This window comes from Dendropsophus ebraccatus, chromosome 2, assembly GCF_027789765.1.
Source record: "Dendropsophus ebraccatus isolate aDenEbr1 chromosome 2, aDenEbr1.pat, whole genome shotgun sequence".
Taxonomy (NCBI): Eukaryota; Metazoa; Chordata; class Amphibia; order Anura; family Hylidae; genus Dendropsophus; species Dendropsophus ebraccatus.
The window spans coordinates 85,107,721-85,242,528 of NC_091455.1; the positions used below are offsets into that span (position 1 = coordinate 85,107,721).

The 134,808-nt window shown below is 43.1% G+C and overlaps 1 protein-coding gene across 1 annotated transcript; it reads left to right on the top strand.

The window, feature by feature from the left end:
- Positions 1-20,489: 20,489 nt before the first annotated feature.
- CTDP1 (CTD phosphatase subunit 1) lies at positions 20,490-121,216 on the top strand. Its single transcript, XM_069957892.1, has 13 exons — positions 20,490-21,152; positions 47,593-47,676; positions 49,458-49,551; positions 51,889-52,017; positions 53,650-53,800; positions 59,202-59,292; positions 59,597-59,763; positions 62,475-63,533; positions 70,954-71,095; positions 73,112-73,342; positions 75,885-76,053; positions 88,958-89,127; positions 120,180-121,216. The coding sequence occupies exons 1-13, from the start codon at positions 20,842-20,844 to the stop codon at positions 120,325-120,327; spliced, it is 2,946 nt and encodes a 981-aa protein (XP_069813993.1). The 5' UTR covers positions 20,490-20,841; the 3' UTR covers positions 120,328-121,216.
- Positions 121,217-134,808: the final 13,592 nt, after the last annotated feature.

A 134,808-nucleotide genomic window follows, 5' to 3' on the forward strand; every position in this document is an offset into this window, starting at 1 on the left:
TGGGGCAGGCATTTTAGAACTTGATGCAGGCCAGTTTAAATTTGATGCCGAGTTCTAACAGCGGCCGGCGCAGCAAGTTCAAACAGCGGCCCTACTCCTGCGTCTCCGCTGCAGGGAACACCTGTCAAGAAAAGGAATTTACATTATCATGATGGAAATTCCTGCTACTTTACAGTAAGTAGTGGTGCAATATGCAACACTACATGCGGCTAGTCTCTACACTCTGTGGGCTGGGTGCTCTGCACCTGACCCATGGACTGTACAAACCAATTAAACACACCCTATGGGAACACACAGCTTGGTTTTCGAACTGCTCTGTACTGGATCAGCTTTCCAGAACCGATTGTGTTTGAGAACAGATATATTACTGTATCTGCAAAGTATCAGGTCAAAAAAAGAGCCGTAAAAAACAGGAAAAACTCAGAAGCGGTCATTGTGCTTTGTTAGCAATACACTTCCTTAGTTCTAAACCCAGTAAATAACCCCAGTAATGATGATATGCCATACATTTTCTTTGTAGAAAAATTACCTTTAATATCTGCATGAGATTTTAGACTACAGCAATGATACTATGCTAACAACACCAGTGAAAAATACTGCAATGCATTAGTAAGCCACTAGATGGAGACAGTGTTATATTGTCTTCTATTAAAGTAAATGTATTGCCTAAATTTATTTTGTACTGATAAGAATCAAATACTGAAATTCTTTTTTTTTCTAATCTGTTTCTATTTTTTTTTTATCATACTTTTTTTGAACATATCGGGACAGCCATGTTGAATGAGGCAAGCCCCATTGACATAGACACAATGGAGGAGATTTATCAAACATGGTGTAAAGTGAAACTGGCTCAGTTGCCCCTAGCAACCAATCAGATTCCACTTTTCATTCCTCACAGACTCTTTGGAAAATGAAAGGTGGAATCTGATTGGTTGCTAGGGGCAACTGAGCCAGTTTCACTTTACACCATGTCTGATAAATCTCCCCCAATGAACCTTCTCCACACTCTATTCTATGATCTGTCACCTGTGCAAAGGTCAATCTACATGTTAGGGCAGGCTGAGTGGTTAGAGCAATGTTCCTTTCCAATATCACCAAAAGATCTCGGACAAAGTATTTGGTTAAAAAGAACTCCCTTTGTGAGCCCAGTTAGGCAAAAAAAAAGTTTAGAGGTAAATGGCAGACTGAACGGTGGAGCTACCCAAAGGGTGGCAGAGGCAGGAACATTCTGCGTGGCTCCAACCATCCTTATTCAGACAAACACAGACATCAGAGCGGGCAGCAGGATTATAAGACAAATAAATCTGACATTTAAATAACTCTGGGATGGTGTATGAATCTTATCTTAGCAATAAAGAATTTATAGACCACAAGTTGATTCATGTTGTCTTCAGAATTTTCCTTGCTGCTTATTTCTTAACATTTTCATAATATTCCATTCCAACAGAGATCAGTGATAAAAAGAAGTCAGATCTTGCTTTTGCATTGCTTTGTCCTGTTGTTACAGGGTCCACTCCCTCTATCATGCTCATGAGCTGATGGAAGAGGTAGTAGTCCATCTAAGAAAAGAAGGGATCAATACAGTCCCTTATCTTGACAACGTTCTTATAATGGCCAAGTCAAAAGCAGCTCTTGCTGCTTGGATTCAGAGGACATATTTACACCTCTAAAACTTAGGAGAGATCTGAACTCTGCCAAGCCCCATCCAACACCTTTAAGAAGGTCTAACTAGATTCAAGAAGTAATATGTCTCCTTTGCCACAGAAGAAAAAGGAATCTCTCCTAAAAGAATGCCCTTGTTCTAGGGAAAAGTTTGGGTGCAAATCAGGACAGCAATATCCATCCTTGGGTCCATGACATCCTGTATCCTGGTAGAGGCCTGGGACCAAGCTCATTAAAGACCTCTTTAGCACTTCAACAAGTGGGGCCACAACCCCATTTATTCAAAAGGGAGTAGTGGACAGAGATACAGCTGAGTACATGGAAAAACAAAATCAGCATGTCATTTCTCATTGGTTCTTCATTAGTGGCCCCTTGGATCACTTCTACTGGTGGGCCCTAGGTACCCCAGTCCGACACTGTGATGCTTACACCCAAACAGAGCGCGTTTAGCTCTTCCTTCTTTCAAAAGCAACGAGGGAGTGCATCTGTTCCTTTCATAAATAGGATTGCCAATAAAGTGTAGCTGCACCATAGTTACTGGACGCAAGATATCAACTTTGTCTGTCCAAAGGGCAGAAAACACATCACATTCCCCCTCCCAGAGGGCAGCACACTGTATCATCTGAGAGGAAGCTACTTCCACCGTCACCACTGCCATCTAAGACATTGGTGAAATTGGTGATTGGATCTTGGACCATAACTTTTGCGGTTTTAAGAAAATTACATTTTCTTGACCCTTCTAATGGGGGTAGTTAAAAGGCCATCAATACGCATGTACTGGAGTGGCCGGGCTGTACATAGTACCCCTGTATTTGCAGCAGTGATGTCCGCACCCGTTATGAGACCATAATGCGTTTCATGCATTTTAGTGATAATACACAGTGCCCCCCAAGAAATTATCCCAATTATGATCGCCTCCAACAATAAAGACCCCTATTATCCATCCTCAAAGAAACCTTCCTCAGTGTGTACACCCCTGACAAACAGTTGGCAGTGGATGAGTCCCTGATGAATTTAAAAGGCCGCCTTTTCTTCCGCCAGTTTATTCCATCCAAGAGGGCGAGGTATGGAGTAAAGGTTTATAAGGTGTGCGAGAGCCCCACAGGCTAAACTTGCAATTTTTTTATGTATAAGGGCAGGGACCGCCAACTAAACCCCCCAGGCTGCCCAGATACAGTTGGCGTCAGTGGAAAAATTGTCTGGGAGCTGATGGCATCTTTTCTCCACAAAGGCTACCATCTGTACACCGACAATTTTTATTCAAGTTTAGCACTATATAAACTTCTGCATGCTGCAAATACAGGGGCCTGTGGGACAGTCCGAAAAAACAGGGAAGGACTCTCACCTGAATTGCTGTCCAAGTGGGTAGAAAGGGGCTATCATTTGCACTGGCAAGTGATAACCCGCTTGCTGTCAAGTGGCATGACAGGATGCAGGTCTTCATGATTACCACCCTGCACGCTGACACCTCAGTGGTGATAAGGGAGAGGAGGGCCACCACTGAGAGCACTAAACCAAGCTGTGTCTGCGAGTACAACCACTACATGGGTGGTGTGGACTTGTCAGACCAGGCGCTGCAACCATACCTGGTGAAGCGCAAAACCAGAGCCTGGTACAAGAAGTGGCAGTCTACCTTATTCAGACTGCCACTTACAACGCCTTCGTTGTTTATCAGAAGGCACAGGGGGCGCTCACATTTCTGCAATTTCAGGAGGAGGTGATTGAGCGCCTCCTGTTCGATTCCCCTGCCTTTTAGCAGTCCTTTGAGTGTGAGAATGTGCGCAGACTCACAGCGCGCCACTTTCCACACCCTGTCCCTGCCACTGCCGCCTGAAGGTATTCCCAAAAAAAGGTGCAAAGTTTGTACCAGGAACGGAAGGAGGAGTGATTCCCGTTTTTATTGCCCCACATGTCCATCACAACCAGGACTCTGTACTCACCACGCTTTGAAATTTACCATACTGTGGCCCACTATTAAATTTAAATTTAAGACGCCAAAAAGGGTAGGGGGGTTGATTCTTTATATGGACTACATTTCTTTATAATTTATGTTTTATTTGGTGGTTTATTTCAGGAGAGGTTTTTTTTTCTTCTTTTAATATTTTGCAAGAAGGTTGAAAGGGAGGGTTCCTTTCAGGGTTCAATATCTATATAATTTCTCTTTTATTTTGTGCTGTATTCTTTCAGGAGAGGTTTTATATTTTTTGTCTAAATGGAATTTAACCCCTTAAAGACAGAGCCAATTTAGATTTTTGCACTTCCGTTTTTTTCCTCCTTGTGCTTAACCCCTTCCCCCAATATGACGTCCAGGGACATCATGAAAAGCAGTGCCAGAAGGCATCATGACGTCCCTGGATGTCATGCTCATCCTGCCTCCTTCCATTGTCCCTAGATGAGATCCAGCGGCGGGACAAGCCTGTCTCACACAGCCTCCTCCCGCCGCCACTGCCCGAAGAGGAGCTGTGCTCCCCCCCCCGGCAGTTAACCCCATAGACGCCGCGGTAATTGCGACCGCAGCGTCTATGGGGAAATCTGGTGCTTCCTGACGATCGGGCAGCGGGAGGAGGCTGCTGCACATTGCCTCCCCTCACCGCCGCTGCTGTCAGCCTCCTCCAGGCCCCCTCCCCTCGTTCCGGTCCTTGTGCCGCCCCCCTCCTGGAGCCGTGCGATCGATCGGGCGGCGGGAGGAGGCTGCGGCGCATTGCCTCCTCCCGCAGCCGCTGCTTTCAGCCTCCTCCCCCCTCCTGTCTCCCTCTGCGGCCCCCTCCTCACCTCCCCTCGCTCCGGTCCCTGTGTCGCCCCCCTCCCGGAGCTGTGCGATCGATCCTCCTCCTGTCTCCCTCCCCCTCCTGTATCCCTCTGCAGCCCCTCCTCACCTCCCCTTGCTTCCGTCCCTCCCCTCGCTCCAGTCCCTGTTCGTTTGAATGACAGGTCATTCACTATATAATGCATTACAGCATATGTGCTGTAATGCATTATATATACCTGTAAAAGTGGACAGAAAAAAACACAAACACAAATAAATACATAAAGAAATAAATAATTAAAATAAATAATTAAATAAATACATAAATAATTAATTAAATAAAAACATAAATAATTAAATAAATAAATAAATAAATATACACATTCCCCATACCCCTTTACAAATGATCCCCTATAAATACGATACATATATTTGGTATCGCCACGTCCGTAATGACCCCTTCTATTAACCCGTTACATTAATTATACCGCCCAATCAATGCCATTAAAAAAATAAATAACCAAATTGACAATTTTTTGTTAATCCCGCCCCCTAAAAAATATAGAAAAAAGTTATCAATACGACAGATGTACCCAAAAAGTGTACCACTAAATACGTCAGCTTATGCCGCAAAAAAAATCCTATATATGAATCCATTAGCAAAAAAATTTAAATATTGCATCTCTTACAATATGAAAGGCATAAACAGTATTTATAGTATAAATGCCATAAACTATAACAAAAGCTATATAACATCGATATCGCTGTAATCGTACCAACCTGACGAATAATGATACCATGTCATATGTGACGTATAGTAAACGGCGTAGAAAAAACAGCTCAAAAACTGCTGCTAAATTGTCTTTTTTATTCATACCACCTCAAAAAAATGTAAATAAATATTCATCAGGGTGTCACATGTCCCTCCGAATGGTACCAATGGGAACGTAAACTTGTCTTACACAAATATGTTGGCACCGCAAGGCCTCTGTGACATGGTATAATGGCCAAAATAACCCTGAAATAAAAAAAGGCCCCAAAATTCACCAGGTCTCTGTCATGTCTGCGGCCTGTGGTTGAGTCAGGTGACGGACAGCGGCCACATATGGGGGATTTCTAGAAACATTGGAACATGGGGAATAAATATTGAGTTCCGTTTCTCAGTTAGTATTTGCTGTGTTAGAGGAAAAATGGATTAAAATGGAATATCTGCCAAAAAAAAATGAAAATTTTAAATTTCCCCTCCAACTTGCTTACATTTTTGCAAAACACCTAAAGGGTTAATAAACTTATGAAATGTTACTTTGAATACTTTGAGGGGTGCAGTTTTTACAGTGGAGGAATTTATGGGGGTAACTAACATACAGGCCCCACGAATCCACTTTAGAACTGAACTGGTACCTAATAAAATCAGAATTAGAAGTTTTCCTGAAAATTTTAAAAATCGCTGCAAAATTTCAAAGCCCTCTAACATCCTAACAAGTAAAAGAACGTTCACCAAATGACGTCACCATAAAGCAGACATGTTGTAGATGTTGCAATAATAATTAGTTAATGTGATATGACCATTTTTCTCAGAAAAAGAAAATTTTGAATATGAAGAAATATAATTTTTTCTAATTTTTGCCCAAATGTTGTGTTTTTTACAAAAAACTACTGAGTGTATCATCAAAAGTATACCACTAACATATAGAGGAATATGTCACGAAAAAACAATCTCATAATAGCCGTGATAGTTAAAAGCATCGCAGAGTTATCACTACATAAAGAGAGACAGGTCAGATTTGAAAAATAGGCCCTGGTCATTAAGGCCAAAACAGGCTGCAGAGGCAAGGGGTTAAAAGGCCATAGCAGTTGCATTTGTTTACCTAGAAACCCACATGAGCCCTTACAAAACCAGAAAAAAAAAAAAATGTGTGGTGAAATTGAAAAAACAAACAAACGCATTCTGTTTATTTGGGGGGTATTTGTTATTACGCCATTCGCCCTGGGGTAAAACTGATTTGTTATGCATGATTCTCAAGTCGTTACGATAACAACGATATATAACATGTATAACTTTTCTTTTATCTGATGACCTGTAAAAAATTCAAACCATTGTTAACAAATATATGTTCCTTAAAATCGCTCTATTCCCAGGCTTATAGCGCTTTTATCCTTTGGTCTATGGAGCTGTGTGATGTGTCATTTTTTGCGCCATGATGTGTTCTTTCTATCGATACCTTGATTGCGCATATGCGACTTTTTGATCGCTTTTTATTACAATTTTTCTGGATTTAATGCGACCAAAAATGCACAATTTTCCACTTTGTGATTTTTTTAGCGCTTACACCGTTTACCGTGTGAGATCAGAAATTAAATAAATTAATAATTCGGGTGATTACGCACGCGGCGATGTTTATACATGTTTATGTATTTATTTTTATTTATAACATGCGAAAAGGGGGGTGATTCAAACTTTTATTAGGGGAGGTTTTTTTTTAATTAATAACAACACTATATTTATTTATTTTACACTTATACTAGAAGCCCCCCTGGGGGGACTTCTAGTATATTCACACTGCCGGATGTGTAGATCGCTCCTCAGGGACAACGTCCCTGGAAGGGGGGGGCGATCCATCCCACTAAACACCAGGGATGAGGCTGCATAAAGGATTCAGATGCAGCTGTCAACTTTGGGACATGACCCCTTGGGGCTACACAGCTTTAATTCTACTTTAACCCCTTAACGACATCGGGCGTAAGTATACGCCCCCGCAGGGTGGGCTTTAACGCAAACGGGCGTATACTTACGCCCGAAGTTTCCCCCGATCGCTGTGTGTTCACACACAGCGGTCGGGGAAGATGGCCTGCTATAATGTATAGCAGGCCATCTCTGCTCGTCGGCACGGGGGGTGATTAACCCCACCCGTGCCGACGATCGCTGCTATATGCTGCTCAATACAGATCAGCATATAGCAGATAAAAACAGCTTTCCGGGTCATCGGTGACCCAGTGACCCGGAAAGCAATGGCGATTGGTGCTGTCCGAGATAGCACCAATCGCCATTAGTGTACTGGGGAAAGATAGCGCCGATGCCACCCCCACAATCGCCGTGATAGGCCGGCCAGTACCGGCCGGCCCATCATGGAGATCAAACTGTAAAAAAACAGTTTTGTCGGATTCTGCACCCCTCAGCTAGGTAGCCGAGGTGTGCAGAACAGGTGTGTGTGGTGCAGGTGTACCATACTCACCTGATCTGGGCGTCCGGAGCGAAGATCTGCGGTCCGCGCCGTACTCGCGTCTTCTTCGCTTCACTTCCGGGTTCGGTCGCCCAGCGTCGGAAATCTTCGGAAACGCTCGGGTCCTCGGCTTCGGCGGGTCTCGGCAATCTCCGGCAGCGTCGCTCTACTGCCCCCTAGCGGCTGATCAGTGAATGTCATTCACTGATCAGTTGCTTGCTTAAAAAGATTTTTTTTTTTTTCCAATTTTTTTTTTTCTTTTTTTGCGCCCTAACGCCGCTGAGTGCTGATCAGCATCGCATGTTAGTGCGCCGCTGATCAGCAACTCCTCCTTTTTGGCGTAGGGGCGTTTTTCCCCCCTATATCCTACCGCCACTGTCTGCTACCGCCAGCAGCTCCTTTCTTGGCGTAGGGATATTTTTTCTTACTGTCAAAAAAACACGTAAAAAACACTACACTACACCACACTACATGGAATAAAGTTTTACACTACACCACTACACATTTACATACCCCATATACTAATCCCCGTATAAAGATGGCCCCCAGGGTGTTTTCGGTGTCGGACGCATACGCTATTATTGCCTCCGACACTGAAACAGCCAGTGAGGATGAATGGGGGGATCCTTCTTTCCTCCATTCATCCTCATCATCCAGTGACGTGTCTGGGGGTAGCGTAGCGTACGCTGCCCCCCAGACACGTCTTTTCCGCCAGTACCGTCCCAATAAGAGATGACGGTATGGCGTGAAATTCTACTAACTCTGCGAGAGTACCTCAGGGTACACTTACAGATTTAGGGTACGTGCACACTGCAGAATGGCGAAGGATAACCCTTTGTGCATTCCGCAGCTGGCACCCGCCGGTGGACTGATGGAGGCGCCTGTCTCCACCCGTGTTAAAGACTCCATTCTATGCACGGGCAGATTCCGTTGTCCGTCCAAAGAATGAACACGTTCATTCTTTGGACAGAGGGCAGAATCCGCCCGTGCATATAATGGAGTGTGACACGAGCGGAGACGCGCGCCTCCATCAGTCCGCCGGCGGGTGCCAGCTGCGGAATGCACAAAGGGTTATCCTTCGCCATTCCGCAGTGTGCACGTACCCTTAGAGTGTATGAAGGAAGGGACACCCAAATCCAGCCCCCAGATGCCCCCCCCCCCATCCTCCGAGTTAGTGGGGAGATCGTTCGGGAACTGATTTCCCACTGCTGGATAAAGGTTACCACCTGTACGGGGATAACTTTTATACCAGCACCCCCTCCTCTGGTCCCTCGCTGCCCGAGCTACTGTAGCTTGCGTCACGATCCAAAAATATCAGAAGCAGTAATAGAGCCCTAATATTTAGCAGCCATGGAGCGGACCCAGCGCTTCTGGATATAAAGGACCCCGTATCGCACCAGGGCAACATTTTCCAGGTGACGTCCCCCACACTGGAGAAAGAGAGACCCCAGAAGAAGTGCAGAGTGTGGCGTCACAGGGGGCTCAGGAAGGACACCATTTTGCAGTGTGACACCTGTCCTGATCACCCGGCCTCTGCATACTGGATCGCTTCAAGGCGCACCACACGTGATCGGAGTTCTATATTATCTAAATTCTGTCCCTTATTCCTATTTCAGGGGTCACGTTGATCCAGGGATTATTCTGATCGCCATTATGGAGTCAGGAAGGAATTTTTCCCCTGTGATGAGGCTACTGTCGTCTGCCTCACAAGGGTTTTTTGCCTTCCTCTGGATCAACACAGGTTGAATTTGATGGACACCTGTCATTTTCAATCTTATAAACTAATAATTGGCCTAATACCCCCAAATAAATTAGAATGGTCCCTTTTCCCCAGCTAAGTAGGTATGGCCGCCATTCCCATTAGAGGATACCATGATGCAATTACAAAGCCTCTGTGCGGCCAGGACAGTAGAAACCCCCCACAAGTGACCCCATTCTTGAAACTACACCCCATAAGGAATCTAACGAGAGGGGAAGTGGGGATATGGCCCCCTGGTGACGGCCACATTTGGGCCGTGAAAATGAAAAAAAAGTATTTTTTATTTTCATGGCACATGTTCCACTTATGTGCCCGACACCAGTGGGGTCCATATGCTCACTTTACCCCCTTGTTGGATTCCTTATGGGGTGTAGTTTCCATAATGGGGTCACTTGTGGGGGGTTTCTACTGTCCTGGCAGCACAGGAGCTTTTTAATTGCGACATGGCCTCCTTCCTCCATTCCAGCCTCTAAATGGCGCTCTGTCCCTTTGGTGGCTTGCCCTCTGAGCATATGGCCCATTATATCCACATGTGGGGTATTTTTGTACTCGGGGGAAATTACCCTACACATTTTGTGTTCACTTTCTATTTTAACCCCTTGTGGAAAAGGAAAAAATCAAGGCTAGACCAACATTTAGTGTAAAAAATGTTTAATTTTTACACTAAATCATTGATCTTGTCATTTTCACAAGGGGTTAAAAGATAAAAAAAAACACTAAATGTGTAGAGTAATTTCACCTGAGTGCGGAAATACCCCACTTGTGGACATAAAGCGCCATGCGGGTGCAGGGTAAGCCTCCAAAGGGAAGGAGCGCCATTTGGCTTGTTGAGGCTGGATTTGGCTGGAATGGATTTCGAGGGGCCATGTTGCATTTAAAAGGCCCCTGTGTTGCCAAGACAGTTGAACCCCCCCACAAGTGACCCCATTAAGGAAACTACACCCCTCAAGGAATGTAACAAGGGGTGTAGTGAGCATATGGACCCCACTGGTGACGGGCACAAATGTGGAACAATATGGCGTGTAAATGAAATATTACATTTTTTACACTATAATGTTGGTTTAGCCTTAAATTTTTCATTTTCACAAGGGGTTAAAAGAGAAAAAAACACACAAAATGTGTAGAGCAATTCATAAAGTAGAGTCCGTAAATACCCCACATGTGGACATAAAGCGCCATGTGGGCACAGGGCAAGCCTCCGAAGGGAAAGAGCGCCATTTGGATTTTGCAGGCTGGATGTGGCCAGAATGGATGATGAACGCCATGTCGCATTTACAGAGCCCTCGTGCTGCCAAAACACTGGAAACCCCCCACAAGTGACCCCATTCTGGAAACTACACCCCTCTAGGAATCTAACAAGGGGTGCAGTGAGGATATGGACCCCTTGATGATGGCCACATTTGTGCCGTGGAAGTGAAAAAATGAAATTTTTCCCTTTCACGTCACATTGTTCCACATTTGTGCCCGTCACCAGTGGGGTCCATATGCTTACTGAACTCCTTGTTAGATTCCTTGAGGGGTGAAGTTTCCAGAATGGGGTCACTTGTGGGGGGTTTCCAGTGTTTTGGCAGTACGAGGGCTTTGTAAATGCGACATGACCCTTGAAATCCATTCCAGAAAAAATCCAGCTTGCAAAGGCCAATTGGCGCTCCTTCCCTTTGGAGGCTCGTCCTGCGCACGCTTGGCACTTTATGTCCACATGTGGGGTAATTCTGTACTCGGGAGAAACTGCGCTACATGTTTGTTGTTGTTTTTTTTCTTTAACCCCTTGTAAAAATGAAAAATGAAGGCTAGAACAACATTTTAGTGTAAAAAATAGAATTTTTAGAATTTTAGACTTTTTTACACCACATTGTTCTGAAAATCTGCAAAGCACCTGTGGGGTCGAAATGCTCACCACACCCCTTGTTACATTCCTTGAGGGGTGCAGTTTTCTAAATGGTGTCACTTTAGGGGTGTTTTTTAGGTTTTGGCACCCCAGAGCCTCTGCCAACCTGAAGTGGTACGGTCAAAAATGACCAAATATAACGGAGGCGTTGAAATTCACTAGGCGCTCCCTTATATCTGAGGCTTGTGGTTGCGTCAAATAGCACAATAGGGCCACATATGGGGTATTTCTATTAACTGCAGAAACGGGGCAATAAATATTGGGGTGCATTTCTCTGGTAATAGGTTTATCATTATGAAAGATATTGGATTACAATAAAATCTCTGCACAGAAAATAAAAATTTTCAAATTTCTTACACACTTCGCTTTTATTTCTGTGACTCCCCTAAAGGGTTAAAAAACTTTCTGGATGTGCATTTGCAGAGTGTGGGGGGTGCAGTTTCTGAAATGGGGTGCTTTGTGATGCTTTCTAACATACAGGCCCCTCAAATACACTTTGAACCTGAACAGCTCCCTAAAAATATCTGATTTTGAAATTTTACAGAAAATTTGGAAAATTGCTGCTAATGTTTTAAGCTTCCTATTGTCTAAAAAAAAATAAATATAGTTTAATAAATGCCGCCAACATAAAGTAGACATGTTGCTAATGCTATTTAATATATAATTTATGTGGCATAACTATTTTCTGTATTAGCAGAAAGGTTTCAAAGTTGGAAAAATGCATTTTTTCACAATTTGTCATGTTATTTTGGTGTTTTTCATAAAGATTCGTTATGAGTATCGACTCCATTTTACAAGAAATGTAAAGTTCAATATGTCACGAGAAAACAATCTCAGAATCAGCCGGATAGGTAAAAGCATCCCGAAGTTATTAATGAATAAAGTGACACTGGTCATATTCATAAAATTTGTCTCTGTCCTTAAGGCCATTTCAGGCTCTGTCCTTAAGGGGTTAATACTTTTTGTTTCCAATAGGGATTTCACAATTTTACACCTGTTGATTTTTAAAATTTGTTTGTTAATTAACCTGCTGTGCATTGATTTTGTCCAAAATATATTCCTTTTGGGGTCTAGTTTCCAAAATATCATTTTTGGGGGGTTTCTATTGTTCTGGCAGCTCTATATAAAACAATGGGGCCTAATAGATTTTTTTAAAGCAAAATGGGTGCCCTAAAATCATTGGATCCCGCTATGTGCCCATACATTGAATTAGGGCCACAATACAGTAATACCTCGGTTTTCAAATGCTTTGGAACTCGAACTGCTTGGTATTCGAACGAATATTTACCCAGAAGTAGTGTTTGGAATTCGAACTTTGCTCGGTTTTCTAACGTTTTTGCGAGCGTGGATGGTGGGTTGTACCTGGCGAGTTAAGCAGTGGTGAGGCTTCACATACAGTACAGTGCGGTATAAGACTGCTGGGGTTCATATACAGTGCAGTAGTAGTACAGGCAGTGCACCACTGTCTCCCATACATTACAGTGCTTGGATGGGGGGGACGCTATACAGTAAAGCAGAGGTGGGGAACCTTTTCCATGTCGAGGGCCGGTCGGGCATTAATAAAATCATTCGAGGGCCGCATACCGTGTGCGGCAGTTAGTAGCCTGGGTTTGCAGCACCCGGGGCAAGGCAAAGTATTGTTCCCCTAGTGCCCCTGCTATTGTATTTAACCCCCAGTGATGCCCCTGCTATTGTAGTTACCCCCCCCAGTGATGCCCCTGCTATTGTAGTTAACCCCCCCAGTGATGCCCCTTGTAGTCTAGTTAACCCCCAAGTCATGTCCCTGGTAGCCTAGTTAACCCCCCCAGTGATGCCTCTGGTAGGCCTAGTTAACCCACATCAGTCATGTCCCTGGTAGCCTAGTTAACCCCCATCAGGCATGTCCCTGGTGGCCTAGTTAACCCCCATCAGGCATGTCCCTGGTGGCCTAGTTAACCCCCATCAGGCATGTCCCTGGTGGCCTAGTTAACCCCCATCAAGCATGTCCCTGGTGGCCTAGTTAACCCCCATCAGGCATGTCCCTGGTGGCCTAGTTAACCCCCATCAGGCATGTCCCTGGTGGCCTAGTTAACCCCCATCAGGCATGTCCTTGGTGGCCTAGTTAACCCCCATCAGGCATGTCCCTGGTGGCCTAGTTAACCCCCATCAGGCATGTCCCTGGTGGCCTAGTTAACCCCCAAATAAAAAAAACAAAACATCCCACTCACCTTACCTCCGCTCCCACGCTGCCCATGTCCTCTTCTGTCCCAGGTCCTCTGTGCCGGTCTTCTCCTGCAGGCGGGGCGCGATGAAATGACGTGTCCAGCAGCTGTCAAAGACACCGGAGGATGCTGTGTATGCCGGCTCCTTCCTCCTCCAGAGCGGCGCGCATCACAGGGGAGCTGCGGGCCGCGGGCCGTATCGGGAGGTCTCAGGGGCCGGATGCGGCCCGTGGGCAGGAGGTTCCCCACCCCTGCAGTAAAGGATGGGTGAGGAGTTGGTGACTACTGTACTATAATTGCTGGTTCTGATGAACATTTCTTATGTTTAATGTCCTGTACAGTATATAGTGCTGTTCTGTACTGTACTGTAGTGATTATACTGAGCACTTATCAGTGTAATAAATGAGTATTGTAGGTAATTATTGGTGGCTGCTGGAACCAATTAATCACATTTACATTATTTCCTATGGGAAGACACTGCTCGGTTTTCAAACTGCTTGGTTCTCAAACTGCCTGCCGGAACCAATTAAGTTCGAGAACCGAGGTACCACTATAGTTATATTTTTGAACTCAAAAGAAATGGGATGATACATTAGGGGGGGCCTTTTCTCATTGTTATGTGTGAAAGACAGATAGCATGTCTTTAACCCCTAGGCGACCTAGGACGTACCGGTACGTCCTGAAAGTCTGTCCCCAGCGTCCTCAGCGCGCTTCATAGCAGGTGGGGGCCGGCTGCAATCAGCAGCCGGCACCTCACCGTTAATGACATGCTGCATCGCGTTTAAGTGTAAGTGACAGGGGGAGCCCCCTGTCACTTACTGATCGGGACCCCTGCAGTGACTGCGGGGGTCCCGATCGTTAAATCGGACCGCCGGAGGTCTCTCACCTGCCTCCATGCGGTCTGATCGGCACTCTGGTCACTGAGCCTGCACAGGCAGGCTCAATGAGCAGAGCGCCGATAACACTGATCAATGCTATGCCTATGACATAGCAATGATCATTGTATAAAATCAAAGTAGTGTATGTACAAGTCCCCCAAAGGGACTTAAAATGTGTAAAAAAAAATGAAGTTAAAAATTACTAATACACTACCCCAAAACCCCTCCCCCAATAAAAGTTTAAATCACCCCCCTTTCCCATTATATAAATAAAACATATAAAAATAAATAAATAAACATATAATATATACCGTAGCGTGCGTAATTGTCCACTCTATTAAAATATAGCAAGCGTCACGGTGAACGGCGTAGACGAAAAGAGGGAAAAAAAGTGCGCGGATTACCGATTTAATGTTCCATTATATATAAAAAAAATTATAAAAAGTGACCAAAACGTCCGATCTTCACAAATATCGTATTAATAAAAACTAGAGATCATGGCGGAAAAAAGCATCACAATAGGGCCATTTTATTAATATTTAATTGCCAAAAAAAAAGGATTTTATAAAAAAAAATATATAACATTAGAGAATCTGTGTAACCTGCATATGGTTGTGTTCGGACTGACCTATAGAATAATGGTATCATGTCGCTTTTACCATATAGTGCATTACGTAGACACAGGAACCCCCCAAACGTTACCATATTGCATTCTTTTTTACCATTTCACCAATTTATATCTTCATAAATAATATATGTGGGATTCCATCATACATGTTATGGTAAAATGAAAGACGCCATTACAAAGTACAACTATTCCTATAACAAACAAGCACTTACATGGCCTTGTAGATAGAAAACTGAAAGTGCTAGAGCTCTTAGAAGGGGAGGAGGGAAAAATGAAAGCGCAAAGATCAAAATTTGCGCGGTCCACTGGGTCATTTTGGGCCTGGTCCTCAAAGGGTTAAAATGACACATTGAAAAAAAAATGTTGTCACTTTCACCTGCTTTGTGTTAATTTTTTTAAAACATTGTGGGGTTAAAATACTCACTCCACCCCTAGATGAATTCCTTATGGGGTCTAGTTTTCAAAATGGGGTCATTTGTGGGGGTTGTTCTGGCAGCTGAATACCTCTCCATGAGTACAATGGGGCCTAATTGATTTTTAAGCAAAATTGGTGCTCTAAAAACCACTGGGTGCTTCCTTTATTGGGAGCCCTGCTGTGTGACAAGACATTGAGTTCCGGGCACAGAAGAACTCAGAAGAAATGGGGCAATACATTAGGGGGTGCCTTTTCTCCTTATCATGCGTTTAGAAAGGATAACATGTCTTCAAAATGACACATAGGGGAAAAAAAAGAAAGAAATTTACGTCACATTCACTTGCTTTGCGTTAATTTTGTCAAAACACTGTGGGTTTTCAAAATGGAGTCATTTGTGGGGGGTTTCTATTGTTCTGACACGTATGAGCCTCTGAAACTTGGCATGATGCAGGAAATAAAATGCAATTCACAATTTTTAAAAAGAATGGTTAATTTTGTAAGTTTTCAAATTTAAGTTTTTGTTTTTTTCAAAACTAATGCCAAAACAAAGGAAACCGATGGAAATATATGTATGATAAAAAAAATTCTACAGAAATTACATATATAAGTGGAATATTATGGGGTACCTTTTCTCCTTATCATGCGTTTAGAAAGCATAAGATGTCTTTGAAATGACACAAAGAAAAAAACAAGAAAATTTTGTCACTTTTACCTGCTCTGAGTTATTTTTGTCCAAACACTGTGGGGTTAAAATACTCACTCTACCCCTAGATGAATTATGGGGTCTAGTTTAAAAAATGGGGTCATTTGTGGGGGTTTTCTATTGTTCTGGCAGCTGAATACCCCTCCAAAAGGACAATTGTGCCTAATTGATTTTCAAGCAAAATTGGTGCTCAAAAAACCAGTGGATGCTCCCTCCATTGGGAGCCCTGCCGTGTGCCTAGACATTGCGCTAGGGGCACAATAGTCATATTTCTGAACTCAGAAGAAATGGGGCGATACATTAGGGGGTGCCTTTTCTTCTTATGCGTTTAGAAAGGATAACATGTCTTTAAAATGACACATAGGGGAAAAAAAGAAATAAAATTTATGTCACATTCACTTTGCGTTAATTTTGTCCAAACACTGTGGGATTAACATACTCACTCTACCACTAGATGAATTCATTATGGGATCTAGTTTCCAAAATGGGGTCATTTGTGGGGGGTTTCTATTGTTCTGACACATATTAGCCTCTGAAACTTGGCTTGATGCAGGAAATAAAATGAAATTAAAAATTTTTAAAAAGTATGGTTAATTTTGTAAGTTTTCAAATTTGAGTTATTTTTTTTTTTTTAAACTAATGGCAAAACAAAGGAAACAGATGGAAATATATGTATAATAAAAAAAAAACCACAGAAATTACATATATAAGTGGAATATTATAGTTAAAAGTTGAAAAAAAAAAGAAAACTTTTCAAAATTGTTCACATTTTTTGCTTTTTTAATCTATATAAGAAAATTATATCAAACTTTTTTTTACTGCTGGAATAAAGTACAAGATGTGACAATAACAACCTTAAAATCATTAGGATGTATGAAACAGTTATAGAGTTATAAGCAGATTAAGTGAACCATACCAGATTTCCAAAATGTGGTCTGGTCATTAAAGGGGAACTCTGGATAAGCAAAACTTGTTTTCTATTAAAAGTACATTAAAAGTTAAATAGATGTGTCTATACAATGTATTACTGTATCTGTACGGTTCCGCCACACTGGTAGCTGATAGAAATCCAGGAAGTGAAAAAATGGCCTCTGTGCCAATTCACATTGTCTCCTGCTCCTTCTGCTATCCCCCGTTAGCAGACAAATCTTCCATGCTTCTGTCTCACATTGTGTGCGTTTGCTGAGATCAGGCTGATGATGCAGACAGGGGGCAGGGTGTGATGTCACAGGAGGCTTGGCTGAATCCCCCAATCTCCTGAGTGATTCACCATCTTTGACCGGCCAGAAGTAGGTGTTGCACTGATTTCTCTAATTGTTCAGAAGTGTGCAGTCTTGCTATCATTTCTACATTATATCTAGTCATTCATAATATGGTCGCTTTTGTCTTTTTTGGTAGTGGTTAATACGGCCCTGCTTCAGCTCGTCTGCATTGTTTGCTCTGGTGTCTCTCATCTTCTTCTTGACAATACCCCATTGATTCTCTATGGGGCTATGGTCAGACAAGTTTGTTGGCCAATCAAGCACTGTGATTATTAAACCAGATATTGCTACTTTTGTCAGTGTGGACAGGTGCCAAATCCTGCTGGAAAATAAAAATTCAGTCTCCAAAAAGCTTGTCGGCAGAGGGAAGCACAAAGTGCTCTAAGATACCCTGGTAGAAGGCTGCCTTGACTTTGGTCTTGATAAAACACAGCGGACCTACCCCAGCAGATGGCATGGCTCCCCAACTGTCACTGATTGTGGAAACTTCACACTAGACCTCAAGCAGCTTGGAATGTGTGCCTCTCCACTCTTCCTCAAGACTCTGAGGGCCCTATTACATCAACAGATTATATGACAGATTTTTGTAAGCCAAAGCCAGAAGTGGATTTGAAAAGACGAGGAATCTCAGTCTTTCCTTTATGACCGGTTCTCTGTTTATAGTCCATCCCTGGCTTTGGCTCAAAAAAATCTGTCAGATATATCTGTTGGTGTAATAGGGCCCTGAGACCTTGATTTCCAAATGAAATGCAAAATTTACTTTCATCTGAAAACAACACTTTCAACCACTGGGCAACAGTCCATTTCCTTTTCTCCTTGGCCCAGGTGAGATGCTTCTGGCATTGTCTTTTGGTCATGAGTAGCTTGACACGTGGAATGCGAGACTTGTAGCCCATATCCTGGATATGTCTGTGTGTGGTGGCTCTTGAAGCACTGACTCCAGCATTTTTCCACCTAGAGACCCAAATGAGCCCTTATTTTTTGCGCAACTAATTGTACTTTGCAATGGCAGATGTAATTTTTGCCTAAAATGTGCCGGGAAACCAGAAAAAAATGATGTGTGGTGAAATTGAAAAAAATTATGTTTTTTTTTTTATTTGGGGGGGGGGGTTGTTTTTACTCTGTTCGCCCTGGGGTAAAACTGACTCGTTATATATGTTCCTTAAGTTGTTACGATTACAACGATATGTAACATGTATAACTTTTATTTGATTTGATGGCTTGTAAAAAATTAAAACCTTTTAAAGAAAATATATGTTCCTTAAAATCACTCCATTCCCAGGCTTATAGCGCTTTTATCCTTTGGTCTATTGGTCTGTGTGAGGTGTCATTTTTTGCGCCATGATGTGATCTTTCTATCGGTACCTTGATTGCGCATATATGACTTTTTGATCGCTTTTTATTACAATTATTCTGGATTTGATGCGACCAAAAATGCGCAATTTTGCACTTTGGGATTTTTTTGCGCTGACGCCGTTTACCGTGCGAGATCAGGAATGTGATTAATTATTAGTTCGGGCGATTACGCATGCGGCGATAGCAAACATGTTTGTTTATTAATTAATTTATTTATATTTATAAAATGGGGAAAGGGGGGTGATTCAGACTTTTATTAGGGGAGGGGATTTTGTGTTATTAAAAATACATTTTTCTTTTACTTTACACACATACTAGAAGCCCCCCTGGGGGACTTCTAGTATATGCACTCTGATCTCTCATAGAGATCCATGCAGTATAGTTATACTGCATGAATCCATGAGATCGGTGTTCTATTGCTTTTGGCTGCTGCAGCCAAAAGCAATAGAATGCCGAGCCGGGATCAGCGCCATTACGGCGCAGACCCCGGCCCGGGATGGATGCGGGGATTGCCCCCCCGCAATCGCGCCGCAGGGGGGCAATCCCCCCACTAGACCACCAGGGATGGATATGAGCAAGTATTTAGAAGCAGCTGTCAACTTTGACAGCTGCTTCTAAGTACTTAATTAGCGGGCACGGCGATCGGACCGTGCCCGCTAATAGCCGCGATCCCGGGCTACATGCGGCACCCGGGATCGCGGCAGTTCAGAGGGGGGTCGCCGCGCGACCCCCCTCTGAACTCCCATAGCGGCACGAGGACGTTCAGTAACGGGTTAAAATATGGGTTAAGCTATGGGTTAAAATATCCACAAATTTTTTTTTCATATCCTTAAAATGCCAACGTGTTTTGGACTGGCACGGTCCTTAGTCATGTCTCCTTAGAACCATGCACCGGGTTCCAGCAAATACAGTTACTGAAACACTTTTAGGGTGCCTTCACACGTACCGTATCGCTGCGTTTTGGTGCGATTTTTACATGCACGTTTTGATTTTCACGATTTTCATGTAAAAATCAAAACGCGCATGTAAAAATCGCACCAAAAACGCGATAAAAACGCAGCGATACGGTACGTGTGAAGCTACCCTGCCCTGTTCATTCATGTTCATTCTTCAGCGCGGACAGGGCAGGAGCGCGCGCCTCCCATAGACTCCCATTATGAGCGGGAGGCTAACGCTACCTTTCCTCAGTGGGAACGAGCCCTTATTGTCTCAAACGTCATTAAAATAGTATCTGACCCTGCAAGAAAAATTTTCAGTTTATTTGGCAAAGAATTTTTTTTAAAAACGAGATTTAAATCGCGAATAGTCCCCCCCCCCCCCCCAAAAAAAAAAAAAAAAAAAAAAAAAAAAAATCGAGATTTTTTTTTGCCATATTGCCCAGCCCTAACTAAACGCATCAATCTGCAGCAGATCCTGATGTGTGACTGCATCATTGAATTAGAAAGTACAGAAATGTCTGTAAAAGTTTCCTAAACGAAACCACAAGTGTTGGGGGATGGGGGGTGGCGCTATAGTCCTACAGCAGTGCTCCCCCATACACCACGCACCGCTCAGCCATGAGGAGCCGGTACAGTAACGTCCACAGCTGGGCACTGTCCCGCTCACTATCAGCCTCTCGTGGAGTGACGTAGCCAGAATCACTTCCGCCTTTACAGCAGCACTACCGCCTTTACCAACATGGCGTTCTGAGTGCCGTCACGCACCGCATTTACGTTCTACGCGCGGAATGACGTCATGCCGCAATTCTCCCCGCCTCTGAACGCAATGCTAATTTCAGCAAAGCGGGAAGACGGTAAACTGTGTCCTTACGCGTGGAGCGCCCGCCCACCTTACTAGAGTGCCTGCACCGACCGCGAGCTAGGGGGCGGAGCCTGAACGCTGCGCTGAGCAAGACTCCTCCCCTTCTCTGGCACGGCCTGGCTGTTTACATGGGGGCCGCTCCCCCTCAGCCCTAGAGTCCGCTCGTCTCGTCCTGTCATATCCCGAACATTGGCCGCGCGGGGCGCCTCAGCGGCTCCTCCTCACCTTACGTCATTGCCGCTCCGCGCCTGGCCGCTTCTGTTGCCATAGAGACCGTGGCCTGCGAGCGAACGGCCCAGCCTGGCCAAGTGCGGGCCGGGACATGCTGAGCATGCAGCGGAGAGCGCAGGAGGGCGGGGAAGTGGCGAAAGCGGCTCAATGCAACGATGTCCGCTTCCCGGGGCCCCGACCTATGCGCCTACTGGAATGGAAGGTGTCCACCGGGATGTCCGTGCAGATCGGCTCTGTGCTGGCCCTCGGAGTCACCATCCAGGGGCCCGACGCCAAAGAGCACCGGGGGGCGCAGGACGAGGCCGGGAGGCCGCACCGAGCTCCCGAGAAGAAAGTCAAGTCGGACCGGGCCGGAGTGGTGCTGGAGCTGTGTGTCAAGCCGGGGCAGGTGGTCTCTGCCGGGTGAGTGTCTCCGGTGACTGACAGCCCTCCCTGCAGCCGCCCGCGCACCGCGTCCTCCTCGTGGCCGAGTTGTTTACATGCGGCGGCGGCGGGGCTGGAGATCAGGCCGGGGAGCGGGGCTTAACCCCTTCCTGTCAGGGCAGCGGGTACCGGCCTGTCACTGCCCTCCGCTCCCCTGTGTCTATGTGACAGGCAGCAGCAGCATACTAGTGTCAGCTCGTGCACTTACAGGGGCAGCAGCTGTCATAGAGAGCGGCATACAGGGGCCCCACAGCCCGACAGGGGCCCCACAGCTACTCCATAACAACGTCCTAATCATCAGTGTATGCAGAGACAATTATCTGTAGTGTATGTGGTGTGGTACTGCACCTGTAACTATGGGGGATGTGGTACTGCACCTGTAACTATGGGGGATGTGGTACTGCACCTGTAACTATGGGGGATGTGGTACTGCACCCGTAACTATGGGGGATGTGGTACTGCACCCGTAACTATGGGGGATGTGGTACTGCACCCGTAACTATGGGGGATGTGGTACTGCACCTGTAACTATGGGGGATGTGGTACTGCACCTGTAACTATGGGGGATGTGGTACTGCACCCGTAACTATGGGGGATGTGGTACTGCACCCGTAACTATGGGGGATGTGGTACTGCACCCGTAACTATGGGGGATGTGGTACTGCACCCGTAACTATGGGGGATGTGGTACTGCACCTGTAACTATGGGGGATGTGGTACTGCACCTGTAACTATGGGGGATGTGGTACTGCACCTGTAACTATGGGGGATGTGGTACTGCACCCGTAACTATGGGGGATGTGGTACTGCACCCGTAACTATGGGGGATGTGGTACTGCACCCGTAACTATGGGGGATGTGGTACTGCACCCGTAACTATGGGGGATGTGGTACTGCACCCGTAACTATGGGGGATGTGGTACTGCACCTGTAACTATGGGGGATGTGGTACTACACCTGTAACTATGGGGGATGTGGTGTGGTACTGCACCTGTAACTATGGGGGATGTGGTGTGGTACTGCACCTGTAACTATGGGGGATGTGGTGTGGTACTGCACCTGTAACTATGGGGGATGTGGTACTGCACCTGTAACTATGGGGGATGTGGTGTGGTACTGCACCTGTAACTATGTAATTTTCCTGTAGGACCCATAAGCATGGTCGACCACTCTTCATTTCTACAAGGAAATTGTATATAATCCAAAAGGTGAGCGTATTAAAACGTCTGTGCATTCTGGCAGGTGTGAGCGCAGCCTACGGGACTTGTGAATGAGGCCATACTCTTCAGAAATAGACAACAGTAAACAGTAACAACTTAAAGGTTTTGGACACCTGAAACGTTTTTGTTTTTTTTGCTTTGTGCTTAAAGAGTCACTGTCGTATTTTTTTTTTTTTTTTTTGCAGAAATCAATAGTCCAGGCGATTTTAAAGGGAACCATTCACCCCGTGGCCCCCGTTAGAAACAGACAAACAGTTACATAAAGGTCAATATACTTACCATATCGCTCCCGGTCCCGTCCCGGATCTCGTTGTTGACACGGAGAAATCGCCGATTCTTCTTCTCCCGCCCATTATGGTAATGAGCTGAGATGAGTCCAACGTCCATAGGAAACGACGGACGAGTCCAACTTATTCATGAGGTCCTCTTCTCGTCGCCGCCCATCCACGCCTCCTGGAACTTGATTGACGTCTTCAGTCTTCAGTCTCCTCACGAATTCCCGCGCAGGCGCCGTTGCGAAGGTCTCGTCATCTCTTCTGCGCCTGCGCGGTAAACAGGATACGTGCTCGTGACGTTCCTGTGTACCGCGCATGCGCGAAGTCCAACACGTCACTTCAGCTCTGACAATCGGCGCACGCGCAGTAAACATTGAAGCTGTGGAGCGGCTTCAATTGTGAACTGCGCATGCGCCGAAAACGACCGTCACGGCGCCTGCGCGGGATCCGGCGAGAAGAAAGAAGACGAGGAGGAAGAAGACCCGGCGTCAATCAAGTGTCGGAGGCGGGGAGAAGGCTGGACTTCGGGCCGGCGGCGCTCATTACCATAATGGGCGCGAGAAGAAGAATCGGCGATTTCTCTGTGTCAACAACGGGCTTCGGGACGGGACCGGGAGCGATGTGGTAAGTATATTGACCTTTATGTAACTGTTTGTCTGTTTCTAACGGGGGCCACGGGGTGAATGGTTCCCTTTAAGAAACTTTGTAATTGGGTTTATTAGCCAAATCTGCCATTATCTGCATGTAAAAAGCCTTTTCCCAGGTCCCCCCCTCCTTCCTCTTTTTCATCCACTCTGAAAAATCTGAAAATTGTGACTTGTTGCAGGAGACGTCCCCTGTCTGTTCTAGGGAGAGGGGAGGGGGGAGGAGGAAGGAGGGAGTTAGCCGGCAGCAGAAAGCAGATAACAGAGGATTACAGGCATGGAGCTGGGTGACAGCTGTAGTCCGAGCTCAGACAGGTCACTGGTGACTGTCACAGGAGATATCCCGTGAGGGATTTGTAGATTAACTCTTTGTTGTCCTGTTTTGGTCTTTTCTTTAGCTCTCTCCATAGGAGAACAATGAAGACAGGGGGGAGAGCTTCAAACTGCTTTTTCATGATAAAAATGCATTTTTCGGATAATAAACCCAATTACAAAGTTTCTTAAAATCGCCTGGACTATTGATTTCTGCAAAAAAAAATTTCACGACAGTGACACTTTAATAGAGTGCATAAAACATTGGGGCAGATGTAGTGTTTCATGTTTGCCTGAAGTTCTGGTATAATTAGCGCCAAAAACGGCCCAAGGCTTGTATCACACTTAGGTGTGCGCTCTGTTCAGGGCCTTCATCACCCGCTCTGTTGTAATAATGGGACAAAACTATGCTGCATGCAGGATTTATTTTTATTATTGGCTATAAGGGCAGTATAACACATCCCGATCACTTTAGTAAACGAGCGCTGATCTGCTAGATAGACGCTCGTTTACTGAGCATATTACACGGCTCTATTATCGTGCAGCCCTTACTGTATATAGTACTTAATAAACTTTACATTCCCTCTCCATGCTTCTTAAGGCGGGAGGGTGGAGAGGGAACTTACACAGTTTATTAGGTTCTTTACAGATTAGTCAGCCATGCATCGCTATTGCACGGTCGGTGGCCGATGATTTTAGGTCAGGACCAAAAGACCTGATCAGCTGATTGTCATTGGCTGATCTTTGTCTTTATTATACAGAGCAAGCAAAATGGCAGAAACCAGAGGGACCTCATCAAATTAAGTAAGGGGTCTCAGGATGGCTTGGTGTCCACCATGTGACAGACTGTCCCATTTACTCCGCTTGAATGGAACCTATAAGCCTAGGTTCACACTGCGTTTTTGCTGTCCATTTAAACAATTTGTTTTCAAATATTTCATTTTAACATACAGAAAAACGTGGTCAACCATGTTTCTGTATATGCTAAAACAATTTAAATCCTTTTTTCTTTTTTTTTTTTTTTTTAAATAATAATAATGTAAGTCAATGGAAAACAGAACCTGATGAACTGCATCCATTTTTATCATAAAACGGATATGTTAAACAAAAAGCAAAAACACAGCTTAAACCTTGCCTAAGAAATCTCCAAACTGAGCTCCAGCTCCTGTGTGAACCTACATTAAAAGACTTGCCTCAGGGTTTACCACAATTTTGGAGCAGTTTAAGCCAAACCAAGCACTGAGTATGCGGCATGTAATGTGAATGCTAAAGCTGTTAACTAAGCCAAATAGTGGTCCAGAGTTTGGACTAGACAGTCTAAGGGCCCTATTCCATGGGCCGATCAATAATGTAAACGAGCGCCGATCTGCTAGATCGGCGCTCGTTTACTGGGCATATTCCACGGCCCGATGATTAACAAGGGCTGCAGGAACATCGTTACCGATGTCCTTGCAGCATACATATCCTAGCAGGGCTTCTCCTCCGCTCCGTCTTCATTCCGGTCCTGCTTGCAGCATCAACTCCGGAGTGGCCTGGCTGAGCGGTCTGACAGCTCAATCACTGGCCGTGGCGGTCCCAGCCTGTGATTGGCTGAGCGGTCTGACAGCTCAGTCAGGCGGCACCGAAGCTGCTGCTGCGCGTGAGACTGGAATGAAGACGGAGTGGAGGAGAAGCCCTGCTAGGTAATGTGTGGTGGTTTGTCTTTCTGACAGAAGTCTTTACTGAATATATCAATAGAGAAGCAATTTAAAAGGGTTATCCGGTCAGGTAGAAAACTATCTGGATCATCCCCCCGGCCCTTCCTGGAGAGTAACAATTCATTCCATACATGTCATTACCTTTTCTGTCTCCTTACTCCAGTTCTGAGCCTGCTGCTTTCTGCTGAATAAACAGAAAACTCTGTGTCTAGGTTCTCTCTGTCTCCCCATTCTGCCCCATCTCCTCCAAGATGACTCATGTAAACAGTGTCTCTGGCCCACTGTTTCTGCTCTTTGTGAAGCAAGAGGGTAGTCTAAGGTCATTCAGACACAGTTTTCTGTGTATTCAGCAGAAAGCAGCAGGCTCAGAAAAGGTAATTATATGTATTGAATTAATCGTTAGTCTCGGAGAGATAATAACCCCTTTTACCCCTTCAGAACTGCTTGTCCTATGAAAATTATAAATAAAAGAGTTTTACTGGTGAGTGCCCTCTACATACTACTTTTTTGAATGGATACTTTCTTGGCATTTCTGCATGTTCAGTAGAAGTAGGCACCACGTTATTTTTTTGCAGACTCATATTATTGGACACTTTTGTACAGAGGACACATCTGATTACTTCCATCTCATTAGTGCCTGTAGCAGTATCTGCAAGACACAAACACACCTTATAATATGTAACTTTTTATGTTTCCATAACCATATAAAGGCTTATGTTTGTGGGACAAGTTGTACTTTTTATTGGTACCATTTTGGAATATGTATGACACTTTCATTGCTGTATTCATAACAGAGGAGCTGGGGCCAGATACAGATATCGGCGGTGGTTACAGAGGGCGGGCCTCCCATGATCTCTTCCTTTGCCCTATCCTATTGATAGGGGGAAAAGTTAAAAAAATGTTTTTGACAACCTCTTTAATGCTCTAATAGTGTGTTTACACACAGATTTATCTGACAGATTTTTGAAGCCAAAGCCAGGAATGAATTTGAGAAGGAGAGAAATCTTAGTCTTTCCTTTATGACTCTGTTTATAATCTGTTCCTGGCTTTGGCTTCAGAAATCTGTCAGATAAATCTCTGTGTAAACACACCATTATGTCCCTTTCACGTCATTAAATTTGTCTGCATTTGCAGACCCATTCATTTCTATGGCTTAATACACACAATCGTAGGTTAGGAATTACGGGCATGACAAAAATCACTGAAGGGGAAAGAATTTAAAGGGGTATTACTGTTAAGGGGGGGGGGGGGCGATGCAATGATGTTGAGTTGAATCAGCTCTGTGTTTTCCCACTGAGGTAACATGCCTTTATGGAGAATCCATAAGAATGTATACCTATCAGCTCCCCAAGACCTGGCCATCACTCATATACTGGAGAGCAGTGGTTTGTAACCTAGGTAGCAAGCTGTCAACTACAGTGGAAGAGAAGCGGGCCAAAATGCTAAAGTAAGCAATTTTACTAATGAAAAGCATTGTCCAAAGTGTTTACATTTGCCTTCTCTTTTAACCCCTTAAGGACAGAGCCAATTTCGATTTTTGCGTTTTCGTTTTTTCCTCCTTGTGCTTAAAAGGCCATAGCACTTGCATTTTTCCACCTAGAAACCCGCATGAGCCCTTATTTTTTGTGTCACTAATTGTACTTTACAATGACAGGTTGAATTTTTGCATAAAGTACACTGCGAAACCAGAAAAAAATTCAAAGTGTGGTGAAATTGAAAAAAAAAAACGCATTTTGTTTATTTGGGGGAAATGTGTTTTTACGCCATTTGCCCTGGGGTAAAACTGACTTGTTACATATGTTTCTCAAGTCATTACGATTACAACGATATGTAACATGTATAACTTATATTGTATCTGATGGCCTGTAAAAAATTCAAACCATTGTCAACAAATATACGTAATTTAAAATCGCTCCATTCCCATGCTTATAGCGCTTTTATCCTTTGGTCTATGGGGCTGTGTGAGGTGTCATTTTTTGCGCCATGATATGTTCTTTCTATCGGTACCTTGATTGCGCATATATGACTTTTTGATCGCTTTTTATTACAATTTTTCTGGATTTGATGCGTCCAAAAATGCGCAATTTTGCACTTTGGGATTTTTTTGCGCTGACGCCGTTTACCATGCGAGATCAGGAATGTGATTAATAGTTCAGGCGATTACGCACGCGGCGATAGCAAACATGTTTGTTTATTTATTTACTTTTATTAATAACCTGGGAAAAGGGGGGTGATTCAGACTTTTATTAGGGGAGGGGGATTTTTACTATTAACAACACTTTTTTTTTTTTTACTTTTACACTTTATACTAGAAGCCCCCCTAGTATATGTGCTCTAGTATTCTAGTATATGTGCTCTGATCTCTCATAGAGATCTCTGCAGCATAGATATGCTGCAGAGATCCATGAGATCGGCACTCGTTTGCTTTCGGCTGCTGCAGCCGGAAATAAACGAGTGCCGGGCCGGGGACGGCGCCATCTTGGAGCGGTCCCCGGCCGGCTTCAGTTACGGCGATCGCTCCTCCGGGATAACATCCCGGAGGAGCGATCTCCCCACTAGACACCAGGGATGACGCTGCGTCCGGTAATCGGATGCAGCTGTCAACTTTGACAGCTGCATCTGATTACTGTATTAGCAGGCACGGCGATCGGACCGTGCCCGCTAATACCTGCGGTCCCGGGCTACAAGCGGCACCCGGGACCGCCGCAGTTCAGAGCGGGGTCGCCGCGCGGCCCCGCTCTGAACGTCCCTAACTGCATCAGGGCGTAAATATACGCCCTATGTCGTTAAGGGGTTAATTATTAAAACATTTGGAATTGAGGATACCCTTCTATCTCAGCTCTCTGTATGCTCAGCTTAGGTAGTCCTATAGACTTACATTGGAAGTCCGTCTCTGTTGAGTTGCACAGAACTGGGAGAGAAATTGCTTTGCATGCACTTGCCCTGGCCTGTTCTAGTGATCAGTTATGGTCTAAACATGCAGGCCCTGAACGATCAAAACTTTCCATTTCCACAACAGGTTAAAAGTATTTATTTTTTATTTTATTTTTTTTGAAGTGACAATGTTCATTTAAAGAGGAAGTCCAATAAATACTCACCCATGCCCCTGTTGTGCTCAGTCAGTGATTGGCTAGTCACTCAGTTGGGGGCGTGACGTTGCAGCTAGCAGAGCTGCTGGGACTCGGGAGCCATGCTACAAGGCATGAGGAGGGGTGAGTTTACTTGTTTTGTATTTTCTCACCAGTTCAATTCCATTGAAGTGAATTGAGCTGGGTTGTAATACCCTACAGAACTTCAGTGGAACTAAACTGCAATGCCCAAATTTAAGATAAATAGTGATGTGGCAGTCATTGACAACTGAGAAAGCAGAAACATTGCTTTATCCTTCTGCTTCTTTAATTTCCAAATCCAGTGAGCGCTGTGTATAAATGACAGGATGTGGTGGAGGCTCTTCCTGTACATTTATCAGTGATCGCATGGCTCATCACGTGGATCCTTTTATTGTGCCAAAATTACTGTATTTTATCTAGACATGGATCAGCCCTGTAAATGTCTTTTTGTGTGTTTATAAATAAATGCACACTATTACTACAAAAAATGTAACTGTTATACATCAGCTGCTTATTAAGGAGTTGGAGTGGGGCGGGCATAAAGACTCCATATGTATGCTAACTTTATATAAAGTGCACTCTCAGTGACAATGCACAATGCCCCCACTTCTGCAGACAAACCCGCCTTGGCAGTGACACGCCCCTCAGACAATCACTGACTGAGATGGCACAGCGCTGTGGACAGTGATTGGCAGAGCTGGCTTTCATTGCTGAGATAAGTTCATCTGCGTAAGTGGCATCCGCAGTCAGCAGGGGGTGAGGAGAGGTAAGTATAAGTGTAGTACCATTACTTTCTTATCTTTCACTGTTAGGAGCCTGGTGGTTGTAGAGGCAGACATTGAATGATATCCAATCATAAGAAATCCTCCCTATTGCTAATAATGTCACTATAGGGCACATAACTGGCCAACAGGTGCTGCAGGTGTGGCTGTGTTTTTGTAAAAACAGTCTGTTAGTTCTGTGCTGGATATGATTGTATTAATAGCATAGATGGTTGGAATTTTAACCCCTTCCAGAGAACTGCTGCAATTGACAGACATCAGTCATTTACCATTGAAATACTGCAATCAATAGTGACTGCAGCATTTAAATGTCCAAATGACAGGTGCTGCACCTGTTGGGCACTTCTGCAACATGATTGTGGGGTGCCAAACGGTTACTTGTGCAGCCATCTATGCTTGCTGAAGTCTGATAGCAGAGCACCAATCTAACTGATAAACTGATCCTTCCAGTACCATAGCTTTGTTTGGATCACTATTTATCACTTAACCCCTTGCTTCCGCAGCCTGTTTTGGCCTTAATGCCCAGGACCAATTTTTTTTAAATCTGACATCTCTCTTTATGAAGCAATAACTCTGTGATGCTTTTAAAGCGACTCTGTACCCACAATCTGTCCCCCTAAACCACTTGTACCTTCAGATAGCTGCTTTTAATCCAATATCTGTCCTGTCGTCCATTCGGCAGGTGATGCAGTTATTGTTCTAAAAACAACTTTTAAACTGGCAGCCCTGTGCCAAACTGCCGTGGCCTAGACTATCTGTGCCCTAACCTTGCACCACCCCTCTGTCCCTCCTCCCCGCCCTCTTCACTGCACAGGTGCCTTAATGATCCTGCACATGTGCTGTGTTCTCTCAGCTGAGGAATAAGAGAATACCTGCCTGGGGCATTCCTAATGATGAGGAGGGCGGGAAGGAGGGACAGAGAGTTTGTGCTAACCTAATGCACAGACACTCTAGGCCACACCAATTTGACACAGGGCTGCAAGTAAAAAATTTGTTTTTTAGGACAATAACTGCATCACCTGCCAAAGGGACCCCAGGACAGATCTTGGATTAAAAGTAGCTATCCGAAGGTATAAGTGGTTTGGAGTAGGCAGATTGTGGGTACAGAGTTGCTTTAACTATTGCAGTTATTCTGAGATTGTGTTTTTTTTTTTTTTTTTTTTTTTTTTTTTACATATTCTTCTTTATGTTTGTGGTATACTTTGGTTGATACACTTAGTAGTTTTTTGTAAACAAAAATTTTTTACGTTTCTTTATATTCAAAATACTTTTTTCTAAAAGATAGTCATTCCTTATGAACTTATTATTACTGCAACATCTACAACATGTCTGCTTTATGTTGACAGCATTTGGTGAATGTCCTCTTACTTTTTATGTTGGAGGGCTTCGAAATTTTGTAATGATTTTTTTTTTTTAATTTTCAGGAAAATTTTTAATTCTGATTTTATTAGGGACCAGTTCAGTAGATTTGTGGGGCCTGTTTGTTAGTTACCCCCATAAATCTCTCCACTGTAAAAACTGCACCCTCAAAGTATTCAAAATAACATTTCACAAGTTTATCAACCTTTTGGCTGGGTTCACACTACGTATATTTCAGTCAGTATTGTGGTCCTCATATTGCAACCAAAACCAGGAGTGGATTGAAAACACAAAAAGGATCTGTTCACACAATGTTGATATTGAGTGGATGGCCGCCATATAACAGTAAATAACTGCCATTATTTCAATATAACAGCCGTTGTTTTAAAATAACAGCAAATATTTGCCATTAAATGGCGGCCATCCACTCAATTTCAACATTGTGTGAACAGAGCCTTTCTGTGTTTTCAATCCACTCCTGGTTTTGGTTGCAATATGAGGACCACAATAATGACTGAAATATACGTAGTGTGAACCCAGCCTTTAGGTGTTTTGCAGAAATTTAAGCAAGTTGGAGAAATTTCAAATTTTTGTTTTGTTTTGCAGATAATCTATTTTTTCCTCTTAACACATTAAATACTGAGTAATACAACTCTATTTATTCCGCTTATTCTAATGTTTAAAAACTTGTGTGGCCACAGTGCGTCACCTGAGTGAACCGCAGGATTTTTTAAGTCAAAGCCAGGAATGGATTTGAAAAGACGAGAAATCTCAGTCTTTCCTTTGTGACCTGATCTCTGTTTATAGTCTGTTCCTTGCTTTGGCTTTAATAATTTAGCAGATAAATCTTTGTAAACGCACCCTTAGGCCATGTTCACATAGGGTAAGACACTGACCATTCTGTGACTCGGCCGGTGTAAGAGAAGATCATCCCGGCTGGTACTGCAGTAGCGGCCGAATGATCTTCACAGCTGCTGAATTCGGATGCTGGCGCATCAGTGCGTGCCCGCATCTGAATTCCCCGCAGCACACAAGTTGACGTTTCCATCTGTATCATTCTGGGGGGCATTTGATACCCTGGTAATTTTTTATGACGTGGTACGAATAAAAAAAACAGTTTTTTTACACAGTGTACTATACACTGCATATGACATGTTATCGCTATTCGTCAGGTCGGTACAATTACAGTGATATCCATTTTATATAGCTTTTGTTACAGTTTATGACACTTATACTATAAAAACTGTTTGTGTCTTGCAGATCTCCCTCCGGATTCCGCATAGACTCTGTGGCTGCACTGACCGCGGTGTCTATATGGTTAACTGCCTAGCGGGAAGCGTGGCTTCTCTCTGGGCTTTATCAGCAGGAGGAGGCAATGTGCGACAGCCTCCCCATTGCTGCAGTATTGACCTGTTTTTCATGAAGTCCCCGGACATCATATTGAGGGAAAGGGTTAATGACTGCTTATTATAGGGGTAGTGCGGCGGTAAAGAATTATTCACAGAATAACACACATTACAAAGTTATACAACTTTGTAATGTATGTTATGTCTGTAAATGTCCCCCTTCCCCGTGTCCCACCACCCCCACCCGTGTACCCGGAAGTGTGGTGCACTATACATACCTGTCACGTGCCGACCCCCGTCTCCGATCTTCAGTCAGTGACGTCATCTTCGGACGGACGGCGAACAGCTCCGACTGTCCAGAATGCCGGCCGCCCTCTGCAGCGTCATCCGATGCTCAGCCGCCATTGGCTGAGCATAACTGTGCTCAGCCAATCGCGGCTGATGACGCGGCGGAGGGGGGCTGGCATTCGGAACAGTCGGAGCTGTTCGCCGTCCGTCCGAAGATGACGTCACTGACTGAAGATCGGAGACGGGGGTCGGCACGTGACAGGTATGTATAGCGCACCACACTTCCGGGTACACGGGTGGGGGGTGGTGGGACACTGGGAAGGGGGCCATTCACAGACATTACATACATTACAAAGTTGTATAACTTTGTAATATGTGTTATTCTGTGAATAATTCTTTACCGCCGCACTTCCCCTTTAAATTATTTTCATGGACTTAGTGAATCTGACAGCTGCAAATGATGTTCAAAATAGCTGACTTTTTGTGTATCCTTTGCTTCGAGAATGCAGAAAAATGCTTGAAGAGAACCAATCACGGGGTGTTTGATTATTTATTTATTTTTATTCTTTCATTTAATAACTATTTACATTTATTTTTTCTAAGTATACTTCATTATTTTTGTGCTTGCATTTAGTTTATGTTACTACATTTTTTATGGGATCGCGCCGACTCTTTTGGAGCCCGCAACTTCCAAGCATGCAAAGCGACGGGATGGGATCCCATGATCCTTTGCTCACTGCTCTGTCAATATATGGTGATCATGCACTATACAGCTCAAAATCACTGTGTATTACTCACTGCCCTGTCCCAGCAGTTGTAAAAGGGGGGGTGTCTCCAGTCCCAGACTGTAAGTGGAGGATTCACCTGTCCGAGCAGTGCAGGGGTAATGGCGGGAGTGCAGCGGTCACCCTCTTTCCTCTTCAGCAGCAATCGCCGGGCGGGCAAACGTGTGCTCCCCTCTCTCTCTCCTCTCTTTATCTAATCTCTGTCCTGATGCTGTAATGACGTCACCAAGATGGCGGGGCCCTGACATTACAGCATCAGGACAGAGATTAGGGGAAGTATTAGATACAGACTGTAAAAGCAGTTTGGGTCTTTATAAATACTCTAAGTGACCAATACTCTTACACTTAATATTCCATATTCTCTTAACAAGTCCCCAGCAGGTTCAGACATCAAATCTGCAGCAAATCCTGTAACTGTAAATGGACCCTAAGGAGGTGTTACAGCTTGCGACATTCAGGAGTTTAGGAAAGCCTCTTTGTACTATAAAATAAAAACATTTTACTATGTTCTGGAAACACAGATGGATATATGAAAGGTACAGTGTGTCTCCTTGTCCTAACAGCTATTTAACAGTGTCAGTAGTATGGAACTTGACTTACAGCTGACAGATTCCTTTTAAAAAGTGTGCTACAGGTATAAATTTCCTAAGCTGAAGCATACTGATAACATGTCTGTTTTATTGCATGGTGAAACTCATAAAAACAATGGATGTGAAGCAAAGAAAAAGAAAATGCAAAAAAGGAAAATTTGTCCAGCCCTAAAGGGGTTAATAAACATGCTTAGTGTACCTGTACAGATAAAAATGAGACAATGTTTTACTGTGGCTATAGTTCTGCAATGCACAAACTTCAGTGCTTTAGGCCACTTTCACACCGCAGTGGTACAAGGTGTTCCTAGCACTCCTATGGACACAACTACTGGAACTGGACTTTGTGCACCATCTCTCTGGTTATGATAAATTATTGACGTTTTAGGGATTGTATCCGTAATACAATCATTGTAAGGTATTCTTATTTCCCAACGTTTGCCACAAAATTACAACCGAACCTCAACATGAATACAGCCTCATGGTCATCCAAGAGCAGCCTGAGGCTATGTTCACACACAGCATTTTTACTCTGTATTTTTGCAACCAAAACCAGGAGTGGATTGAAAACACAGAAAGGCTATGTTCACACACTGATGAATATGAGTGGATGGCCGTCATTTAATGGCAAGTAAAAACAATGTCCGTTATTTGCTGTTAAATGGCCGCCATAGCCTTTCTGTGTTTTCAATCCACTCCTGGTTTTCTTTGAAAAATACTGACCAAAATATTATGTAGTAACATAGCCTGGATTCACATGTTCTGTACGTACGCTTCGTAAGCAGACTGGATTATTGGAACTCCTGCATCATAATTCATTATACGGACTGGATGTAATGGAACGTGTGCATCCAGCCTTAGACCTTCCTTTGGCAGTAATTTGAATTGGTACTTGTAAGCCAAAGCGGGAAGTGGAACCTACTCAGAAAGACGTTGATTTGCACCTCATATTTTAGCTTCTGAATCCCTGCAGAATATTGACCTATATACTGCTGTGAAGCAGGCCCAGAGTAAATACAGCTTCCCTTTTCCTTACTGCCAGGTTATTTAGCAGCTGAGGTGTGATATAAGAATTATTAAACCAACTGATACAACATAGGAAACCCAGAAGTCATATTAGTTCTGAGTAGGGACACAATATCTCTATATCTGATTTCTCTAATGTACAGGTATAGGGGGGACTAGTTTAGTGCTGTGTGGGGATGCAGGCCTGCAGGCTGGAGCCCCAAACAAAGGATCCTTAATTAAATGAGTGCAGACAGTAATGGAAGAGCTGTATTTGTGTGGCTACAGAATACGGTAGGAGGACTGTTTGGTTACAGTTTTCAGCCAGCGAGCAGCTTGCTATACTTGATCCAAAGCACATCTGCTTGTGTTCCCATCTGTGCAGCTGCTCTCTAGAGAGATGGGAGAAAGTGACATTTTTGTTTTCCGTGCCTGCCTTTGAGGATAGGAAGTAAACAATTGTTTCTGTAAGAAAGGGGGTGTGCCCGCAGCTGAACACTGCCATGTGCTACTCCAGGGAGGAGGTTGTCTGGCACACACACAGGCATAGGGAATAAGGACACCTGACCTAGTCCTTCAGTTTTATTTGTGATTTGCAGAACAGCACTTTTTTTTATTTATTTATTTATTTTTTTATGTTTAAAAATAAAACTGAAGAGTATAGATTCTTTCTTATGTTCCTGCTCTCGTTTTTCTGGAGTTCTCCTTTAGGAGGAGATGACATGGACAGGTTTGTCTGAGATGCAAGGAAAAAAGCTCTGGCTTTGAAATGGTTAAGCCTTTATGTAAACCAGAAAATTTTGATCAGAAGTGAGCATGGATGGTGGGTTGTACCTGGTGAATTTAGCATTTGAGAGGCCTCACATACAGTACAGTACTGTGTAAGACTGCTGGAGTGCATTTACAGTACCGTAGTAGTACAGGCAGTGCACCACCATCTCCCATCTGTTACAGTGCTGGGGTGGGGGGGACTCTATACAGTAAAGGATGAGTGAGGAGTTAGTGACTACTGTACTATAAATGCTGGTTTTGTTGAATATTTCTTGTGTATAATGTACTGTACAGTATAGTGCTGTTCTGTAATGTACTGTAGTGATTATACTGGACACTATGCAATTTAGTATATGGGTACTGTAGGTCATTATTGGTTGGTGCCGACACCAATTAAACACATTTACACTATTTCCTATGGAAGGACACTGCTCGATTCTCAAACTGCCTTCCCGAACCAATTAAGTTCGATAACCGAGGTACCACTGTGTGTGTGTGTGTGTGTGATTTTATATATATATATATATATATATATATATATATATATATATATATATATATATATATATATATATATAATGTGTGTGTGTGTGTCAGAATAGCTGTATTTTTTTTAAGGCTGCTTAGGACATAAGAGATCTAAAAGTCATAAATAAGTAGAAAAAGTATCCACATGTGTTCTTGCAAAAATGAGTCCACAGCCAGCTCAGTCTCTGCAAAAAAAATAAGAAAGCTGTGGATCTTGGAATGTGGCAACGGTTTTTGGGTATATATATATATATATATATATATATATATATATATATATATATATATATATATATATAATTTTTTTTTTTTAGGAATATAGTTTCTATTGTGCCAAAGTGGTCAGAAATATATAAGTTTGACATTACTGTAAGCGCGATTACCCAAAGAAAATATTTGTTTTACTAAAGGATAGGCTTTTAGTAGTCGATGGACACCTGAAACCCAGCTGATAAACTGTTTGGAGCGCACACTACCATCAGAACGGTGCTGAAAACAGTTGGCTCTGTGAAGCAGCCGCACCAGTGTACTGCAGTCTCTGCTCGCTAAGGGTCTCTCCTCATCTTCACAACGGCACTAAAGGAGAATGCCAACCATTTACCTAAAGGTGAGACCACAGCCTGAAGAACCTTCCTTCCAAAGGTGAGGTCTTCATTCCTTTAAAGCTGTAGCCTGTAATGCTTCGTAAAGGTGTGTGGAGAGAACCAAGTGGCTGCCTGACAGATCTGGTCTAAAGCAGAAGCCCTTTCTGCCCAAGATGTGGATACAGCTCTGGTGGAATGGGCTCTGATTTGCAGTGGCGAAGTCAAGTTTTGAAGACTGTATGCATGTTCTATTGTATTATGAATCCATTGTGCTTAAACACTTTTGGAGACTTTTTGTCACTTTATTTTTACCTTGGAACTGTATAAATAAAGATTGGTCCTCCAAGGACTACAAACCTCTAAGTATTGGAGAATAGATCTCCTTACATCTAATGTGTGAAATTTTCGTTCCAAGTCTTTCTTTGGAAGAGAGCAGAAGGATGGTAAGATGATGTCCTGGGATCGATGAACAAAGGACACAACTTTTGGGAGGAAGTTTGGATCTGTCTTTATTACAATTCTATCCTCCTGTATGAAAAAATAAGGTTCACGAATAGAAAGAGCTTGGAGTTCTCCCACTCTTCTAGCGGACACTATGGCAACTAAGAAGGCCGTTTTGTAAGATAATAGTTTTATATCAGTTTCTTCAATAGGTTCGAAGTCCTTCCACCACCGTATTGAGATCCCAAGGTGGGTGTAGATTTTTTTTTTTTTTTAAAGAAGGAGACTGTCTTTGTGCACTTCTCATGAACTTCTTAACCCACCTATTGTCTGCAATAGAATAATCATAGATGGCGGATAGGGCCGCCACCTGAACTTTTAGTGTGGCTGGTTTTAGTCCTTTCATAAGACCTGCCTGGAGAAAGTCAAGTATTAGTGCAGTATTTGGTTCTGCTGGAAAAGGAGACTTAGAGGGACATCAGGATGAGAACACCTTCCAGACTTTTAAATAAATCTTATTAGTAACAGGCTTCCTGCTTTTCTGAATAGTAAATATTACTTCTTCAGACAGTCCTTTACTTCGAAGCATGCACCTTTCAGGATCCAGGCTGATAATTTGAGAGTCCGAAGATCTGGATGGAAGAGAGGGCCCTGGAAGAGAAGGTCCGGCTCCTCCGAGAGGTGGACTGGGGGTTCTACTGCTAGACTCTGAAGAAGCCCGAACCAAGCTCTCCTTGGCCAGAACGGAACAATAAGGATTACCGAGGCGCCTTCCTTCAGAATCTTCTGGAGGGTTCTTGGTATCAGTTGCATTGGTGGGAAAGCATAGGCTAGGCTGAAATTCCATGGTTGGGATAGTGCATCTATACCCATAGCTCCATCTCTTGGATCCAGAGAGAAGTTCCAAGTTTTCCTGTTCTGTATATTGGCAAACAGGTCCACCTGATTTGTTGGCTAATTGCTTGAAGATTTTGTCCTCCTCTGGATGAACCACATGTCTGCTCAGATAGTCCGCACTGACGTTTTCTGAGCCCTTGAGATGCGCTGAGCGATAAGATGTTCTCCTCTGCCCAATGGAAGATCTTGGCTGAGGTGTCCTGAAGGGCATTCTTTTTTGCACTGCCCTGATGGCGTAGATGAGCGACTGTTGTGACGTTGTCTGACAGGATTTGAACGTGCAAACAGCTCTCTGTAGTTGAAGATCTTGTCCTTGTTTCCTGGGACCATAGACCTTGGTGGAGATGACCTTCTAGCTGGGCTCCCCATCCTGACACTTGTGAAAATTCTGGGAGCTGAAGATATCCCAAAGGAAAAAGCTTTAAATTGAAAATGCTGAACTTTACCGTCAATACGCAGGGTGAATCTCAGGTAGCGTTGAGGCGTTGCATGAATAGGAATACGGTAATACACATCTGTGAGATCGATGGATGCCATCACTGTGTTTCTTGAGATAAGAGGAGTAGTAGATCTTATAGATTCCATCTTAAATCTCTTGTATTTCACCACCTTATTCAATGGTTTTAGGTTGATGATCAGTCTGTACACCGGTTCAGTTTTTTCACCAGAAACGGGTTTGAGTAATGTCCTCTTCCCAGTTCCGTCACCGGGACAGGGAACACCACTTCTGAAATAATCAGCTTTTTTTGCGCTGCTTACAAGTTCCATCTGTAGATCTGGGGATGGCTGGCGGGAGGTCAGGAATCTTTTGGGAGAAAACTGGGTGAATTCTATTTTGTAACCCTGGTGTACCATGTCCAGAATCCAGGAATTCTGAGTTATTTGCTGCCAGGCCTCTCAGTGCCTGGACAGTCTCCCCCCAACTGGGATATGGTCCTGGGAGCTTTTGGGGTTGTAAAAAATATTCTTGCTTTTACTCCCCTTCTGATAGCTCCAATGACCTCCGGTTTTACCTCTTCCTCTAGTCTGGTCTTGGTATCTTGGTCTTTTATATGGCTCCTTCTTTTTTGGTGATTTACCTTCTGACAGAGCCTTCTTTTTTTATCTGAGGATTTTTCACAGATCTTATCCAAAGCTGCGCCAAAGACATAGTTGCCCTCAAAGGGGATACCACATAATTCTGACTTGGATATGTTGTCTCCTGACCAATCTTTCAACCATAAGGCCTGCCGGGCAGAATCTTTCCCCTAGGCAGAATCTTTGTCCTTATCTTTATTCTTATCCTAAAGAGAGCATAAGGATGTTACAATATAAAGGGTACTACCACCCAGTGACTTAAACACTAAGGAAAGGAGTAGGGTGTGAATAGACATAGATTCTGAACCTACATTAGAGTAGTCATAGCTCTATACTGTACATCAGAATGAGCACTTACCACGTGGGACACATGGGGAGGCTTTTTAGTCACAGCAGCCACTGTAGAGGAAGATGCGGAGTCCATCCTGACCGATCAGACCTCACCAGACAGACGACCCGCTCTCCTTTTATGCGGTCCCAGCGTTTTAAATCGGCGCTCGGAAGATGCAGGAACTTCAGGAGTGTGACGTCAGTACGCCCCCACAAGCCGTAAGGTCGTCACTGTGACCAGCAGCCCCACTTTCGGCGCAACAGGAAGAAGGCTTCAACGAACCGGTAGTAGACCGCACAAGCCTGTAGGCAATCCCGCGGCCCCCCGCGTCTCCCGACGTCTGATTACCTGGCAGCTGGTCAATTTGGTCGCCGCAGACCTCGCACCCCAGGAATGGGCTTGACCATCCCCCCTACCCCGGATCCGAGATCCAAAGCTGTTCCCAGGGAGGAAGAAGGCCGAACCTCTATCGAACTGGCTGAGGGGTAATATTTCTTTATGAATAGACAGGGGGTCTCCTCCTCTTCATGACGGATCCCCCACCTCTCGTGTCTTCCCTGAAGGGACAGGAAAAGCACTGGTGATAGGGGGAAGGGGAGGGGCTTTTAACTTCTCGTGTTTGTGCTTTTCCTGTCCCTAGGGGGTGAGTTAACTCCTGTGGTGCCGTCGTGAAGATGAGGAGAGAATTTTTTTTTTTCCGAATAGAAATCCCCCATATGTGGCTGCAGTGCGTCACCTGACTCAGCCACAGGCCTCAGACATGACAGAGACCTGAATTTTGGGGCCTTTTTTTTTTTTTTTTTTTTTTAAGCTATTATACCATGTCGCAGATGCCTTTGCGGTGCCAAAATATTTGTCAGACAAGTTGACGTTTCCATCGGTACTATTCTGAGAGACGTGCTTTATGAGGTGGTACGAATTAAAAACACAATTTAGCAGCTGTATTTCACATTTTTTTTTTTTTTTTATATATGTACGCCGTTTACTATACGTTACATATGACATGTTATCTTTATTCGTCGAGTCGGTAAGATTACAGTAATATCCATTTTATATAGCTTTTGTTATAGTTTATGGCTTTTATACTATAAAGACTGTTGTGTCTTGCATATTGTAAAAGCAGTAATATATATATATATATATATATATATATATATATATATATATATATATATATATATATATATATATATAATTTTTTTTTTTTTTTTTTTTTTTTTTCGCCAATGGAGTTATGTAAGGGATTTTTTTTTTTGCGGCATAAGCTGAAGTTTTTAGCGGTACACCTTTTGGGTACATGTGCTTTTTTGATAGCTTTTTTTTCTATTTTTTTTAGTGGGTGGGATTAACAAAAAAATGTCTTAAGTCTTTTATTTATTTATTTATTTTGCGGCGTTAACCAGGCGGGATAATTAACCCCTTAAGGACAGAGCCTGAAATGGCCTTAATGACAGAGACAAATTTTATGAATATGACCAGTGTCACTTTATTCATTAATAGCTTCGGGATGCTTTTACCTATCCGGCTGATTCTGAGACTGTTTTCTCGTGACATATTGTACTTTACATTTCTGGTAAATTGGAGTCGATACTCATAACAAATCTTTATGAAAAAAACCCAAATAATGTGAAAAAATGTGAAAAAATGCATTTTTCCAACTTTGAAACTTTTTTGCGTATACAGAAAGTGGTTATACCACATAAATTATATATTAAATAGCATTAGCAACATGTCTACTTTATGTTGGCGGCATTTATTAAACGATCTTTCATTTTTTTTAGACGATAGGAAGCTTAAAACATTAGCAGCAAATTTCCAAATTTTCAGTAAAATTTCAAAATCAGATATTTTTAGGGACCTGTTCAGGTTTAAAGTGTATTTGAGGGGCCTGTATGTTAGAAAGCCCCACAAAGCACCCAATTTCAGAAACTGCACCCCCCAAACTCTGCAAAAGCACATCCAGAAAGTGTTTTAACCCTTTAGGGGAGTCACAGAAATAAAAGCTAAGTGTGTAAGGAATTTGAAAATTTTAATTTTCTCTGCAGAGATTTTATTGTAATCCAATATTTTTCATAATTATAAACCTATTACCAGAGAAATGCACCCCAATAATTATTGCCCCGTTTCTGCAGTTTATAGAAATACCCCATATGTGGCCCTATTGCGCTACTTGACGCAACCACAAGCCTCAGATATAAGGGAGCGCCTAGTGAATTTCAACGCCTCCGTTATATTTGGTCATTTTTGACTGTACCACTTCAGGTTGGCAGAGGCTCTGGGGTGTCAAAACCTAAAAAACACCCCTAAAGGGACACCATTTAGAAAACTACACCCCTCAAGGAATGTAACAAGGGGTGCGGTGAGCATCTGGACCCCACAGGTGCTTCACAGATTTTCCGAACAATATGGCGTGAAAAAAGAAAAATTTATTTTTTACACTAAAACGTTGTTCTAGCCTTCAATTTTTCATTTTCTTAAAGGGATAAGAGGCAAAAAAATAAAAAAAAATGTGTAGCGCAGTTTCTCCCGAGTACAGAAATACCCCACATGTGGCGATAGAGTGCCAAGGGGGCGCAGGACGAGCCTCCAAAGGGAAGGAGCGCCAATTGGCTTTTGGAAGCTGGATTTCACTGAAAAGGATTTCAAGGGCCATGTCGCATTTACAGAGCCCTCGTGCTGCCAAGACACTGGAAACCCCCCACAAGTGATTCCATTCTGGAAACTACACCCCTCAAGGAATCTAACAAGGGGTGCAGTGAGCATATGGACCCCACTGGTGACGGGCACAAATGTGGAATAATGTGACGTGAAAGGGAAAAATTTCATTTTTTCACTTTTACGGCACAAATGTGCCCGTCATCAAGGGGTTCATATCCTCACTGCACCCCTTGTTAGATTCCCTGAGGGCTGCAGTTTCCAGAATGGGGTCACTTGTGGGGGGTTTCCAGTGTTTTGGCAGCACGAGGGCTCTGTAAATGCGACATGGCGTTCATCATCCATTCTAGCCAAATCCAACCTCCAAAATCCAAATGGCGCTCCTTCCCTTCGGAGGCTTGCCCTGCGCCCACATGGCGCTTTATGTCCACATGTGGGGTATTTACGGACTCGGGGAAAATTGCTCTACACATATTGTGTGTTTTTTTTCTCTTTTAACCCCTTGTGAAAATGATAAATTCAAGGCTAAACCAACATTATAGTGTAAAAAATGTAATATTTCATTTTCACGCCACATTGTTCCACATTTGTGCCCGTCACCAGTGGGGTCCATATGCTCACTACACCCCTTGTTACATTCCTTGAGGGGTGTAGTTTCCATAATGGGGTCACTTGTGGGGGGTTTCAACTGTCTTGGCAACACAGAGGCCTTTTGAATGCAACATGGCCCCTCAAAATCCATTCCATCCAAATCCAGCCTTCAAAAACGAAATGGCGCTCCTTCCCTTCGGAGGCTTGCCCTGCACCCGCATAGTGCTTTATGTCCACATGTGGGGTATTTACGGACTCGGGGGAAATTGCGCTACACATTTTGTTTTTTTCCCCTCTTTTAACCCCTTGTGAAAATGATATATTCAAGGCTAAACCAACATTATAGTGTAAAAAATGTAATATTTCATTTTCACGCCACATTGTTCCACATTTGTGTCCGTCACCAGTGGGGTCCATATGCTCACTACACCCCTTGTTACATTCCTTGAGGGGTGCAGTTTCCATAATGGGGTCACTTGTGGGGGGTTTCAACTGTCTTGGCAACACAGGGGCCTTTTGAATGCAACATGGCCCCTCGAAATCCATTCCATCCAAATCCAGCCTTCAAAAACCAAATGGCGCTTCTTCCCTTCGGAGGCTTACCCTGCACCCGCATGGTGCTTTATGTCCACATGTGGGGTATTTCCGTACTCAGGGGAAATTGCACTACACATTAAATGTTTTTTTTATCTTTTAGCCCCTTGTGAAAATGAAAAAACATGACAAGATTAATGATTTAGAGTAAAAATTTTACAAAAATTACACTAAATGTTGGTCTAGCCTTGATTTTTTTCCATTTCCACAAGGGGTTAAAAAAGAAAATGAACACAAAACGTGTAGGGTAGTTTCCCCTGAGTACGAAAATACCCCACATGTGGGCATAATGTGCCATATGGGCACAGGGCAAGTCACCAAAGGGACAGAGCGCCATTTAGAGGCTGGAATGGAGGATGGAGGCCATGTCGCAATTACAAAGCTCCTGTGCTGCCAGGACAGTAGAAACCCCCGACAAGTGACCCCATTCTGGAAACTACACCCCATAAGGAATCTAACAAGGGGTGCAGTGAGCATATGGACCCCACTGGTGACGGGCACTTACGTAGAACATGTGCCAAGAAAATAAAAAATACAATTTTTTTCATTTTCACGTCCCAAATGTGGCCGTCACCAGGGGGCCATATCCCCGCTGCCCCACTTGTTAGATTCCTTATGGGGTGTAGTTTCCAGAATGGGGTCACTTGTGGGGGGTTTCTACTGTCCTGGCCGCACAGAGGCTTTGTAATTGCATCATGGCATCCTCTAATGGGAATGGCGGCCATACCTACTTAGCTGGGGAAAAGGGACAATTCTAATTTATTTTGGGGGTATTAGGCCAATTATTAGTTTATAAGGTTGGAAATGACAGGTGTCCATCAAATTCAACCTGTGTTGATCCAGAGGAAGGCAAAAAAAACCCCTCATAAGGCAGACGACAGTAGCCTCATCACAGGGGAAAAATTCCTTCCCGACTCCATAATGGCGATCAGAATCCCCGAAATAGGAATAAGGGACAGAATTTAGATAATGTAGAACCCCAGTGACGTGTGGTGCGCCTTGGAGCGATCCAATATGCAGAGGCCGGGGTGATCAGGACAGGTGTCACACTGGAAAATGGTGTCCTTCCTGATCCCCCTGTTACGCCACACTCTGCACTTCTTCTGGGGTCTCCTGTTCTCCAGTGTGGGTGACGTCACCTGGAAAATGTTGCCCTGGTGCGATACGGGGTCCTTCATATCCAGAAGCGCTGGGTCCGCTCCATGGCTGCTAAATATTAGGGCGCTATTACTGCTTCTGATATGTTCGGATCGTGCCGCAAGCTACAGTAGCTCGGGCAGCGAGGGACCAGAAGAGGGGGTGCTGGTATAAGAGTTATCCCCGTACAGGTGGTGACCTTTATCCAGCAGTGGGAAGATCAGTTCCCGGACGATCTTCCCACTAACTCCGAGGATGGGGGGGGAGGGGGCATCTGGGGGCTGCATTCGGGTGTCCCTTCCTACATACACTCTAAGGGTACATGCACACTGCGGAATCGCGACAGATAACCCTTCGTGCATTCCACAGCTGGCACCCACCGGCGGACTGATGCAGGCGCACATCTCCACACGTGTCATAGACTCCATTCTATGCACGGGCGGATTCCGCTCTCCGTCCAATGTGTTCATTCTTTGGATGGACGACGGATTCCGCCCGTGCATAGAATGGAGTCTATGACACGGATGGAGACGCGCGCCTCCATCAGTCCGCCGGCGGGTGCCAGCTGCGGAATGCACAAAGGGTTATCCTTCGCCATTCCGCAGTGTGCACGTACCCCAAATCTGTAAGTGTACCCAGAGGTATTCTCACAGAGTTTGTAGAATTTCACACCATACCGTGATCTCTTATTGGGACGGTACTGGCGGAAAAGACGTGTCTGGGGGGCAGCTTACGCTACGCTACCCCCAGACACGTCACAGGATGATGAGGATGATGAGGATGAATGGAGGAAAGAAGGATCCCCCCATTCATCCTCACTGGCTGTTTCGGTGTCGGAGGCAATAATAACGTATCCCTCTGACGCTGAAAACACCCTGGGGGCCATTTGTATACGGGGATTGGTATATAGGGTATGTAGTGGTGTAGTCTCAAACTTTATTCAATGTAGTGTGGTGTAATGTAGTGTTTTTTACGTGTTTTTTTACAGTAAGTATAAAAAAAAAAACCTACGCCAACAAAGGAGTTGCTGATAAATGCCGCACTTATGTCCGGCACTTATAAGCAGACTGTGGCAGTAGAATATAGAAAAAAAACACCCTACGCCAAAAAGGAGGAGTTGCTGATTAGCAGCGCACTTTCGTGCGATGCTGATCAACACTCAGCGGCGATAGGGTGCGGAAAATAGAAGAAAAAAAAATTTGGAAAAAAAAAAAAAAAAACTTTTTCTATATTCTGAATATCCCTGTAGCTGCTGATAAGTGTATTACACATATCAGCCGCTAGGGGGCAGCAGAGCGCAAAATCCGGAAAATGACGAGGTTGGAGCCGAAAATAGCCGAAAGAAGACGACGGGGACCGCCGGAAAGACCCGAAGACCGAACGGAATGACGGAGGACGCCGCGAACCCGGAAGACGCCGATCAGGAGCCCGGGACAGGTGAGTAATGTACAAATACCTGCTCTGGACCCCTCCGCTACCTAGCTGAGGGGTCCAGGGCAGGTATTTATTATTTTGCTGGACTCTGATCGCCGTGCCACCGGCCCGATCGCCGTGAACGGCCGGCCGGCCGTTCACGGCGATCGGGCCGGTGGCACGGCGATCACCATTACTTTTTACAGTAATGGCGGTCGGTGCCGTCCTCGGACAGCACCGACCGCCATTTTTTTTCCGGGTCATCGGGTCACCGATGACCCGGAAAGGTTCCGATCGCCGCTATTGGCTGATCTGAATTGATCAGCCTATAGCGGCGATCGTAAGCACGGGGGGTGTTAACCACCCCCCGTGCCGTGAAGCTAAGATGGCCTGCTATGATTTATAGCAGGCCATCTTCCCCGACCGCTGTGTGTGAACACGCAGCGATCGGGGAAACATCGGGCGTAAATTTACGCCCTGATGCGCCAAGTACCAGGGCGCGAGGGCGTAAGTTTACGCCCGATGTCGTTAAGGGGTTAATGTAAAGAGTTAATAGAAGGGGTCATTACGGACGCAGTGATACCAAATATGTATTTTATTTATAGGGGATCATTTGTAAAGGGGGGAAAGGGAATGTGTATATTTATTTTATATTTATTTATTTACCTATTTTACTTTATTTTGTGTGTGTGGGTTTTTTGTTTTGTTTTTTTATCCTGTAACTTTTTCATATAGATGTGTGAGACAGCCTCCTCCTGCTGCCCTAGGGAGCAGGGGGGAGGCAGGGAAAGGATGACGTTCAGGGAACGTCATTTTGCAGGAACTGGAGGTGAACTTGATGGACTCCTATCTTTTTTCAGCCTTATTAACTATGTAACTGTAGTGGCAGTTTAAAATAAATTCAGCAGTGTATACTTTTATCTGCACTGCTTGTAACTCTGCATCCAGGTCTCCTGTCTTCTAGCCACCGGTGGTGTCTTCAGTTCCTGCCTCCTCTGCCTGCCAATAATTCTGGAGGAGGCGATACCTGAAGATACAGCCAATGGGCGGAGGATGGGAGACCTGGATGCCGGATCACAAGTAGCATGGATCTAAGTATACACTGCTGCTTGTGATCTTTAAACTGTATATGTGTATATCTGTGTTGTCAGTTTTCTTTTAGGGTATAAACCCACACACCGTATAAGCAGCGTATTTACTGCTGCGATACGCAGCAAATACGCAGCGAACACGCAGCAAATACGCAGCAAAAACGCAGCAGATTATATCTAAATAACTGAACACAGCATCAAATCTGTACCAACAAATCTGCTGCGTATTTGCTGCGTATTTGTTGCGTATCTGCTGTGTATACGGTGTGTGGGTTTGTACCCTTATTGTTATTTGCCACACACAAACCTGTTTACGCACAAACAATAAAGCCTGCTCTAAAGACCCGTCCTTGGCTGATTGGTGTCACTTTTAGACGGGACAATTATTGGCCTCAGGAATATTTCTAGCAAGGCTCCTGGCAGATAATTAGCCTTTGTAAAAGGGCCTTAAAGCGAATGTACCAGCAGGTACATTGCTTTAAGATCTTTACATCAATAGACTGGGGCTGGCGCAGGGATGCCGATGCCGGTTTATTCCTGGTCACGGGCCTGGCCTGAAGCACTGGAGGTGGGCACACCCGCCCGCCGTGTGATGTTCTGCCCTCACCTCTGTGATGCCGCTCTTAGAATCAATGGAGCCACATCACAGCGGGGAGGGACTTCGTCACAATGGGGGCGGGTGCCCCTCCTCCAGTGCTTCAGACCGGGCCATTGATCGGGAATAGATCGGCAATCTATTGATGTAAAGATTTTAAAGCGATGTACCTGCTGGTACATCCACTTAAAGGCAGTACCCTAGTGCCGCTACTATGCAGAAAACAGCCAGCTTCTTCGTCTCACTAGATTGTCACATTTTCAGTGTAATTCTAATTGACCTTTTTTGTGTCCTTTAAATGTAGGGGAGTCTTGGTAAGGCTGTCAAGTTGTAACCATCCTGTGGTTATGAAGGGATTGTGTGCAGAATGTGGCCAAGACTTGACACAGTAAGTAAAACTTAGTTTACTGCGCAGGCTATACCAATACAGCAGATCAATGAATTTTAAAGGGAATCTGTCACTAGGTTTATTCCACCTTTAAACAAGGGCAGCATAAACTAGTGACAGAAATGCTGAGCAGATCAGTGTATTACTTACATCTGTTTGTTCAGCTGTTCTCCTAATATGCAGGAGAATGGAATACGTGCTGCACCACTCCCCCTGCCCTCCAGCTGCTGATTGACAGGTGACTGTCTATACACAGCATGGATAGATAACTGCCAATCAGCTGCTGGTGCGGGGATTGTGCTGGTGCTAATTAGGACTACTGGGCTCACACACGTAACAGAGGGGACTTCTTATTGTCCATGGTATTCAGGAGGATGTCTCTAAATGAGCTGCACAGAATAATGTAAGTAATGCATCATTCTGTTCAGCTTCTGTCACTAGTTTATGCTACCTTTTAAATAGGGCAGCATAAACCTACTGACTCTTTAAAGAGTGTCACTATTTCAAAAAACTTTTGACATGTCAAAAGTTTTGATCGGTCCCTGTCTGAGTGTTCTGAGTAGAGATGAGCGAATCTACAGTTGGAACTTAGCGAATCGCTGCATATCTGCTCATCAGGCTGCGGGCTTTAACGTCTACTCTGCACCGTGCTGCAGGGAAAAGTTGGATCCAGTCCTGGAAAACTTTGTTCTTACTGTAGATTCTCTCAGCTCTAGTTCTTACCCAGACTGATTGTGAGAACAGGCTGCTGCACGGGTCTGCTTCCTGCTTTGCATGATTGCCTACTAGACTTGCATTATGAGTCTCAGTTATAATGTAAAACAGGTCCGGGAGAGGACCGTGCTGAGCGCGAGATTCTCCTAGCTTGTTCTCACGATTGGTGTCTGAACAAAACTTTTGACTTGTCTCTCTGAGTTGTGACGTTATCAGACAGCATCTAATAGCTAGAAGTTCAGTGTATGTTATTCATTCAGACAACATACACAGGAGCAGCGTTTCTCCTAGACAAGCCTTGGGTCGAAACATTGCTCCCATGTATGTCACTTAAATAAAAAAAAAAAATAATCATTGAACTTCAATGCTGCTGTTGGAATACTTCACAACTTTCTACTACTGCCTCTAAATGGGATTGGAGACCTGGTGTGCATCACACGTGAACTTCTTGGGAATATTAAACTTTTATACCTGTTACTCTGACAATTTAAAGAAAACAATATCATTAGTTTATTAAACGCTGTGTTCCCATACACACCGCAGCATGTGCTGCTGAAAGGCATATCTTGTTGCAGTATTGGATGCAGAGTACCCCAATTCATCAGACCTAATCTGCACCTTGCCTTCCTGATGATAAGTTTTTGTGTGGAATAGGCACAAATAACTTTTTACTAATCTACCTACATTTCAAATCCGCATGGAAATGTTCTGTATTTTACAGTGTGAACTATAGCAGATATTCCAGTAAAATCCATGCACATTTTAATGCATGATATAGAGCACAATACTCTGGGAACACTGACCTCTGTTAGTTATCCACCTTTATTCATTAAAGGTTCTTCACTAGCATTGGTAAGAAAGAAGCAAGAAACAAAAAATATTTCCCACCTTGGTATCATGGGAGATTTTACAGCTTTGCACTGTATGAAATGTTTTGTTTAGAATTCACTTTCTGAGGCTGGTGAGTGGAAGATCTGCCCAGTGATGCAGTTCTGAATGTCATTATCTATGGTAATTACTGACACTGGATTTGTCTTAAACTGAAATGCTGTCCTTCTTTTCTTTAGGCTGCAAAACAAGAATGGAAAGCAACAGGTGCCATTATCTACAGCTACTGTTTCTATGGTCCACAGTGTTCCCGAACTTATGGTTAGCTCAGAGGTAAGCTGGTGTGTCCTGTTCACTATACTGTTAAAGGAGTTTTTCCATTACATATAGTGATGGCCTTTCACTAAGTTACGCTGTCACTGTCTAACTAGTGGTGGTTTGACTGCTGGACTGCTACTAGTCCTGACAATAAAGTAGCTGCAGTGCTGGTTTCTGTATCTGGATTAGTGGAAGCCCCATTAGTTGCACCCCACTGATCAGAAAATGAGTGGTTGGTGCTAATGAAGTTTGGTCCTGATGGGGAATTGACAACTCGACACAACTTATATAAGAGATATGGAGAAGGCACACACGGGTAGATATCCAAAAATAAGTGAGTGAGTGTTTATGAAATGAATAGGTCATAAAAGTTTAAAGGAGAAGTTCGGCGAAAAATGTTGTTAAAGTACTGTATTGCCCCCCAAAAGTTATACGAATCACCAATATACTTTTATTATGGGAAATGCACATAAAGTGCTTTTTTCCCCTGCCCTTACTACTGCATCAAGGCTTCACTTCGTGGATAAAATGGTGATGTCACAACCAGACTCCCAGAGCTGTGCGGGTTGTGGCTCCTGAAGAGGATGATGGCAGGGGGACACAGGGCACTGGAGGGACACTGAGCATCCCTCTGCCATCATCCTCTCCAGCAGCCACAGCTGCACAGCTCTGGGAGACGGGTCGTGACATCACCATTTTATCCAGGAAGTGAAGCCTTGATGCAGTAGTAAGTGCAGGGAAAAAAAGCACTTTTTAAGGAGGATGTACCACCAGGTACATCCTCTTTAATCTGACACAGGGATAGAATGGCACAGTCACAGGCAAGCCTGTGCCTCGGTCCGTTTTTCGATTCGCGGCCTGGTTCCCGTGTACGGCGCCCTTGTATCCACGGGTCCCGGACCAGATCTCAAGCACTAGAGGCGGGCTGGCCCGCCCCCAGTGGGAGGGAATTCCCTCCCCAGTATGACGCGGCTCCGTTAGAATCAATGGAGCCGCATCATGCAGGGGAGAAAATTCCCTCCCACTGGGGTTGGGCCGGCCCGCCTCTAGTGCTTGAGCACCGGCCTGTGACGGGGCTGTTCTATCCCAGTATTAGATTAAAGAGGCTGTACCTGGTGGTACATCCTCTTTAAGCATTTCCCGTAATAAGTGTATATTGGTGATTTGTGTAACTTAAAAAATTTCGCCATGGGTATACAATACATTGTTAAGATCTCCTAGCATATACCTCCCATGTATGCCACTTTTATAGGCCTACGGTTACATATGTTGCCAAAGCTGTCAGCAGCATCCAAGCAGAAGCACCACACCTCATTTGGAGGTAGAGGGGTGGGCTTTTTCAGTACATACAGCACTGAAAACACAGTGTGAAAGAAGGCTAAACATGTGGCATTTTGGACATGGAAACGTGCTGATTTTACACAACCAAAACATTGTGTCTTGGTGCCCAGAAGTCACTTCTTTTCAGCACCAAAGCCCCTTTTTGAAGTCCATTAAGACCTTTGGGGCTCTGTTGCCCCTTCCACAGGCTTACTAAAAGTCACGGGGACATAAATTCTACATTAAAGGAATATATTTTTAAAAATGCACAATTACACTTAGAGGCAGCTTCTCACTTTTATTTAGCTCTTACACCCTGGGCAAATGGGTTGAGAGTTGAAAAAGGAATATTTCCATTCTGCATTAGATTCTATGTCATACTGGGAAAATGAATCCCAATTTCTGTAGTGCTGCCTCTTTCGATTAAGTGTTTTCACTGAGAAGCGATGAGTATTTCACATGTGAATAAATGTGAATGTGTCTGTTTTGCAGATTTCCCAAAAACTCTTCAGTCATATAAAACAATAGTACACATTATAGCTATGTTTTAGCCAAAGCCAGGAATGGATTTGGAAAGAGAAGGAATCTCAGCCTTTCCTGTATGACCTGATCTGTTTATAGTCTGTTCCTGGCTTTGGCTTAAAAAAATCTGTCCGATAAATTGGCCAATTTTCTGTGTGTGTAAACCCAGCCACTACCACTGCTGTGACAGCTTTACACACTGCAGTTTTGTCAGTTGTAGTGGACCTTTGTATTTAAAGGGGTTATCCAGTGCTACAAACACATGGCCACTTTCCCCCTACTGTTGTCTCCAGATTGGGTGGGGTTTTAAAAAACTCCGTTCTATTGAAGTAAATGGAGCTTAATTGCAAACCACACCTGAACTGGAGACAACAGTATGGGGAAAAGTGGCCATGTTTTTGTAGTGCTGGATAACCCCTTTAATTTTTGTTCTCTTACATAATTTGGTGTTTTACAAGTGTGCTTTTGATATTTTCTGTTTCTTTTTTTTTTTTTTTTTTTGTAATATAGCAAGCTGAACAGCTGGGACGTGAAGACCAACATAGATTGCATCGAAACAAGAAGCTTGTCCTCATGGTTGATTTAGATCAGACATTAATCCATACAACAGAACAGCACTGCCAGCATATGTCTAGAAAGGTACAGTGTGCAGTTCAATAATATGTCCTTAAAAGAAATCTGTCAGCTCTTGGGCTGGTCCCAAGGTGCTGGCAGTGTAGTGTTGGTGTGTGTCCCCTATTGTGTCTGTTACCTTTGTTTTGGCCATCTGTACTGTAAATGTGTCAGAATCTTGCCCCACACAAGTGTCAAAGAGGAGTAGTGGTGAGGCGTTTTTGCTGCTTTTCAGCATGCCTCACCACTACTTCCTCCTCCCTGTTTTCGTGCATATTTATTTTTGCCCCCCCCCCCCCCCCTTTTCTTCTGGCGCATGTGCACTCTTGCTGCCGAGGGCCGCACGCAGACGTCACAGTTAGCACTCAGGATTCTGAGCGTAGTCCCCCGCCGCAGAATTCCGCCGGTTTAGCTCCGTGTGAATGGGGAAAAAAAAGGCATGGGGCCTGTCATTGTTTCTAGGACACTAAACCATGAACCTGTCTTTACATTGCAGAGCTTATAGTGTGTCAAAGTCGAATATATTCTACTTGTTCCCATGTTCTTACATTTACTTTATCTAAAGAGCCATCGTCAGCATCTGTGGGTACACACATAGCGATGATGAAAGTGCACATTGCTTCACTGCAAATCCGTAGGGATGTGAGATGTGCTGTTCTTAGTTCAGGTAGAAAACATGCGCCCAAAACCATTGGAGGCAATGTGTCCCCTGGTCATGTTAATGTTGGAAAACGGGAACAGGCTGACATTAAATTAGTCCACGTTTAGACTCTAAACCCACTGCATAAAGACATGCTGATGGTTTAGTGTCCTAAAATGTACTGAAAAGTATGTTTAAGGGTACAAACACACACACCGTATACGCAGCAGATCTGCGGCAGATTTGATGGTGCAGATTTGATGCTGTGTTCAGTTATTTAGATCTAATCTGCTGCGTATTCGTTGCGTATTTGCTGCGTATCGCAGCAGTAAATACGCTGTGTGTGTGTGTGTTTATACCCTTAAAGCGGTGCTTCTCAAACGTTTTCTACTTGAGCCTCACCCAACAGACCAAGGCAATGCCTGGGCCTCACCATCTGTGGTAAAAGTCCATTTAAAAGATAAAAATAATGCTAGGGCTACCTTACACCTGTCTCCCAAGTTCTATATAATATATTAAATACAAAATAAATTAATAATGTTGCTAAAATGGAGAATTTTGCAAACCGCAAGAGAACTCTGCAGAATATACTTTGTGAAAACTGGCTCCTCAGCTGGGCCTCGCCAACAACAAGGGGGCGCCTTACTGGTGAGGCCGCCTCACAGTTTGAGAAGCACTGTTTTAAAGTGAATGTACCACTACAAGCAGTCAACAAATATTTTCATTTGACCAGGTTGGCGCCGCCACACAAATTCTGCCAGTGCCATTATTGGGCAAAAGTTAGCCAATAAATGATACGCTGGTACTTAAAGGATTAAACAGGCCTAATGAATGTATCCCAACACAGTATAGACCCAGATTTATAGGCACAGAACCAACCAATCAAAGCTAATTTTGCTGTCTTGTTATGCAAAATCACATTTTTGCCTTACAGATTGATACACCTGGCTTAATATGTTGATGTTTTTTCTTATTCTGTTTGATGTAATCTGTATTGCTTTCATTCTGTTCTTTTGCAGGGCATATTACATTTCCAGTTATGCAGAGGAGAACCTATGTTGCACACCCGGTTGCGCCCACATTGTAAAGAATTCTTAGAGAAAATTGCCAAACTTTATGAGCTGCACGTTTTTACCTTTGGAAGTCGACTTTACGCACATACTATTGCTGGTCAGTATTAACTGATAAGTTGTTTAAATGTGCTTTAATACCTATAGGGGAACGGCCACAAGCATGTTTGTATGTATAACAAAGAGTTTTCCATCCATATCCAAGTCCCTTTTTAGGCCATGTTTACACAGGGGAGATAAATACAGTATAAGCATTCTTATTCTTAAATATGCTGTTTGATCACATCTTTAGACTGTCTAGTCTGTTTGCATCATCCATTAGTTGGTCAAGTTTTATACCAAAATATGCACCAAAATTTAAGCCCTATCCTGTTTTACCGAAGCCCCACCTACTTTCATATAGGGTGAAAAAGTGTATAAAACAAATTTTAAAAATGTGGCACAGGTCACATAAAACATTTTTACTGCAAACTGCTCCAATAGAGTAAGAAACAGCAGCAACATTTCAACTAACGTGTTGTCCTTCTCAAGCATATATAAAAATGAGAGAGGTAATCAGACAGTAAATAGGCCACCAATAAGATCACAAAATAATCGGATAATTCACTTACATGTGTGAGAAAAGTCATGTCCTAAGCAAGATGGCAGTGACAAAATGACAGCTTTACTCTGCACTCAAAATGTGGCCAGTACACAGACCATGTTTTACAAACTGAGCACTGTCATGTGCATATGCGGCCTTTGCCCATTCCCTATGATCAGTAGTCCTCTGTTCACTAATATCCTTCAAGCGAATTTGTATTCACCAGTCCCCCCCCCCCCCCCCCCCCCCCAACCACTGGTACCGTTTGTTTGATAAAAAGAAACCCTTCCCGGCTGTGTCTTTCATAGTGTGCCTGGTGCTGTGGTTGGTGTAAATGATTATCTTTTATTCTGCAGCAGGATCAAAGAGCTGTGGCATAGAACGTCCATGCCCTAGGCCTGTGGCACGCCTCCCCCCCCCCATCTTTAGTTGTGCCCCTTGTCTTGATTTCTCCAATTCAGCTCTGCTTGAAATAATGCAAATGCACTGTAGCAAACCACAGCGATGCAGGCACACTGATATGGTAGCCTAGAACAAGAAGCCATGTTAGTGTGCCCGCACTGGTCCGGGTCACTTTGGCGCATTTGCAGTATTTCAAGCAGAACTGAATAGGAGAAATCCAGCCTGGAGCGTAACTACAGAATAGAGGAGCAGGAGGAAGGAGGAGAGGTGGCGCTGCAGGCCTAGGGAGTGGACGCTTTACGCCACACCTCTTTGACGCTGTGGCTGCAGAATAAAAGATCGTATTTCACAACAACCATGGCATCAGGCACATTTTAGAAAACACAACCGGGGAAATTCCACCAGAGATTTTGGTGGGATTTAAGTTACTGACAGTCAGTCCATAATCTTCCAGGACTCCTCTTCAAACAAAGTCTTGATGCACCTGAGGTATGATTGAAATCCTTGTCCTATTGGAAGGTCTAATGATGCCAAAGCATGAGCCTCCTTACTGACAGCATTTCCTGATATTTGACTGAATCCGTGTTGCCCTATATACGCTGCACGTTTCTAGTGCCGAAGGAAACATTTATTACATTTTATTTTATTAACTTTTTTCTTGTCCCACAAGGGGACTTTTACAATGATCATTAGATCACTACTAGTGGTAGTGCATCACCACTGCATTAGTCCTCTAGTGCAGTGTATTTAGCCTGCAGCGTTATGCTGCAGACACAACCAGGTTCTCAACATTCCATGGCTGCCATAGAGACCCATCGACACTGGAGATTGTCATCTAGATGCTGATAGGTAGTTATAGTGCAGCAGACTCTTTGCATGTCCCATTTGTGCTCTGACCACAGCATGTAAGGTTTCTCTTATCATCCACGTAATTGTAGGCAACTGTCTCTTGTGAAAATGAATGTCAAGGTCCATTGCTTAATAGACACAGTAGTTCAATGCTTCTCAATTCCAGTCCTCAGGCCTCACCAACAGGTCATGGTTTGAGGATATCTCATACAAAGATCACCTGTGCTAATACCTGATGCGTTGAGTATAATTATATCACCTGTGAAATACTAAGGAAATCCTCAAAACATGACCTGTTGGTGAGGCCTGAGGACTGGAATTGAGAAGCACTGCAGTAGTTTATAAACTTGTTTGCACCCCAATACCTGAAGACGAAAGTAGCGAACTAGCACTTTTTTTTAGCTCATTCTGGGGATTGCACTTGTTTGACTTTCCTAAAAAGTATTTATTTGCAGTTCTGGGTGAGCACTGCTACTTTCTTCTTCAATAAATACACCTACAAATTAAAAAAAAACAAAAAACCCTAATTTGCTAATATTTCCTGCGGGTGGAAATCTCTATTGAACTTCTATAACACCTAAATTTTCCACCCCCAAAAAGGATAATAAACACGAAATAAATATTAGATATCCATTTTATTGACACAAAAATCCAAAAATTAAAAAATATGGTTAGGGAGGACTAGGTACCAGTATATATACGGGGCAAGTGGGACAAAAAAACTATTTATAATCAATGTTAAAGAAGTGGTCTGATAATATATTGTCTATAGGATCAATAGAATAAATAGAATTGTAATATTATGCAAAAATCCTTAATCTGTGCCAGGCAACCTGTAACCAATATATAAATATGTCTAAATGGACAACCACCTCACATATCACCATATATCCTAAGTATATTTATTTACAAATAAAGTGCAAAATGCAGTGAGGTAGATGAAATGAATATATGGCCATGATAACACATCCAAACACACAAAAAATGCAGATGCAATGAGGTAGATAGTAAATAGATAATAGTAAACAGGTAATATAAGAGAAAAAGTAGGCACACAGATATATTGACCCACTACAGATCCACATCAGCCCACATCATATGCCCAGTACCGGACCAATGTCACAAACCCCCATTACAGTGTGCGCCTCGACACACGTTTCGCTGCTTGCTTTGTCAAGAGGCTCTATTTACTCTATTTACTATCTACCTCATTGCATCTGCATTGTTTGTGTTTGGATGTGTTATCATGGCCATATATTCATTTCATCTACCTCACTGCATTTTGCACTTTATTTGTAAATAAATATACTTAGGATATATGGTGATATGTGAGGTGGTAGTCCATTTAGACATATTTATATATTGGTTACAGGTTGCCTGGCACAGATTAAGGATTTTTGCATAATATTACAATTCTATTTATTCTATTGATCCTATAGACAATATATTATCAGACCACTTCTTTAACGTTGATTATAAATAGATTTTTTGTCCCACTTGCCCTGTATATACTGGTACCTAGTCCTCCCTAACCATATTTTAAAATTTTTGGATTTTTGTGTCAATAAAATGGATATCTAATATTTATTTCTGTATGTCGTGTTTATTAACCTTTTTTGGGGGTGGAAAATTTAGGTGTTATAGTTATACTTTCTTCTTCAGGTATTGGATTGAAGACCGCTTTACCTACAGCTGTGCACCTCCTGATTACATTATCTTCCTAATGCTATTTGCCGCATACACGTCCCTCGCTTGGAATTGCCTGACACAGTAGTGTCAGAATATATTCTACTTGTGCACTGTAATTTATAAACATGAATGTTTTATAGTAGAAGGGGGCCGAGGGTTGTTAGCTCTAAGTGGCTTCTCCAGATCATCATTATTAACTAATTCAACTGCATAGCGCCCTATTGCATCGGGTGGTTATTGGCCAAAAAGTAAGAGGATTACCTGATTGTGGTGGGTCTGTGTGCTGAGATCTCAAGAACAGGGAGCTGAGTACAGAGTTCCCCTTTTTATATTCCTCCTTTTCTATCATTAATATTCAATCACTAATGCCATGACATCTTAGTCACTAAATAAGGTAAACTTTTATTAGTGTGAAGGCATTGCTTTGCCAGAATTACTACTTTTCTGTTTTTAGCACAAGGGGGCAGTGTAGGGCTACAGAAATATACAGTGCCTAAGTGATAAAGTTGTTTTATAGGATGATTCTTCAGAACAGTTCGTTTAATTGTTCTAGACTCTCGCAGTGTGTTTCTCTTTGCAGTATTTTTTAGAAACTTTCTGCCCATGTGACTGATGACATATGATACTACTTCATTGTAAGAATGTCTGCATGATAGTTCCTATTTAATACCACTTTTTTTCTATTCTTTTGAAATCCTTTCAAAAAATGTGCAGCAATATAACATTGATTAATGCCAGACATATACCAAAGTGTTTTTTTTCCTGTTCTTTTTCCTTCATAGGGTGCTTTTGTTGCGCTGCTTAGTAATTTTGCACTAGTTTATCCCCCTCCTCTTTGTATGTGATTCAGCAGGAATGATCTTGCTGTTAATTGGTAGGGGTTGGCATTTGACATTTTTGGCCATGATGATGATTTACCTAGCTCCTGGGACTAGTATACTCAGTCACTGCATTCCCTAGTGCAGAGCTCCGCGCCTCCCGAGCCACCCTTTTTCTGATGTGGCTAGGCAGAGATCGAATATTATGGCGTTCTGTGGAGGAACATGTAACAGTTCACAGTAACTACATTGCACTTGCATTCCTTTTATGCACACAGTGCATTGCTATGAAAGAGTGTGTCCTGCCATGGTCACATGCCCCACCATAGGATGCCATTATATAGATGGGATCTCTGAAAAAGCCGCATCAGGAGGAGGGTCGATTAGGAGGGGCGAAGCTTTACATTATGCAGAGTGGAGAGAGTCTAAAAACCCTTTTTACACAAAAACGTTATCTCTAATGACTGTTCTTAGGAAAGCTTATTCATCCGATAATCCACCTGTGTAAAATAGCCAAAGATCAGCCAACGAGCAAGAAAACACCTGCTCGCTGGCTGATTAAATCTATTGTGCAGCCGCAAAAACTGTTATTGGCTTTATATATCTAGCTAGACAGGAAACTTGCGGCCAATGACAATACATGTTAAGGCTATGTTCGCACAGTGTATTCTATTTTTACCACAACGGCCGTTGTTGTCTGTAACACAGCTGTTCTTGTTAAGAATACACTGTGTTGAATCCTTGGGTAAGAAGTGTCCGCTTTGCACACAATGTATTGCACATCGGCCGCTGTTCCGCTATGGTGGTGGAAATAATTGACATGTCAATTGTTTCTGGCCTGCAGACTGAACAACGGTTGTTGTTCAGTCTGTTCACGCAATGTTCTCACGGCCGTACAGTGTATTGAGGTCAATGGTTAATTGAATTGCAGGCACACCCATTCAGTAATGTTCAGTAACTTGTAAAAATGCGGCCAGTATGGTGCTGTAATACAGTGGCCGTTAAACAACAGCCATTGTATTACAATATGTGAACATAGCCTAATGGCTGCACGAACAATACAGCAATCTTTTGTGTCGACTGGCTTCACTATTTATCGTGCAAAGAAAATTTGTCCATAGAAAGCATTTACATGAAAAAAAATTTTTTTTGTTTTTTAGGTTTTTTAGATCCTGAGAAGAAGCTTTTCTCACATCGAATATTATCTAGGGATGAATGTATAGATCCATTTTCCAAAACAGGAAATCTTAGGTTTGTCTTTACTTATAATGTTTTTAATATGCATGATTTTATAGTTCTACTCATAAGGTTATGAAAGTTGTGTTGAGAATAAAGACTGATATTTAAGTGTATGTGTTTAACTGGTCAGAGTGCTGCCCATTGTCTTGCTGGAAATGGAATTTAAGCAGATAAATATTTTAGTATACGGATGAGTTTCAGTACAGTCTGAGTCTACTGCCTTTCTGTATTATGTATCTTGTAGTGCAAATTCTTGCATTACCAATGTTCTTATAGTAATTATCATGGTTTATTTTGTGTCATTTGCTATTTTAAGGAATCTTTTTCCATGCGGGGACTCTATGGTCTGCATTATTGATGATCGGGAAGATGTTTGGAAGTTTGCTCCTAATCTGATTACAGTTAAAAAGTATGTCTACTTTCAAGGTACAGGTGACATCAATGCACCTCCTGGTTCAAGGGAAGCACAGATAAGAAACAGAGGTTAGTTGTAAAGATGCTCTCATTCAGTTTCTTTGGCGATGTTGCAATATTGAAGCTATATCCTTATTTGAACATTATTTTACAGTCTCTGTATATAGTTTTTTTATGGAAAAAGTTAAAGGCCCAGATTGATCAATCTGCGTAAACAGAGACTGGTGTAAACTATGCCCAGCAACCAATTGCGACCTGATTATTATTTTTCCAGAGCTGAAAGGTGAGCTGTAATTGGTGGCTGTGGGCAATTTTCACAAGTTTCTGTTTTACACAGTTTGATAAATATGGAGCAAAGTGTTACTGTCACTTAAAAAATAAAACCTTTTCACATATATTTCATTGGTTAGGGTCTGGGTGTTCAAACCCCCACCAGTTACTTGAACAAGGCAGGAGTTAGGCTATGGTAAGTGCTTCTCTACCTCCAGAAGATGGGCTGTATATCAAGTCTATAGAGCCCATCTCATGCAGCAGAAAGGAAAGAGAAACTCTTAGCCGAGCACTTCTACCTGCTAGTTCTAGTGATTATTGGGGGTCTCAGCACTCCCATCTGACCAAAACTTTTGACATGTCTCTCTGACTTGTTTTCCTTCCGGTCCCCTAATCTACTTTTAAGACAAACACTTGGAGGAAGACTTTTCTGCTTAGCCAATCACTGGATCAGGGGACTGGAAGGAGAAAAGCCGGGGGCTAGATAAGTATAGGTTCTTATTGTTCTTTTCCCTCACCCCAGCAGCATCTCGGTGTTTTTTTTTAAAGCGAATGTACCACTAGTACATTGACTTTTTTTTTTTCTTTACATGAATAGACTACCGCTGGCGCGGGGATGCTTTTGCTGTGGTCCTTTTTTTTTTTTTTAACCATGGCCCGGTTCCCATGCACAGCGCCAGTCTATTACCAAGCACCGGCCAAGCATGAAGCACTGGAGGCGGATCTGCTGGCCCCAGTTTGACTATCTGTCCTCCCCTCTGTGACACGGCTCCATTAGAATTAGTGGAGCCTCGTCACGGAAGTGAGATAGTCCCACTAGGGACAGACAAGCCCACCCCTAGTGATTCATGCCCAGCCATTGTTTGGATATAGACAGTCGCCGTGGGAGGAAACCGAACCGCGGTTCGAAAAAACGGATTGCGGCACCAGCACCCCTGTCTATTCATGTAAAAAAAATATGCTAGTATATTCCTTTAACATTTTTAACTTCAAGGATAATTATGGGCATACTGTTTTTATTTGTTTTTAAATTTTTTATATCGATGATCGATGCAGGTGCTTTGTGTCGGCACCTTGCTGGTCAGTGACTTATAAGCTATTCAGTGGATGGCTCATCGGTCTAATTTGGCTGGAAAACTTCTTTAGGGTGCGTTCACACCTACAGGATCTGCAGCAGATCTGCAGCAGATTTGATGCTGTGTTCAGTTATTTAAATGAAATCTGCTGCAGAAAATCAGCTGCAGATCCTGTAGGTGTGAACGCACCATTAGGGTGCATACACACTAACAGGATCTGCAGCAGATTTGATGCCGTGTTCAGTTATTTAGACGAAATCTGCTGCGGATCTGCTGTGATACGGTGTGTGGTGAAGCTACCTTTAAATCATGTGCTGTACAAAGTAAAGATAATTATTTCTGTGCTATGAGGGTATCACTTGCATTACTGGTGAGCATTACTTTTTTGTAATTTAAAGCTTACAAAACCCGCCAATGGTGCGTTCACACATAGCAAGTTCGCAGCCGACTTCACGCTGCATGTTTTGCAGCAAATCTGCTGAGATACTTGGTACCATTAGCATTTGTGGCCCTGCATTCTTGCAGTGGATTTTCATTCTGCTGCGAGAATGCAGTGACGGCCATATTTAACTTGGCTGCAGCCTCAGTCTCCTGGTCCCTGCTCACTGACAGCCTGCTGAGCCAGTCACTGAGCTTTCCTGCCACACCCAGTGATTGGCTGAGCGGGCCATCAGTAAGCAGGGACCCTAAGACTGAAGTAGGAGTGTGGTGAGGGATTGTGGGTTGGCCCACTTCAGCCAAGTAGTTTAATATGGCTGTTACTACATTCTCACAGGGCCTTAAAGGGGTAGTCCACCAAAAAAAAATTTCTTTCAAATCAACTAGTGCCATAAAGTGCCAGAGATTTGTAATTCACTTCTATTAAAAAATCTTAAGTCTTCCAGTACTTATTAGCTGCTGTGTGTCCAGCAGGAAGTGGTGTTTTCTTTCCTGTCTGACCCCGTGCTCTCTGTTGCCTCCTCTGTCCATGTCAGGAACTGTCCAAAGCAGGAGCAAATCCCCATAGAAAACCTCTCCTGCTCTCCAGACTGGAAATAATACAACTTCCTGTTGGGCATACAGCAGCTGATAAGTACTGGAAGGCTTGAGATTTTTTAATAGAAGTAAATTACAAATCTCTGGCATTTCATGGTAGCAGTTGATATGAAAGAAAATTTTTTTTTGGTGGACTACCCCTTTAAACTATAATGACACCGAGTATTACAGCAGATTTGCTTCAATACTCGCAGTGTAAAATCCGCTGCGAACTCTCTATGGGTGAACGCACCCTAAAGATTGAAAATTACTGGCATGCGATTCTATTACTTCATAAAACTGTTAGTTAGTCAATCAAACTATTCTTTTGGGTTTAAGAATCCACCTTATTTTCTAATGTTACTAATATTGCCATAGCAGTTTCTATTTGTAAGATTTTTTTTTTTTTTGGCTTTGCAGTAAGCAGCTCTAAAGTATCTGCAGCGGCTCAACAGTCTGAGACTCTTACACAGGATCCTGATCAGACTAAAAGCCTTCCCGTAGAGGAGCAAAGTAATGGTCTTGGGAAAGGTGTCAAGGAGGTTAATGGAAGCCCTTCAGGCAGTGAAGTGTTCAAAAAGGATTCTGATATTAATGATGGACTAGTACAACAAGACCCTGTTACAAGTCAGCATTCTTGCACTGATGATAGTAAAAATGTAACACTGTCAGAGGCTGAGCCATCTACAGAGCAAGATGATAGGACAGCAGTTGCCAAATCACAAGTAAAGACTGGTGCTGCAAAAGATCTAGACTTTGACCTCTCTAGCGATAGTGACAGCGAGGCTGAAGTTAGAAAATCACCATACCCTCCTTCCTCCTCTTCTGGAAGTGAAAGTGAATGTAAAAGAAGTTGGAGGAAATCAAAAAGGCCAGACCAGGTATCTCAGGAATCCTCTGCAGAGTCTGTATCTGGCAAACAGTGGACTGAAAATCACAGTAGTGATAAAAGACTATTATCTGAAACAAGGGATAAGCTAATATTGCAGGATGAGGAGATGGAGGTTCAGGAAATGGAACCGGACACCCTAATTGACTTAGGCAATGGATGCACTGATAAGAAGGAGGTAGAAACGGAATCCCAGAATAGTGAGCAGTCTGGAATCACAGTAGGAGAATCGTTGGATCAGAGCATGGAAGATGATGATGACAGCGATGACCTCGATGAAGACGATCACTTAATATACCTAGAGGAAATTCTTGTCAGGGTACACACAGATTACTATGCAAAGTATGAGCGATACCTCAAAAAGGAGTTAGATGAAGTTCCCGATATTCGTAAAATAGTGCCAGAACTGAAAAGTAAAGTCTTGGAAAATGCAGTTTTAACTTTCAGTGGCCTTCATCCCACAAATTTTCCTATTGAGAGGACAAGGGAATATTACCATGCAAGATCTTTGGGTGCAAAAATCTGCAAAAACTTGGTTTTAAAGGATGATGAACCCGACAAGGTGACTCATCTAATTGCAGCCCGAGCAGGTAAGCAAACGAGTGTGTTCTCTCTTGTGTACAACCTTAAAGAAGTTATCCAATGCTACATGACTACTTTTTTCCAGAGACAGCACCACTCTTGTCCTCAAGTTCAGGTGCGGTTGGCACTTAAAGGGGTTGTCTGGGATTTTTCAATAAGCTAGCATTGCATTGACCTTTGTGGATGTTGCATATTCTACACACACTTCTATTTTTTATTTTGAGCGCTTACTGTGTTCTCAGGCTCAGTCACATGACCACTCTGCCTGTGTTTTCTTTACTTCCTGTGAAATTCTGTTCCCTTCTGTTTCCTGTTCCTGCCAGTGAGGGAACAGTGAGTCATCAGGTGGGTGGAGTTATGCATATATTTCTTTAGCCACACCCCTAACATCTAACTGACATCTGAGCCCAGAAGAAACTGCAGCAGTAAGGACAGCATGACAGACTGCAATCTCTGTACAGCAATGCAGCATAGGTTGGAGCTAAAACAGTAAATAAAGGAACTATGGGGTGACTTATCAAAACTTGTGCAGAGGAACAGGGAAGCAGTTACCCATAGCAACCAGTCAGATTCTAGGTTTCATTTTCCAAGGCCTTTTTTAAAAATGAAAGAAGCAATCTGATTAGTTGCTATGGGTAACTGCTCCCCTGCACAGGCTTTGCTGTGTGTAATATGGAGAGGAGAGAGGCTGCTGCTGTGTGTAATAGGGAGAGGAGAGAGGCTGCTGCTGTGTGTAATATGGAGAGGAGAGAGGCTGCTGCTGTATGTAATATGGAGAGGAGAGAGGCTGCTGTGTGTAATATGGAGAGGAGAGAGGCTGCTGCTCTGTAATATGGAGAGGAGAGAGGCTGCTGCTGTGTGTAATAGGGAGAGGAGAGAGGCTGCTGCTGTGTGTAATATGGAGAGGAGAGAGGCTGCTGTGTAATATGGAGAGGAGAGAGGCTGCTGTGTAATATGGAGAGGAGAGAGGCTGCTGCTGTGTAATATGGAGAGGAGAGAGGCTGCTGCTGTGTAATATGGAGAGGAGAGAGGCTGCTGCTGTGTGTAATATGGAGAGGAGAGAGGCTGCTGCTGTGTGTAATATGGAGAGGAGAGAGGCTGCTGCTGTGTGTAATATGGAGAGGAGAGAGGCTGCTGCTGTGTGTAATATGGAGAGGAGAGAGGCTGCTGCTGCGTGTAATATGGAGAGGAGAGAGGCTGCTGCTGTGTGTAATATGGAGAAGAGAGAGGCTGCTGCTGTGTGTAATAGGGAGAGGAGAGAGGCTGCTGCCGTATGTAATATGGAGAGGAGAGAGGCGGCTGCTGTGTGTAATATGGAGAGGAGAGAGGCTGCTGTGTGTAATATGGAGAGGAGAGAGGCTGCTGCTCTGTAATATGGAGAGGAGAGAGGCTGCTGCTGTGTGTAATAGGGAGAGGAGAGAGGCTGCTGCTGTATGTAATATGGAGAGGAGAGAGGCTGCTGCTATGTGTAATATGGAGAGGAGAGAGGCTGCTGTGTAATATGGAGAGGAGAGAGGCTGCTGTGTGTAATAGGGAGAGGAGAGAGGCTGCTGCTGTGTAATATGGAGAGGAGAGAGGCTGCTGCTGTGTAATATGGAGAGGAGAGAGGCTGCTGCTGTGTGTAATATGGAGAGGAGAGAGGCTGCTGCTGTGTGTAATATGGAGAGGAGAGAGGCTGCTGCTGTGTGTAATATGGAGAGGAGAGAGGCTGCTGCTGTGTGTAATATGGAGAGGAGAGAGGCTGCTGCTGTGTGTAATATGGAGAGGAGAGAGGCTGCTGCTGTGTGTAATATGGAGAGGAGAGAGGCTGCTGCTGTGTGTAATATGGAGAGGAGAGAGGCTGCTGTGTGTAATAGGGAGAGGAGAGAGGCTGCTGCTGTGTAATATGGAGAGGAGAGAGGCTGCTGTGTGTAATATGGAGAGGAGAGAGGCTGCTGTGTGTAATAGAGAGGAGAGAGGCTGCTGTGTGTAATATGGAGAGGAGAGAGGCTGCTATGTGTGTAATATGGAGAAGAGAGAGGCTGCTGTGTGTAATATGGAGAGGAGAGAGGCTGCTGCTGTGTGTAATATGGAGAAGAGAGAGGCTGCTGCTGTGTAATATGGAGAGGAGAGAGGCTGCTGCTGTGTAATATGGAGAGAAGAGAGGCTGCTGTGTGTAATATGGAGTGGAGAGAGGCTGCTGTGTGTAATATGGAGAGGAGAGAGGCTGCTGTGTGTAATATGGAGAGGAGAGAGGCTGCTGCTGTGTGTAATATGGAGAGGAGAGAGGCTGCTGCTGTGTGTAATATGGAGAAGAGAGAGGCTGCTGCTGTGTGTAATATGGAGAAGAGAGAGGCTGCTGCTGTGTGTAATATGGAGAGGAGAGAGGCTGCTGCTGTGTGTAATATGGAGAGGAGAGAGGCTGCTGCTGTGTGTAATATGGAGAGGAGAGAGGCTGCTGCTGTGTGTAATATGGAGAGGAGAGAGGCTGCTGCTGTGTGTAATATGGAGAGGAGAGAGGCTGCTGCTGTGTGTAATATGTAGAAGAGAGAGGCTGCTGCTGTGTGTAATATGTAGAAGAGAGAGGCTGCTGCTGTGTGTAATATGGAGAGGAGAGAGGCTGCTGCTGTGTGTAATATGGAGAGGAGAGAGGCTGCTGCTGTGTGTAATATGGAGAGGAGAGAGGCTGCTGCTGTGTGTAATATGGAGAGGAGAGAGGCTGCTGCTATGTGTAATATGGAGAGGAGAGAGGCTGCTGCTGCTGTGTGTAATATGGAGAGGAGAGAGGCTGCTGCTGCTGTGTGTAATATGGAGAGGAGAGAGGCTGCTGCTGTGTGTAATATGGAGAGGAGAGAGGCTGCTGCTGTGTGTAATATGGAGAAGAGAGAGGCTGCTGCTGTGTGTAATAGGGAGAGGAGAGAGGCTGCTGCTGTATGTAATATGGAGAGGAGAGAGGCGGCTGCTGTGTGTAATATGGAGAGGAGAGAGGCTGCTGCTGTGTGTAATATGGAGAGGAGAGAGGCTGCTGTGTGTAATATGGAGAGGAGAGAGGCTGCTGCTGTGTGTAATATGGAGAGGAGAGAGGCTGCTGCTATGTGTAATATGGAGAAGAGAGAGGCTGCTGCTGTGTGTAATATGGAGAGGAGAGATGCTACTTCACCTCATTGCAGTCACCATTCTATTTCTTGCTGAGGTAAACTTGTAATAGAATCCTGCCTCATTGACACCCCACCCACCAGTAGGATGTCTACTGTAATGTATATGTAATCCAGGACTACAACTCCTAACATACATGTGTGCTGGGGTTTGTAGTCCTACAACAAATAAAAGTGTGAAAAAACTAGTTGATTTGATATGAGTAATTGGCAGAAACTGAGCCACCATGCTGCTCAAAGGACACTTGTAGTAATACAGACATTTCCTGCCTATAGGTAGAGTGGGTGGAGCTAGATTCAGAGAGAGCGTAGCTACATGCTTGCAGAGCTATGATGTCACTGCTGACCCCTGTGACCTGGAAGTTCTTTATGTAAACACAGATCCAAAAAGCAGCAACAGAGGAGGCGGCCCAGGGACACAGAGGCGAGAAAAGGTTAGAGAAGACCACTAAGGGAAAGGGACAGATTACAAATTCACATAAACAAAACCCCACCCAAACTGGAGACACAAATTGAGCTGTATCTGGAAGAAAGTAACCCTTTTTTGTAAGGCTGGATAATTCCTTTAAGGTAGTTCGGATCACAGGCCTAAAGCCCACAGAGCGATGTAGAGAGCAAGCGAGCACCAAACAATCAGGCCAGTGCTCACTTGCTCCTGGTTCCCCCGCCCGCTGGCGGCGCTAATACACAGTGAGCGAGGAGGAGCAGGAAACAGCCGAGGGGGGCTGACTGGCGATCATAGGAGACAGCGGGGGGGGGGGGGGGGGGGGGCGGCAGATTGTTAACAGACTGATTGTTTGTGTTTTCAGCCTGTTGAAAGATAACAATCAGCCGACATTGTCCAAGTCGGCTGATCGCTGTCTTTTAATACACAAAGCGATTATCGGCCATAACTGACCATAACTTACCAGAATACGTGACCGTAACTTACCAGAATACGGCTGGTAATTGCTTTGTGTAATGGGGCCTTACCAGTAGCCAGGTATGCACAGGTTCTTTTATAAACTCTTGCTTACATGCATCCATCCTTCTGTTCATGGTTTAGAAAATCTTACAGCATATACAGTGGTGCCTTGGATTACGAGCATAATTCGTTCCAGGACCGTGCTTGTAATCCAAATCCACTTTTAAACCAAAGCAAATTTTCCATAAGAAAACATTGAAATGCAGACAATTGGTTCCACACCCAAAAAATAATGAAACAAACATTTATAAACAGCTGAATGTCATATTATAAGTTACTGTACAGTATAGCAATCAGTATGTGGAGTATAATGTATAGTAAATGCATAGACCTGAAAAAACAGCAGTTTGTAGATACCGGATGGAGCTTTCCCATAATACAGTAGCATAGTACAACAGGATAGATTAGAGAAGCAGGGCTGCTGTCAGAGGTCTGTGTGGTCACAGGACAGCAATGGGGAAGGGGTGTGTGTTCAACATGAACCAATCAGGACTGACAGAGACTGCAGGGAGCATGAAGGTATGAGCAGGACATATGTGGGCACATACATGCAGCACTCTCTGTCCAGGGAGAGAGGGGTTACAGTTATGAAAATATTATCTCCACAGACCTGTCCCCTGATGTAAGCCCCAGCCTGAAGTGAATCTGCTATGATTTGGAAGGTGAGGGGGACTTCCTGGGTCTGAGTACAGTGCTGTAGACCACACTAAACAGACCATGCCCCTCCACCGGTCACGCTCCCACCCAGTACAGGGAGCTCTTAACCTCTTAAGGACGCATAATGTACCGGTACATCATGCGTCCGCAAGAGGTGTTCAGAGCGGGGCCACGCTCCCGCTCTGAACCATCGCGATCCCGGGTGCCGCGTGTAGCCCGGGACCGCGGCTATTAGCGGGCACGATCAGTCAAAGTTGACAGCTGCATCCGTTTACTGTATGCAGCACTTCCCTGGTGTCTAGTGGGGAGCGATCCACGCGTCTATTGTTGGTATCGTCGTGTGCGTAATCGCCCGAATCACATTCCTGATCTTGCACGGTAAACGGCGTAAGCACAAAAAATTGTGCATTTTTGGTCGCATCAAATCCAGAAAAAAAATTATTAAAAAGCGATCAAAAAGTCGTAAATGCGGAATCAAGGTACCAATAGAAAGTAAACATCATGGAGCAAAAAATGACACCTCATACAGCCCCATAGACCAAAGGATAAAAGCGCTATAAGCCTGGGAATAGAGCGATTTTAAGGAACATATATTTGTTAACAATGGTTTGAATTTTTTACAGGCCATCAGATAAAAGAAAAGTTATACATGTTACATATTGTTGTAATCGTAACGACTTGAGGAACATGCATAACTAGTCAGTTTTACCCCAGGGTAAATGGTGTAAAAACACATTCTCCCCCAAATAAAAAAAAATTATTTATTTATTTATTTTTTTTCAATTTCACCACACATTGAATTTTTTCCTGGTTTCGCAGTGTACTTTATGCAAAAATTCAGCCTGTCATTGCAAAGTACAATTAGTGACGCAAAAAATAAGGGCTCATGTGGGTCTCTAGGTGGAAAAATGCAAGTGCTATGGCCTTTTAAACACTAGGAGGAAAAAAATGAAAATTGGCTCCGTCCTTAAGAGGTTAAACCAAGTCACAATTTTGAAAAACTGTAAGCTCTCAAACCAAAACGCTCTTAAAGTTATTCTTAAACCAAACTACCACTGTATAAAGTTTCTATTGTAGCAGTATTTTTAGATATTTTTTTACACTGTACACGCATGAGATTCATTTAGTCAAAATTCAAGGTAGGAGGCTGTGAATTTTAAGGGTTTGTCTATTTAATAAGTAGTTTCCATAAACCCTATTAGGAGTTAGAGGAGGATCTTCTGTATCTGCTTTTATGATGGAGAGTGGCTGCAAAGAGCAACTCTTGCTCTGGAGGTTCCTGTCCTACATTATAAAGACAACCCGTTAATATTAATGGGCACCTTGTATAACCTGTTTTACTTTATTAAAACATTTTTCAGTGCTTGATACTGCCCTAAAAAAAACATAAGCTACACTTGCAAGTTTAATCCCCACTGGTGTCCACTGCCACCACACTGGTCCTTCTCTGTAAAACAAACAATTATCTAGATTCCCCACAGATATCTAGTGATCATTGGGGGTCCCAACAGGGTTTCCGTTTGTGACCAGTTTGACCAGATACCAGTAAATGTTTGTATTAGTGCTCTGGAATCAAGAGCACTTTAAAAATAATTAGGAGAGTCAACAAGTCATCTTGTTTGCAATTGTTTATCGTTAAAAATGGATTCGTATAATAGGACCCTAAAAAAAAAAAAAATAGCCCTAAGGCTACGTTCACATTAGCGTTTGACCATCCGGCACCATTACGTCTATCCGTTAAAATCCCCATAGATTCCCATGCTATTTTAGTGTGCTCCGTTTGCCCTAATTGTGCTCCGTTTGCATGCAATCCATTCAAGATTCGTTTTTTTGAACGAAAGAAAAAAGTGTTTGCAGTATTTTTCTTTCCGCTTAAAAAACGGATCACAAACGGAAAGTGCACTTCCGGTTTTTTTTTTACATTGTAGTCAATGAGAACGGATCTAAAAAGGAAGGTATTTCCATTCACATCCGTTTTTTTTCATCCGTTTATGCACTGAGCATGCGCAGAAGCAGCAAGAAACCAAAGAAGAAAAATAAACGGATAGAAAAACGGATGCTGACTGATGAAAACTGATGCAAACTGATGTACAAAAGTCTGTTTTTTAAAGCCAAAATACAAACGGACCATTAAAAAAAGATGAACAATTTGCAATCCTTTTGCATCAGTCTGCTCATCAGTTTATGCTCATCTGTTTAATTAATATAGACGGATCCGTTAGAAACAAAGAAAAACGCTAGTGTGGCCGAGCCCTAAAATGAAAAACTCCAGCAAACTTGCACTGTAGAGCTAGGAAGTTTGTCATTGGCAACTGTACTTTTCCGCCTGTTGTCTGGCATGTCTGCAAAAGCCATGAATTAGGAGTACACTGTTCTTCTTTATTGATCCTCACTTTGGGATACTGCTGGTGAATTTTATGTTGTGTGTGTGCATTTTATTCTGACCTATAAGATTACTAAATGATCACCTACAGAAAGAATGACTTACTCCTTGTAGTAAGATGTGCATCAGCCTCTCCTGTTTTGGTTCTTACACTGTTCCCAGCAGGTTGTTTATGTAACAGAACCAACAACTGCAAAGTCCGCCGTGTAAAGTTTAGTCAAAAAGTTAATTCACCCCAAAGTAAATTTAATAAATATTTATTCGGTATCCCTTGGTTTTAATTTATATAGGTACTGAGAAAGTCAGGCAAGCTCTAAATTGCAAAACTCTTCATGTTGTCAACCCAGATTGGCTTTGGAGCTGTCTAGAAAGGTGGGAAAAGGTAGAAGAAACACTGTTTCCACTAAAGGAAGATTATTTGAAGTCTCAGAGGTATGTGCAGTCTGTTACTTTTCTTAGAATTCTATAAGTGTGACCCTAAAGCCACTCTGTTGCCCCGTGACCACCTTTCAAGCTGGTGGCATCACTGGATAGATATTAATAGAAGCATTCAGAACATACCTTATCTGTGTCTTTGTTTTTATAGTGAAATCCTTTGAGCCTTGATTAGTGTCAATGGGTAGGGGTCTATTGCTCCCTAGCACTGCTATGCCTCTGTATGTATAGTGCCATGAGATCATGTAATAGGGCAGGCATACACCGAATTGTATACAGAGTAACAGTTCCATTGTTCCATGTAAATACTAAAACACAGACTCAGGCAACAAAAGTATCAATGTAGCGGTGCTGCCAGGGGTTGACAATTGCTTTAACTATTGAACTAAATGTACTTATTTAGGTTATTATTGGATAACTTTGAAGAAACATGTTATTATTCCTGTTGGTTTTGGGTAATTTTCTTCAAGGCAAGTCTGCATTCACAATCCTGCACTTTTTATTAGAAACCAAACAAGTAGATAAATCCTAAAGGGGTATTCCTATGCCAGCTTGTGATTCCCTCTCCATTTCCCCCTATCCTATGAACAGAAAATAACAAGCAGAGGTTGGAAAATACCCCTTTAACTGTTTAGCCATTGCCCAAAACTGCAGTGGAAGTGGTACTTTTTTAATGACTGATGATAGAAATCATCATAGCAACCTCTGTGCAGACGTATTAATCCCTTCACATCCACAAAACGTGTATATACCCCTTCCTACTGCCGATCCCTTGTATCAAAATATATTTTTAAAAAAAGTGATCAAAGACTCTATGCACTTATATTGTCACCAATAAAAACTATAGATCATGGCGCAAATTATGAGCAGCCCTGTGGGTGAATAAATAAACTACTTCAGTGTGACATCCCTTCATCAATGACCTTTGGTCATGAAAGGGTTAAAAAAGCAAGGAATGTAATGTTTCAGCCCAAAATCCCTCAAAATTGTAGCTATGCACAAAAACATAGGAAGTTTACAACAAGTCTGTGTTGTTTTTTTTTCGAGTAAAAATGGCCAGTCAGTAGTTTTTCCATATTTCAGAATTGGAAAGGTTGTGCATATGGAAAACTAAAAGATTCACTCTATTAACATAGTGTGAGTTTTTATTAATTCTGAATAATGAACATCTAGTATGCAGCTAATATGGCTTGACTCGGTATAGATGTTGGTGACATCACAAGAATATGCCAACAATGTCCAATTTGATCTGACTGCTTTGTCTCCTCCAGTTTGCATGAAATGTTATCAATGCTAAACAAGTGTTGTGCCACGTCCATCCCCTGTCTGCTCTGCTTGACTTTCTCTGTAGGTCGTATGGTGCATTATAATTAAGGGCCATCCAAGTTACCACTAAGGCTGTATTCCCACGTTCCGTGTTCCTCACGGAACACGGACCAGTAATGCCTGTAACGGAGTCTCCCCCGCCTGGACAGCATCTGATAAGATGCTGAGAGCGGAGGAGAACTGTACTGATATGTGTGGCGCTGTAATGAATCAGCCGCGCACGGTGCTGTCATTACAGCGCGGCGCATATCAGTACAGTTCTCCCCCGCTCTTAGCATCTTATCAGATGCTGTCCGGGCGGGGGAGACTCCGTTACAGGCATTCCTCGTCCGTGTTCTGTGGGGAACACAGAACGTGGGAATACAGCCTAAGAAGCATGTTTGGGCCCTCAGTATTTAGGCTTAGATAATGTTTTCTAGTGATTTACCAACAATGTCTCATTTGATGCCTTTTAAAAAGGGAACTGGGGCCCTGTAAAACTTTGTGGTGAAAAACACCCAAATCCCTGGAGCAGTGGAGCCTCCACATGGATGATAATTTTTAAAGAGGTTACAGGTCCTCTTTTTAACACCAAGAAAAGTGCAGTTTACAAAAAAGCTTTTGAAATGATTATTCTATCCTCTATAGTTTGAAGCAAGAGGAGTTGTTTAATGTGTTTTTTTGTTTTGTTTTTATTTACCCCAACAGAACCATTAGCCCAACCACCTTCCCAGATATTCACGGAGCTTTTCAAACACCGCTCTTTCATCCTACCCCAATTCATCCGAAGAGCCAGCCAAGTCCTGAAGTGCGGCAGTATGATCCAGTGACTGGGAAACTCATTCGGAAAGCTTCACAGAGTTCTAATCAGTCCCCATATATACAGGCCCCTTGTCCTTCATTAAATGTAGCTGTCCATGGAGAGCATTCATCCTTCAGGTATATGAAACCATAGAGCAGGACCAGTTATCATGGTGTTCTGTATTTTACCACCACCTGTTCAGATTTTTCTTAATGATAAAGTGTGATTTAATAAACATTGTAAGTAAAATCTGATATATTCATTGTCTGTGATTTATGTAAAATCCTGTTTAATGTGTGCCCTGTGGCTGAGTATGTGATTTGTGTTGAGAAACATTTTTTACTTGTTGATTAAAAACTTAAACAAAGACGTAATGAAAATGATTAATGAGACGCAGGGAAAATTATTTCATAAGGGTAGAGGATGCAACCAGCTTCACTAAGCAAGAAAGTTCTCCATACACTTACTGTAACATGAGCCTTCAAATCTTGTAGCTTTTCTGTGTGTTTTAAAGCTAATGTATGTGTGCATAAAAAGTTCACTCTATAACTATGCAGAGGGGGGAGCACAAGTGTCTCTGGGAATTAGTCTGTCACAATGCTGCAGTTTTTTCACAATTAGAACTGCATTGACATTTTACCATTATTTTTCACTGTGTACCATAGCCTATGGGTAAATGAATGTGTAATAACCTACAATCTATCTTCCTCAAAACCCTAAACTAAAGTCATCTGTAAGTAGGGTAAAGGATACTGATTCCAAATCTGTAATTTGTATCTTTCTACTCCCTTTTATTTCCCCACTGTAAGGGTACGTTCACACTTACCGGGTCCGCAGCTGATTTTCTGCTGCAGATCCGCAGCAGATTTCACTTAAATAACTGAACACAGCATCAAATCTGCACCATCAAATCTGCTGCGGATCCTGTAGGTGTGAACGCACTCTAAGCCTACAAGCTGGGCATGTTGATGCATAGAGAGGACTACTTAGCTCTAGAATATAATGGAGAGGACAACTTACACTCCTTCATTTGTGGACTTATAGCAACGGAATGCAAGAACATAGATAAAATTGCAGAAATAGAATCAGCATTGTATACTCTATTGATGTATAATCTAATGATTTCTTACGTTTTACGGGTGTTTTAGAGGTGACAGATTTCCTTTAAGTATTTTTTTGACTATGCTTAACCATATTACACAGTTGGGTATGAGAATTGCCACTCTGTACAGTAACAAGGGGATAAAGACAAACTCTTTTTGAAAGATGGTCAGACGAACAGCTGATTGTTCTATAACAATCTGCTTTCAACTTACCAAATGTATGGCCATTAGACATGAGCACAACTCAAGCATGCTTGAGTCCAATCGTTCGGCATTTGAATACCGGTGGCTGAAGAAGTTGGATGCAGTCCTAGGGAGTCCGCGAAATTATGGAAACAGTCGTAGGCATGCTCGAGTTGCATTAATCTCTAATAGCCATACATGTAACATTACTAGAATCCATCCTGCTTTGAACATAGTGTTGTCTTCATGAGAGAACCCCTTTTTAACCAGTATAGCTCATCTGCTCCTATTTTCTGATGTGCCATTGACATAGTGCTTTTGGTCACTTTAACATTCATGGATTCAGCCAATGGTTATACATCTTTTATATTCACTTGGGATGCCTGAAGCATTGGGGCCCAAGTTGGATAACTTAATGCATATTATTGAGTTGTGTCTCTTTAGAGGTACTGTCTAATGATTTTGCTAGGTGTGCTGATCATAACAAATCTATTTTGGGAATCCAAGGTCCATGACAAACAAGGTCAAGAAAATACTGTTGAGAACTGCAGTGTTAAGGCTAAATATAAGCTGCTAAGATTTCAGCTTATTTCAAGGGATTACTTCTTTTCAGACATTCTTTATAGCCACTACATTCTTTTGGGTTACTGGCAGACATTGTTTTAGCCATAATATTCCTGTAGAACCTGCACTTAATCTGTTAATGTAAAATTGTTTGTAAATGTATAAGTAAATGTTTTGGGCCCGTTATTTTCAGTTGGAGAGAGGAATAGTTTTAGGAAAAGTTTGTGTAGTTTTTCCCACCTCCTTATTCAAAGCATTGATTAAACAAAAGTATTACAGAGGTAAACAAGGAAAGATTATGACTGAAAAGTCAGACTGGTGTGTGAGCAGCTAGTCTTAAAGTGTACCTGTTTCAGAAAATTTTTGACATGTCAAAAATTTTGATTAGTCCAGGTCTGAGTGTTAAGGCCCATACCGATTGGGAGAAGCTGCAGCATATACTCTCTCCTCTGTTTTTTTAAATTTATTTATTTTTTAAAGTCTGGTTAAAAATGGAGCTCTATAAAGCCCGACTCTCATTCTCCCAATCAGTCTGAACACTCAGGCCTAGACCGATCAAAACTTTTGACAATTCAAAAGTTTTTTTTGAAACAACAGGTACACTTTAAGAAATTTCCTCCTATGTTATTGATATCTGCTATGGTTCTCTTGAGATACAGTACAATTGACCGAGCACGTGGTGGCTGATAATCTAATGTGTATGGCCTGTTTAAGCAGCACCATTATATGTCTCCATTTTGGAGAAATAAACACATAGAGCATGTGCAATGTGTTGAGTTTATAGCATTCAGCATATTATCTAAGTACTGGAATATGCTTCTATTGACAGAGTAGTTCAGCCTCATGAAGAGCAAATGTTTGAAGATGAAGAGCTGCCTACAGAAAATACAGAGGAAGAGCAGTCTGGCCCAGCTCGGAGGAAACGCCAGCCAAGCATGTCAGAAACTATGCCTTTATATACACTTTGTAAAGAAGACCTGGAGAGCATGGACAAAGAAGTAAGCTTAATATTTTACATATCTATCAAAAATAGAATGGATGAAAAAGATTTGTGAAAATGTTCTGTTTATCTTGGTTTGATTGTAAAAATCCTCTCGACACGTGTACAATTTCCACTCACTTCTACCAGTCCTTTGCTTTTACCCTTTTAGCCCTTTCATGTCCTATGATATGCATTTATGTCAAAGGCAGGTGGGTTGTAACACCATGCCATATAATAAATGTGCATAGAAGCTGTATTCTCCTAGTTACCTTAGAGCTTGCTCCATGCTTGTGAAAGAAAACAGCTTTCATGTGCATGAGTAGTTACAAGGGCTTGAGAGAGATGGGCCATAATTCATTGTGTAGTCCCTGCAATTTTGTCTGTTTCCACATATGCTTTTGGAAAGCGTTTTGAACATATTGTAAACCACTACCCCATTTCTCCCCCATTAGCCGTGCAGTATTGACAATAGTCGCAGCTACTGTTTTTCTACAAAAATAAGACCTACCCCGAAAATAAGACCTAGCTTAATTTTATAGGGTTTTTTGCAGTTGACTTTAACTAGGGCTAGTCTTTGAGTAGGGCTTATATTTTAAAGTAATCTGACCAGATCCCTGACACTGGGTGCTGAGCATTAGCCAATCAGAGCCAGACTTTTTATGTTCTGCCCCCACCTGCTCAACACAAGCTGCAGGGAGAGGCAGGAGGGGTAAGAAGATGTACAGTAGGGGACATTAAATATGGGGTGGGGGCTGGGGAATACACAGTATGAGATAAGAACTACAGAGGGGGAGGTATGTTTAAAGTATTGGGGGGGGGATCACTGGGGGACAGGTGACTATAATTTTTCCTTTAACACAACCTTAATTGACTCGCTGGACTATACAATGTGATTGCCAGGCTTAATCACAGTTGTGTGTTTTTTTTACTGTATAAATGATTAAGGTAATGCTAAACACATGGCAAAGGCCAGACAGTCCATTCAGGCTATATTTCGGAGCCTGCATAATCATGTAAACTCTATATACATAACTAAAGAAGCACGACAAAACTGCAAATGTGTGGACACGGTCTTAGTTAGAAAATTACAGAAGGAAAGCTTAGTTGCTTGTATCAGAATACTGATAAAATCATATATGTTCTCTTGTTTACTTGGAAAGTGCAACAGATTAACAACTTACCCTTTCACAGAAAATACTGTAAATCTTAAGTTTCCTTTTATATATGTGTGTATGTGAATACTAACTAGGATAGCTGACATTACCATGTGTTGTATGCTTACTTTTTCTGAAAGGTAAGTATTGATGTGTGTGTCTTGAGACATTGGGAGCTGTGCTTATTAATTTGTATGAGTAATTCCGCCTGTCTTGTATTGATTCACACCGGTGCACTCAATCTTTATTTAACTACCAGCGATGGAATGGAACCTGACCTGAAAAAGCTGTGGTAGGTGAAACTGCCCAGACTAATTAGAAGTTCCAGCCACTCCAAAGTGGGGAATTGTCTTTGATGAAATGTTAATTCAGCTGTACTGTCCAGTGCACCGAACAGTAATTCCCATCTTGACGCTCATGTGTTACAGCTTCTTCTCAACAGTACTGAAGGAAAACCGTACAATGTATAAAATTGTATGTATGCATGTACAATACTGTACTAAATATTTTAAAAATGATACATACTGATATACAACTTTTGGTAGCAATGCCCATTTTTGGACCAAAATATTGTCTATATTGCTAGTTTTAGACCCCTTTTTTCAGTTTTTCAGGCCATGATTACTTTTTTGGTTGGTTTGTTTTTTAATCACTGCCTTCATTGTATCACTTCATTGACATCCCACTGCAAGTATGTAAGTTAGGGTCCATTTACACAGAAAGATTATCTGACAGAGATTTGAAGTCCAAGGCCAGAAGCAGACTATAAACAGAGAGAGATCAGGCCATAAAGGAAAGCCTGAGATTTCTCCTCTTTTCAAATCCATTCCAGGCTTTGGCTTCAAATCTTTGGCAGATAATCTGTCAGATAATCTTACTCTGGCTTCCTTTGGGGGCTCCCCGCGTCTGGATGTTCCGCTCAGCCAGGCAGTGACTGAGCGGGGCGTCCAGCTGGGAACCCCAAGTCAAGCTGAAGCGTGGAGCAGGTACAGTATGCTCCAGACTGCAGGGGGTTAACGGGACGGCATTTACATACTCGCAGCGGGAAACTTTTTTTTCCTTTTTAACCAAGAAACAGCAGTTCAGGCTTTTTTTTTAATGTTTTGCTTTTTTGAGTTTGAATTGATGGACACTGTTACTAGTCTATTTATTTTTTTTCTTTACTACTTTTTTTAATGTAATTTCATCAAAACTATTTACAAGGTTGCTGCGGTTTTTATTTTAGATATATGGTAAAATGGTTTCAAGGGTACTTGTAGCCTAGAGTAACTATGATCGTGTAAAAAATGAATCTTTTTTTTCTTGCATCCAGATATCAAACAAGTTCAGGCAAAGTTTAGAAATAATGCAGCCGTTCTTACTTTTAGGGTACAAACACACACAGCAAATATGCAGCAGATACGCAGCAGATTTGATACTGTGTTCAGTTATTTAGATGTAATCTGCTGCGTATCGCAGCAGTAAATACGCAGCGTTTATGCCATGTGTGTTTGTACCCGTAATGTGGCATTCTGAAATCTAGATTTGACTAAAAAGCTGACAAAGTCATTGGTTCATGAATTATTGATGTATTGCCACTAAATACATCAAATAGCAATGTGTTCTGGGTTCTTTGCATAAGGTTTTAAGAAAGCAAAATTTGATCATAAATGATTAATGTTGCTTAATACACAATTATACTTGCAGTTTTAAGTATTGTGACCCATGAGATGATAACATTGGCCAAAATTGCATTTCAACAAGCTCATGTGAAATAAAATCTAGTGAGGGTTGTTACATCTCTTAAAATGGGACAGTTATTTTTAGCAGAGACTTTCAGCAGATTGCATTTTGGTAAACCTTTTACTACAAATGTGATGCTGCATGTTATCCTTATATTATGTTATCCAAATTATGATGAACTGCATTAAAGTCTGTGGTACCTGCAGAGTTCTGTTAGACCCTGATGACAAGGCGATTTTTGTGCCTTTTACAGCTGTTTTTAAGCCCGCTCCATGGTGCACTGAACAGGCTTGTGTTGGGCTGGTGATACAGTGGTACCTTGGTTTAAGAGTAACTTGGATTGAGAGCGTTTTGCAAAAAGAGCCCCCAGTTTTTTAGAATTGTAACTTTGATTAAGAGCATTGCTTTGGTTTAAGAGCTACTTGTACTAGGCGGGAGGTGGAGTGCAGGACGGGCACAGTCTGCATTGCATGGTCCTCACCTTCCAAATCATAGCAGATCCATTTCAGGCTGGGGCTTGTATTGGTGGACAGGACTGTGGGGGTGATTTTTTTCATAGCTGTAACCCTTCTCTCCCCGGACAGAGAGTGCTGCTATACTGTGCCCACATCTGTCCTGCTCATTCCTTTATGCTCCCTGCAGTCTCAGTCAGCCCTTGAGTTACCAATCCTTTCCATTCCTGCTATAATGCGCCTGCACTTACACTCAGCTATACACACTGCCACTATAATGTGCCTGCACTTACATTCAGCTATTCACACTGCTGTATAGAAAAGTTTCTGTTACTGTCCCCCTGCACAGTTCTGTGATTCTCACTTCCTGATTGGTCCATGCTGAACACCCCGCTTCCCCATTGCTGTCATGTGACCACACAGACCTCTGACAGCAGGCCTGCTTCTCTATTCTAGCCTGTTGTACTACGCTACTGCATTATGGGAATCTGCACCTGTATATCTGCTGCAGTTTTTTCAGGTTTATGCACTTAGTATACTATTATACTCCACATGCTGATCACTATACAGTACAGTAACTTATAATATAACATATTCAGCTGTTTCTTAATGTTTGTTTCATTTGTCTTACATGTTATTCAGAATAAAAAATCATTTTTGAGGTATGGAACCAATTGTCTGCATTTTAGTGATTTCTTATGGGAAAATTTGCTTTGGTTTAAGAGTGGATTTTGATTACAAGCACGGTCCCGGAACGAATTATGCTCGTAATCCAAGGCACCACTGTACATAGGTATACAGTACTCTAGGTGCTACATGAGTAGTATTAGTAGCAGCATCAAAGCAAGCACTGAACCCTAAAAACTGGAAAAAACTGCATGGTGCTGGGAGATGATTTACTTTTACACTATTATAGATGGCATGTAGAGAAGAAGGGGTTATTGATATACCGGAAATAACCAAAAGCAGCAAAGCAAGCGTTACAGTAAGCCCTGTTGCTGCTGGGATGAGAGAGAGTCCTTTATCCTTTATGAAGCGTGCGGAATATCTGCAGCTGCTCACACTCTTAGGCCATGTTCCGACCTTGTAAAAGACCGGCCGTTATGTGTATACACTCCAGCCGGCATTCCATAGGCGGCAATGGCACGTATGTTTTCGTATTAATCACGGCCGTTGTTGCAATCGGCAACAATGGCCATAGTTTTACGAAGTCATACATAGTGTGAACATAGCCTTAGAGTGGACGACTTCCAGCATTTCCTCTGGTTGGCTCATCTGCCAACTGAGATGAATGCTTTTCTAAAAAAAAATTTGTCAGAAACAGCAGTCACTGTGTCCTAGTTAATGTTGGGACCCTGTAATAAATAATCATATTTCCTACCAAAGTGACAGGATCTCATTATTACCAATTTTAGACCTCCAACCTATAATTCATGGCCCAGCGTTATCAGCATTTGTGAAACAGAAACTGGTGTAATTTGCCTATTGCAACAAATCACAGCTCAGCTTCTTAAGATGTGCTGGGATTGGTTGAGCTGAGCTGGGATTGGTTGCTATGGGCAACTGACACCAACATTTATTTGACACCAATAAATCTTGGCCTATACATTTCAGTTTTTAGGCTGGAAATTCTGCACAGCATCACATTTTTAATGACTCATCTAATTAGAATTATGAAAGAATAGGTAGGTACATTTAGGAGCCTGAATGGGAGTAAACTTCTTGTTTTAATCTTTATTAAAAGTTGTACATGTGAAGCATTTCAGAAGTTTCTCACTGTAGTTATACTGCAGTTCTGTCAAAATCTGCCGACACAAACTGCTGAGTGACAGGATTTCCCGGCCTCTGTAATTCTGCATCTTATAATATAAGAGCTGCCGTACATGCCAGTTAAATTCCTAGGAGTAATTGTTCGTAGAATGAAAAGGGAACATAAGATGTGTATATGCCTATGATTTTGAGCAATTAGCCTTCACAATTTTAATGTTCCTCTACTCGTGTCATTTAGAAAGCTAAGCCCTTTGGGCTCAATGTTTTTTTTTTTATTTTATTTTTTTTTCTCTCCTTGTGATTTCCGGGTACTTTCATCTGCCTGTTTTGGCAGTTTACCTATGTGTTCTGCACAAAGAATACACAGCAGGGGCACGTTCTGCTCTGGGTGTGCGGAATAGAACATTTGACCACGCATCGAGTGGGTAATAATGAGAGCTACTTATGTACCCTGTGGTGGCACTTTTGAGCGCCTACATTTGTACTGAACCTAAAAATAGCTGAATAACCGAGAAACAGCATGTTTCATTTTAAAACATAACCTTGTTATTGAAATTGGTTTACAGTATTTTAATGCTTTTGCAAAATAATTAATGGCTTTTATGTCGCTTTCTCCTTTCTGCCGCTTTCCACCCACCATCTCATTTGGTAACTTTTATTTATATGTGTATATATATATATATATATATATATATGTATTTCACTCTGCTTGAAAATGTGGAAATGTTAAGATTTTTATATGTGCTAAAAATAGTCTCTGTTACCATTTGAAGTAAATAAAATTATGAAAAATATACTTCCATTTCAACAGGATGTCAAAATACGGTCACATTTTAGTAGGATGCCAAAAATTAGACTCCTCACTTTACCTAGTAAGCATTGTAACATCAATTGAACATATAGATTTTGTCTTAATTAGCATGTATTCCATTTAAAACACGCCAGTTTTTCTATTCTGTTGGCACCCCCATATTTATTTTTATTTTTTTAAGTAAAGGCAAGTTAGTTCTTTTGTCTCAAGTGGTCAGTACTGAACGGGAGAGAGTAAATGATAAAGCTATTGTATTATCATGGATTGCATTGACTGTGCCTCTGTACAATGTGTTTTTGAAGGCACAGTTGGTTTACACGTCAAATAGTTATTGAGTGTTGCAATTTAGTAGTCACAAGTCGCAATGATGTTCTTCGCTTGGTCTGGCGGAGACTTGTTAACGCATGGAGTGCAAGGGTAAATTCACGTGTAACACGTAACATATTTCCTGCAAAATGTGTGGCTGAATTGCATCAGAAAAATCTGCTCTGTGTGTGCTCACCTTAAACCCATTCTATTTTACGACCCGACACTATGTTGGTTGGCACTTTGCAATAATCTTTCTACCAAGTGATCACCATCACTTCTCAGTATTTACTGTTATTAACCTAAACCGCTGTTTTGTTTTTTCTACGTAAGGTAAGAGCAATTCCTTACTATATATTGATCATCACAACCATCTCTTCACTGCTGTAACCCTTAAGAAGAAGAGATTTGTTGCTTTTTTAAAAAATAATAAGTGACAGAAATGAATAATTAACAGAAAAGCCTTACAATATTTAAAGGGGCTTTTTAAGGGCTGACTTCCATGAGAGCTTCAGCAGCTGTTGCTTGGCCTCAGTAACCTGGGGGAAACCTCATCCTCAACTTGTGTCATGGAGTCCTCTCAGTCTTGAAGGCTATGTTCCTTCCTCTCTTCTCCGATAACAATTTTTTAAAGGGGTTATCCAGCGAAAATCTTTTTCTTTCAAATCAGCTGATGTCAGAAAGTTATATAGATTTGTAATTTACTTTTGTTAAATCTCAAGTCTTCCCATACTTATTAGCTACTATATGTCCTGCAGGAAATGTTTTATTTTCAGTCTGACACAGTGCTCTCTGCTGACATCTCTGGCAGAGACAGGAACTTTGTCTCGGTTTTATATGAATCCCCATAGAAAACCTCTCCTAGTCTGCACAGTTCCTGTCTCGGCCATAGATGGCAGCAGAGAGCACTGTGTCAGACTGAAAATAAAACCGCATTTCCTGCAGGACATACAGCAGCTAATAAGTATGGGAAGACTTGAGATTTTTTTATAGAAGTAAATTACAAATCTATATAACTTTCTGACACCAGTTGATTTGAAAGAAAAAGATTTTCGCTGGACAACCCCTTTAAGGCTTCATGTCTCACTGTGAATGCCATCTATGGGTGTGTTTATTATAATTGTGTTCATGTGTGCACATATATGACCATTACCTATATAATACTCCTTCCTTGTGTGCTAGCATAGCATATATAAGCACTGACACAATGATCTATAATAAATAATCATTTTTAACAAAGGCTACAAAAAGACCTTCTGTATTACCTCTGACTATTAACCAGTTATTAGGAAAAACGCAGCAAAAATGTCACGTGTAAACACAGTCTAATGCAAATACTGTTAAACTGGAAAGATATAGGATGTATGAAAAAAGAGCTTTACATTTACTGTAAGTAAAGACTATATTCTGCAAGTTATTTACAACAACAAAAAATCACTTGTAAAAATAACACTTTGCTCAGTAAAAATGTGGTGTTAAATCTTTTTTTTTTTCCCTTGGGGGGCACTTAGTCTTATTTGAAAACTGAGATCCCATAGATATACTATACATTTTTGTTTGCCACCTGTAAAGTAGCATGGGTTTTTACCTAACGGAAAGAAAATACTGCGAAAAAGAGGGCTGTGGTGCACTAATACTGATATTTTTCAACTACCTGAAGAAGAGGACAAGAATGTTGTAACAGCAGTAGAATGTACAAGGGTACCCCAGGTTGCTGTTTAAGACCAGGAAACATATATGGGGGATGATCATACTGAAAAGCTGCTGAGGATTAGATGTAAATGTCTTGTATTAATGTAGCTTTGTATGTCTAATATCAATGAGCTCTTCCATCCTTTGAATTTCTCGCTCTTTGTTGACTGTCTGTGTTGTGAGCTAATGTTTTAGTAGTTTAAAGTGGTTTGTCACATTAGGGAAACCATTTTTGATTGGGCCGTAAAAAAGACCTGTCTAAAGTAAGTTAAAGTGAAGGATGCCTGAAACCTCATTGGTGGACTTGTACATAGGTGAACCAGAAACCTCTCATGAAACTGCTTCTCCATCACATGTGAAATGTGGTACTGCCCAGTGCTCCAAAATGTCAGCTTTCTTTTTGGGACTGTCTACGGGCCATTTCTGAAGAACCGTGTCGAACAAATACAATAAAAAAGCTGGGTTTGTGAACTTTAGTAGTAGTGGGTTATGAAAATAGGTGAAACTGCTTAGCTTATTAAGTTTCTAAAAAAAAAATTTAATAATCATAATAAAGAAGCTATACTTACCAGTCCCTGAGCCGCAGTGCCACCACTCAATGTCAGCCTTCAGTCTTCAGTTTCTCCTGCTTTTCTGTGTTGTCACAACCCAGAAATAACTCCACTTCAGCCAGTCCATGGTCAGCACAGGTGTGTCCTGCCCCAGTCAGTGACTGATTGAGCTGGTATCTCTGAGACTGGTCAAGATGTCGCAAGATTGGGAGCTACAGTAAGCCATTGGGGGTCTATGAGCAGTGGCACTGAGAAGCTATGCTTAGCAGTCCCCTATTATGTTACCACCATCCCCTGCCTCCTGCCTTTACATTATGCCTAGAGTTCTCTTATAAGAATAATGTACAAGGCTTTGGTCTAAGTCCCCCCAATGTGTCAGTGTCACCCACATTGTGTATACCCACATATTATTAGGTTGAGGTTTTATTTTCATTTTGCAGCTAATGCTTCGTCTTTTAGCTACTACTATTTTTTATTATATAATTTACATATAAAAAAAGAAACTGATGGATAGATTTTGCAGTGTGAGCAGAAACCTTTAGGGTGCCTTTACACGTACCGTAACGCTGTGTATTTATCGCTGCGTTTTTGGTGCGATTTTTTTTTTTTTTTTTTACATGCGCGTTTTGATTTTCTCATGATTTTCATGTGAAAATCGAAACTCGCATGTAAAAATCGCACCAAAACGCAGCGATAAAAACGCAGCGATACGGTACGTGTGAAGCTACCCTTACTCTGTATTTAACAGAAATATATTCTATACCTGACTGCATCGTATGCAAGGGCATGTTTCTTGTAAGTAAGGATGGTGTGCTATTATGATGTTAAACAGGTTTTGGATGGATTCAGTTTTCTATTCATAGCGCCTCTTGTGTTGTAGCAATGGTTTGCTCTACATCAGAAGGTAACAAAATGGCCCTGATTCATCAATCTACCTAAAAACCAGAGCAGCAGTTTTGTCCAAAGCAACCAATGCCAGCTTTTCTTTCATATCTTGGTAAAATGAGCTATGATTGGTTGCCTTGGGCAAGGCACTCCAGTTTTTGTCCTGGACAGATTAATAAAACTGGGCCAGTGTTGCACCTTAATAACAGTAAAGGCATTTATGAAAATGAGTTTGCAATGTAATAAATAGAGGGTGAGGTCACATGACCACAGCAATGCTCTGCAGACTACATTTCCCATGATGGCACTTTCTGCGGAGCATGCTTCACCCTACAGCCTCTGTTCAGCGAATGTGAAATTAAATGAACTGTCTCCATATTTAGTTGGTTGGTGTTTGCAGAACTGGTGGGAACTTTTACTATATATATATATTAACTATAAAACACTGTTTATTGGTACATCTGAATTTGTAAAATGGCCTTTTGAGGTGAGAAGAGCATGGAGGGGGGGGGGGGTGACACAAAGCTCAATCAGCACTATAGACTTCAACTCTCTCCACATGAACTTAAGGATATGCATGCAGGTCAGGGTATAGTAGAGACAAGGTGGTGCAATGCTCAGAAAACAGTCCATATAAATGAGCAAAAGCAGCAATGCTTCTATGATGGTGTGAAATGGCTATAACCTTATGGTGATGTCTGGTGTCTATTCACATTTGTTACCACAAATAAAGGCTGTAGGTTTATGAAGATGTTTGCCGAGTTGCTTCCCATTTTTCTCATTCATGTGGATCCCAATCTTATTTTACCTAGCTGTATGTTTTAGGGTACGTTCACACTTACCGGGTCCGCAGCGTTTTTTCTGCGGCGGATCCGCAGCATATTTCATTTAAAATGACAATGTCACCCCCTTTGTGCATTCTGACATCTCTACACAGGTGTAAAGGGTAAATTTAGCAGTTTTCATACCTTATTTTATACGTCATGGTGCTTGTTCAAGTAAAAAGTCATCTTTTATCAACTGCAGATTATGTTAAGTGGGCGGGCCTCACGGCACTAGCACCACTTAGCCCCGCCCACAACGCGCCTTTGGCCACGCCCCCTCACCAGCCATTGGAACAGGATGGCTTAAAGGTCTAGGCCCCACCCCCTCTAGGTTGGCCATAATTTTTTATTTTATATTTTTCTGTTTTACTTGCTCAAACTAGTAGGCTTAATAGCTGATTGTAAGGTAACTCCCTGATGGATTTATTAGATTCATATTTGTCTGACAGTTTTACATGTGGTCTACGAATGTGTGTATTTCGCCCTTTAACCCCTTAAGGTCAAAGCCAATTTTCGTTTTTGCGCTTTTGCTTTTCCCATTTTATGTTTAAAAGTCCATAGCGCTTGCATTTTTTCACCTAGAGATTTATATGAGTGCTTATTTTTTGCGAAACCAATTGTACTTTGTAATGACAGGCATTATTTTTCCATAAAATAAGCTGCGAAACCGGAAAAAAAATCATTTGCACTGTCAAATTGAAAAAAAAAACGAATTTGTTTTGATTTTGGGGAGTTTTGCATTTACGCAGTTCGCCCTATGGTAAAACTGACTTGTTATGCATGTTCCTCAAGTTGTTACGATTACAATGATATGTAACATGTATAACTTTTATATTATGTGATGGCCTGTAAAAAATTTAAACCATTGTTAACAAATATATGTTCCTTAAAATCGCTCCATTCCCAGGCTTATAGCGCTTTTATCCTTTGGTCTATGGGGCTGTGTCAGGTGTCATTTTTTGCGCCATTATGCATTCTTTCTATTGGTACCTTGATTGCGCAAATACGACTTTTTTTGATCGCTTTTTATTACATTTTTTCTGGATTTGATGCGACCAAAAATGCGCAATTTTGCACTTTGGAATTTTTTTGCGTTGACGCCGTTTACCGTGCGAGATCAGGAATGTGATTAATTAATAGTTAATACCAAATATGTTTATTTATTAATTTATATTTATAAAATGGGAAAAGGGGGGTGATTTGGACTTTTATTAGGGGAGGGGATTTTTTATTAATAAAAACACATTTTTACTTTTTTTTTTTTTACATAAACTAGAAGCCCCCCTGGGGGACTTGTATATAGACAGCACTGATCTCTCATAGAGATCAATGCTGTGTATATACACAGCAAAGATCATTGTAATCGGTGAAAGATTGCTATGGCCTGCTGCAGGCCATAGCAATCTATTGCCGAGCCGGGATCGGCGTCATTCTGACGCTGAGGCCCGGCACGGGGAGATCCGTCCCACTAGACACCAGGGACGTGCAGTACAAAGCACTTCAATGCAGCTGTCAGGTTTGACAGCTGCATTGAAGTGCTTAATTAGCCGGCACGGCAACGGGACCCGCTCTGAACACCCCCCGCGGCACCATGACGTACCAGGTACGTCATGGGACGCTAAGGGGTTAAAGAACGTTCAGTGTCACAATCAAATGTTCCAGTCCTTTCTTTGTTCCATCTGCAAATGTACAAACCAGCAGAGATGATTCTTGTCTTACAGCAGGGCACTGAGCAACTTATCACATACACTTGTGTGAAGGTTTGATTAGTTAGATATACAGATGGGTGTTGTCATTATATCCGCATGAGAAACTGCCGTGCTGGGCTTTATAATATACCCATTCTGGTTACTTACTTTTCATCACTGATGGTGTGTTCATGTAATCATTTGAAAAAAAAAAACAGTAAAATGGTAAGTATTCACATGGAATGGCTTATATTTTTTTATTTTATATACATATGCCTAATGGAAGACTTCAAGATATTTAAAACACACCCACTGCTTGGACTTGTTAAAGTGTTACTGTCATTTAAATAAAAAATAAAAAAGGAAATTTTACACAGACATGTCAAAAGATTTGATCGTGATTTAAAATATAAATCTGTACTGATAACATGGCCGTATACCTTCAACACACTTGCAGTTAATCATTGGTCTCCATGGACTTGTGCTGTACAACGCTGAGGCCATCTAGATGTACAGGAACATTCTCATTGCAGACAAGTAAACAAAGCCAGGCAGAGAGGACCGACACAGTGATGGGAGGGCAGCGTGACGCCATTTTACAGACTAGCTTGTGTTTTGTAGTGCTGACTGTTTTGTTTAAAAAGTCACTGTCATAAAAAATGACTTTTCACAGGAGATATACAGTAGTTGGGGAGAGAGCATGACTGCCGTGCCATCCACTACCTGGCCATATCTTCATAACGGCTCATTCCAACAATGGAAGTCTATAGTCAGAGTTGATGACTCTGCTGCCATGCTCTCCCCCTGAATATATCTCCCAATCACAGCGGGTCTGATGACATGTAAGAAGTTATTTTTGATGACAGGTACTCTTTAGGTTGTGTTGCATGATATGTTGTGATCACTGACTCACAACTGCACATAGAGCTCTAAGGATGGAAAAATTACTTCAAGAGCATCACTGTTGATTATTTTTCACTGATGTCCATATTCTCTGCATTCTTTTAAGACAAGATTTTGGTTATTTTGGTTCTTTTTAAAAATAAAAAAAAACTTGTGTTTCAGGTTGATGACATTTTGGGCGAAGGAAGTGATGACAGTGACAGTGAGAAAAAGAAGTCTGTAAAAGTGAAAAAACCACTAAATACACCACAAAAGAGCTCAGAAAAAATCCCAGAATCCAGAAATGAATCGTCTTCATCTAGTGAACAGAGCCTCTCAGGTGGCACACCACGGTAAGTGCTTATACATGTGCAAACTTTTGGGGACCGTGTTCTTGCATTTTGGGTGATGTATGAAAAGTTCCCTTTTGTAGATTCCTCATCGATAAAAGAAAATTTTTGTTGTGTGCAAGCATACATAAAGATGGTCATGTAAACTATTGGTAAATATTTTTTTCAATGTTGCTAGGATCTGTTTTTTTCTGTTAAAGATTGGCTGCACTCCAGCATGTAATTCAAAGAACCGTTATTTGCCTATCTGCAAGTTTCAGCCCTTCTCCGTGGGCTCCTTCTCTAACAATCAGCGTATGTTCCAGGCAGTGTGTAACCAATTTAAATAATTTGTTTATTTAGTATACTAATTAGATAAGACTGCAAAATATGAAACAAATAAACCATTTAACGCATAACATAAGTTTTTTCGGAAACTGCTGCAAAAGTAATTGGTGACAGATGGGACTAAACTTGGGGTTTACTTTGAGAAAAAAGGATTGCTTGGGGTTATCTGATTGCAATGTAGTCAATACAGTACTATCAAAGTAGTGATCCTTTTACACCTAGACCTGTAATTCATGACAAGGGGGCATCCTCTACTTTTAAAGAATGTGTTTCTTTACCGTAGGCGCAGTGAAAGTGAGGAACTCTGCACTGTTTTGATGGTTAGTTCTTTTGGCTGACCTTTCCTTCCCCAACACATTCTAAGAGGCCATTTACATGTTCACAAAATACTGTCAATGCACAAACAGTATTCTGCGGGCCAGACCTCAGAGCGTCTTTTTTTAAACTGTTCAAATCTTTGTGTTAAACATAAATTGGGGACAAGAATGGTGCTGTTTTTGCAAAGTACCTGGGCTTTTTCTAATCTTGGATAATTCTTCAAGGACACGTTAGTTGAGCCCTTTTAATGTGCCCATTTCGTATCACGCTTAAGTGGATGAGTAAAACTATGGCTGCACATCATAAGGATTGATGGCATAGGTGTTGTACACAAAATAGCAAACAGACAGCGCTAAGGGCCGAAAATCTATCAATAGTAGAAGCTGCTAATGGTGTGTTAACACAGGCAGATTTATCTGACAGATTTTGGAAGCCAAAGTCAGGGATGGATTTGAAAAGAGCAGAAATCTCAGTCTATCCTTTATGACCCATTCCCTGTTTATGGTCTGTTCCTGGCTTTGGCTTAAAAAATCTGTCATATAAATCTGCCTGTGTAAATGCACCATAATGCTGCAGTTTTATCCAATTCTTATGCTTTTTTTTTACTTGTTTTTACCAGCTTGCGAACATGAATAGACGGTTATGAGAAACCAGTCTTGAATTAGTATGTGCTGTGGATGTCCATGAGCACTCGCCATTCTCCTAGTACGGAGCCTTCTGTTTTCCTTGGATTGCTTTTTGATGAATCTATGCTTGGAGGCAGAGCTGTTTTGCTGAAGTGATAGTATAATTAGAAGAAGCAGTTGTGGCTCATTATGGGAGGAATAATAGAGTACAGTGTGCACCAATGCCTCTTGGTGTATCCGTAACGTTTTTGTTTTTTTTTCTGATGAATAGATTGTGTCTTTAGAACAATTAAAACAGACAAACTTGCAGACCTTAAACCTTTTTTTTTCCTTTTTCGCTTTTTTTTTTGGATAAGAGATTCAAGTTAGCAATTTCAAAGGAAAATATAGATTGCTTTGGCGTTACCTGTGTGACCGCGCATTGGATCATTTTTGTCTGATTTCGAAGGCAAAGTTTTTCTTGTTGGGTATCTCTTCTTATTGCCAGTAATGTAAAATCAATACATCAGATGCAGACAAAATAGGCTGTGTTTTTTATATTTGCGTTTGAGAACTACAGGGCCCAGACAAGACAGTTTAGCTTCTGAATCTGTAAATAAAAAAAACGCAACAAAAACCAAGACCATGTTACAGATGGGATAACAAAAGGTTTTATGGTGATTGGAGTTCTGTTTAGTAGCGCCATGTTGGGTCCTGTTACAGCTTTAATTTGGATTCTGAAATAAATAAGTACGGTATGAGTTTGAGTATAGTTTCGAGAATATCATCTTGGCATACATAGTTTATCACTTCTTGGCACTGATGAATTGTGGAATCATGCAACGGTATTTGTTTTTTCATTGCAGCTTTAGGAAGAGTCCATTTCTTCTTACTTAAAGGGATTGCCACATGAGACAGACAGAATACATTTCTGATAGAAGTCAACTGAAGCTTTTAGCACCCCTAGCAACGAGCTGATTTTGCCTGGGGAAGGCCACTCCAGTTTTCCCATGCTAAAGTGGTGGCATAGGATAGGCTAGGATATGCAGTCTAGTGGATCCACCAGTATACACATCCTGAGAATGAAGGGCATGCAGTGTTTTACTGCTGAGCCCCTTCCACTGTGTTTCCATCACAAAGCAGCGCCCATTTAAATGGTTTTCTGTGCACATGGGATAACAAGCCAATCAGTGAGGGAGATCCTAATAGAATTCCTAACAATAATGAGAATACTGGGAAATTGTTGACTTAAATAAACTCAGCACACTGTGTATGTGCTTCCCACGATCCATCCATTTTCTATTGTGTTTCCAAACGTTGCTGAGTGTTGAGCAGTCAGACTCCCAACAATCAGCTACTTCTTCCCTATCCTGTGGAAAATAACTTTGGGAGATGGGAAAACCCTTTTAAATTAATGGGGGACAGCTGCAGTTCCCCACAAAGCCAGATGGCAAGGAAAACTTAAAAGGGAACATAGGGCTGCAGTGGTTCCTTAGTACTATCATCCTCATGACCGGAAGGGACCTCAGAAGTCAGGCCATCCAACCATTTATTATATAGAAAGACTACTTTAACAACCAATCTAGATAAAGTTGTGTGTTAAAACACTGACACCTTTTTTTCTAGTTTCAAAGAAGAAAATGTGCCAAAAGCCTTTATTTTTTCGTAACAAAATTGATTTACTTTTCAAAGCTTCATGCAAAATTGGGTACCTATTATAAAAAGCTGAGAACAGCAGATAAGTAATATCTGAATATTGCCAAGCTGAATTAGCAATACATTGTAGAGCTGAATTAGCAATACATTGTATGGGGGGGAAAAAGTGTAGCCACGTATGAAACTATACAGTAGTCTCACTGGTTTCCTGATGAAAAACTGTTTCTTGTCACAGTAATGGAAGTGTTATTCCTTGTATTGCTGGACTTGCCTTTATGAAATCAAAAAGTTTGTATAAATTTCTACGCTATTGTACCATTTATTTGCATTTTTTTTTCTTCTTGTTTTCTTCTCCCAGTCTTCATACTTTTCATTAGGCTTTTAGTGCTAAGCAATGGCAATATCAGAAAGATTATGTAACACTAAAAAATGCACCCAAAGTGTCAGTGTGTTAATTAGATTTGTTCCAAGAGTGCTCAGAAGGCCAGTCTATGCCCTTGTTTTTTTTTGTTTAAGGGTAAATTGCCAGGAGCCCTATATACCTCTATATACCTGACAGTTCTGCACTGTTTATGTAAATTGTAGCTTATGCACATTAGAAATAAACTAAAAACTTTAGGATGTTTAAATACTTTTAAAGCCAAACTAAGATGTCATGTGATCAGACTGGATACAGAGCCTGGTTATATACAACATTGGCAGTGTTATATACAGCCTGGTTATATACAACATTGGCAGTGTTATATACAGCCTGGTTATATACAACATTGGCAGTGTTATATACAGCCTGGTTATATACAACATTGGCAGCGTTATATACAGCCTGGTTATATACAACATTGGCAGTGTTGTATACAGCCTGGTTAGATACAACATTGGTAGTGTTATATACAGCCTGGTTAGATACAACATTGGTAGTGTTATATACAGCCTGGTTAGATACAACATTGGTAGTGTTATACTGAGCCTGGTTATATACAACATTGAATATGCAAAAGAGGAGCCCGTGGAGCCTCATTGAAGAGACTCAAAACACAGTGTTTTGAGACTCTTCAATGAGGCTCCACGGGCTCCTCTTTTGCATATTCATGTTTCCCAGGGGGCAATGCACCTAGGACTTCACTGCATTGAGCGCTTTCACTAGCAGCCGGCAGTGTTGTCTTTAGCTGGTCTCCCTGAGTTCAGCAATCTGTTTCTCCTATATACAACATTGGCAGTCTTATACAATATACAGACTGGTTATATTAAACATTGGCAGTGTTATACAGAGCCTGGTTATATACAACAGTGTATAGTTTTGGGGTCCTGTATACCTGTAGTGTCCTGTATACCCATACCTTCCAAGTGTCCCTCTTTTGGAGGGACAGTCCCTACTTTTGACCCATGTCCCTCTGTCCCTCTTTGCCCCTTACATGTCCCTCTTTTTGACCTAGGAAAGTGTCTAGTTTCTTACTGTATAATAGACCCAAACTTGCATATTATTCTATCATGTGGTGCAAGCTGGATCCTAAAAATTGTTATATTCACATGAATCATGTGACATTATGGCTGCTGTCACACATGCAGACTCATTGAGTTCTATGGCCCCATATACACATCTGTAGGTCTTTCTGATCCATTTGGGGACATGATCCATGCTGCAACAAAACGATGAAGCCATTGTGCGTCTGTGTCACCTATATGACAGTGGGTACCTCCAAATGCCGACAGTAACTGAAACACATTTTTAATCCTGTCCGCAGTTTTGGGTCCGCAATTACAGACAGCGTTACTCATGTGTGAATGTGACCTAAGGATGCAGTCACACATACAGGATCTGCTGCAGATCCTGGGTGTGTAAATGCATCCTTAAATTAAAAAGAAATGTCTGCAAAATTTTCCTAGCATGAACCACAACTGTCCCTCTTTGGCCGTCCAAAATGTTGGGCGGTATGTATACCTGTAGTGTATAGTTTTGGGGTCCTGTATACCTGTAGTTTCCTGTATACCTGTACTGTATAGTAGGAGTAGGGGGTCTACCAGTTATTTCTGTGCATCTGTTGTGTGGCAGCTGGCCCTAGCAACCAAAGCTCCGTGTGAAAATGAAAGTAGTAATCCTATTGGTTGCTAAGGTTTCCAACTGCCATCTCTGCAGCACTAATTACGCCACCTGTGTGTGCAGTGTGGAGATTTTCCCATTCATTCCTATGAGGCGCTCTTCCCCCTCCCCCTCCTCTCCTGTATGTCTGGCACGGACGGGACCTTCGCTCTAACCTGCCCGGGCACCCAATGTATCTGTGTGCCAAATTTGGGGTCAAATGGTTCAGGCGTCTGGAAGTCTATAGAGGACAGACAGACATTCATTTTTATGATATAGATTACCGGCCTATAATGCCTTTTATTCCTACAAACGTTGGAAGTCATTCATGCAATGTGACTGCCTTTTTAACATGTATTGAAGGAAACATGCTGCCCCTCTTTATTCATATCCATAGCAAAACTGTGATAGAAATGGTGGAAAAAGTTTTGTAGAACTCCCCCCAACCACATTGGAAATGGATAAAGTCATAAATAAAGTGAAAAGGACAGCTTACCTTTCATTGCTTTCAACTCCGCTTAGAGCCTTCACTTCAATGAGGTGAGTGGACAATGTGGTAAAGAAGCATGGATCCAGCAATTTCTGAAAGCAGCCTTTTTTTCAGTTTACTCAAACATCTCCAAGTGTGTACACACAACCATCCAGGCCCTAGAAAGCGCAGATGCGTTTTGGGTGCGTGTTTGTGTGTTTTTTTTTTTTTTTTTTTATGAAGCACTGAGCATTGTATAAATAAACAATAAGCAAAGCATAACGGGTAACGTCCTTCTGACGTCATTAGGGCGTTTACTACTGCTACTGGGTTAAAGAGTCACTGTCATATATAATATATATAATTTTTTTTATTTTTTTATTTTTTTTGCAGAAATCAATAGTCCAGGCGTTTTTAAGAAATTAAATTGGGTTTATTAGGCAAATATGCCATTATCTGCATTCAAAAAGCCTTTTTCCAGGTCCCCCCTCCCTCCCTCTTTTCCATTCACTGCAAAATATCAGAAAATTGTGACTTGTTGCATCAGTCAGCAGCAGAGAGCAGAGGATTACACAACAAGGAGGTGGGTGACAGCAGTATTCAGAGGTCTGAGAGGTTAGTGCTGATTGTCAGAGGAGATAGCCAGGTGAATAACTGTAGATTAACTCTTTGTTGTCCTGTTTTGATGATGCCTCATCTCTCTCCACCCCTCCCCTCTCCATAAGCAAGCCATGAAGAGAGGGGGGAGAGCTTCAAACTTTTTCACGATAAAAATGCATTTTTCGGCTAATGAACCCAATTACAAAGTTTCTTAAAATCGCCTGGACTATTGATTTCTGGAAAAAAAAAAAAAAATTAAAGGACAGTGACACTTTAACCCTTTAACCCCTTAAGGACCGGGCCTGAAATGGCCTTAAGGACCGGAGCAAATTTTATGAATATGACCTGTGTCACTTTATTCATTAATAACTTCGGAATGCTTTTACCTATCCGGCTGATTCTGAGATTGTTTTCTCGTAACATATTGTACTTCACATTTCTAGTAAATTGGAGTCGATACTTAAAACGAATCTTTATGAAAAAAACCAAAATAACGTGAAAAATTGTGAAAAAATGCATTTTTCCAACTTTAAAACTTTTCTGCTTATACAGAAAATGGTTATACCACATAAATTATATATTAAATAGCATTAGCAACATGTCTACTTTATGTTGGCGGCATTTTTTAAACGATCTTTCATTTTTTTAGACAATCGGAAGCTTAAAACATTAGCAGCAAATTTCCAAATTTTCAGTAAAATTTCAAAATCAGATATTTTTAGGCACCTGTTCAGGTTTAAAGTGTATTTGAGGGGACTGTGTGTTAGAAAGCCCCACAAAGCACCCCATTTCAGAAACTGCACCCCCCAAACTCTGCAAAAGCATATCCAGAAAGTGTTTTAACCCTTTAGGGGAGTCACAGAAATAAAAGCTAAGTGTGTAAGAAATTTGGAAATTTTAATTTTCTGTGCAGAGATTTTATTGTAATCCAATATTTTTCATAATTATAAACCTATTACCAGAGAAATGCACCCCAATATTGATTGCCCTGTTTCTGCAGTTTATAGAAATACCCCATATGTGACCCTATTGCATTGTTTGACGCAACCACAAGCCTCAGATATAAGGGAGCGCCTAGTGAATTTCAATGGCTCCGTTATATTAGGTAATTTCTGACTGTTCCACTTCAGCTTGGCAGAGGCTCTGGGGTGCCAAAACATAAAAAACACCCCTAAAGGGACACCATTTAGAAAACTACACCCCTCAAGGAATGTAACAAGGGGTGCGGTGAGCATCTGGACCCCACAGGTGCTTCACAGATTTTCCCAACAATATGGCGTGAAAAAGGACAAAAGTATTTTTTACACTAAAACGTTGTTCTAGCCTTCAATTTTTCATTTTCACAAAGGGATAAAAGGAAAAAAAAACCACAAACCATGTAGCGCAGTTTCTGCCGAGTACGGAAATACCCCAGATGTGGCGATAAAGTGCCAAGGGGGCGCAGGACGAGCCTCCAAAGGGAAGGAGCGCCAATTGGCCTTTGGAAGCTGGATTTCACTAGAATGGATTTCAAGGGCCATGTCGCATTTACAGAGCCCTCGTGCTGCCAAGACACTGGAAACCCCCCACAAGTGACCCCATTCTGGAAACTACACCCCTCAAGGAATCTAACAAGGGGTGCAGTGAGCACATGGACCCCACTGGTGACGGGCACAAATGTGGAAAAATGTGACGAGAAAGTGAAAATTTTCATTTTTTCACTTTCACGGCACAAATGTGCCCGTCATCAAGGGGTCCATATCCTCATTGCACCCCTTGTTAGGTTCCTTGAGGGGTGTAGTTTCCAGAATGGGGTCACTTGTGGGGGGTTTCCAGTGTCTTGGCAGCACAAGGGCTCTGTAAATGCGACATGGAGTTCATCATCCATTCTAGCCAAATCCAACCTCCAAAATCCAAATGGCGCTCCTTCCCTTCGGAGGCTTGCCCTGCACCCACATGGCGCTTTATGTCCAGATGTGGGGTATTTACAGACTCGGGGGAAATTGCTCTACACATTGTGTGTTTATTTTCTCTTTTAACCCCTTGTGAAAATGATAAATTCAAGGCTAGACCAACATTATAGTGTAAAAAAATGTAATATTTCATTTTCACGCCACATTGTTCCACATTTGTGCCCGTCACCAGTGGGGTCCATATGCTCACTACACCCCTTGTTACATTCCTTGAGGGGTGTAGTTTCCATAATGGGGTCACTTGTGGGGGGTTTCCAGTGTTTTGGCAGCACGAGGGCTCTGTAAATGCGACATGGCGTTCATCATCCATTCTAGCCAAATCCAACCTCCAAAATCCAAATGGCGCTCCTTCCCTTCGGAGGCTTGCCCTGCGCCCACATGGCGCTTTATGTCCACATGTGGGGTATTTACGGACTCGGGGGAAATTGCTCTACACATTGTGTGTTTATTTTCTCTTTTAACCCCTTGTGAAAATGATAAATTCAAGGCTAGACCAACATTATAGTGTAAAAAATTTAATATTTCATTTTCACGCCACATTGTTCCACATTTGTGCCTGTCACCAGTGGGGTCCATATGCTCACTACACCCCTTGTTACATTCCTTGAGGGGTGTAGTTTCCATAATGGGGTCACTTGTGGGGGGTTTCAACTGTCTTGGCAACACAGGGGCCTTTTAAATGCAACATGGCCCCTTAAAATCTAATCCAGCCTAAAAAAACCAAATGGCGCACCTTCCCTTTGGAGGCTTACCCTGCACCCGCATGGCGCTTTATGTCCACATGTGGGGTATTTCCGTACTCAGGGGAAATTGCTCTACACATTTTGTGTTTTTTTTTATCTTTTAGCCCCTTGTGAAAATGAAAAAAAAAAGACAAGATCAATGATTTAGAGTAAAATTTTTTTAAAAATTACACTAAAAGTTGGTCTAGCCTTGATTTTTTTTCCATTTCCACAAGGGGTTAAAAAAGAAAATAAACGCAAAGCGTGTAGGGTAATTTCCCCTGACTACGAAAATACCCCACATGTGGACATAATGTGCCATATGGGCACAGGGCAAGCCACCAAAGGGACAGAGCGCCATTTAGAGGCTGGAATGGAGGATGGAGGCCATGTCGCAATTACAAAGCTCCTGTGCTGCCAGAACAGTAGAAACCCCCGACAAGTGACCCCATTATGGAAACTACACCCCACAAGGAATCTAACAAGGGGTATAGTGAGCATATGGACCCCACTGGTGACGGGCAGAATTGTGGAACAATGTGACGTCAAAATGAAAAATTTAATTTTTTACACTAAAACATTGATGTAACTTTGAATTTTTCATGTTCACAAGGGGTTAAAAGAAAAATAAACCACTAAAAATGTAGAGCAATTTCCCCCGATTACAGGAGTACCCCATATGTGGAAACAAAGTGCAAAGTCTGTGCACGGAAAGCCTTCAAAGGCAAGGAGCGCAATTTGGATTTTGGAAGCTGGATTTGGCCAGAATGGAGGTCGAAGGGTTCGCAGAGCCCCCGTGCTGCCAAAACATTGTAAACCCCCCACAAGTGACCCCAACAAACTCAGGAATCTGTGGTTCGTTGGGGTTGGGCTTGACATCCCGCTGCGTGTAAGTAAGTTAACCCCCCCGCTGGCCGGAGTATACATCACCTCCTCCCTGCTACGTCTTGCTTCAGGGCTCACGGTGTCTGCTCATTCCGCGCAGCCAATCAGTGTGCTGCCTCGCCGCAACCACAGATTGGCTGAGCAGGACATCCTGCCGAGAACCTCCTAAGCAAGCTGGAGCGGGGAACAGATGATGTATGCTCCAGGCAGCGGGGGGTGAACTTACATACACGCAGCAGGATGTCAAGCCCACTGCGTGTATGTATTCTCATAGGGATGAACTAACACTGGATCCGCTGCGGATCCGGAGTGTGTGAAGGCACCCTTAGAGGGGTGTGTAAGTGTTATGCTTCTACACGTGAAAGTGTGTGTGTGTTTTATGTACTGTTTTTACATTTTTATTTTATTTTATTTTTTTACTTTACATTTTTTTTACTTGGCAGGCACACCGGGAGAAGGGGGGGGGGGGGGGGGGACGCAGAAAAAAGAAAGAAATTTACACTAAAGAAAAAAAAACAGCAAAGGGCAGAGGGTGGCAGAAGAGGAGAGAGGGTTGCAGGAGAGGGGCGGCAGGACGGAGGAGAAAGGGTAAGAGGAGAGGGTGGTAGCAGAGAAGGGGAGAGGGTGGCAGGAGAGGGGCGGCAGGACGGAGGGGAGAGGAAACGGTAGCGGCAGGACAGAGGGTGGCAGGGGCGGGGAGAGGGTGGCAGTGGAGGACAGAGTGTGGCAGTGAAGGGGAGAGGGTAAGAGGCGAGGGTAAGAGGAAAGGGTGGCAGGACAGAGGGGAGAGGTTGGCAGGACAGAGGGGAGAGGAAAGGGTAGCGGCAGGACAGAGGATGGCAGGGGAGGGGAGAGGGTAAGACGAGAGGGTGGCAGCAGAGAGGGGAGAGGGTGGCAGGAGGGTGGGTGGCAGCAGGGAGGGTGGGTTGGTAGGTGGGTGGGTGCCAGCAAGGAGGGAGGGATGGTGGGTGCCAGCAGGGAGGGATGGTGGGTGCCAGCAGTGAGGGAGGGTGGGATGGTGGGTGCCAGCAGGGAGGGAGGGTGGGAGCGTGGGTGCCAGCAGGGAGGGAGGGTGGGAGCGTGGGTGCCAGCAGGGAGGGAGGGTGCGTGGGTGCCAGCAGGGAGGGAGGGTGCGTGGGTGCCTGCAGGGAGGGAGGGTGGGAGCGTGGGTGCCAGCAGGGAGGGAGGGAGGGATGGTGGGTGCCAGCAGGGATGGTGGGTGCCAGCAGGGAGGGTGGGATGGTGGGTGCCAGCAGGGAGGGAGGGTGGGATGGTGGGTGCCAGCAGGGCACAGGGAGAGAGGGAGGGAGGGTGGGATGGTGGGTGCCAGCAGGGAGGGATGGTGGGTGCCAGCAGGGATGGTGGGTGCCAGCAGGTAGGGTAGGGTGGGATGGTGGGTACCAGCAGGGAGGGAGGGTGGGAGGGTACCAGCAGGGAGGGTGGGAGGGTGCCAGCAGGGAGGGTGGGAGGGTGCCAGCAGGGAGGGTGGGAGGGTGCCAGCAGGGAGGGTGCCAGCAGGGAGGGTGGGAGAGTGCCAGCAGGGAGGGTGGGAGAGTGCCAGCAGGGAGGGTGGGAGAGTGCCAGCAGGGAGGGTGGGAGGGTGGGAGAGTGCCAGCAGGGAGGGTGGGAGAGTGCCAGCAGGGAGGGTGGGAGGGTGGGAGAGTGCCAGCAGGGAGGGTGGGAGGGTGGGAGAGTGCCAGCAGGGAGGGTGGGAGGGTGGGAGAGTGCCAGCAGGGAGGGTGGGAGGGTGGGAGAGTGCCAGCAGGGAGGGTGGGAGGGTGGGAGAGTGCCAGCAGGGAGGGTGGGAGAGTGCCAGCAGGGAGGGTGGGAGGGTGGGAGAGTGCCAGCAGGGAGGGTGGGAGGGTGGGAGAGTGCCAGCAGGGCACAGGGAGAGAGGGATGGATCGGCGGCATGAGGGAGAAGGAGGAAGCATGGAGCGGCTAACGGGGAGGAGGAGGAAGCGGGGGCAGCATGGAGCGGCGGCGGGGAAGAGGAGGAGGTACCGGGGAGGAGCGGGAGAGAGCACAGGGAGATCAGAGGCTGCTGATCTCCCTGTTATTGGCGGCAGCACGAGGGGGCCAGAGGAGGAGGAGGCAGTACGGGGGAGGAGGCACCCGGTGCCCGGCACACACCAGGTATGCACCGGGCGCCGGGCTCACTGCACAGTACTCCCATCATCTCCTTCTCAGCTCGCCGATTCCGGCGAGCAGAGAAGGAGATGATGGGAGAAGTAGTAACGATCGCCCATGAATGGCCGGCCGGTGGTTACCGGCCAATCACGGGCGATCAGGGGGCCGGATCCACGGGCAGGTGACGCCCGGGCACAGCAGTGATTGGTGCTGTCTCGGACAGCACCAATCACCGCTGAATTCCGGGGTCCGGTCCCGGAAACAAAGTACATTGCTATGATTGGCCGATGAGAAGTCATCGGCCAATTACAGCTATCGGCGTCACGGGGGGGCAGGGAAACTGCCCCCTACGTGACACAGGAAGATGGCTGCTGATAGAATCAGCAGCCATCTTCACCGGAGCGCCGCGCGATTTCGCGCGGCGCCCGTTTAAAGGGCCGACGTACCGGTACGTCATGGGTCCTTAAGTGACAGTGATCCATGACGTGCCGGTACGTCATGGGTCCTTAAGAGGTTAAGGACATGGCCCATTTTCGTTTTTACGTTTTCGGTTTTTCCTCCTTGTGTTTAAAAGGTCATAGCACTTGCATTTTTCCACCTAGAAACCCACATGACCCCTTATTTCTTGCGTCACTAATTGTACTTTGCAATTACAGGCTGAATTTTTGCATAAAGTACACTGCGAAACCAGAAAAAAATTCAAAGTGTGGTGAAATTGAAAAAAAAAAACGCATTTCTTTTATTTTGGGGAAATGTGTTTTTACGCCATTCGCCCTGGGGTAAAACTGACTTGTTATGCATGTTCCTCAAGTCGTTACGATTAAAACGATATGTAACATGTATAACTTATATTGTATCTGATGGCCTGTAAAAATTCTAACCGTTGTTAACCAATATACATTCCTTAAAATCGCTCCATTCCCAGGCTTATAGCGCTTTTATCCTTTGGTCTATGGGGCTGTGCGAGGTGTCATTTTTTGCGCCATGATGTGATCTTTCTATCGGTACCTTGATTGCGCATATACGACTTTTTGATCGCTTTTTATTACATTTTTTCTGGATTTGATGCGACCAAAAATGCGCAATTTTGCACTTTGGGATTTTTTTGCGCTGACGCCGTTTACCGTACGAGATCAGGAATGTGATTAATTAATAGTTCGGGCGATTACGCACGCGGCGATACCAAACATGTTTATTTATTTATTTGTTTACTTTTATTTAAAACCTGGGGAAAGGGGGGTGATTCAGACTTTTATTAGGGGAGGGGGCTTTTTACTATTAACAACACGTTTTTTTTTTTTTTTACACATATACTAGAAGCCCCCCTGGGGGGCTTCTAGTATATACACTGTGATCTCTCATAGAGATCTCTGCAGCATAGATATGCTGCAGAGATCCATGAGATCGGCACTCGTTTGCTTTCGGCTGCTGCAGCCGGAAACAAACGAGTGCCGAGCCGAGGACGGCGCCATCTTGGACGCGTCCCCGGCCGGCATCAGTAACGGAGATCGCTCCTCCGGGACAAGGTCCCGGAGGAGCGATCTCCCCCACTAGACACCAGGGAAACGTTGCCTCCGGTAATCGGAGGCAGCTGTCAACTTTGACAGCTGCCTCCGATTAGCTAATTAGCGGGCACGGCGATCGGACCGTGCCCGCTAATAGCGGCGGTCCCGGGCTACACGCGGCACCCGGGATCGCGGCACTTCAAAGCGGGGCCGCCGCGCGGCCCCGCTTTGAAGTGCTAATGAGGACATAGGACGTACCGGTACGTCCTATGTCCTTAAGAGGTTAACCTCTTAAGGACATATGACCGTATGTCGGTACCGGTACGTCATATGTCCTCATTAGCACTTCAAAGCGGGGCCGCGCGGCGGCCCCGCTTTGAAGCGCCATGGTCCCGGGTGCTGCATGTAGCCCGGGACCGCCGCTATTAGCGGGCACGGTCTGATCGCCGTGCCCGCTAATTAGCTAATCGGAGGCAGCTGTCAAAGTTGACAGCTGCCTCTGATTACCGGAGGCAACCTTTCCCTGGTGTCTAGTGGGGGAGATCGCTCCTCCGGGACGTTGTCCCGGAGGAGCGATCTCAGTTACTGATGCCGGCCGGGGACTCGTCCAAGATGGCGCCGTCCCCGGCTCGGCACTCGTTTACTTCCGGCTGCAGCAGCCGGAAGTAAACGAGTGCCTATCTCATTGATCTCTGCAGCATATCTATGCTGCAGAGATCTCAATGAGAGATCAAAGTATATATACTAGAAGTCCCCCAGGGGGGCTTCTAGTATATGTGTAAAAAAAAAAAAAAAAAAGTGTTTATAGTAAAAAGCCACCTCCCCCAATAAAAGTCTGAATCACCCCCCTTTTCCTAGGTTTTAAATAAAAGTAAACAAATAAATAAATAAATAAACATGTTTGGTATCGCCGCGTGCGTAATCGCCCGAACTATTAATTAATCACATTCCTGATCTCGCACGGTAAACGGCGTCAGCGCAAAAAAATCCCAAAGTGCAAAATTGCGCATTTTTGGTTGCATCAAATCCAGAAAAAATGTAATAAAAAGCGATCAAGAAGTCGTATATGCGCAATCAAGGTACCGATAGAAAGAACACATCATGGCGCAATAAATGATACCCACAGCCCCATAGACCAAAGGATAAAAGCGTTATAAGCATGGGAATGGAGCGATTTTAACCCCTTCGTGCTGCAGCTAGTTTGGGCCTTAATGACCAGGCTAATTTTTCAAAATCTGACCTGTCTCACTTTATGCTCTTATAGCTCAGTGATGCTTTAACGTATGCTAGCGATTCTCAGATTGTTTTTCGTCACATATGGCACTTTGTTAGTGGCAAAATTTGGTCACTACTTTGTGTGTTTTTTGTGAAAAACATCAAAATATCATGAAAAATTAAAAAAAAAATTGCAATTTATGAACTTTGAAATTCTCTGCTTCTAAAAAAAGAACGTCGTAGCACATAAATTAGTTACTAAGTCACATTACCAATATGTCTTCTTTATTCTGGCATAATTTGGTAAACATATTTTACTTTTTTAGGGTGTTATGGGGCTTAGAAATTTATCAGCAAATTATCACATTTTCGTAAAAGTTTCCAAAACTGATTTTTTTAGGGACCAGTTCTTTTTTTAAATGGATTTAGAAGTCTGGTATCCTGAAAACCCATATAAGTGACCCCATTTTGGAAACTACACACCTTAAAGAATTAATCTAGGGGTATAATGAGCATTTTAACCCAACAGGGGCTGGAGGAAAATATTCACAATTAGGCAGTAAAAAAATGGAAAATTAAAATTTTCCAATAATATATACGTTTACATTAAAGTTTCTCATTTTCAAAAGGAACATGAGAGAAAAAGAACCCCAAAATTTGTAACGCAGGTTCTCTTGAGTACAACAGTACCCCATATGTGGGCGTAAACCACTGTATGGGCACATAGCTGGGCTCAGAAGGAAGGGAGCGCCAATTAGCTTTTCCAATGCAGATTTTGCTGAAGAAGTTTCTGAGCGCCAGGTGCGTTTGCAGTGCCCCTGTAGTGTCAGCAGAGAGAAAACCCCCCCATAAGTCACCCCATTTTGGAAAGTGCACCCCTTAAAAAATTCATCTTGGTGTGAGGTGAGCATTTTGACCCCACAGGTATTACAGGAAAGTATTCAAAAGAAGACAGTAAAAATGAAAAACTCGAATTCTTCCAATAATATGTTTGTTTAGTTTGAAATTTCTCAATTTCACGAGGAACAAGAGAAAAAAAGTACCCCAAAATTTGTAACGCAGGTTCTCATGAGTACAATGGTACCCCATATGTGGGCGTAAACCACTGTATGGGCACACAGGAGGGCTCAGAAGGGAAGGAGCGCCAATTAGCTTTTTCAATGCAGATTTTGCTGAAGAAGTTTCTGAGCGCCAGGTCCATTTGCAGCGCCCCTGTAGTGCCAGCGGAGTAAAATCTCCCATTAAGTCACTCCATTTTGAAAAGTACACCCCTCAGAGAATTCATTTTGGGGTGCAGTGAGCATTTTGACCCCACAGGTATTAGAGGAAAGTATTCAAAATTAGACAGTAAAAATGAAAAACTCAAATTTTTCCAATAATATGTTGGTTTAGTTTGAAATTTCTCAATTTCACGAGGAACAGGAGAGAAATGTCACCCCAATATATGTAACGCAGGTTCTCCTGAGTAGAACGGTACCCCATATGTGGGCATAAACCACTGTATGGGCACACAGCCAGGCTCAGAAGGGAAGGAGCGCCAATTAGCATTTTCAGTGCAGATTTTTCTGAAGAAGTTTCTGAGCGCCAGGTGCGTTTGCAGCGCCCCTGTAGTGTCAGCAGAATAGATTCCCCCCAAAAGTCACCCCATTTTGGAAAGTGCACCCCTCAAAGAATTCATCTTGGGGTGTGGTGACCATTTTGACCCCACAGGTATTAGAGGAAAGTATTCAAAATTGGCCAGTAAAAATGAAAAACTCGAATTTTTCCAATAATATGTTGGTTTAGTTTGAAATTTCTCAATTTGACGAGGAACAGGAGAGAAAACGTACCCCAAAATCTGTAACGCAGGTTGTCCTGAGTACAACGGTACCCCATATGTGGGCATAAACCACTGTATGGGCACACAGCAGGGCTCAGAAGGGAAGGAGTGCCAATTTACTGGAGCAAAACCGCAGCTAGTAATAGTTATTAGAATAGCGCAGTTACTGAAATAAAAAAAAAAATGAGATTACAGGTAATGTGGGGTGGTTACGGGCAACCAGGGGTGGTTATGGGCAACCTGAGGTGGTTACAGGTAATCTGGGGTGGTTACGGACAACATGGGGTGGTTACGGCAACCTGGGGTGGTTACGGGCAACCTGCAGTGCTTACAGACAATCTGGGGTGGTTACGGGCAACGTGGGGTGGTTAAGGGCAATGTGGGGTGGTTACGGATAAACTGAAGTGCTTATAGGTAATCTCGGGTGGGTACCTGTAATCTAGCATGGTTACCGCAATCTGGAGGGGGTCATTGGCAATTTGGGGTGGTCAGAGGCAACGTGGTGTGGTCAGAGGCGCCATGGCGTGGCCAGAGGCAAGGTGCGGTGGTCAGAGGCAAGGTGCGGTGGTCAGAGGCATCGTGGCGTGGTCAGAGGCAACGTGCGGTGGTTACGTGCAATCTGGGGGGTTACATGTAATCTGGCGTGATTACGGGAAACCTGGGGGAGTTATGTGCAACCTGGAAGGGTTACAGACAATCTGGGATTGTTACTGATAAACTGAAGTGCTTATAGGTAATCTGGGGTGGGTACATGTAATTTGGGGTGGTTACGGGCAATCTGGAGGGGGTCACTGGCAATTTGTGGTGGTTACGGGCAACGTGCGGTGGTTACGGGCAACGTGCGGTGGTTACGGGCAACGTGCGGTGGTTACGGGCAACGTGCGGTGGTTATGGGCAACGTGCGGTGGTTACGGGTAATCTGGGGGGGGGGGTTAGGGGTAATTTGGGAGTAAACTGCAATTATTACTATAATAAAAGTGTGTGTTTTATTTTTTTGTATGTTTGTCACTTTTTGTACTTTATACATTAATTTTTACTGTATTACTATGATTACTGTGATATTTTCTATCACAGTAATCATAGTTCAGTGACAGAGACCAAATTGGTCTCTGTCACTTTAAATTTTCAGAGCAGACTGGTTGTGGAGCGCATGCGCACTTCATAACCAGCCAGGACGCCGAAGAGGAAGGAGCTCCAGGATCAGGTGAGTATATGGGGTAGGGGAGGGTGACTGGGGGATGGGGGGCGACTTGGGGGGTGGGGGGACATCACTTTTTATCCCCTGTCACCAATCATTCACGGTGACAGGGGATAAAAAGTGCCGGGATGCACGTGGCACAAGCAATCAGCGGTATATAGTATATACCGCTGATCGCTTGTACCGGGACCCCACAGGGGGGTCCCCGATGACTGCCCCATGCTCTCCGCTACCTCCGCTGGCGGAGAGCATGGGGCATTCATTCATTTAAACTTTTCCATCCCTGCGAACAAACATCGTTTGTTCGCAGGGATGGCGGCGGCCATCTTAAAAAAAATGATGGCCGCCGGGGGAGGGGGGTTAGTTATCGGGGCACTAGGGGGGTCTGATCTGGGGTCTGATATACACTTATTTCATCTCCCCCCCCCGTGGATTCACGGCGGGGGGAGATGAAAGGCGGCGGCATCGGTAATCCCCTTTACCGACGGCCGCCGCTATAACGTCCCGGCCCCGCAGCCTTATTCTCTGCCATCGCCGTAAAAAGCTGATGGCAGCAGAATAAGGACCCTTAGCGACCGCCGTAAAAAGCCGTATCGGCGGTCACTAAGGGGTTAAGGAATGTATATTTGTTAACAATGGTTTGAATGTTTTATAGGCCATCAGATACAATATAAGTTATACATGTTATATATCGTTTTAATCGTAACGACTTGAGGAACATGCACAACAAGTCAGTTTTACCCCAGGGCGAATGGCGTAAAAACACAGTTCCCCCAAATAAAAGAAATGCGTTTTTTTTTTCCAATTTCACCACACTTTGAATCTTTTTCTGGTTTCGTAGTATACTTAATGCAGTTGCAAAGTACAATTAGTGACGCAAAAAATAAGGGCTCATATGGGTTTCTAGGTGGAAAAATGCAAGTGCTATGGCCTTTTAAACAAGGAGGAAAAACCGAAAACGCAAAAACGAAAATGGGCCCCGTCCTTAAGGGGTTAATCTCTCAAGGACGCATGACGTACCTGTACGTCATGCGCCCGCAAGAGGTCTTTGGAGTGGGCACGCGCAGCGACCCTGCTCTGAACCGCCGCGGTCCTGGGTGCCGCTTGTAGCCCGGGACCGTGGGTATTAGCGGGCGCGGTCCGATCACCTTGCCACCTAATACAGTAATCAGATGCAGCTGTCAAAGATGACGGCTGCATCCGATTACCGGACGCAGCACTTCCCTGGTGTCTAGTGGCGGAGATCGCAGCAGCCGAAAGCATCAGAGTGCCGATCTCATTGATCTTTGCTGTATAACTGTACAGCAAAGATCTCAATGAGAGATCAATGCACTTATACTAGAAGTCCCCCAGGGGGGCTTATAGTATAAGTGTAAAAAAAAAAAAATGTTATTATTAGTAAAAATCCCCCTCCCCTAATAAAAGTCAGAATCACCTCCCTTTTCCCATGTTTTTAATAAAAGTAAATAAATAAATAGACATGTTTGGCGTCGCCGCGCGCGTAATCGCCCGAACTTTTAATTAATCACATTCTTGATCTCGCACGGTAAACGGCGTAAGTGCTAAAAAATCCCAAAGTGCAAAATTGCGCATTTTTGGTCGCATCAAATCCAGAAAAAATGTAATAAAAAGCGTTCAAAAAGTCGTATATGCGCAATCAAGGTATCGATAGAAAGTAAACATCATGGCGCAAAAAATGACACCTCACACAGCCCCATAGACCAAAGGATAAAAGCGCTATAAGCCTGGGAATGGAGCGATTTTAAGGAACATATATTTAACAATGGTTTGAATTTTTTACCAGCCATCAGATAAAAGAAAAGTTATACATGTTATATATCGTTTTAATCGTAACAAGTCAGTTTTACCCCAGGGCGAATGGCGTAAAAACAAAAATTCCCTTAAATAAAAAAAAAAAATGCGTTTTTTTTTTTTGTTCAATTTCACCACACATTGAATTTTAATTTTTTTCTGGTTTCGCAGTGTACTTTATGCAAAAATTCAGCCTGTCATTGCAAAGTACAATTAGTGACGCAAAAAATAAGGACTCATGTGGGTCTCTAGGTGGAAAAATGCAAGTGCTATGGCCTTTTAAACACAAGGAGGAAAAAACTAAAACGCAAAAACGAAAGTTGGCTCCGTCCTTAAAGAGGACCTGTCACCCCCGCACGGGGGGTGACAGGTTCCCTTTAAGGGGTTAAATTAACCCCTGCTATTCACAATAATTTCCAATCAATTGGAAATAGTAGGGGGTCTATTGAACCTGGTGGTGGCAGTGGCGGCGGTAGATTTTGGTCTAGATGCCTTGTTTTACATGCTGGAGGTGCTTTATACACTGGGTTTAATTTTGGTATTTTAATAATACAATAAAAGTTAAGTTTTATATTTTTTGGGACCCATCTGTGATACATTCGTGATACCTATGGTCTGGTGCAATAGTCTTATGTTTTGGACTGATCTGTGCTTATCAGTAGTAGTAGTAGTAGTATTTGCCCTAATGACGTCCGCTGGGCGTTTACCCATCATGCTATGCTTATTGTTTATGTATACCATGCTCATTTGTGCAATAGGTAGTCACGAAGTTAGGGTGCGTAATAAAAACCGCATCAGTGCTTTCTAGGGACTGGATTGTTGTGTGTACACCCTTGGAGATGATTGAATAAACTGAAAGAGACTGCTTTCAGAAATTGCTAAATCCATGCTTCTTTACCGCGTTGGAAATGTTTGACAGGTGGCACCCTTCTGGATATTCTGTCACTATGACAAACATGCCCGATCACCTGTGAGCCAGACTCTCTGACTTTGCTGAGTGTTACAATAATAAGTACATTCTTTTTTCATTTCTTATTTTTATATCGGTGAGAATTTCATTGCACCAAAACATTTTTGAACACGATTTCCCCAAAGTGTGTGAAAGTGGGTTGTGCCCTTCATAGCTTAATTTGACAATCACCACTTCAAGAAGCTATACAGTTTGTTTATTTGCAGTAAATGCTATGCAGGTCATGTTATGGCCTCATAGTTTCACAGTTCACTCAAAGCACAGAACATTCACACCGTAATGCGCTGTACAGTGCTAAATGGAGTGTTAATATCCCTATTTACATACAGCCTAAAAAGTACATATGGATTCAACGTATAGCCTAAGCTGTTTTGTACATATATTGTGGTCTAACAGATTTCCATTTGTAAGCAACTTGTATATCCAATAAAAAGCTAAGATGAGTATTTAGTTGTTAGTTGGTTCTTAGTTATGTTTCTTCCTTTAAGAGCAGATTAAATGTTGATTGATGATCTGTAAAATAATGCAATTTGTGGAAATGTTTGCTAGAAACCCCATTCAATATTCATAATGCTAAGTGCAGTGTTTAATATTTAATTCCTACAATCATAAATTTTCCATTTGTCAGTGTTATTTCAGGTTTAATGTTAATTTTGTTGGTTGAAATCCGCTGCAAAATAAATTGGTACTTCTATCATATTTGTACCGCCACCTCTACTACAGCCCAGCAATGGTGTGCCATGTGGAGGCACCACCCCAGTATGTTAGTTCTCAAAACTTAGTTTTTTAATGGTTCTGGTTAAATGGTTATATATTTTTATGCTTTGTTACAGTATATTTTTTTATATACCAGAGCCTTAGCCACAGAATAGTCCATCAATAGTTGATCAGCAATTTGCCAACCCCGGGCCCTCACTACAAACACTGTACAGATCCAAGGCTTCCAGCTCCCATACATTGTTTATTTCCAGTGAAGCAGTTGTGCAGATCAGCTGACCCTCAGGGATTCCTGGTGTCTGAACACTCAGACCCCCGATCAAGCAAAACTTTTGACATGTCTCTTTGACATGTTAGGTTTTTTAGGAGGAAACATTTTGTCTTTTTACAATTGTAGAACAGTCAAGAGATTAGAGGATTGTCACTGTTAGGCGCTTACACGGTTAGGCGAGTCTAAATAGATATTATTAGATGTTTCTTGTAGGCAGATCATCTCCACATCTTCCACGCATTGCCATCAATCCACCTCCATATCCTCCATCACCAATAGGTGACTTGTGGGAAGCTTTATTCTTTTTTTTCTCCACATCAATCATCTCTACATCATCTGTAAATTGGTGTCCTCCAACCTCCATGGGCTCACAGATTCTTTTGTATGCCCTCTTGAGTATGCAAGCTGGTCTTGGTGGTGGGGTGGGGTTGGATGGGGCAGGTTTTGGTGGTGGGGTGGGGTTGGATGGGGCAGGGTTTGGTGGTGGGGTTGGATGGGGCATGGTTTGGTGGTGGGGAGGGGTTGGATGGGGCAGGGTTTAGTGGCTGGGCCACAGTGACCTGAATAGTCTGTCGAAATCTGTTTCTCTTCATCCTGAGACTCTCCAACCCTCCAACTCTAAGAAATGTTAGCCTGGACTAACACTGCTGTCAGGGTGCAGCTTTGTTTTATTGCCTCAACCAGGTTCTATTGTGACATCATCCTCATACGTGACATGATGACATCACAAGTAGTGTGTGTGTACAGAGCACACAGAGATGAATACTATATGTACCTGCCCTGGACTTGGCTTCTACATTTTAACATTACAGGCTTTGTTTTCTGCTCCACTTTTAGTCCCATTAGTAAATAATAGTAATAATCAGTGTTTTCTCTGCCTGGTAGTGCAGGACAGGGTCTATAGGGGCTTTATTACGGGTAATAATTTATGGGGAATACACACCCCGCCCCCTCCCCAGGTTGGATGCACGTTCTCCTTGCAATTGGCATATGCTGAGTGTTGTCCTAACCTGACGGGTACATCATGAATGAGTTCCCAATAGATCTGTTATATGGATCCTATGTTATGGATGGTAGATGCCACTGTTAGGCGTCTCACAACCTCGCCAGCGTATATTTACATGGAAGCTATAAAATAGTTGTAAAGTGTAACTGTCATTTATAACCTATGGAGGGGCAGAGGAGGGTGACTGAGCAAGATGAAGAGACAAGCAGCCCTTCAGTTTGAAGACTGTCTGGGCACAGAAAATGCTGGATTGAAAGGTCAGACTGCTCAGCGCTGACTCCTGCAGCCGCTGCTTCTCTCCTCATCACCCATCCCTCTCGGCCCCTCCCTCCTTCATAGGTTCTGCAACGGATAAGAAGTGTGTGTGTAGGGTAGTGATGCACCGAAATATCGATACTACTATCGATATTCCGGGCACTAAAACAGTTCGATACCAGGTTTTCCTGGTATTATATACATTATGTAAAGCTGCATAATAGTGCAGTTTAACATAAAATACAGTGCAGAGAACATGGCTGGTGCATAGCTGAGCACTGGCCATGTTCCCTGTGCCGCCCCTTAGTATCACCTCCTCTGCCCGGCCCACTGTCTGTTCCCGGCGGCACCAATTTCAAATAGCTGGCACTTAGCAATCGCTTGTGCAGGTTATTTTACAGTGTAGATGCCGCTGTTACAACTGAAAGTGGCACTTAACACCCCCCGAGCTGCTCCATTTCATCCCCGGGAGCCGCTGATGCACCTGCCAATCCAACCCTTCATCCTCTCACGCCCGGGAGCTTCCGCTGCACCCTGCCAGTCCTGCCCCCCCTCCTCTCACCCCTGGGAGCTGCCACTGCACCCTGCAGTCCCTCGCACCTGCCAGTTCCCTCCCAGCATACCTTCTTGTGCCTCACACCTTCCAACATACCTCCTTGTGCACAAGGAGGTATGCTGGGAGTTGTAGTGCACAAAGAGGTATGCTGGGAGTTGTAGTGCACACAGAGGTATGCTGGGAGTTGTAGTGCGCATAGAGGTATGCAGGGAGTTGCAGTTGTGCAGTAGCAGCCACCCGACACAACGACTCTCAACATACCTCCGTGTGCACTACAACTTCCAGCATACCTCAGTGTGCATTACAACTCCCAGCATACCTCCGTGTGCCTTGTAACTCCCAGCATACCCCCTTGTGCACAAGGAGGTATGCTGAGAGTTGTAGTGCACAAAGAGATATGCTGGGAGTTGCAGGTGTGCAGCAGCAGACTCCCAACACTACAACTCCCAGCATACCTCCTTGTACACTACAACTCCCAGCATACCTCCTTGTGCACTACAATTTCAAGCATACCTCTGTAGTGTACAAGGAAGTATGCTGGGAGTTGTAGTGTACAAGGATGTATGCTGGGAGTTTTAGTGTACAAGAAGGTATGCTGGGAGTTTGTTGTTGTGCTGCTGCACAACTGCAACTCCCAGCATACCTCTTTGTGCACAACTCCCAGCATACCTTTTTGTGCACTACAACTCCCAGCATACCTTTTTGTGCACTACAACTCCCAGCATACCTTTTTGTGCACTGCAACTCCCAGCATACCTTTTTGTGCACTGCAACTCCCAGCATACCTTTTTGTGCACTACAACTCCCAGCATACCTTTTTGTGCACTACAACTCCCAGCATACCTTTTTGTGCACTACAACTCCCAGCATACCTTTTTGTGCACTACAACTCCCAGCATACCTTCTTGTGCCCTACAACTCCCAGCATACCTTCTTGTGCCCTACAACTCCCAGCATACCTCCTTGTGCACTACAACTCCCAGCATACCTCCTTGTGCAATTAAAAAAGGAAAAAAAATAAATAAATAAAAAAAAATCATAATAAAAGTTCTAATAATCCCCACTTTTCCTTTTTGTTCAAAAAACAAAAAAGGAAAAATATAAACATTTGCCATCTTTGCATGCGTAATTGTCCAAACAATGTAACAAAAAAGTGATCAAAAAGTCACATTAAAAAGAAATGTGGTACATGGGGGCATCATATTCACGGTGGGGGTGGGGGGGCATTATATTTGTATTTTAAGAGCTTTTTTCAAATTTTATTAAGTACTAGAAAATGTACCCAGCGCTGCCCGTGTATAAAGTGTCAGTGTGTTAATTAGATTTGTTCCAAAGTCGCCCAGGAGGCAAATCTATGCCCTTGTTTTTTTGTTTAAGTGGAATACACTAGGAACCCTATATATCCCTTTATACGCTATATACCCCAACAGTTCTGCACTGTTTATGTAAATTGTAGCTTATGCACATTAGAAATAAACTAAAAACTATCCTAAATACCTAATAGCCAAACTGAGATGTCATGTGATCAGACTGTATACAGAGCCTGGGTATATACAACATTGGCAGTTTTATATACAGCCTGGTTATATACAAAGATTGTCAGTGTTATATACAGCCTGGTTATATGCAACATTGGCAGTGTTATACAGTACACAGCCTGGTTATGTAAAACATTGGTAGTGTTATGCTGAGCCTGGTTATATACAACATTGGAAGTGTTACACAGTATACAGCTTGGTATACAACATTAACAGTGTTATACTGAGCCAGGTTATATACAACATTGCTAGTGCTATATACAGCCTGGTGCCCTCTTAGGCACTACCTTTCATTCTTGGTGAGGACAACACAGAAGAGGTTTCAAAGTTTTTAATACTGTATACACTACCCCCTGCAGGTAGTCCCCGTACTGTATACCCCCCCCCCGGCAGGTAGCCCCCATACTGTATAACCCCCCCCCCCCCCCCAAGCCCTGCGGGTAGCCCCCATACTCTATACACTCCCCCCACTTGCAGGTAGCCCCCATACTCTATACCCCCACCCTTGCAGGTAATCCCTATACTGTGAACACTCCACACCCCGCAGGTAGCCCCTATACTGTATACACTCCACAATGCAGGTAGCCCCCATACTGTATACACTTCCCCCATTGCAGATAGCCCCCATACTGTATACACTCCCCCCTTCAGGTAGCCCCCATGCTGTACAAACTCCCCTCTGCAGGTAGCCCCCATGCTGTATACATTCCCTAACACCGCTTACTGTATACATTCCCCAACACCACCACCCGGCTTGTACACTGTTAGGGTGCCTTCACACCTACCGGATCCGCAGCGGATTTCATGCTGTGTATTCGCAGCAAAATCCGCTGCGGATCCAGTCTCATTCAACCCTATGACAATACATACTCGCAGCAGGATTGACATCCTGCTGCAAGTATGTAAATTAACCCCCTCGGCGGCCGAAGCGTAACTTACACTGACAGAGGCACCCATCATCCCGCCCGTGTTAGATCGTGCAGGCTCCCCTCCAGTGTGTTCAGTGCTGTGCTGCTGCAGGACACGGCTCTGGATGTCCCGATTCCCCCCCCCCAGCACTGAACACACTGGAGGGGAGCCTGCATGATCTAACAGCGGTCTGTGCGGGTGGCATGATGGCTGCCTCTTGTCAGTGTAAGTTACGCTGTGAGTATGTAGCGTCATAGGGTTGAATGACACTGGATCCGCAGTGGATTTTGCTGCAAATTTGCAGCGTGAAATCCGCTGCGGATCCGGTAGGTGTGAAGGCACCCTTACTGTATTTATTTCTGTGGATCTGTTGTAAGGCAGCTGGCCCAATCAGATTCCAGCCTAGCAACCAATCAGATTCCAGCTCCCTGTGAAAATGAAAGCAGTAATCCTATTGGTTGCTAAGACTCCCAACTGGCATTTCAGCTGCAGCACTAATTATATCACCTGTGTGTGCAGTGTGGAGATTCTCCGATTCATCTCTATGGGGCGCTCTTCCCCATCCTCTTCTGTACATCTGGCGGGGACAGGACCTTCCCGGGCACCCAATGTATCTGTGTGCCAAATTTGGGGTCAAACTGTTCAGGCGTTTGGAAGTCTATACGAGACAGACAGACAGACTTTCATTTTTATAACATAGATCGAAGTGGTATTGAGTATGGAAATAAAAGGGATGGTATGGAACTCAAAATTCTGGTATTGTGACTATATATATATATATATATATATATATATATATATATATATATATATTATATTATATATAGAAAAAGGAGAAAACCGCACTTCCGAATCTAAGTGGCGGGTGCTGTACGGAGTAAGCCCCTTGGCTCGGGATCCCAACAAATACAAAAGAAAATCCGCAGCACACCAGCGTCAAGTGAGAAGGAGTGGTATTTATTGCATGTAGCAAGAAACACAAAAAGGGATGCAACGTTTCTGTCTACTCCAAGACCATTGTCAAGCAATTAAATTTGTTTGTAGTCCCCCCTAGGGACTCCTATGAGCAATACCATGATTGGGAATAGGGATCAATGCAGTACATATTTACTGCATTGATCTGTGTAATCCCCACTCAATTACTAGTTGTCTCGGAGCCAGAACCAGCATCATTAAGTTGCTAAAGCCCAGGCCACTAAGTATGACAGACCAGCTTCTCATGTTTGCGTCGTGAGAGAAGCCAATTTGGCCACTAGACCGCCACAGAGGGCTTTTATAGGTCATTTAAATGCAGCTGTCACTATTCATAGTGTAATTCAAATGGCCTATTAGCCGACATGAATGATCAATTTCTACCGGCTGATATCAGCCGGGAGCAGTATAATACGGAGCGAGCCCAAATTCCAAGCCCCCTCTGTACCCACTTAACAGCATATTGAAGTTCATTTACGTCATATGAAGTTAAAGGGTTAAAAGCTTTGTAGCTGTATTGTTTTCTTGTCACAAGTATAATTGAAAATTTGCATTAAGATTTTTGTATAAAAAGTTCTTTGATTTCTCATTAACCTGTTGGCTTGCTCAAGTCATTGTTTTCCATTGCCTCTGTTACTATAAAAAATGTAAACAGCATATGGGGATTGTTTGATCACAGTAAAGAATCACAAAGCATATGCTAAGCAGTCCAGTTTCTGAATACGCTAATGAATTTAAGTGTATGTAAAATGTTCATGTACAGTGCAAGACAAACTTCTGCTTTACTTCCCTAAAATAGCTCTTTATTGGGAAGTTTGCTTAACAAAATGTTCCTCCTCCTCCCATTTTAGCATTATAAGTTTGGCCTTTGCTAACAAAACATAGAACTGGTGGAAGTAATGATATATTAGAGATTGGTACTTTTACTGGAAGAAAAGTTTTCATACACAGAGCAGACAGAATTTTCATGCAATTATATTTAATTATACGCTCCCCCTTGAAGTGCTTTGTCTTCTTGACTTCACTGTGTTGCAATTACCAGTGTAAAGAGTCTTAATTTATTGACTTAATGAAAATCCTAGGACACGCTGTGGACAGGTAGCGTTGTGAAAAGCTGTGGTTATGAGCATTTATCGCCATGGTTGTATTTAAATGATAGCACAAAGGTCAGCGCATCCAACAAATAAGGCAAATCGCTTCTGCCTCATTTTCTACACTATACTTGGAGCAATACGCATCTATTTGCATGATCCACATAATGGATTAGTTAGAATTTTTTCATCTGTAAATGTATGTTTGTCTCGCTGTCTGGAGGCCCTGACAAACATTGTGGATTTGTTGACACAGCGAGTGTTCACAGTGAGCTGTCAATGCTGTCGCTCCAATTTTCAGCGTAATAATTAGAAGTAATTAAGTCCCTGTGATGACTGGAAGTGGTGAGAGACCCCTTTCCTAATACTTTATAACTATATAAGCTTTTATGCATGTCATTGTTCTGATTGATATTGCTCCGGAGCGCGCTTCATAGCGGGAATAACACCCATGACGTAAGGTTACGTCATGGGTCGTCTGGGGACAGACTTCCATGACGTAACCCTACGTCCAGGGTCGTCTAGGGGTTAAAGCAGTATTCTGGCAAAAATAAATAAAATAGTACCTTCTCAGATACATATGGGTAGCACAGCTGCATGCAGCACTGCAGGCGCAGAATCCTATAGCAGAGGTGCTATGCATATATTTTCCTTAATAAAGTTACTTTACAAAGTTTTATAACTTTTTATTAAAGAAATGTAAAAAAAAAAATCACCCAAATACCCCTTTAACGGATTAAACATAGTCTTCTAGAAACTATGGTCAGTAATGTTTGCTAATCTGTTACTGATTTTTGATTCGCTCATTTTTTGCTTTGTCCTAGATCACTATAGTGTAATAGTATATAAGGCAGGGAACACATTGCGCTTCTTCTATTACTCTCGTGCACGGTATCTGTTAGGTTTGGCTCTCTTTTGAAGCAGATGTTAATAACTAGATGATTACAAAAAGTACTGCTGACTTTGATGTTCACAACATTTGATCACTTGTGCTGACTCCGTAGGTTTTACTGGATTAGCGGGCTTTGGTTGATTTGTGTTAAATTAACCAAAAAGGAGATTTTTTGGGACAGAATATCCTCTTGATTTTCTTTTAGCTTTGCTTCATTGATTTTTAATAAACCATTTATCATTTGAAATTCCAAGGCAATACCTTCCTGGAAGAGCTAAATGGTTTTCTATATCAATTTCAACTGCTGACATATGTCAAATAGTTTAGTTTTACAAAATTTTATCAGTAGAGCTAAACCTTCAGAAAACCCAGTATTTAGCCTTACTTTAGATAGATGCAATCATGATTTAATTTGGTGATACGTGTTAATATTTTTTAGATTTTATCAGGTTAATGCAAATATGGGTAGTGTGCAGGATCTTAGCCTTATGTAACATTTAAGATCAATCAATGATCAATCAGGGCTGATGTCTTCAATATACCACCCAGAATTAATTTAAAAAAAAAAAAGTAAATTAAGAATCTAACCTGCTGATATCTCCCTATAGCGCAAGGGGCGCTGAGAATGAAGGAAAGTTTCTTACCTTTATCCTGTGTGCCCGTTCCGTGGTACAGGCAGTGTTAAAAATTTGTCAGCAGGCAGGGGGGCATAATAAACAAGAGTTACATAGTACGGTTAAAAGAGACATGTCCATCAAGTTCAACCAAGGAGGGGATGGATGGAGGAAAGGGGGAGGGATGAGAAGTTCTATACATATCCATTTATGCTATTTTGAACTTGTCTAGGCCTGTTTTAAAGCCCTACACAGTTGTTACTGTGACCAGATCCTGTGGTAGACTGTTCCACAGATTCACAGTTCTCATGGTAAAGAAGGCTTGTCGCCTCCGGAGATTGAACCTTTTTTTCTCCAGGCGGAGGAAGTGCCCCCTTGTCCTTTTGAGGGGGTTTTACCTGGAACATCTTTTCCCCATATTTCTTGTAGGGGCCATTTATATATCTAAATAGATTAATCCTATCTCCCCTTAAATGTCTCTTATCGAAACTAAACAAATGTAATTCTTTTAATCTCTCCTCGTAACTAAGATGCTTAATGCCCCTTATTAGTTTAGTTGCCCGTCTTTCGTTGTACTCTTTCCATCCCGAGGAGTTACCTCTCCTCTTTCCCAGGCTGACACATCGCAGGCTCCAGGATCCAGTCCAGAGCTCATCCTCCCCAAGTCACTGCAGTCACGATTTGGCTGAGCAGGTAATAAGTTAGCCAGGTTGTGACTTCACTGGAGCCGAGGGTCCCGAAGCTGTAAGACAGTGCTTCAGAGGCATGGGGAGAGCTGGGTTAAGCTTATTTATTATGTTCCTCCCTACATCATGGAAATGATTAAATATTGCCGGACTTTTCCTCTAAGGTTTAACATTCACATTAGGAAGAATTCATTTTCAGTTTTGCATTTTCATAACTATGAAGAAACTGTGGTGGTCCCTGGAAATGCCATTAGGTTTTTCAACTATTCTGGGACATGAAAATAAAATGGAAATTGTGTTGACAGGAATTTAATAAGCAGGAGCTAAGGCTATGTCCACACCATAGCACCGGTATAGGGTAGACCTGCAAAATCAAAGTAGTCTTTTGTAAATAAACTGAATGAAGTCATTAGCCGTCAGCTATCAGTCCATTAAAGGGAAACTCTCATGTCCATACCAAGTACAGAGCTGCAGACCGGTAGTAGAAGTATAAGGGTTTAAACCCACACACTGTATATGCAGCGTATTTACTGCTGCGATACGCAGCAAACTCGCAGCAGATTAGATCTAAATAACTGAATACAGCAACAAATCTGTACCAACAAATCTGCTGTGTATTTGTTGCGTATCTGCTGCGTATACGGTGTGTGGGTTTATACCCTAAAACAAAATTGATGCTTAGCCACAGCATGTAACTTTCTCCCAGACATCTCTGTTTGTAGACATTGATGTCTTTTTTTTTGTTTCCTTTTTATTGTAATTTTTACATACTATCAATAATTTTTTGATTTTATCCACAAGCCAGAGGATTTCCTTTTCCTCACGTGGATCCGTTGGTGTTGAGTGTGCATTATACAGTATAAGGCTGGGTTCACACTATGTATATTTGAGGCTGTATTTGGTCCTCATGTCAGGGCCTTATAGCAACCAAAACCAGGAGTGGATTGAAAACACAGAAAGGCTCTGTTCACACAATGTTGAAATTGAGTGGATGGCCGCCATATAACAGTAAATAACTGCCATTATTTCAATATAACAGCCGTTGTTTTAAAATAACAGCACATATTTGCCATTAAATGACGGCCATCTACTCAATTACAACATTATGTGAACAGAGCCTTTCTGTGTTTTCAATCCACTCCTGGTTTTGGTTGCTATACAGCCTCAAATATACGTAGTGTGAACCCAGCCTATGGAAATAACCCTGGAGTGCTTTAATAATTCTGATCTGATCAGTCATAGTGCTTGATAAAGTTGTTGATTTTATAATTTTATTTGTTTTTTCATAGCGGTCAGAAGAGAAAATTGGATGATGAGGATGATGACGAGGGTGAGGATGATGCTGAGGAAGAGGAGTCAAGCAATGAAGAGGGAAGCAGTTCCGAGGCAGATGAAATGGCAGCAGCAATTGAAGCAGAGCTTAGTGACTTCATATGAGACGACTGCCAATAGGGAAACCTTAGGAACTTGTGTAATTGCACACAGAACTGAAATGAATTGTTGTGTTTCTACTTTGGTTTCAATGTATGTATTTTCTGTTTTCAGGTTCTTTCTCTTGACCATAGCATATGTGTATATTTTGCAGCGGGACACAACTTGTTTTACACATTTTGAGCTAGTTTTAAGGGTGTTTTACATAAGGAACAATTTCATTTTTTCTACGGCAAAGGAAATGAGTATTAAGTGGGGAATTGTGCTATGCCAAAGACATGAAATGCTTTTGTCAAAGCTTTATAGATTTTGAGAGTTCTTGGGTTTTTGTTTCGTTCGTCTTTTTTTTATTTTTTTTTTTATTTTGTGTGTGTGTATGTGCCTCTTGCTTTTCTGACATTTGTCTGAAAAGTAAAGCAGAAACAGTCCACTGGGGGCTGAAGTTTCATCACATGGAAAGAAAAAAGTGCTTTCCTTATAGACTGAGAAAAGAAAAAAAATCATTTTTTTTTTAAATATATACAACATATATATATATATTTGTATAGATGTAGAAAATGTGATGAGAAAATTGTAAACTTGACTTGTCACTTGCCTCTAACTAATGTCACTGAGTAAATCTCCTGTTTTTACACGTTCCTCTGTGCATTAGTTTGGATATACTAGAAAAGCAGTGTTTAGATTTTTTAACTTTGGCTCTCTGTTCTGCTGCTGCAGCTCGGTGTGGTGCTGAACTGCACCAGGAAATTATTCATTGGGCTTTCTTTAGGCAGATGAAATGATTGCTATAGCTTAACATGCAATAGGGTTTTATTCAATTGAGAGGACTAATGTAAAGTTTTTGTATATTCTATTTCATATTTGACCCACAAAACAGATTTTCTTTCATTTAATAAAACAGATCAATTTTGTAGATGTTGGTGTCTCTGACATTTTGATTTACTTCAAACCACTCATTTATTTCTCATTAGTAAATAGGAATATGGTAAAAAAAAAAACATTATATAGCAAGTGAACAGGTTTTTGTGTCTGTACAGGTTATATGGCCATGTGTGAGAGGTTTTTCACACAGCTGTATCACTTTCTGCTTCAGTTATGAAATTAAAAATGTGGTCTCTGGGGCCTTCTATGTTTTCTTGTATGCAGCATTTCTGTAGGCAAGCAACGTTGTGTGCTCCAAACTAATATCCTGACCCCCTTTTACCTTACAGTAGTGCTCCACAAGGTCAGAGTCCGATAGTAATGAACATTGACACGCATCTTTCACCCTCACCTCTAATATTACAATCCTATAATTCAGACAGTCAATATTAATATAACACTGGCTATAAAATCGTATAAATGTAAAATTATACCTTATATATGTGTGACTCATTAGTTTAATGTTAGATGGAGTACAAAGTTTATTGCATTACCATACTGCCTAGTAAAGTTAATACAATCCATTTTAGAAAACTGACCTTACGCCTTGTCCCTAATATAGGGCAGCGCAAGCACACAAATAGCACCAATCAGCAAGAGGAATCACGTGGGCAGGCCGCACAAACAATCACTGAATTGTTTGTGTGGCTTTTAACATTCATTGATATTGGCAAGACATCTCTTTACAGAAGGAGGTGTACAGCCAATAACAATAGATTTTACAGCCGGTCAAAAGATCCAATCAGCCATCGAGTGGGCGTTTTCCGCTCGTCTGCTGATTGCTATAAATTTTACACGGGCCGATTATCGGCCGAATGAGTGTTTTTACTAGCACTTGTTGCCGATAATCCTCTGTGTAATCTGCATAAAAAGGTTTTTACCTCCTTCTATTTTTTGGCTACTACTTCTCTCTGCCAGGCCCAGTTTCATGTAAACACTTTAATCAGTTTGTTCATTCTCATGAAGGTTCGTTCTGGATCAGCTTGTACTGTATTACCCATGCTACTGTAGGAATTTTTCAAGAGGATTGGAACATGTCATGTCAATTACTGAATGACCTGAAGCTGTTTCTTCAAAGGAAGACTCCATCATGGAATTAAAATATCATTACGGGCAGGGGGTTGGGGTGGGATAAAAAAAACAGTCACATGTCCCAGCACCCACGCAAAGCCGCATCCCGCTTCTGGACCCCGCCAGCTGTCTTCTGAGCTTCCAGCTGACTGAAGCCCTGCTCAACCAGTCAGTGACTGTTGCGGGACACTACTGCAGTCACTGATTGGCTGGGTGGGCTAAATCCCACCAGTCTGAGACATGGATCCCAGGTCAAGACATACCCGTAACTGGGGAGAAAATGACCGTTATTGGGGTCCAGGAGCTCAGTGATGCGGTGCAGCGAGGGCTCTGGGAATGGTAAGCATAGTGTGTTTTTTATTATCCCCCCACCCCTTGCCTGTAATGATTTTTGTAGTTCCCTGCCAGACTTCTCCTTTAACCCTTAGGGGACACAGCCAGTTTTGGCAATTATGACACAGCCAAATTTTTCAAATATGACGTGTCACTTTATGCCTCTGTAACTTTGGAATGCTTTTATCAATCCTTGTGATTCCAAGATTGTTTTTTCGTGACTTATTCTACTTTATGTTAGTGGTAAATTTGGATCGATACCTTTAGCATTTTTTCGTGAAAAACTCCAAAATGTTGTGAAAAATGTAAAAATTATTGCATTTCTCTAAATTTGAAAGTTTCTGCCAATAAGGAAGATAGTTATACCACATAAATTATTGATTAATTCATATCTATAACATGTCTACTTTATATTGGCAGCATTTGGTGAACATGCTTTAACTTTTTTTTTGGATTTTAGAGACCGTAATTGTTTAGTAGCAACTTTCAAAATTTTTGTGAAAATTTAAACTCCGATTTTTTTAGGGACCAGATCAGTTTTGAAGCATATTCTAGAGGCCTGTATACTAGAAAACGCCCATAATTCACCCCATTTTGAAATCTTCACCCTTTCAAGTATTCAAATTGACATTCATACAGTTTTTTAACCCTTTACGCATTTCACAGGAATAACTTCAAAGAAAGTGTGAAAAGTACAAATTTCCACTTTCTTTGCAGAGATCCCAATTCAATCCTATTTTTTTCATACCAAACCAGCTATAAAAAGTAAAATGTAATAAAACATTTATTCCTCTGAATCTGCAGTTTTTATTAATACCCCATTTGTGGACATAAAGTGTTGCACAAGCGCACAACACGGCTCAGAAGAGAGGGAGCACCCTTTGGATTTTGGAGCGTGGATTTGGCTGAAATAAATGTAGGCGACCATGTTACAGTTACAGAGCCCCCCTAGTGCTGAGACAGTGGGAACCCCCCACAAGTGACCCCATTTTGAAAACTACACCCCTTCAGGAACGTAACAAGGGGTACAGTGGGCATTTTGACCTCACAAGTTTTTCACAGTTTTTTGCAAAAGGGGCCCATGAACATTAAAAATCACATTTTTCACACTTATTGTTAGTGAAACCCCAAATTTTCCAAATTCCAAAAAGCTTGGAGAAGCAAAAGCCCCCCAAAATTTGTAAAGCAATTTCTCCTGAGTAAGAAAATACCCAATTTATGAACATAAAAAATTGTACGGGCGCACAACACTGCTCAGAAGAGAAGGAGCACCTCTGTCTGTGTGTGCACTCCTACTGTAGCAGTAAATGCAACGACGTTTACTGACCTGACACTAACGGAGGCTGATGTTTATTAACGGACACTGAATTACACTAACAGACACTGACACTAACGGACTTTGATGCTTACTAACAGACACTGGCGGTTACTAACGGACGCTGACTGATGCTTACTAACAGACACTGACTGGCGCTTACTAATGCACGCTGACTGACACTTACTAACGGACACTGACTAATGATTACTAACGGACACTGACACGGACACTGACTGACACTTACTAACGGACACTGACGCTTACTAACGGACACTGACTAACGATTACTAACGGACGCTGGCTGACGCTTACTAACAGACACTGACTGGCGCTTACTAACAGACACTGACTGTCGCTTACTAATGCACGCTGACTGACACTTACTAACGGACGCTGACTGACGCTTACTAACGGACACTGACGCTTACTAACGGACACTGACTAACGATTAACGGACACTGACGCTTACTAACGGACACTGACTGACGCTTACTAATGCACGCTGACTGACACTAACGGACGCTGACTGACGCTTACTAAAGGACACTGACTGACGCTTACTAACGGACACTGACTAACGATTACTAATGGACGCTGGCTGACGCTTACTAACAGACACTGACTGGCGCTTACTAATGCACACTGACTGACACTAACGGATGCTGACTGACGCTTATTAACGGACACTGACTGACGCTTACTAACGGACACTGACTAACGATTACTAACGGACACTGACTGGCGCTTTCTAACTGACGCTGACTAAGATCTCCCTTATCACTGGGAGATCACAGGGGAGGGGGTATTACACTATGTGGATGCAGGCTCTGATCTCCTCACATAGCATTCAGCTAGTGGGGGATCAGACCCTGCATCCAGCCTCTGTGGTCCTCACTGTCAGACACTGTGATTGACAGCTCTGATCACAGAGCTGTCAATCACAGTACAGAGAAGCAATGTGACCAGCGTCATTGGACAAACGCTGGTCACATGCTTCCCAGGAGGAGGCCGTCCCTGGATCCCTGAGCTCAGGGTGAGTCCCGGGACCAGGGGGCGTGGCTATCACGGGTGGGGGCGTGGCTACCGCGGACTGGGGTGCCGATCGCGGGGGGCCGCGGGCATCGCGGAGGGGCATCGATCGCGGGGGGTTATCAGAGGCAGGGGAGGAGGAGAGGGAGGGATCTCTGCCCCAGCTTCCCCCGGTCCCGGACCTCAGCAGAGAACGGGACCCGGGGGTTACTGTTGACTGTGCACCAGCATCAGTGGATCGTTACCGATCCCCTGATGCCGGTGATTGCCTTTCCTGGACCACTGCTGGGGGTACAGGAACGGCTTCACTAAACTGTCAGCTATCAGCTGACAGTTTAGTTTCGGCTCCCGGTCACTGTTTACATAAACAGTGAGCACCGGGAGCGGGGCAGTTATAGTACGTCCTGGTGCGGAAACTAACCTGCCAGGACATACTATAACTGCATGGTGCGGCTAGGGGTTAATTTACAGAGGTTCTGCCATGTAAAAGTTACCTTCTTGATGCAGAATAGGTTTAAATAGGACAGACGTGCTTCAGGTTGAAAGTGCTACATTACAAATTGAGAAACCTACAATTATTGCCCTGTCTGCTTTTTCCCACATCCAAAGAACATTGTGTTCTGACTAAATGTAATTGTAAGTAACCACATATTTTGTTTACTGAAACCATTGTATGAGTGATGCAGCCAGGCTAGGGTCACTGGCAGAAGCAAGCTTAACTGTCTGCAACTACGGCTGTAATATAATTATTACTGTTTAGTAGGACATTTCTGCTAGTGGCTGGTGACTTCAGACAAGAGTATAAATGTGTTTGCTCTAATGTTTTAGTCTTAAGAAATAATATTTTCAGTGTCTTCAAATATTAGAGGACAATTGGGAAAATGAGTAACAATATAGCAGAAACACAGACATTGATGGGAATTCACAATTTCTCCATCGTCACATTTTTTCCCCTGGGTCAGGACCGTATTACGAGCTGCTGCTGCCCCAGGCATTAAACCTGCAGACTCCCCATCTTCACTCTGAACATTGATATCTGATCAGTCTTAAAGGAGACCTGTCACACCCCATGCCTGGGTGACAGGCTCCCGAGCCCCCTATACTCACGTGATCCCGCCGGGTACCGCTTCCTGAGCCAGTCGGGTCACAGAGATATCGGCGCCCGAAGCCCGGCGCGCACGCTGATAGCAGAGTCAGACGCCCATAGAGAATGAATGGGGAGCCCATTCTCTATGGACATCGGACTCTCCTGTCAGCGTGCGCGCCGGGCTTCGGGCGCTGATATCTCCGTGACCCGACCGGCTCAGGAAGCGGGATCACGTGAGTATAGGGGGCTCTAACGGGGGGTCGGGAGCCTGTCACAGGTCCTCTTTAAGCCGCGTTCCCGTTCCCACATTTACTGTATGACACCACATGAAGACACATGCGGTAACCAATAGGCGTATGGCCAATAATTCCAGTGACTACTGAGAAAGAAATGTGAGCCTGGTTTTGGCCACATGCATTTCTCTACATGTAAAAACATTGTCTGAATCACGTTTTTCATGGTTTTTAACTGCTTAAAACATAAACAAATTTCCACATTGAATCAATGATTAGAGCCGTCTGCATATTCTCTGATGTAATTCTCACCACAGGATTGGTAGGTAATAGCTCCAGGCTATCACATTAGTGTCGCCACACCAGACCTGACCAATACCACCATACTGTGACTGGATAACGCCACAATGCCAAACGTGACCAAGTATCACCATTACCCGTCTCAACCCCCCCCCCCCCCCTTTGAAAAGACACCAGATTTTAAGGCAAGTCTGAACAGAAGATGGGAGGGGGGGGGGGGAGTTGTTTTCTTTCCCCTGCTCCCTGGTGCTGCCCCAGGCACCGGACCACGGGTGCCTAGTGGTAAAAACAGCCCTGCTCGTGGACACCAAAATTTGGCACACTCTAGGTACACTGTTTACTAATGTACACTGTTTGGGCTTTTAGGTTTTATTCAGAGAAAGAAGCACGTTTGCTTTCCCAATCACTACTAATAAAAAAATGGTAATTTCTGGTGCCTACTGTTGGCTGAATTATTTTTTTTAAAAAACATAGCTTTCAGAATACTTTGACACAAAAACAAAGGGTTTTATTTTCTACAGGGTTTTCCAAAGACTACAATTTATGACATTTTCACGGGATATATGATAAATGGTTGGGGTCCAGCCACTGTGAGTGACTGAAAATGGAGGTCCTGGGTGCCATTTTGTCACTGGAGCTGCAACATACATACTTGACCGTGGCTTCATTCGCACACTGTAAGACTGCGCGAGAGTGCTGTATTCTAGTATATTATCCACTATCCCTGTCAGACCCCTAGAGCTTGAATGAATGGCAGTGCACATACATTTATAACCTATATTAGAACATCAGAATTGTATATAATCCAAAATGGTATATAGGGTCCCTTCTGATGTATTTTTCCTATAATAACTCCATAAATAATCAAACAAGTTTTAATCCAAATCAATTCTTTATTTATTCACAATACCCGTAGTCCCATAAAAACATATACTCAAATAGACAATGTTAAAAACATGAGTCAGGACAAATATTACATACATACATGATTAGTTCCAATCCATTACTGTGGCATGTCTAGCACCAATGTACATAGCAGCAACTGTATATTGCACACAACTAGAAATAGCAGCAACTGTATATTGCACAAAAAAGTAAATCACAGCTAAAGTATACTGAAACGCTATAATCTATATCTGGCAGTAGCAGTGAGCACTAGATAACCCAGGGACTAGGGATGGTCCGAACCTGCCGAGGTTCGGATTCGTATGAACCTGAACGCTCGGCATCAGATTCCCGCTGTCTGCCCGCTCCGTGGAGCAGGTGGATCCAGCGGGAGTAAGGCCTGGAAAACTGGGATACAGCCTATGGCTATGGCTGTATCCCAGTTTTCCAGGCGGTCCTCCCGCTGGATCCGCCCGCTGCACGGAGCGGGCAGACAGTAGGAATCATTACCGAGGGTTCAGGTTCGCACGAACCCGAACCAAACTCTGTTCGGACCATCCCTACCAGGGACTCATCCACATCCCCCTCTTAGCTATTTATATTACACCAACTTGATATTGCACACGCCCAGTAAACAACACCACTTCTCAGGGATTTGTATAGTCACAATATACATATATTAGAATTCTACAAGGGTCTATGCTTGTCAGGCTAAACCCTCACACATTAGATAACCCTCAGATAATACTTGTGAGATACAGTATAGCACTCACCCTGGTTAGCTGTCCTGACTCCTCCACTCTACACCCCAACGCGTTTCACTTCTGCTTTTAACAGGAGCGATGGCGTAGAGGAGCAACAGGTGCCATATAAGGAGATCGGTCAATTATACAAATGCCCGATGTCCGCATGACAAACCGTACGGACACCATGTTCCCCACAGTCTCCAGGTCAGGTGCCTCGGTGCCGTCACCAAAAGTGACAGTGACGTGGACATGGAGTCCGCCGGCGCATGCGCACACCGACCTGCCAGTGCACATACATTACTGCTACTTCACTCATACAAGAATACTCAGGACCCCTGTACTTGTTATCGGTGGGGTTCCAGCAGTCAAACCCCACTGATCACTTCTCCTGCAGATGGGTGGTAAGTCTTGGGATAACCCCTTTAAGTGTTTTTATTGTTCAAAAGTAGTAAAGTAATAAAATAGTACATTTTGGAAAACAATATCAATTTGGTATCTCATGGCCCAACATAGGATACGCTGAAATGGAATAGAAAAAAATTAACATGACAATTCTTTGAGCGGAGAGCGGCAGGAGCAGAGGTGTGCGAGCCATCCCATAGAGACACTGTGTGACACTGAGGCAGGTGGGATTACACAGCGGGGAGCTCTGCTGCAAATTTAATTTGTTTTGCTTAGTGTGATCATACCCTAAGGGTGGACTCTAGACAAGGTTTTTTGTTTGTTTTTTTAAATTGCTGCTGGGCGTACATTTGATGGTTTTCCACAGAAACATTGGATTACACACACACACACAGACACACACACACACACACTTATGTAGGGTGGAAAGAAAGGTAGGGAAATAAAAGGGGTGTCTATTTTTTTTCCCCCTCCATTTCTTCAATAGAAAGCCTGGAGTTACATGACTTGTACAGAAAAAAAACACCTAAACTAACTTACTCAAAAAGCTGCTTCCTGCTTTTTGGGCGTTTTTTTTTTTTTCTGTCTCCAAAAATGATGTGCAAATGTTGTGTCTGAGTGAAGCCTAAGGATTCATTCCCACATTCCCCGCACGTGCTACATGTGTCAGTACAGTAGTGTGAAATTTTAGGCTGGGTTCACATTACGTATATTTCAGTCAGTATTGTGGTCCTCATATTGCAACCAAAACCAGGAGTGGATTAAAAACACAAAGGATCTGTTCACACAATGTTAAAATTGAGTGGATGGCCGCCATTTAATGGCAAATATTTGCTGTTATTTTAAAACAACGGCTGTTATATTGAAATAATGGCCTTTATTTACTGTTATATGGCGGCCATCCACTCAATTTCACCATTGTGTGAACAGATCCTTTCTGTGTTTTTAATCCACTCCTGGTTTTGGTTGCAATATGAGGACCCCAATACTGACTGAAATATACGTAGTGTGAACCCAGCCTTAAAGCGTAACTGTCATTTAAATGTCTTTTTATTTTCCCCAGATAAGCACTGACCTTTCTGACCTGTGAATCCAGTATTTTCCCCTTCCATATGTTATAATTGGACTAAGCTACCTGTCTTCACCTGCTTCTCTGTAATGAAGATGACTTTGCCTGATAATGCACAGAGGCTGGGAGTGGAGAAAGGCTTTTGCCTAATAAAACGATTACAGAGTGTCTTAAAATGGCTTATACTTCTGATTTCAGCAAAAAAAAAAAAAAAAACTGATTTGGAGCTCCCGGCATTATCGTGAATGACGATGCTGAGAGTTCCAAACTCCATAGCACATAGTCTGTAATTATGGACTGCGCACAGTTCTTTCTTTGTTCTTTCTTTGCTCATTAAAACACATGTATAATGTTAAAGGAAACCAATAGGCATGATTATGCTGATACAGCTCCTATATGCAGCAAACAGCGCTCCTACACAGCTCCCCTGCTGTATGTGTCTGTAACAGTAGTTAGTCGGAAAACTGAATCTTTTATTCTGTCGGGTGAGGCTGGGGGAGAACCAGGAACTAGTCATCTGGGAGCTGCTCTTCTGTGACATCCGTGAAATCTTCAATGATCAAATCTAAGCAAAAAATAAAAATAAAAACATTTTTACCAGTCGTACATTTTTGCAGATATGGATGCAAATACGGACCATATTTCATGGATCATGGAATAAAAATAGCTGACCTAAAAAATCACTGAACGTGTGAATAAGGCCTGCAATTGTATGTCTTGTCTTACAAGACATATAAGAAGTTTACACACACTCAGCGTATGCGATGATTGAGGACCACTGGTGATTGCTATTTATTGTGTGCTGTTAGAAAAGCTATTGTTAGCCCAGTAGTCACAGCCAAGGTAGGTTTAATAGTTCCCAGCTGCTAATCTCTTTTTTACAGCCTTATTAAATACTGCACAGTTACTTCTATAGACTAAAACTTATTGTATGTAAAACTATGAATAGGAAAGTAATTCTCTAGCTATGAGGTATAAAGCAGCCCCCAAACCCATCGGTCCATGTGGATCGAAACATTATCATTTCAGCTTCTACATAAGAGCTTTCTATACCATCAAAAGAAGCCAAAAAGCCTAATTGTGCTGCCATTTTATTACTATTATATTGAACAATAGTTCTTCCTAGAGAGATGGGATAATCTGTTGAGTGCAAACCACTTAGATTTTGAAAACCTAAGACAGCCCTGCAGAGATTTAAATGATTTCACTTGGCAACTTCTAAAGCATGCTTATTCTCCAAGTCATAATGTTATAGTCTGGTTTTCTTATCAGAGAGCTTTCTATAATGACTTTTATTTCTGCTCCATGGGGCATAGTCTCTCCCACGCCAACCATTTCTTGAAAAAGTTAGAAAAGACAAACTTCCCCTCTCTCCCCAATTTCCTACCTTTAGTTGCCGCATTGTCTTTTAAAATGCTGCCTTTAAGTTTGTCTTTTTTATACAGGACTCATCACTCTATATATAAAGAAAAAGGCCCATTGAGTGGAAGCAATGACTTGAACATGTCCTGTTAATTTGGTTTCAGCAGTGCATAGCCTATTCTATAGGAACTCACATTAAGCTCAAATATGCTGGGCTGATGTAAAAAAATGGTACAAGTATAAACTTAACCCCACCATGGATTTTGCCCTTAATGACCACGCCAATTTATATATATATATATATATATATATATATATATATATATATATATATATTTTTTTTTTTTTACATTACAACCTGGAATTAAAATGGATTTTTTTGAGGGTTTGCATCATTTTGTGTACTTTGAACATTTTGTGTTCTTTTTATTGCAAAGTGTACATAACTATTCACCCCCCTAAGATCAATACTTTGTTAGAGCCATTACAGCTGCAAGGTGCTTTGGATAATTCTCCATGAGCTTGCCACATCTGGCCACTGGGATTTTTGCCCATTCCTCAAGGCACAACTGCTTCAACTCAAGTTAGAGGGTTTCCACTGGTTGAACAGCAATCTTCACACCTGACCATAGATTCTTTGACTAGGTAATTCCAATACATTTACTCATTACCCCTTAAACCAGTCAAGTGTTGCTTTATCGGTATGCTTTGGGTCATTGCCCTGTTGGAAGGTGGAACTCCGTCCCAGTCTCAAAAACTGAAATACCGAAACAGGCTTTGCGCAGTAATACCTCTGTATTTAACACCCCTTTTAACTTAACTGGGACAGTTTTCCTGTGTTGGCTGGAGTGATGAGATGTGTTGGTTTTGCGCCAGAGCACCTACCCTACAGAAATCAATGTAACCTCCCGACCCCCCACCCTCAGCAACTCACATGTCCACGATCCTGCTGCTGACGGTCCCTCATCTGTGATGGTGAGATAATCTGCAGAGGAGGTAGGGCACATGGAGGCCACAGCAGCTGAAAGAGACTGTCAACTAATGAAGCTCCTCTGTCCGACCGTGTAACAGTTTTCCTGGTCGAGCATGCGTATATTAACCTCCCCTCTCTGCTTGTGCTGAGTTGATATCCCTCCGCCGGCCGGCCGGATCTACAATCCTGAGGGTGGGGGCAGGAGCACAGTGGAAGCTCCCTGCAGCGTCTCAGGGTCAGCCTCCACAGCTAATTACCACTAGCAGAGGCTGACAGGGAAGCTGCAGGGGCTGTGCTGCTGCTGTCTGAGCTCTGTGTGGGCTCCCCTCCCCCAGATCCTCTGTGCACATGGCCAGACCTCTGTGTTCCTCTTCCTGCTGTGACAGGTTACAGCAGAGCAGTCGGGACGAAGCAGAAGGGAGACAGTCTGCAGGCAGTGTAAAGATCACAGCCTGCTGCTGCCAGATACATCACTGCACCACTGATCGGAGCAGCCAGAGCCGCTCGCTTCATTGTGTGAACAGGATTTCCTACGGCTGCAATTCATTGAATTGCGCCCGCAGAAAACTGACATGTCAGTTATTTGCAGCACCGCACAGGATCCCGGCCGGAGCGTATACGATGTGTATATGCTCCGGCCAGGATCCCATAGAAGAACAGGCAATGCTCCACACTTACATAGTGTGAACATAGCCTAAAGATGCGTTCACATGTAATGAGTTTGCAGCAAACTCATTACGTGTCAACCTGTACCAGCCGTGCAGCCCACCCCCAAACTGCCGGTACCATTTTGTACACTCCATCATGCCATGTGTGGTCTGGGGGGTCAGCCTTCTCCTGGGGCCAGTATTATGCCTAAAATCAAAATGTATTCCGGCAGAGAGTCAGGCCCCCTTCACACGTCCGGAAAAACCACCGAGATTTCCTATCAGGAAATCCGGCTGGATTTCCGGACCCATAGGCTTACATTAGTCACAGACACCCTTCCGGATTTTTCCAGAAGGGTGTCCATTACGGAAAATAGGTCAGGATTTTTTAGATCCTGTCCTATTTTCATCCGGATATCCGGCACGGACGCCCCCATAGAAGTCTATGGGGGCGCCGGAACCACGGACACTTTCCTGATGCACATCAGGACAGCATCCGGGGTTCCAGATTGTATGGGTAACCCCTTCCCCCCAACCACCACCAGTACCCCTCTTCCCGGAGCTCACTAAATGGAACCCCACATCACCTGCTGCCGCTGTCTCCAATCTCTGCCCTGGCCTCTGGCTGCGCTGCCCACTCTCTGCCCCGGTACCCCTGGCCTCCCGCTGTATCCCCCCAGCCCATCAGTGCCTACTGCCAAGCCACCCATACACCCCCCCTCCTCTGGAACTCTGTGACCGCCACAACCTGTCAACAGGCCATGATGAGAGTTGTAGTTCTGCACCCTGGATGGCCACAGGCTGCAGAAGAACAACTCCCATCATGAAGTGTCATCAGGGGCATGATGAGGGTTGTAGTTCTGCACCCTGGATGGCCACAGGCTGCGGAAGTACAGGCGGGGTCAGGCGGCGGAAAGAATATGTCCGTCCGGGGGGGTTGCGCGACGGGGTGATTGGGTGGCTGCCAGCACTGTCCATCAGGAGAGTGCCCTTGATTCCACCGCTCCCATACACTTCTATGGGGGTGTCCGAGCCGCAATTCTGGACAAAAATAGGACATGTCCTATTTTTTTACGGAACGGACACCCTTCCAGAAAAATCCGGAAAGGTGTCCGTGATAGGGATGTCATGATACCAGAATTTTGAGTTCCATACCAATACCAACTTTTTTATTTCGATACTCAATACCATTTTGATAGTTGGCGTATATTCCCCCCCCCCCCCATAATGATTCAATATAATGCTGTTTTCTGATTCCCATAACTCCATAACTTTTAAAATCTTTCAGCCTATAGGGCTGTCTGAGAGTTTATTCTTAGTGCGCAGTGACCGTGGTACTGTGTTTGCATATATGACTTTTTTGGTGCAAACACTGTATATTGTGCGAGATTGGGAAGGTAGTATGGCTGACACACAGTATAGTATGTTGGGGGTAGTAGTTGTATGGCTGACTCACAGTATAGTAGGTTGGGGGTAGTAGTAGTATGGCAGATGCACAGTATAGTAGGTTGGGGGTAGTAGTTGTATGGCTGACACACAGTATAGTATGTTGGGGGTAGTAGTAGTATGGCTGACACAGTATAGTATGTTGGGGATAATAGTTGTATGGCTGACTCACAGTATAGTAGGTTAGGGGTAGTAGTAGTAGTATGGCAGATGCACAGTATAGTAGGTTGGGGGTAGTAGTAGTATGGCAGATGCACAGTATAGTAGGTTGGGGGTAGTAGTAGTAGTATGGCAGATGCACAGTATAGTAGGTTGGGGGTAGTAGTATGGCTGACACATAAAACAAGTATAGTATATTGGGGGTAGTAGTAGTAGTATAGCTGACACATAACATTAGTATAGTATATTGGGGATAGTAGTTGTATGGTTAACACATAGCTATACAACTACTACCCCCAACATTCTATACTAGTGCTAGCCATACAGCTACTATCCCCAACATACTATACTAGTGCTGACCCAGCACTAGTATAGTACATTGGGGATAGTAATAGTTGTAGTGGAGCAGAACCTTCACCTCCTGCTCCATGCTCCCCGGTCCCGGCGTCACTCCCCCCTCCCTCCCCGTTGTGAGTCCCGGCCCCCCGCACACAGGCCGCAGCCTC

Coding starts and splice junctions, on each gene's coding strand:
- CTDP1 (XM_069957892.1), top strand. CDS start 20,842: ATGCTGAGCATGCAGCGGAGAGCGCAGGAGGGCGGGGAAGTGGCGAAA. Junction 53,801..59,201: donor TTACGCACATACTATTGCTG/GTCAGTATTAAC, acceptor TTTGTTTTTTAG/GTTTTTTAGATCCTGAGAAG. Junction 76,054..88,957: donor TGGAGAGCATGGACAAAGAA/GTAAGCTTAATA, acceptor CTTGTGTTTCAG/GTTGATGACATTTTGGGCGA.